Raw genomic sequence first — 144179 nt, 5'->3', positions numbered from 1 at the left:
TGCGCTCCCGTTAGGCAAGCTGACTTTCGGAGAATCATGATGAACCCAGCCTAGTAGGATAAGTCCCCTATATTTAAATGCATTGCTGATGGTGACAAAATGTAAAGCAATAGGGGCAGAGGAACCGAGCACCCAGCTCCTTGTGCTATATGCAGAGCAGGTTTATTTTAACACTTCCTGCTGCCATCACTATAAGAGTCCTCCCAAATATTACCAGTTCTATTACTGGACTCAATGTCTTAATATAAAGATTGAGAGGTTTAATAAAAACTTAATTTAATAACGAGCTATAGCTTATGGCACTAATAAATGTGCAATATTTTTACTTTGATATAATTACACAATAATTCACTCTAACATGTTTGCATTTACCAGAGAAATGGAATGAACGTGGACAATCCCTTATGCATTAGGGATTCAAGCATGCAATGATCAGTGATAAACTAAATTAGAGCACTTTACAATAATTTTATAAACCCGGATAGGACTTTTATTAAACATAATATTGTAAACTGATTGTAAAATCCAAACTGTAGCTTTCCCTGATTAATTGCAGTTAAATAGTATATTTGACAACATATTTAATCAGAGCAGAGTCTTGATGCAGTAAAAGCCTAAATATTCTCAATTTGTTTATGAATTACAAGCACAACTAAAACTGTAGGTTTTTTAGGTGTTTTTTTTTAGATTAGGGGTTGGGCATTTCTTAAAAGAGCTAAATGCTCTTTTAAGGGCAAGAAAAAGAGCTAAATGCCCTTTTAAGGGCAAATGGCAATGCCCATGCAAATGCCCTTTTCAGGGCAATGGGTAGATTAGGTTTTTTTAGGTAGTTTTTTTATTTTGTGGGTTTGGGAGTTTATAATGTTAGTGGGTCTTTGTATTTTTGTTTAGAAAAAGAGCGGATTTCTTTATGGCAATGCCCTACAAAAGGCCCTTTTAAGGGCTATTGGTAGTTTATTATAGATTATGTTTCTTTTACTTTTGGGTGTTTTTTTCAATGGGTATTAGAATAGGAATAATTGTTATTATTTTGGACAATTCGTTTGTTATTTTGTGTAATGTTTTTTTCGTTTTGGGGTGGGTTGTTTTTTTTTAGAATAGCCATTTTTTTTTTTAATGGGCAGCAAAAGAGCTGGATGCCCTTTTAAGGGCAATCCCAATACAAATGCCCTTTTCAGGGATATGGGTAGATTAGGTTTTACTTAATTTTTATTTTGTGGGTTTGGGGGTGAGGGTTTATATACTGTCAGGGGGTGTTTGTTTTTCTTTTGTAGAAAAAGAGCTGATTTCTTTAGGGCAATGCTTTACAAAAGGGCCCTTGGTAGTTTATTATAGATTAGGGTTTTTTATTTTGGGGTGGTTTTTTTTTTATTAAAGGTTATTAGAATAGGAATAATTTTTATTTTTTTGGATAATTTTGTTTTTTTATTTTTTGTAATGGTAAGTTTTTTATTTTTTGTAATTTTAGTGTTTTTTATTTTTTGTAATGTTAGGTTTTAGTGTAAGGCAGCTTAGGTTTTATTTCACAGGTAAGTTTGTATTTATTTTAACTAGGTAGTTAGTAAATAGTTAATAACTATTAACTAACTAGTCTACCTAGTTAAAATAAATACTAACTTACCTGTGAAATAAAAATAAAACCTAAGCTAGCTACAATATAACTATTAGTTATATTGTAGCTAGCTTAGGTTTTATTTCACAGGTAAGTATCAACTAGATTACGAGTCTTGCGTTAGCCTTAAAAAGCAGCGTTGAGAGGTCCCAACGCTGCTTTTTAACGCCCGCTGGTATTACGAGTCTTGCAGGTACAGGTGTACCGCTCACTTTTTTTCCGTGACTCTAACATACCGCAAATCCACTTACGTCAATTGCGTATCCTATCTTTTCAATGGGATTTTCCTAACGCCGGTATTACGAGTCTTGGAAAAAGTGGGCGGTACAGCCTCTCCCGTCAAGACTCCTACCGCATTTAAAAGTCAGTAGTTAAGAGTTTTATGGGCTAACGCCGGAACATAACACTCTTAACTAAAGTGCTATAAAGTACACTAACACCCATAAACTACCTATTAAACCCTAAACCGAGGCCCCCCCCATTGCAAACACTTAAATAAAAATTTTAACCCCTAATCTGCCGACCGGACATCGTCGCCACTGTAATAAATATATTAACCCCTAAACCGCCACACTCCCGCCTCGCAAACACTAGTTAAATTTTATTAACCCCTAATCTGCCGTCCCTAACATTGCCGACACCTACCTACATTTATTAACCCCTAACCTGCCACCCACAACGTCGCCGCCACTATATTAATTTTATTAACCCCTAAACCTAAGTCTAACCCTAACACCCCCCTAACTTAAATATAATTTAAATAAATCTAAATTAAATTACTACAATTAACTAAATTATTCCAATTTAAAACAAAATACTTACCTATAAAATAAACCCTAATATAGCTACAATATAACTACTAATTACATTGTAGCCATCTTAGGGTTTATTTCTATTTTACAGGCAACTTTGCATTTATTTTAACTAGGTACAATAGTTATTAAATAGTTATTAACTATTTAATAACTACCTAGCTAAAATAAAGACAAATTTACCTGTAAAATAAAACCTAAGTTACAATTACACCTAACACTACACTATAATTTAATTAATTCCCTAAACTAACTACAATTAAATACAAATAAATACAATTATCTCAATTACGGGGAAAAACCCTCTAAATTACAGAAAATAATAAAATAATTAAAAAAATTTAAAACTAATTACACCTAATCTAATCCCCCTAATAAAATAAAAAAGCCCCCCAAAATAAAAAAGCCCTACCCTACACTAAATTACAAATAGCCCTTAAAAGGGCCTTTTGCGGGGCATTGCCCCAAAGTAATCAGCTCTTTTACCTGTAAAAAAAAAGTACAATACCCCCCCCAACATTAAATCCACCACCCACACACCCAACCCTACTCTAAAACCCACCCAATCCCCCCTTAATAAAACCTAACACTAACCCCTTGAAGATCACCCTACCTTGAGACATCTTCACCCAACCGGGCAGAAGTGGTCCTCCAGACGGCCAGAACTCTTCATCAAATCTGGGCAGAAGAGGTCCTCCAGACGGGCAGAAGTCTTCATCCAGGCGGCATCTTCTATCTTCATCCATCCGGAGCAGAGCAGGTCCATCAAGACATCCGACACAGAGCATCTTCTTCAAACGACATCTGACGACTAAATGATGGTACCTTTAAGTAATGTCATCCAAGATGGCGTCCCTTCAATTCCGATTGGCTGATAGAAATCAATCAGCCAATCGGAATTAAGGTAGAAAAAATTCTATTGGCTGATCCAATCAGCCAATAGTATTGAGCTCGCATTCTATTGGCTGTTCCAATTAGCCAATAGAATGCAAGCTCAATCCTATTGGCTGATTGCAACAGCCAATAGGATTTTTTCTACCTTAATTCTGATTGGCTGATAGAATTATATCAGCCAATCGGAATTGAAGGGACGCCATCTTGGATGACGTCACTTAAAGGTACCGTCATTTAGTCGTCAGATGTTGTTTGAAGACGATGCTCCTCGTCGGATGTCTTGAAGATGGACCCGCTCCGCTGCGGATGGATGAAGATAGAAGATGCCGCCTGGATGAAGACTTCTACCTGTCTGGAGGACCTCTTCTGCCTGGATAGGATGAAGACTTCTGGCCATCTAGAGGACCACTTCTGCCCGGTTGGGTGAAGACGTCTCAAGGTAGGGTTATCTTCAAGGGGTTAGTGTTAGGTTTTATTAAGGGAGGATTGGGTGGGTTTTAGAGTAGGGTTGGGTTTGTGGGTGGTGGGTTTTAATGTTGGGGGGTATTGTATTTTTTTTTACAGGTAATAGAGCTGATTACTTTGGGGCAATGCCCCGCAAAAGGCCCTTTTAAGGGCTATTTGTAATTTAGTATAGGTAGGTTGCGGCGACATTGGGGAAGGCAGATTAGGGGTTAATAAATATAATGTAGGTGTCGGCGATGCTGGGGGCGACAGATTAGGGGTTCATAAGTATAATATAGGTGGTGGCGGTGTCCAGAGCGGCAGATTAGGGGTTAATAATATTATGCAGGTGGCGACGATTTCAGGGGCGGCAGATTAGGGGTTAATAAGTGTAAGATTAGGGGTGTTTAGACTCAGGGTTCATGTTAGGGTGTTAGGTGTAGACATAAAAAGTATTTTCCCATAGGAATCAATGGGGCTGCGTTAGGAGCTGAACGCTGCTTTTTTGCAGGTGTTAGGTTTTTTTTCAGCTGGATCTGCCCCATTGATTCCTCTGGGGAAATCGTGCACAAGCACTTTTAGCCAGCTCACCGCTACCGTAAGCAGCGGTGGTATTACAATTAGATGTGGAGCTAAATTTTGCTCTCCGCTCACTTTTCTGCAGTTAATGCCGGGTTTCTAAAAACCCGTAATACCAGCGTTGTTTGTAGGTGAGCCGTGAGCATAAACTGTCGCCGCCACTATAATAAACATATTAACCCCTAAACCGCCGCACTCCCGCCTTGCAAACATTAGTTAAATATTATTAAGCCCTAATCTGCAGTCACTAACATCGCCGCCACCTACCTACATTTATTAACCCCTAATCTGCCGCTCTGGACACCAGCATTTTATCTAGCTGAGCATCATGGGAAATGTAGTTCCAAAACCTCTGGAGAGCAAAGTTTGGACACCCCTGTCCTATGGTAACATCAGAGGCAGGTTCTGATTGAGACATAATTGCAAAAAAAACTAAATTAGAAAAAAATAAAAACAAATTAATTCTGCAAATTTATATCCATGCTCCTATATAAGATATAACAGTCTTGAGAGAATGGGAAACAGAGCGAACAAAATTATTTAAAACAAAAACCTGATTCATAAAATGCTGCATGAAAGCTCTCATACGCCTAGATTACGAGTTTTGTCGGTAAAAACTTGCAGGGCTAACGCTCCTTTTTTTTTCCAGTACTCCCTTAAACCAACGCTGGTATTATGAGTTTTCTGAATGGCTGCGTTAGCCTCAGAAAAGTGATCGTTGAGCCAAATTTAGCTCCACTTCAACCCTCAATAAGCTGGAAAAACGTGCTTGTGCACGATTCCCCCATAGGAAACAATAGGGCAGTTTGAGCTGAAAAAAAACCTAACACCTGCAAAAAAGCAGCGTTCAGCTCCTAAGTCAGCCCCACTGTTTCCTATGGGGAAACACTTCCTAAGTCTACACCTAACACCCTAACATGAACCCAGAGTCTAAACACCCCTAATCTTACACTTATTAACCCCTAATCTGCCGCCCCTGCCATCGCTGAAACCTGCATTATACTATTAACCCCTAATCTGTCGCTCTGGACACCGCCACCACCTACATTATCACTATGAACCCCTAATCTGCTGCCCCCAACATCGCCGACACCTATATTTATTAACCCCTAATCTGCTCCCTCCAACGTCGCCGCCATCTACCTACACTGATTAACCCCTAATCTGCCGACCGGACATCGCCGCCACTATAATAAATGTATTAACCCCTAAACCGCCACAATCCCGCCTCGCAAACACTATAATAAATTGTATTAACCCCTAATCTGCCACCCCCAACATCGCCGCTACTATAAAAAAGTTATTAATAACCCCTAAACCTAAGTCTAACACTGACACCCCCCTAAATTAAATATAATTTAAAGAAAATGAAATAAATTTACTATAATTAAATAAATTATTCCTATTTAAAAATACCTACCTATAAAATAAACCATAAGATAGCTACAATATAACTAATAGTTACATTGTAGCTATTTTAGGAGTTATATTTATTTTACAGGCAACTTTGTATTTATTTTAACTAGGTACAATGGCTATTAAATAGTTAATAACTATTTAATAGCTACGTAGTTAAAATAATTACAAAATTACCGGAAAAATAAATCTTAACCTAAATTAAGAATACACCTAACACTACACTAATTTAAAGGAAATAAATACAAAGTTGCCTGTAAAATAAATATAAATCCTAAAATAGCTACAATGTAATTATTAGTTATATTGTAGCTATATTAGGGTTTATTTTATAGGTAAGTATTTATTTTTAAATAGGAATAATTTATTTAATTATAGTAAATTTATTTTGTTTTCTTTAAATTATATTTAATTTAGGGGGGTGTTAGGGTTAGGGTTAGACTTAGGTTTAGGGGTTAATAACTTTATTATAGTAGCGGCGACGTTGGGTGGCAGATTAGGGGTTAATAATTGTAGGTAGGTTGTGGCGACGTTGGGGTGGGCAGATTAGGGTTTAATACAATTTATTATAGTGTTTGTGAGGTGGGATTGCAGCGGTTTAGGGGTTAATATATTTATTATAGTGGCGGTGATGTCCGGTCGGCAGATTAGGGGTTAATAAGTGTAGGTAGATGGCGGCAACGTTGGGGACGGCAGATTAGGGGTTAATAAATATAATATAGGTGTCGGCGATGTTAGGGACAGCAGATTAGGGGTTCATAGCTATAATGTAGGTGGCTGTGATGTCCGGTTGGCAGATTAGGGGTTAAAAAATTTTATTATAGTGTTTGCGATGTGGGGGTCCTCTTTTAATAGGTAGTTAATGGGTGTAAGTGTACTTTGTAGCACTGTAGTTAAGAGCTTTATGTTCCGGCGTTAGCCCATAAAACTCCTAACTACTGACTTTTAAATGCGGTAGGAGTCTTGGAGGTAGAGGGTGTACCGCTCACTTCTTTCAAGACTCGTAATACCGGCGTTAGGCAAATCCCATTAAAAAGATAGGATACGCAATTGATGTAAGGGGATTTGCGGTAGCCTCGAGTCGCGGAAGAAAAGTGAGCGGTACACCTGTACCTGCCATACTCGTAATACCAGCGGGCGTTAAAAAGCAGCGTTAGGCTGATTGACTTACGCTTTGTTGTGTTATCTTTTTTTTGCATATGATGTATGACTTTATGGATTAAAAAAAGCTTTTTTTTAAAATAAAAAAAAAAAAGCAGCGTAAGGACCACTTAAACGCAGAACTCGTAATCTAGGCGTAAGTGTTTCCTGAGAACACTGAATGAGCTGGGGGCGGAGCTTATAACAGCAATTTTGGCAGGAAAATTTACATTTTTGGTGCCAAAATAATGCACACAATAATGACACGTCACCCTATGACATAAATAGCATCATCAGATGTGCAACATGTAAAGCTGAAGAGGATTTCTAATAGATCTATCACTCTAAAAAGCAGGTAAGAATTTTGATTGTATATACAAAAAAACAAAATGTACCAAAATAAAGTCTAATGAATATTTCTATTATAGCTGCATAAAATGTGATTATCAACATTCCATGAGACTAGCATAATACTTAGCATCCTAACTTATAAATAAATTACTAGCTCCAAAAAAAACCCTGTATGTTTCACAGACTCTATAAATAAAGTTGCTAAAATAGAGCACTGAATTACTGATTCAAGGCATGTATACAAACAATATATATCAACTTTACTTAAAAAGTGCCCAATCCATAGCTGAGAGTGTCTTATATAATAAAAGTATATACTTACTTTGTAAGACACCCATCCACAAATAGCAGACAGCCAAACCAGTACTGAAACATATCAGCAGAGGTAATGGTAGAGGAGTATAATGTCGATCTGTAAAGGGAGGCAGCAGATGAATCCCTGTGACCTAATTTACAAAGAGTCCTAGAATAGATTTCCCATAGGTGAAAACATCATCATCAGGCAATACTCCCTTCACATCCCTCAGACAAACACTGTACTTAGAGAGGAACTGGGCTTCAATATGCTTAGAAGCGCCTTTCATCCCATACGTCACTAGCTCATGGACTCTTGCCACTTACATGAAATAAATGACTCATTCTGTTTATGGTGCAATGTCAACCATGTTTTGTTTTTTAATTATATCTTTTTATTAAACATATAACCAGAAATAGAGACAATAAAGTCATTATAACAAGCTAAGTAATCAAACACAAAGCCAGTCTCAACGAACATAAACACATCAGGGCTATTGATCATAAGAGTCCATCAATAGTAAAAAGATCTCAGAAATTTCACAATAGACCATAAGCTTTAAATTCTTCCTTACACAAATATATGCTGAACATGAAGCTTAGTTAAACACATATATTGTATTAGAATGAGTTGATCTAATCTAAAATTTCTAGCCCTTTTTTTAATTAAATTAACAGGTAGTATTACTCAAAGTTTCATATCGATGCACACACATATGCAGGATTAGAAAAAAAAGTGAGGGAACCTTCAGAATGGTTACCGAAAAACAAAAAAAACTTTGGGCAATATGTTGGCCCCCAGTATGACCTGGTCAAATACTAAACACTTAGATGGCTCTTCATGGCTCACCTGCAAGGGTCACTATAAATGCAGTGGCAAAACATGTAAAACATGCAAGCATACCCTGATTTGTAAGACATTCTAAGCTCATACCACACAGAGAGTGTTCTCACTTGACTCCTTCACTAATTGTAGAACTCAAAATGTAAAGTATCTTGCATGGTGTCAAACATGTAAACTACAATATGTAGGTCGCACAACAAGGGAAACATGTGAACGGATACGTAAACACCTTAATGCCATTGACAATTCAGTATATTGCTTTGCCTTAGTTTCCCATTTTACAAATGATCATCAGGGTCAAACCCAAAGATTTAAATGGTGTATTATAGAAAAGGTGATAAAACCACATAGAGAAGGTGATATGCTTTCTATAATAGCTAAGAGGGAAGCATATTGGATATTTATCTTTAAAACCAGGGTACCTCTAGGTTTCAATACTGATACAGACATTATCAACGTCTGGTAATACTTAATGAGGTGCAGGTGTGTCAGCTGTTTAAGTATACTATCTGATAATAATTTCTCTCTCTTTCATTTATATCTAAATTTTGGTTTGCTTTGTTCCATGCTGTTATATACTAGAAATATGGTACTGAATATAAGTTATACTATTTAGGGTTTGCTGTGTATTATATAAATATAATGGTTTCTGTACATTTTCCCTCTGTTTTTAATTTTTCTGAATTACACATATATTGATTATTTTGACACTTACAACTAAAAATAAATAATTCATCTGTTAATGTTACTAAAATGATGAAATGGTGAGGATATCTGTAATAAAAATTTCTTGAACCACTGTATGGGGTTAATGTGGAGCTAAATCCTGAGCCGTTACACATGCAACAAACAGCTGGTGATAGAGCTAATTGGTGATATGCGGTTTGCATATGTTGTTATCTGTGTGTATCTTATTATCCGTTGAATACACGGGATATATAGAAAGGGATACTCCCTTGTCCCATGCTGGGTAAATAGCAATGCGTATTATGTTGCTTATATATAATCACACACAAATGTCCACTTCCAGCTACACCTGTAGGCAGTGGTTTATGTAAAGTTAACACATGAAGGGGCTATAATAAAGCCAGTCATACGCTTACTAAAACTTGATCAAGCCCAAATGTACACATAGAGATTAAGCAGGCTAAGACTCCTGCTCTATGCTAATCAACTCTGTACTTTACTGTAACTGCCGTGTAACTATAGATATAGATTGTCTGCGCTTCCTGCTGTAGGCATCTGAATCTGGTCGTGACCGCCGTCCGGGACTCCTCCTCCTGGGTTCCCCCACACATGGGAGCCTCCTTTCGTTCGCAAACAAACAGGTACCGCAGCGTTCTCCCAGCAGTTACTCACTCTACAGCTCTATCACTCAGGCTGCACAGCTCAGATGCTCCTCCTTCCAGCTTCTTAGGTCAAAGGTATCCCATGTCAGTCCTTGCGAGGAAGTAGGGAAATAAAGGTGAAAGAATGGAGTCCCTGTACTCCACAGTTAAACAGCAAAAATGAAGGGGAATTTCCCAAATGCTCCTCAATGCTGATAGAAATGCTGAGATGAAATGAAAATGTATAAAGGAATAAACTTTATTGAATGTCCATAAAACAAAGGCAGGTTATCCTTCTGAGTTAAAAAATGGTGAAAAAGGTGTTGGACCGGTTTCGGTCTCTGGGACCGTAGTCATGTTTATTGAGGAGCCTTTGGGAAATTCACCTTCGTTTTTGCTATCTGTTAATGTTGACATAAATCATGTTTGAGTGGAATAACATATTGCAACAAATGTATGGAAATATTTGTTATTTTGTTCTCGATTCAAAATACATGTGTATGTGACTTTAAATATATAAGTTGCAGGCAACCTATTAGATTGCAGTGTTGTGTTTAAAAGGTTGGACTTTTCAAGCGGACAGACATCAGTCTATGACTAAGGCGTTGTATAGCTGAAACGCGTAAGACTGCCTGGTCTGTCCGCTATGTTTTAACCCCATTTTGGAAACTGAAGTTGCAAAATAAAGCTTATCTTTTTTCCATTTACCTCCATGCCCATAGTTTGTTTTGATGAGACAAATACTATACCCCAGTTGGACATAATGTCACCCAAACTGATTACTCCATCCAAAACCTCAAAATTAAAGCATTTAAAGGGAATTTTAACGGCTCTCATTAACGAAAAACATTTGAGATGAAAATGATAACACATTACAACACCATAAAAGAGGGACTTTTATTTTATTAGACCTAATATTAGCTGTATATGACTTTTATACTTATCTCTGCTGTTTAATGTGTTTATTGTTTCTCCTAAGTATATATTTTCTGGCCTTTCAAACATTATGCACGTTTCACTCTCAGACAGATTGAGCAATAGAGACCACTTAAGAAACAGAGCTGTTTATAAGCACAGCAGTGAGCAGAAAGTGACTAATACCAGGGGGTGAGGTATAGGGACTAATGGGAAAGCATGGAAAAGATTCCCATGGCTGACAAAGTGGACAAAATCCTGATTAAAAGAAAGTGACATTTAAAAAAAACATAAAACACACACACACACAAGTAAATCAATATATACAGAAAATGTTCCATCAAATGTGGGTATCTGTGAACTTACTGGATACACAAAGTATTTCCGGGCTACACAGGGCAGGAGGTCAATCAGGCACCAAAGTTGAAAAGGACGTGAAAAAAGAATCCTTAGAGGCTTCATGTAAAAAGTAACAATATTTATTGGGACAACATTAAAAACAAATATTCAGAGCAAAACGCTCCCTTTAGCATGAGGTCAGGGTCACAACAAAGCAAACCGCAGACATGTTTCGCGTGTAAAGACACGCTTGATCACTGCTGTATGTGTGCTGTGTCTTTGGCCTCTATTTAAAGGGACCTTACATAATTAAAAACAATAAGGTTAACCCTTTCCTGTCTATGCTACTTACTGCAAAGTACACAGAACTCATTTTTGTTAGAGTGGGAATAACAGAGACCTATAATTAAAGTGCTGCTTATGATTTAGAAAAAATATATTATTGCAATAGTATTAGGCTTAAATCCTTATAAACACTTAATTTAAACAACAATGTTGTGATAGACTTTTAGGTTTTCAGAATTAAGTAATTATATCTTTATTTTGAAATATGTGTTTTAAATTTATTTTAAAGAACGATTGATACTAGAAACCAAAAGGGGTAATATGCAATAATTACATGTATCAGAATGGGGGAGATGTTTAAATAAATAAATTAACATCACTTTCCTTGTTAATACCCTTAGGATGTCTAGTATTTAATAGGAAGATCCATTTTGCTTCCTTATAGCTCAATTTGTACTCCCTGTCCCCCCCTCGTCTGTGTTTAGGGACGTGGTCAATAGCCTGAATAGACATTAATGTAGCATCGCTTTGGTGCATGCTTTTAAAATGCCTAGAGACTGGGGTATTTACATCTGGATCCTCAATGTCTCTTATGTGTTCTAGTGCTCTATCCTTCAGTAAACGTTTGGTTCTACCAACGTACTGAATCTGGCACCCCCTACAGGTCAAGAGGTAAATAACATGGGTTGATTTGCAATTTAATTTGTATCTAATATTATATTCAAAACCAGTGACGGTAGATATGAATTTTTGTCCTTCCCTTACATGGTTGCAAGTTTTGCACCTTTGTGCTTTACATTTGTAAAACCCAAGTTTTGTTGGAAGCCAAGTTGGGTTGTGTATGTTTGGAAGTTCAGAAGGAGCAATCATGTTTCCTATTGTTTTACCTTTTCTTGCTACAAATCTGCATCCTCCACTGGCCACTTTCTCTAAGCCTAAATCTACTGCCAAAATTGGCAGACTTTCTTTTATGATATTGCAGATTTTGTTAAATTCAAGGCTGTAGGGAGTGCTGAACACTATTTGGTTGTTATACTTATCATTATTCCTTTGATTTCTTCCTTTATACTTTAAAAGATTTTCCCTGGGTATTTGATCTACGACTTGTTTTGTGTTTTGTAATATACTTTCTGGGTACCCCCTATCAAGTAATCTCTGTTCCAAAATTTTACATTGGTTTTCATAATTTGTTTTATCAGAACAGATACGCTTAGTTCTTATATATTGCCCTTTAGGTATGGCTTTTTTTACATGGTAGGGATGGCAATACCTAAAGTTAAGTATGGTATTTGCACCTGTGGGTTTTCTGTAAACTGATGTGTCTACCTTGTTAGTATTGAAATCTACCACCAATTCTAGATCCAGAAATTTAATGGTATTTTTATCAAATTCTTAGTCTAGGACTCGGATACACGCCAACTGCACATTTTGACCTGTTCAGCACCATCCACGACGTAAATAAATTTGTAAGAAAATTAACTCTCAAACAACATTTTGCAGGGCAGGTGGATGGTGCTGAACAGGAAAGTATAACAGTGGTGCACAAACATAATCCTAACAAAGATCATTTATCTTTTAGTGAACAGTGCCTGGTATTGGACCTTACTTCCATGCTTGAAGAGAATTCTGATATAGAAACACAAAACACAGTCCTTAGTTTTAGGCCTAGTATGCAAAAAAGTATCTTTTACCCAATTAACAGCAGAAGTAAAAGCATTGATATATTTCAACGCACAGTAGAACAAAAGCTAAAAAACCTATCTGATAACTTAGGTACAAAAAAAGGATACAAACAACACCTGTCACATAACCTAACAGTAGAACAGAGAAGAGCCCTAGATACATTAAAATCTAATAATAACATTGTTATTAAAGAATCTGATAAGGGCGGTAACGTAGTTATTATGGACCATAAATATTATGTGACAGAGGCACTACGCCAATTAAATGATGAGGAGGTGTATACCAAACTCACATTCAATCCAACTATGAAATTTAAAACTAAACTAAAAGACATCCTAGAACTAGGTAAACAGGCAGGAGCATTTAAGGAAAGATATTTTGATACTTTGCTCCCTCAAGCCCCCCTTACCCCAATTTTCTATTTTGTCCCAAAATTGCATAAAGATAGTGAATGTCCCCCAGGTAGACCCATTATATCTGGGGTGGGCTCCCTCCTTGAACCACTATCAGAATTGGTTGACTCATTTCTTCAACCACTGGTACTTAATCTCATGAGTTATATTAAGGACTCCACACAAGTACTTAACAGTGTAAGCGAATTAAAGTGGCAAGAGTCTTTTTATTTCCTGACAATTGATGTCACCTCTTTGTACACCTCCATTCCACACCACCTAGGTCTGGCGGCCATTACTTATTTTTTAAATAAATTTTCCAACTATAGCAAGGATGTTATTTATTTTTTGTTAACAGCTATAGAATTCTTACTAGAACACAATTTTTTCCTTTTTGACGGGAGCTGCTATCTCCAGAGGCGTGGTACGGCCATGGGGGCTAAATTTGCCCCCTCCTATGCCAACCTTTTTATGGGTTGGTGGGAGGCCTGCCATGTCTATGGAGATGACAACCCTTTCAAACAGCATTTTGTTTATTATGGCGGCTATATCGATGACCTGCTGGTGGTGTGGAATGGAGATGAAACTTCAATTGAACGTTTTCTTAGGCATATTAATTTAAATCCTATGAATCTGAAATTTACAGCAGAATTTGATAAAAATACCATTAAATTTCTGGATCTAGAATTGGTGGTAGATTTCAATACTAACAAGGTAGACACATCAGTTTACAGAAAACCCACAGGTGGAAATACCATACTTAACTTTAGGTCATGCCATCCCTACCATGTAAAAAAAGCCATACCTAAAGGGCAATATATAAGAACTAAGCGTATCTGTTCTGATAAAACAAATTATGAAAACCAATGTAAAATTTTGGAACAGAGATTACTTGATAGGGAGTACCCAGAAAGTATATTACAAAACACAAAACAAGTCGTAGATCAAATACCCAGGGAAAATCTTTTAAAGTATAAAGGAAGAAATCAAAGGAATAATGATAAGTATAACAACCAAATAGTGTTCAGCACTCCCTACAGCCTTCAATTTAACAAAATCTGCAATATCATAAAAGAAAGTCTGCTAATTTTGGCAGTAGATTCAGGCTTAGAGAAAGTGGCCAGTGGAGGATGCAGATTTGTAGCAAGAAAAGGTAAAACAATAGGAAACATGATTGCTCCTTCTGAACTTCCAAACATACACAACCCAACTTGGCTTCCAACAAAACTTGGGTTTTACAAATGTAAAGCACAAAGGTGCAAAACTTGCAACCATGTAAGGGAAGGAAAAAAAATTCATATCTACCGTCACTGGTTTTGAATATAATATTAGATACAAATTAAATTGCAAATCAACCCATGTTATTTACCTCTTGACCTGTAGGGGGTGCCAGATTCAGTTCGTTGGTAGAACCAAACGTTTACTGAAGGATAGAGCACTAGAACACATAAGAGACATTGAGGATCCAGATGTAAATACCCCAGTCTCAAGGCATTTTAAAAGCATGCACCAAAGCGATGCTACATTAATGTCTATTCAGGCTATTGACCACGTCCCTAAACACAGACGAGGGGGGGACAGGGAGTACAAATTGAGCTATAAGGAAGCAAAATGGATCTTCCTATTAAATACTAGACATCCTAAGGGTATTAACAAGGAAAGTGATGTTAATTTATTTATTTAAACATCTCCCCCATTCTGATACATGTAATTATTGCATATTACCCCTTTTGGTTTCTAGTATCAATCGTTCTTTAAAATAAATTTAAAACACATATTTCAAAATAAAGATATAATTACTTAATTCTGAAAACCTAAAAGTCTATCACAACATTGTTGTTTAAATTAAGTGTATAGAAGGATTTAAGCCTAATACTATTGCAATAATATATTTTTTCTAAATCATAAGCAGCACTTTAATTATAGGTCTCTGTTATTCCCACTCTAACAAAAATGAGTTCTGTGTACCTTGCAGTAAGTAGCATAGACAGGAAAGGGTTAACCTTATTGTTCATAATTATGTAAGGTCCCTTTAAATAGAGGCCAAAGACACAGCACACATACAGCAGTGATCAAGCGTGTCTTTACACGCGAAACATGTCTGCGGTTTGCTTTGTTGTGACCCTGACCTCATGCTAAAGGGAGCGTTTTGCTCTGAATATTTGTTTTTAATGTTGTCCCAATAAATATTGTTACTTTTTACATGAAGCCTCTAAGGATTCTTTTTTCACGTCCTTTTCAACTTTGGTGCCTGATTGACCTCCTGCCCTGTGTAGCCCGGAAATACTTTGTGTATCCAGTAAGTTCACAGGTCTTTGAGAAAGAAGGAACCAGTGCCCGCTGAAGATTTACGCTACCGGAAAGCACAAGCCCAAAAGTTCGGTAAGCACCACTTCTCTTTTGTTTATTTATCTGTGAACTTAACCAGTAGGGAAGAAATCTGATAACTACAGGCCAGTTAGTTTAACTTCAGTAGTAGGGAAATAATGGAAAGTTTCTTAAAATAAAAAAATACATAAAACTTACATAAAGATAAACAATTTAGGGGACCCTCAACATGGTTTTACTTCACAGAGATCATGCCAGACTAATCTAATTGACTTTGATTAGGTAACAAAATTATTAGACAAGGGTGGAAGAGTTTATGTAGCATATCTAGATTTCAGCAAAGTATTTGACACACAACAAACTAATTCACAAACTGTATCAAAAAATAAACACATTCGTTCGTTCGAATCGAATTTCCAATGTTTACATAACATTCTAACATTCGATTTTCGAATATTTGGTTTCAAATTTTACGATTACATTCGAAAATATTTGTTTCGAAAAATTCGAATTTATATTTGTAATAGTATTTCTAATGCTTTCTTTAAATGTAATATTCAAATTATGCAATATTTGAATTTGAAAAATTCGAATTTATATGTTTGTAATAGTATTTCTAATGCTTTCTGTAAATGTAATATTCGAATTATGCAATATTTTATATAGAAACATTCTAAATGATATATTTGTATCTATTATGTATCAATTTACTAGATTGCCTCCCTACCACATGAACTATTGAACTTCTGAATAGTATTTGTTAAATAGAATGTAAAATTCGAAATTTCGAATGTGGACATTCAATATAATTATAAACATTCGAATTCGAAAGTGACATTAGAAAACTGTAAATAGCATTCAATTATAGAATTTTTAAGAATATTCGTTCTTATCAACATTTGGATTTATAATTCGAATTTCGGTAGTAACATTCGTTCTAGCATTCAAATTCGGAAATTTTTACATTTGCCCATCCCTAGTCTAGACTCAAAAAATGTGAATTGGGTAGAATGCTGGAGAGAAAACAGAGGCCTAGATTTAGAGTTCGGCGGTAGCCGTCAAAACCAGCGTTAGAGGCTCCTAACGCTGGTTTTGGCCGCCCGCTGGTATTTGGAGTCAGTGATTAAAGGGTCTAACGCTCACTTTACAGCCGCGACTTTTCCATACCGCAGATCCCCCTACGCCATTTGCGTAGCCTATCTTTTCAATGGGATCTTTCTAACGCTGGTATTTAGAGTCGTTTCTGCAGTGAGCGTTAGAGCTCTAACGACAAGATTCCAGCCGCCTGAAAAAAGCAGGAGTTAAGAGCTTTCTGGCTAACGCCGGTTTATAAAGCTCTTAACTACTGTACCCTAAAGTACACTAACACCCATAAACTACCTATGTACCCCTAAACCGAGGTCCCCCCACATCGCCGCCACTCGATTAAAATTTTTAACCCCTAATCTGCCGACCGCCACCTACGTTATACTTATGTACCCCTAATCTGCTGCCCCTAACCCCGCCGACCCCTATATTATATTTATTAACCCCTAACTTGCCCCCCACAACGTCGCCGCAAGCTACTTAAAATAATTAACCCCTAATCTTCCGACCGCAAATCGCCGCCACCTACGTTATCCCTATGTACCCCTAATCTGCTGCCCCTAACATCGCCGACCCCTATGTTATATTTATTAACCCCTAATCTGCCCCCCACAACGTCGCCGACACCTGCCTACACTTATTAACCCCTAATCTGCCGAGCGGACCTGAGCGCTACTATAATAAAGTTATTAACCCCTAATCCGCCTCACTAACCCTATCATAAATAGTATTAACCCCTAATCTGCCCTCCCTAACATCGCCGACACCTACCTTCAATTATTAACCCCTAATCTGCCGACCGGAGCTCACCGCTATTCTAATAAATGTATTAACCCCTAAAGCTAAGTCTAACCCTAACACTAACACCCCCCTAAGTTAAATATAATTTTTATCTAACGAAATAAATTAACTCTTATTAAATAAATGATTCCTATTTAAAGCTAAATACTTACCTGTAAAATAAATCCTAATATAGCTACAATATAAATTACATTTATATTATAGCTATTTTAGGATTAATATTTATTTTACAGGTAACTTTGTATTTATTTTAACCAGGTACAATAGCTATTAAATAGTTAAGAACTATTTAATAGTTACCTAGTTAAAATAATTACAAATTTACCTGTAAAATAAATCCTAACCTAAGATATAATTAAACCTAACACTACCCTATCAATAAAATAATTAAATAAACTACCTACAATTACCTACAATTAACCTAACACTACACTATCAATAAATTAATTAAACACAATTGCTACAAATAAATACAATTAAATAAACTATCTAAAGTACAAAAAATAAAAAAGAACTAAGTTACAGAAAATAAAAAAATATTTACAAACATAAGAAAAATATTACAACAATTTTAAACTAATTACACCTACTCTAAGCCCCCTAATAAAATAACAAAGACCCCCAAAATAAAAAATTCCCTACCCTATTCTAAAATACAAAAATTACAAGCTCTTTTACCTTACCAGCCCTGAACAGGGCCCTTTGCGGGGCATGCCCCAAGAAGTTCAGCTCTTTTGCCTGTAAAAGAAAACATACAATACCCCCCCCCCCCAACATTACAACCCACCACCCACATACCCCTAATCTAACCCAAACCCCCCTTAAATAAACCTAACACTAAGCCCCTGATGATCTTCCTACCTTGTCTTCACCATGCCAGGTTCACCGATCCGTCCTGGCTCCAAGATCTTCATCCAACCCAAGCGGGGGTTGGCGATCCATAATCCGGTGCTCCAAAGTCTTCCTCCTATCCGGCAAGAAGAGGACATCCGGACCGGCAAACATCTTCTCCAAGCGGCATCTTCTATGTTCTTCCATCCGATGACGACCGGCTCCATCTTGAAGACCTCCAGCGCGGATCCATCCTCTTCTTCCGACGACTAGACGACGAATGACGGTTCCTTTAAGGGACGTCATCCAAGATGGCGTCCCTCGAATTCCGATTGGCTGATAGGATTCTATCAGCCAATCGGAATTAAGGTAGGAATTTTCTGATTGGCTGATGGAATCAGCCAATCAGAATCAAGTTCAATCCGATTGGCTGATCCAATCAGCCAATCAGATTGAGCTCGCATTCTATTGGCTGTTCCGATCAGCCAATACAATGCGAGCTCAATCTGATTGGCTGATTGGATCAGCCAATCGGATTGAACTTGATTCTGATTGGCTGATTCCATCAGCCAATCAGAAAATTCCTACCTTAATTCCGATTGGCTGATAGAATCCTATCAGCCAATCGGAATTCGAGGGACGCCATCTTGGATGACGTCCCTTAAAGGAACCGTCATTCGTCGTCTAGTCGTCGGAAGAAGAGGATGGATCCGCGCTGGAGGTCTTCAAGATGGAGCCGGTCGTCATCGGATGGAAGAACATAGAAGATGCCGCTTGGAGAAGATGTTTGCCGGTCCGGATGTCCTCTTCTTGCCGGATAGGAGGAAGACTTTGGAGCACCGGATTATGGATCGCCAACCCCCGCTTGGGTTGGATGAAGATCTTGGAGCCAGGACGGATCGGTGAACCTGGCATGGTGAAGACAAGGTAGGAAGATCATCAGGGGCTTAGTGTTAGGTTTATTTAAGGGGGGTTTGGGTTAGATTAGGGGTATGTGGGTGGTGGGTTGTAATGTTGGGGGGGGGGGTATTGTATGTTTTCTTTTACAGGCAAAAGAGCTGAACTTCTTGGGGCATGCCCCGCAAAGGGCCCTGTTCAGGGCTGGTAAGGTAAAAGAGCTTGTAATTTTTGTATTTTAGAATAGGGTAGGGAATTTTTTATTTTGGGGGTCTTTGTTATTTTATTAGGGGGCTTAGAGTAGGTGTAATTAGTTTAAAATTGTTGTAATATTTTTCTTATGTTTGTAAATATTTTTTTATTTTCTGTAACTTAGTTCTTTTTTATTTTTTGTACTTTAGATAGTTTATTTAATTGTATTTATTTGTAGCAATTGTGTTTAATTAATTTATTGATAGTGTAGTGTTAGGTTAATTGTAGGTAATTGTAGGTAGTTTATTTAATTATTTTATTGATAGGGTAGTGTTAGGTTTAATTATAACTTAGGTTAGGATTTATTTTACAGGTAAATTTGTAATTATTTTAACTAGGTAACTATTAAATAGTTCTTAACTATTTAATAGCTATTGTACCTGGTTAAAATAAATACAAAGTTACCTGTAAAATAAATATTAATCCTAAAATAGCTATAATATAAATGTAATTTATATTGTAGCTATATTAGGATTTATTTTACAGGTAAGTATTTAGCTTTAAATAGGAATCAGTTATTTAATAAGAGTTAATTTATTTCGTTAGATAAAAATTATATTTAACTTAGGGGGGTGTTAGTGTTAGGGTTAGACTTAGCTTTAGGGGTTAATACATTTATTAGAATAGCGGTGAGCTCCGGTCGGCAGATTAGGGGTTAATAATTGAAGGTAGGTGTCGGCGATGTTAGGGAGGGCAGATTAGGGGTTAATACTATTTATGATAGGGTTAGTGAGGCGGATTAGGGGTTAATAACTTTATTATAGTAGCGCTCAGGTCCGGTCGGCAGATTAGGGGTTAATAAGTGTAGGTAGGTGTCGGCGACGTTGTGGGGGGCAGATTAGGGGTTAATAAATATAACATAGGGGTCGGCGATGTTAGGGCAGCAGATTAGGGGTACATAGGGATAACGTAGGTGGCGGCGGTTTACGGAGCGGCAGATTAGGGGTTAATAGTATAATGCAGGTGTCAGCGATAGCGGGGGCGGCAGATTAGGGGTTAATAAGTGTAAGGTTAGGGGTGTTTAGACTCGGGGTACATGTTAGGGTGTTAGGTGCAGACGTAGGAAGTGTTTCCCCATAGGAAACAATGGGGCTGCGTTAGGAGCTGAACGCTGCTTTTTTGCAGGTGTTAGGTTTTTTTTCAGCTCAAACAGCCCCATTGTTTCCTATGGGAGAATCGTGCACGAGCACGTTTTTGAGGCCGGCCGCGTCCGTAAGCAACTCTGGTATCGAGAGTTGTATTTGCGGTAAAAATGCTCTACGCTCCTTTTTTGGAGCCTAACGCAGCATTTGTTTGAACTCTCGATACCAGAGTTAAATTTATGGTGCGGCCAGAAAAAAACCCGCGGAGCGTTAACAGCCCTTTTACCGCCAAACTCCAAATCTAGCCGAGAGTGTCTTAGTAAGTGGAATACATTCAGCAGAGGGGGCTGTTACTAGTGGTGTTCCTCAGGGGTCAGTTCTGGGGTCTGTTTAGTTTAACATATTTATCAGAGATATCAGCAAAGGGTTACAAGGGAACGTATGTCTGTTTGCAGATGATACAAACATTTGTAATAGAGTAGATGTTCCAGGGGGGTAGACAAAATGAGAAGTGATATACAATAATTGGATGATTGGACAAGTTATTTGGATTTATGTTAAACACTGCAAAGTGTAAAATTATGCAGTTAGGGAAGAAAAATCCAAATGTTTATTACAGACTTAATGACACTTTACTGACTATTACAAATGAGGAACGGGGCTTGGGAAATTGTGTGCAGTTTTCAAGGCCATATCTTCAGAAGTATTTAAACAAACTTGAATCTGTGCAAAGGAGGGCTACTAAAATGATACATGGTCTAAAAAATAAAACATAACAGGAGAGGCTCATTTACCTAAATATGTATAGCACAGAGGACAGAACGGAAAGAAGCGATATGATAGCAAGTTTTAAATATATTAAAGGGCTTAGTAAAGCTGATGCTGTGAGTATTTTACATAAAAAGAAAAATTCAAGAACAAGGGGGCATGATCTCTAGCTGAAGGATAGTATATTCCGGAGTAATTTGAATAAACTTCCAGAAGAGGTGGTAATGACGAACACTGTGGGGGACTTTAAGAATGCCTGGGATAAGCATAAGGCTATCCTACAAACTAGATAAGTTATACTTTTAGGAACTTTTGGACAGACTTGCTGGGCCTATGGCTCATCAATATCTATGTTTCTATGTTTAAGTACCAACCTTCGGCCGCCACTGACCTTCAGTGAGGACACTGAGGGACATTTGAAAAAAAAAATTGAGCAGTGTGTACTAAATGCAAATAACTTTTGAAGCATAATTTTAATTTCAAAGGAACTTTGAGGATACAATAGTGCACCTTTTAATAATTGTTTTTATCTCATATTTTGATCAGTTTCAAATAGCCGTCCTGAACTGGTGAATGTCATACGGACTAAATGAAAAACATAATTCTGCACTATAGTATTTAGCAGTACTACAACTGAGCTAGAAAGCAGCTGTAAATAAACATTATTTTATTTTAGCAATAAATTTACTAATTGTGGGAGTCTATTGTACATCAAATAACATTGCATGCCTACCTACATTAAGCACTACTGTAGTTTAATGTTTCTAATATTGTGTAATTTACATTAATGATCTATCTACTATATCCTTAACCCCTTCATGCCCAGGATAAGTGGTTAGCATCCAAACACAATTTTGATGCAAACATTTGCTTGAAAAATGAAATCATGCGTACGGCGATACAATCATGTGATTTCAATGCCTGGGATTGGATAATGGATGGACAGCCTATGATTCTATGCACGCCCCCAGTACGATTCTGCATTAAACAAAAGGAGGAGACTGCACAATGCCAAAAAAGGTATGACATTCCATGACACCCTAAAGGGTTAAAGCCCAGCGCTGTTAGGAAGGCATGGAACTTCCAAAGGGCATGAAAGATTGATATGCATAGTTTTTGGTTCATTTAAGTTGTACAACAAAACAAAAGCCAGCACTCTGAACTTTCATAAACAAAAGTTACAATTTACCATTGTAAAATTTTGTGTAATATTATCTCCTTTGTCAACAAAGTTTTAAGCAGTAAGCTCCTCCCCACAGTGCAAAGCCATTAGAATTGTTTCTAATCAACTGAAGTGTTAACCAAATCTGTACAAATAAAGTACAGTGATCAAAAACATATATGAGTAGAATAATAATAATCAAATTATATGAGCGAGTACTTCAAACCTGTTGCACATATAACTGGCAGTTCCTTTCCTTACTTGTGGTTCTTTATCTAAAGGGTTACATAAAATATCAGGCCAGTACCTCAAAAAGTGTAATATATGATTATATACAATACTGAGGTGCGGGACCTCTATTAAGAAAGAAATTATAACCAGCTATCAAGTACTTAAACTAAATGTACTGTGTGAGGAAGAAGCTATAAATGTTTGTATTGATACTTGTTAATAATTGAAAATCATTCATGTCTGTAATGGCACAGAAAACGTTGTTCCTCATTTAAGAAAAAAAAACAGTAAAAACTGTAAACTTTTCATGGGGCCTTATTATAAAAAAAACTCTACGGCCTGGATAGAAATCACACAAACACTTTTGATCTGTATGATCTGGAAATGTAATTATAATGGATGATCATTACAGGCAGTGACACAGACAGCGTAGATCTACGTTATACAGTACAATGGGATATGTACCACATTACATAGTTTTACATTCAAATGGCTTAAGGGGTTAAATAGATTATAATACTATTTATGTTTTCATAAAGAAGTGGCTAAAAATCTCTAGTTTTATATTATTTCTCATAATTGCTTAGACCAATACAAAAAATAATTTATGCTTACCTGATAAATTCATTTATTTCATGGTGGTGAGTTCATGACCCATTACTCCTGGAAATTACTCTTCCCTACCACTAGGAGGAGGCAAAGACTCCCAAACCCCAGAAATTCTATAAAGCCTCTCCCGCCTAACTGGCAACTCATTCTGATGTATATTCATGCCAAAGAGGAAGAAGAAAATCAAGAGCAAACAAATAGGAGCGGGGGGAGGGGGGGAAATGTGCATAAAGAAACACACCAGAAAACATGAAAGAAATTAATTTATCAGGTAAGCATAAATTATGTTTTCTTTCATATTGTAGGTGAGAGTCCACGATCAATTATTCCTGGGAACAGATACCAAGCAGTGGAGTCCACGAGTAATGAAACATTAAGAGTGGGATTTGAGAAACATATTTTTTTTCACTGAAAATAAATCCACAACTCAAAAGAACAAAAAAAAAACAAAGGGCAAAAACTGTGTAATGAAAAAATACCCAATATGCAAATTATCATCCTGAAGGGCTTTCCTACTAAAAGGCCGCCTCGAAAGAAGCAAAAAAAACACAAAAATAGTAGAATATAAGAAAACCTCATTCCTAAAAGTCAGAGAAATGGCAATCAATCTAATAGAATGAGCTGTAATCCGTTAAGGTGGGGGCTAAATTGCTTTAAAAAAAAGTCTTATGGAAGAGAAGTCTCAACCAAGAAGACAAAGAAATGGCAGACATTTACTGCCCTTTCCTGTAACCCGAAAAGAACACAAACAAATTAGAAATGTGTCTGAAGGGGGGCGGAGCCTGGCCAGGCAGAGGAATGGCTGCTGGTGACTAAAGCTCCGGGCACAATTACCATTCCCGAGTTAAAAGATACGGTGAAACAGAGCATAACAACCCTGCTTTGTGCTGTTTAACACTCGTCAACAGGCTGGGCACGCCTGGGTGAAAGCATTACCGCAGATTTACAGATGCAGAGGCACCCGAGGCTTTTATAATATGCAGACCTGGGCCCACGAGCGCATGTAACTTACGGCGCGAGACTGGGCTCGACTGGCGGTGATCATCGGAGCTCCTCTGCACCTATGTGACCACGGGTGGAAATAACAGACGCAAGGAGGTGAATTTCGGATCGACTATCAGAGCGGGAGGCGGCAAGCTCTCTAAATCACTTTACCCGCTGTAGCCCAACGCCATTACAACCCACGTGGCCGGCAGTACACAAAATCCTCAGGCACGGAGCTCAAATATGAGGTACCAGGGCTTATTAAAGTAAACGGGGTCTGTCAAACACGTTACTCAGAACAGGCACTCCTATATAATAAGAGATGAAACGCAACTTTTTAAGAGGAGAGGTCATCGCAACAGGCCCTGATACACGATTACTATAGTAATGGAGATTGGGGGAATACCTGAGTGATACAAATGCTACGCTCTGCAATTACGATCAGAGTTTTGGAAACAGAATTAATTTGTCGTGCTGGGCCGCTTAAATCTTTTTTTTCTTGGGCCTTTACTCCCTCCCCTAACCTTACAAGTGTCACAGACACTATTACAGAATAAAAATGACTACTAAATCAAGGGCGAAAGGGGACAAAGTTACTAAAAACCAGACCTTATTGCCAACTTCGGTCAGCAGCTTTTTCCAGAGTTCATCTAACAATAGCACTGATACAGACACTTGCTCACAGCAATCTAACAACATTGCTTCATCACCCTCTAACTTGAATGATCTTCCCACAGACTATGCAGCTCAGATTAAAGCAGATATTGCCAATCTTCCCACAAAGGCAGATTTTGACGCCCTCAAGGACATTATTACCTCAGATCTGGCAAATATGAAGAGGGACATAAATGAAATAGGGCAGAGGATTGAGTGTGTGGAGGAAACGCAAGACACTGTAAACTCCATAATTGATAATATTTCCACTCAAGCCAATGTTCAGTACGCTCAAATAGAAACACTACAGGACAAAGTCAAAGAGCTAGACAACAGGGGGCGCCGTAACAATTTGCGGATCAGAGGGGTCCCAGAGTCAGTGTTACAACATGATATGATTGACTATCTACAGGGTCTTTTCAAGTTTTTACTAAAGGATCCACAGGCTCCAGATATGGAACTTGATAGGGCACATAGGGCATTAAGACCACCCCCTCCTCCCAACGCTCCCCCCAGGGACATTATATTAAGATACCTGCGCTACACTGATAAGGAGAAGGTGTGGCAGGCGGCCCGCTCGACACCTACTATTCAATACCTGGACCATAGCTTACAGATTTACATGGACTTAAGTCCTGCTACAGTCCAGAGGAGAAAAGAGGTACGATACATCACTAAAGTCTTGCAAGACAAACACATTAGATACAGATGGGGATTCCCGTTCAGCTTGAACGTGACCCATGAAGGACGCTCTATTACTTACAGAAACGAACAGGACTTACCACTCCTCTCTGAGACTCTGGGCCTTTCTTTCCAACAACCCCATCCATCGGATGTCCGACTGGAGGGCTCAGAATCACATAAACAGCACCAACTAGCCAAAGGTTCATCTCAGAGCTGGACAAAAGTTCCCCCACAGAGAAAACAACAAAAAACCCCAGCGGTCTCGAACTGAATTGGAGATAAAGTCAACATATGACATTAATTTCTAGCCTTGGGACAGGCCGGGGATGCCACAACAATGATACTACAGGGGATATTTCCGGTGATGCACCGTCCTCCCTGGTGGTAATGCATTAGGGACAAAATGAATATGATGTCCTTTAAGTTGAGTCCCATAAAACTTACTTCTTCAGGACTTGTTTAGTTTAAGTTGAAGCTTTTCTTGACTATAGGAAGAGGTTGGCGAGAGGGGAAGTTGTTAGTTTGAAGTATAGAATTAAGTTTAAATTTAGCCATGTTCTTATGAGCTGCTACAACAGCTTTAGGTTAATATTCGTTATACTCACTGTTTCACAACAAAGAAAATGTTATTATGATAAGGGAATAGGTATTGAGCAAACTCCTCAGTACGATGCTTACCTCACTTGGTGGATATGACCAAGAGGTTCTATGTTTTGTTATGTTTTTGTATGTTCTTTGTTTTCTTTGTTCTTTGTTTTATTTTCTCACTAGCTTATGTGTATTGTCAGAATATGAGCAAATCCATGCTTCCATATCAACACAGGTGCGGCCTTCTCTGCAAGGGCGTCATCATGACCCGCTGGGCCCTCTCTACACAAAAGATGGTTATAGGGTTTGTTACTCACTCCGCTTTTCAGGTAATAATATTCCTTTTCACATATTATATACGTTTTACAGTAATGTAGAATGCAGGCACAACATACAGGTAATCTGAATTTTATTACAGCCAATACAAAGGGACTCAATAACCAATATAAACGAAATTTAGCATTGAGGGACTTTAAACAAAAGAAAGGTGATGTGATTTTTATACAGGAGACTCACTTCATGAGGGGAAGGGAACCCAAAACTTTTGAATACAAATTTGGCCCTACATATTATGCATCCAATATTACTAAGACGAACGGGGTGGGCATCCTCATTAACAGAAGGTTACCTTTCACTTTAATTAAGAAGATCACTGACAAAGATGGGCGATACCTCATCTTGATAGGAAAGCTTTACAACTCCATGGTTACACTAATAAATATATATGCCCCAAACACAAAACAAGATAAATTCTTTAAACATTTATCCAACTTGGTCTTAGAGATGTCAAAAGGGGCAGTAATAATGGGAGGGGACTTTAATTTAACACTGAATCCTGCACTGGACAATTCCACACAAACTTCCTCTGTACCGCATAGGATTATCAACTCTGTTAAGACACACATGAGGGATATGACCTTACATGACGCTTGGAGAATACTTTACCCTGACAGTAGGGAGTTTACTTTTTATTCCAATCCACATAATCGACTCTCCCGCATTGATTATTTCATGGTGGATGTCACAAGCTTAGCTTGGGTCACACACATGAAGATCCTTCCTAATTCTTGGTCTGACCACTCTGTGGTTAGATGCGAATTCAAATGGCCATATATCCCTAACCGACAATATGTATGGAGATTGGAGGACAGTATTATAGAAGATCCTATACACTTCCAACGGATTGAAAAATCCATTAAAGAATACTTTTCTATTAATGCCTCCCCCCAGTCTGCTATAGATAGTAGAACTCTCTGGGATGCCCACAAAACAGTTATTAGAGGTGAATTTATCAGTATTCATTCCTATCAAATCAAGCAGGCTAACAAATTACTAAATGACACTCTTAACTCACTAGCACTATTAGAAGGCCAACTTAAGGAACACCCCACATCAGTAGATATCTTGCAAAAAATCACAGAGGGTAGAACACGGGTTAATCTGTTATTAGGCAAAGAATGTAAACAACGGGCTTTAAAGTTAAATCAAAAATACTACGAGGGAGATAATAAGAGTGGCCCCATACTAGCTAGGAAACTGAAAAGGAGGATTAATAAAAATTATATCCTGACACTTTATAATAAACAAAACAAAGCAGTACATACGTCTGAGCAAATAGCAGAATCCTTTCGGACATACTATGAACAACTTTATAACCTACACAGGGAAGAAATACATCCAGCAAACAAAGACAAAAGTATTCGAGATTACCTAAAAAATATAATCCTTCCACAGCTATCCACAGAACAAAACCAAACACTTCTTGAACCATTTACATTCAACGAAATCAAAAATGTTATAACCCAACTCCCATCCAACAAAGCCCCGGGACCTGACGGATTCACTGCCCAATATTTTAAAAAATTTAAAGACCTTTTGATTCCCTATATGTTATCCCTCTTTAATAACATAACAGAAGATTCACCTTTTACACCGCTGGGATTAGAAGCCCACATAACAGTTCTCCCTAAACAAGGAAAACCCCCCGATAGACCTGAAAATTTCCGCCCTATTTCTCTGCTGAATGTAGACATAAAGATCTATGCGAAAATGCTTGCAAACAGACTCAAATTAATACTTCCCCACATAATATCCAATGACCAAGTTGGCTTCATACACTCAAGAGAGGCGAAAGACAACACGGTCCGGGCTTTTCACCTAATTAACTATATACAAACACACAATATGCCAACAGTGGTGGTCTCAACCGACGCGGAGAAAGCTTTCGACCGCGTCGGTTGGGCTTTCCTACGCCAGACTCTCCAAAAATTTGGGATAGATGATGTCTTCATATCCAGGATTTTTGCCCTATACTCGGCCCCTACGGCAAGGGTGAGAGTGAATGGTGTCCTATCAAACATATTCCACATCTCCAATGGGACCAGACAGGGGTGCCCCCTGTCACCCCTGCTGTTTGCCTGTGCGGTGGAGGTCCTAGCCTCAAAAATAAGAACTAACACAGACATTTCAGGGATCTACATAAAAGATACAGTACACAAGACACTGCTATATGCAGATGACATCCTATTTTTCCTCACAAACCCACTAGTGTCAATCCCCTATTTATTACAAGAATTAGATCACTATCACCTAGCCTCCAATTTTTTAGTGAACAAAAACAAATCTGAAATGTTAATACTGCAAGGCGACGAAGACCTTAAAACACATATACAGGAGATATGCTCCTTCAGGATACAGAAGTCTAGTCTAAAATACTTGGGAATTATGTTGGCCCCTTCCATACGGGAAATGTTTCTACTTAATTATCAATCCTTACAAAAGACCATTGTTAATGATTTGTCCTCATGGCGCTCCCAGCACATTACCTGGCTGGGTAGAGTTCACGCAATAAAGATGAACATTCTGCCGCGGTTGTTATACCTATTACAATCACTACCCATCCCATTGCCAATTAACTACTTGACGACCCTCCAAAACAACATATTTGAATACATCTGGGACAGACGCAAGGCCAGAATTAACAAAAAACTCATGTTCTTACATATTAAAAATGGAGGGCTGGGGGTTCCTAACCTCAAAAAATACAGACAAGCAGTCTTTATGCAAAGGGTGGTAGACTGGTTCACAAATTACGATAACAAGGCCTGGGTAAAATTAGAACATGATATCTCTGAGCAGAGACATCTGGGGACATTGTGCTGGCAACGGCGAGTAGGTTTGCCAGCGCACATTTCCCAAAATGCAATTATCTCAGAAACCATTAAAATATGGGACAAACTCATCATAGAATACCCACATGTAACGTCTAGATTTTCTCCACTGACACCACTTACTGACAATACAGACTTCATACCAGGGGCAAAAATTCTAAGAGATCCCCAAGCTGTGAATAACCAGAGAGCTATAATGATGTTACACCTAGGAAATGAACAGAGCTTGAAACCCCCGAGTGATCTGATAGAGGAGGGATACACGGTCTTTGGTGATTGGTTCTTAGTGGGACAATGTCATTCCTACATATACAAACACAAAGATAAAAGAAATCTGCTACGTACACTCACTCCATTTGAGACATTGTGTGCAACAGCTTCTCCAACCAGGAGAACTCTCTCACTCACATATTCCATTCTACAAACGACCTCTAATACACCACATTACATTGATAGCTGGGAGAGAGAGCTCAACATTGAGCTTTCACACAAAGACAAGACATACATGTTCGCATCCATAAATAAAACCTCAGCATCCAGCAGGCTGGTGGAATTAAATCTCAAAATTATTCAGAGATGGTATCTCACACCCTCAAAAATACATAAGATTTTTCCAGCCAGCAACGATAGATGTTGGAGATGTGGGGCCACTCCAGGGAACATGACACATATATGGTGGACATGCCCGCCCTTACAGGAAATGTGGGGGAAAATAGCTAGGGAAACTTCAACTCTGTTGGAAATGGAGGTATTGGCAGAGCCAACTATATGGTTATTTAACATTGTGTATGGGAGATTTCAGGGTTATAAGAGGAACCTATTATATATTGCAAGTAATAGCTTCAAGTCTTTAGTGGCTAGGAACTGGAAGAGTAGGGAAATCCCCACATTAGCTCAATGGCATCATAAGATGCATCATGTACTAGAACTAGAAGAATATGCTTACATGAAACACAAAAGAGCAGATAAATACACTCAGATGAAGATATTATGGGAGTCATACACTAACAACATAACACAAACTTAAACACCAACTCTCTCATCCCAGTAGGATTCTGCGAGCTATATGGGTCATGTGACGCTTTTGATGTTTTTTCCACCCTGCGCGTAACAATAGGGAGAGGCAGCTACCTGTTGATTTGTAAAATTGTAAAATTGTTCAAAATTCTGACTTAATGTTATATGAAACTATGTCTATAAATGTGAAACCCAACAGCATCAGGAGATACAATCACTTGGACTTTGCTATGTACGCGAATTTGTTTGTAATCTTCTTTTACCCATTTCTATTTTCTGTACATGGTAATACTCAAGTTGTAATTTGACCTTTTTTGTTCAATAAAGCTGTTTTGAAAACAAAAAAAAAACAAAAACAAAAAAAAAATGTGTCTGAAAACTATAGTAGTGTCAATATAATACATTCACGTCTTAACAACATATTCCTGTCTACAGCCAGAAGATACAACTCAAGGAAAGAAAACAATTTTAGTCCTAAGAAACTGCCTTATAGTAAAAAAATAATATAAGGCGGATCACAAGAAAAAGCAGATAATTCATATAGCCAAAAGGAGCAAAGATTTCCAAAAAGAAGTTTAATATCCACTAAATGCATAGGCTCAAATGGAAGAGCCTGGAAAACCTTTAACAACAAGTTAAAGAGACATGAAACTGATTTTTTTTTTCATGATTCAGATAGAGCATGCAATTTCTAGAACTTTCAAATTTAGTTCTATTATCTCATTTGCTGTGTTCCATTGTTAAAAAGCATACCTAGGTATGCTCAGAAGCTGGAAGCTAGCTGCCGATTGGTGGCTGCACATATATGCCTATTGTCATTGGCTTACCAATGTGTTCAACTAGCTCCCAGTAGTACACTGCTGCTTCTTTAATGAAAGATACCAAGAAAAGGGAGCAAAATTGATAATAGAAGTACATTGGACAGTTGTTTAAAATGTTATGCTCTACCTGAATCATAAAAGAAAGATGATGGGTTTCATGTCTGTTTAAGATTCGAGGGAGGAGAAATTGGTTTGATCACAGACTTAATTGTGCCAAAGCCTGAACAAAACCATGAATGCCAGAAAGATTAGCAATCTTCATATGAAACAAAACTGAAAGAGCAGAAATCATCTGCCCTTTCAAAAACTGTACATAGGCCCTTATCCAAACCATCTTGTAAGAACTGCAAAATTCTAGGAATTCTAAAAGAATGCCAGGAAAACCTTGAAACATACACCAAGAAATAAGAGCCCTTCAGACCTTATGATAAATCTACCTTGTCACAGGCTTAAAAGCCTGGACCAAATTCTCAATCACAGAATCAAAGAAACCTCTATGCTAAAGAACTAACCATTCAATCTCCAAGCCATCAAGCTTAGAAATTTGAGATATGGATGGAAAAATGTCCAGTTGCGCTCCTTGGAGGAAGAGGCCAAGGAGCGCAACTGGACATCTGAACCAGATCTGCAAACCAAATCCTGCAAGGCCAAGCTGAGGCAATAAGGATTACTGATGAGTTCTCTAGCCTTATCTTGGAAATCACTATGGGAAGAAGAACCAGAGGAGGAAATAGTTAAGCAAGCTGAAATGACCAACAAGCTACTAGGGCATCCACAAACTCTGCCTGAGGGTCACTGGACCACACAAAGTACCTGGGAAGTTTATTGTTTAACTGAGAAGCCATCAGATCTATCTCTGGTAGACCCCTAAAGACCCACAATCTGAATTAACACATCCTAGTGAAAAGACCATTCCCCTGGATGTAAAGACTGATGAGTAAAACTGCTCCCCAGTTGTTCACTCCAGGAAAAGGAACTGCAGAAAACAGACAAGAATTGGCTTTTCCCCATGAGAGAATTTTAAACACTTCCCTCATAGCTAGGGAACTGCAGGTCCCCCCCCCCCCCCCCCCAATGGTTGATATAGGCTACTGTTGTAACACTGTCTGATTGGAAATGAGACTCCTTTTTCAACAGAGGCCAAGTCTGAAGAGCTCTGAAAACAGCAGAGTGCTAGAATATTTATTGCCTCCTGAGGAGCCCAAACTGCTTGTGCTTTCAGAGACCCCCAAACAGCTCTCCAACCTGAAAGACTTGCATCTGTTGTGATCACATTCTAGGTAGAACAAGCAAAAGAAGCCCCCTGAATAATGAACTGATGATCCAGCCACCAAGTCAGGGGCTGATCCAGAAAAATCTTTGAGACAGCTGAGTATGTTCCCTGCACCACTTATAAAGCATAGAAAGCTGAAGAGGTCTCATGTGAAATCGAGCAAATGGAATTGCATCTGAAGCTGCAATCATAAGACCCAGTACTTCCATACAAAAAGCCACAGAAGGAAAAGAGAGAGACTGAATCTATTTCAAACCCCAGAAAAGTAATCTTTGTCTGAGGCACCAAAGAACACTTTGGAAAATGTATCTTCCAACCATGCTGTTGAAGAAAAAACAATAGTCTGTTGGTGTGAGATTCTGATAAATGAAAAAATGGAGCTTGAACCAAGATAGTGTCCAGGTAAGAATACACTGTAATACCTGTAATATCTTAAGATCTGATCACAGGCAGTAGGACACCCAGAACTTTGAGAACATTCTTGGAGCTCTAGCCAGACAAAATGGTAGAGCCACAAACCGAAGATGCTTGTCTAGAAAGGCAAACCTCAAAAACTGGAAATGTTCTATGATAATTGGAACATGAAAATAAGTATCCTTTAAATCTAATGTGTACCTTCATACAGACATGGAAGTAGGGGTGGATTTTTTGGCTTGTTGAGGTCTGTTCCACACTAAGCCTCCATGCTGGGCCAGAGGAACCGTGTGGAGGAATCAACTTTCTGTTTCTTGTTCTGACCAAAAAACAAAAACAATAGTAAGCCCCTTTATGTCCAGTTACAGTAATGATATAATCCAAATCAGAACTAAACAATTTATTTCCCTGAAAAATAAAGAGATAAAAGTTTGGCTTTAGACACCATATCAGCAGACCAGGACTTTAGCCATAAAGCTCCTCTAGAAAAGAGCGTGAAGGACATGCTCTTGACATTAATTTTAATAATGTCAAATACAGCATCACAAATAAATGAATTAACACTCATGAGTAATCCCAAAAGATTAAAAAAATCTTCACTGGCAGAATCATAAGAAAACTGCTCAGAGAGACTAGTTAACCAGAAAGAAGTAGAAACTACATCAGTTATAGAGATAGCTTGTCTAAACAAATATCCTGCTTGCAGAAAGGCCCTTCTATGAAAGTATACTAACTTCCTATCTAAAGATCCTAAAAAGAGGTACTGTCTTCCAAAGAATTTGTAACCAGAGTGGAAATGGCCCCATCTACTTTAGGGACAGTCTCCCACAGTTCAATTTTAGAGACAGATTTTAGATATAACTTCTTAAAACTTGCAAAAGGATTAAAAAGAATTACGTTGCTTAGACTATTCTCTAGAAAATATCTCAGAGACAGCATCAGGAATAGGAAAAACCTCAGGGGTTCTAACATCAGTTTTAAAGACTGAATCTAAGCGACATAAAGGCTTATCTTCAGAACCCTTAGAGTCTTTAACCCCTGAAGTAAGGAAAACCTCTTTTAAAAGACAAATAAATTCCTCATCATCAGAGGAAACTTCTCTTTCTGAAGAAAAAACAGGAATAACAACAGGAAGAAGGAAAATTCTGAAATGACCTTTCATGCTTACTTGAAAGTGGAAAAGCTGCTAACATTCCAGAAACGGTAGACTTGATGAAATCTTCCACACCCGAAGCAAAGTCTGTAGAGCTCCCCTGTAAGGAACAAACAGAAGAAGTAGTAATACACATAGAAGCAGCATTAGGTTGGTCTCAATGCATTAACATATTTACACATGAGCCACATAAATAAACTGGAGGAGATATCTCAGCCTTAATAAAATAAACACACTTAACATTGGTAGGAAAGTGTTTATAAAACCCGGCTTCTAAGGTAGATTTTGGGACAGAATCAGAAGACTATTTTTTAGCATTGAACTACAACAGCAAAAACAATTATATCCGCAAATTAAACTTTCATGATTCAGATAGAGCAGGCAATTTTAGGCAACTTTTCAATAATATACTTCCATTAACAAAATGTGCACAGTCTTTTTATATTTACGCTTTTTGAGTCACCAGCTCCAACTGAGCACGTGCAAGAATTCACAGAATAAACGTATATGCATTTGTGATTAGCTCAGGGCTGTCACATGATACAGGGGGAGTGAAAATAAATAGACATAACTTTGAAATTGGTTGGAAAAAAATCTACTACTCATTTGAAGTTCAGACTAAGGGGTAAATTTACTAAAGTGCGAGTGGACATGATACAATGTAGCGTATCATGTCCGCTGCACATCGATAAATGCCAACAGCATATGCTGTCAGCATTTATAATTGGTGCAATACCGCCTCCTGTAGATTTGCGGCCAATCGGCCGCTAGCAGGTGGACGTCAATCAACCCGATCGTATTTGATTGGGTTGATTTCTATCCGCCGCCTCAGAGCAGGCAGACAGTTTATGGGGCAGCGGTCGCCGGAAACACGGGGCATCAAGCTCCGTACAGAGCTTGATAAATTGACCCCCATGTGCGATTGTATTGTCTTTTTATTATGCATTTGTTAATTATGCATATCTACTATATTTACTGGTCCTTTAGGGTTGTAAAAATATACTCCCCCGCTAAAGAAGTGTATTAAAACTTTCTAGTCTAAGCAGGAGACAAGTAGATTCCACACCCGATGCCTGGATAGCGCTTAGCTGAGAAGGAGGGCACGATCCAAACTATACTGTTAAAAAGGAGATCAGTGTACCAAAACCCGATGTGCCCATACTAAAAGGCATACGTGCGCTAACTTAATGCTTGCAGACACGAAAGTGGAAGCGCAGGAAAAATAAAACTTCCCTGTTTGCACAAAAACCCTGACGTGTGCAATCCCGAGGGCTTATATGCACTATCCCAACTTGCACAGACCTGAAGGCCAACACTGGGTAAAAAAATTGAACTAAACCCTGCGCATGAAAAAAAAAGAGTGTGCAAAAAAACTAAAGGGGTATAACGGTTAAAGTTTCTGTCCCAAGGCTATATTTATTATAAATAGATAACTGTAATCACCTAAACAAGGCTACAGAGTGTCATATAAATAAAAATATGATACTTATTAACAGACACTCATCTACTAGTAAAACAACAGTAGAAAGTGAAATTAGTACTGAAACATATCAGCAGAAGTTATGGAATAGGATTGTATAGTAGATCCATAAGAGGAGGCAAAAGACAAGTTCCTGCGACCACTATTGAAAGTTTGCGACAAAGTTTCCCAGGCATATACATACCATATATTTATATATATGTTACCGCTAAAGTGCAGAAATCAGTTATTCTGCAGATTATCTAGGTAATGTGCAGATTAACTATGGTGACCCGTTAAAGTACAGAAAATTGTTTCATTTCTCAAATTACCTAGGTAATCTGCAAATTAAATGGAAATGATTTTGCAAAACATATGATAAAATTATGCTTACTTATTTGTGCAATCTAAAGATTGGTGACACTTTGAATTACATAGCAATTGTTTTTTGCGACAAGCACAACTATTTGTGGTACATTAAGATTTGCAGTCACATTTTCTGAAACCCTGCCCAGTACCAAGGGATTGTTTTATTGCTGTTTGACGTAAAGATATTTCTACAGCAGGGACATGTTCTTTCGTTAAAAATCTCTCTTTGCAAACACTGAATTCAGATTTTACATACAATTGCTTTAAAATACCCGTTTTAGTACCAAGTTTATAAAAGCCATCCTCTGTTCTACTAAGATCCACAGCTAAAATCGAGCGGGCATCAGTTTTTGCTCTGTCTACTTCGGGTACTATAATTCTCACAGTGACACCTTCATCGACATTTGGGTTCTTTGCATTAGAAACTGCTAACGTTTTGAACTTTAACGATACGGAAGCCGTTAATGTGCACATTACCTAGGTAAAATGCGGAAAACTCTTGATTCCGCACATTAACGGAGCAAATCAGTTAATCTGCAGATTAGCTAGGTAATGTGCACATTAACGGCTTTCGAGCTTTAGCGGTAACATGTACACATAATAACATTTTCTGATAAAATGTATTTTAAAAAATTACAAGTGGGGGGCGTGTCCTGGCTCTGGCCCAAGATGGCGACTAAACTGAAGACTCTGCTTAGGAATCTACATTCTGCCGTGTAATCCATATTTTTATAAACCATCCATTTCTATATTCTATACTATTCTACAGAGGAGAGACTACTTCATTGGTTGGTATCTATATTTTCCCTTCTATATTGCAAGTCTTTCAGATTGGACCTCTGAGAACATTGGCGGCTCTATTAGAGAAGGTACTTAGCACCCCCCCTCCCCCCGGGACACCAGGTGCAGAGAGAACATAAGCAATTCTCTCAACAAATCTCATATTATGGATGAGCTACTTGTTCTAATACAAGCCTTATTAGAAGAAAGAGGAAGGAGAGTATGTGAAAGGATTAATCAAATCATGAATTCATCTACTGTGCAACTAGGTGATAAATGGCAGAACAGAGATCAGGTACCAGCTTTAAGGCACTCAAGCCTAGCGATCTATGAGACAGTGGAGAACAGAACAAGAGAGCCGTGGAAGATGTCTCAAAATGGCTCCCCTTCCATTGATTTGGGAGAGCGTGAAGTGGAGCATTTTGTGCCTACATCCAGTGAACGATTTACGGCCTTTGCGGCCGAACGATCAGCTTCCACTAGCCATGCTGAGATCACCCTGCTAGATATTGGTTGTAAACAGCGGGAGCAAGATCCCACTCTGACTTATGGAGAGCGGATCTGAGTCTCCTAAGAGGGACATGGATGTCATGGGAACTCAACCTATGCAATACCAGGAAGAGGACGGAGATGACAGGATACTACTGCCTATTGATACTTGCTTAATGTGATGGAATGCCCATGGGCTTGGAGCCCTCTATACACAGATGACTGTGAGAGCGGGAGTTGGGTAGAAACCTGGACTGTAGACTGTGCAGTTCAGGCCTAATGGCAACTGCCGAACTTATCAGATTGAGTGATAAACATTATAATGATGCCTGCAATGGCTGAACTGCTTAACCCTTCACAAAAAATCTGGTAATAATTAAGTGATTTCTGTATGGGACAAATGTGGCACTTTACCCTATTATTATGTTGGGACTTACGTTCTCCCTCGACAGTGCATTTTGTAAGATGATGCACTGTACAGTGAATTTAAAAGTATTGATGAGAATGTATAATGCATTATTGTTATAATGCATATTATTTTTTAATCTCAACTAGGCATACCTCAAATTCTTAGTCTTATAGTTTTGATTGGACTTCAGTACCTAGTGCAGTATTCATACTGTTAACACCTCTATATACATCTTTACAGTTCTCCCCCATAGCTAAAAGCTAGGGATAAATATTCAAGGGACACTGAACCCAATTTTTTTTCTTTCGTGATTCAGATAGAGCATGCAATTTTAAGCAACATTCCTGTATGTCTATCCAATCAGCAAGGCACAAATGTTTAACCTAAACTATTTAACCCAAGCAATGTAATGAACAATATAATACTCAAAAGACGATGTCAAAAGCCTGAAGAATAAATTTTGTATGGTGATCTTAAAGGGACACTGAACCCATTTTTTTTATTTTGTGATTCAGATAAAGCATGCATGTTTAATCAACTTTCTAATTTACTCCTATTATCAAATTTTCTTCATTCTCTTGGTATCTTTATCTGAAATGCAAGAATATAAGTTTAGATGCCGGCCCATTTTTGGTGAACAACCTGGGTTGTTCTTGCTGATTGGTGGATAAATTAATCCACCTATAAACAAGTGCTGTCCAGAGTCTGAACCAAAAAATAGCTTAGATACCTCCTTTTTCAAATAAAGATAGCAAGAGAATGAAGAAAAGTTTATAATAGGAGTAAATTAGAAAGTTGATTAAACATGCATGCTTTATCTGAATCACAAAATAAAAAAATGGGTTCAGTGTCCCTTTAAGATCACCATACAAAATGTATTCTTCAGGCTTTTGACATGGTCTTTTGAGTATTATATTGTTCATTACATTGCTTGGGTTAAATAGTTTAGGTTAAACATTTGTGCCTTGCTGATTGGATAGACATACAGGAATGTTGAATTTACACATATTCCCATACCATGATCTCATATGTATGTTTTCCTAGCTCCAATATAACCATCTACTAATGATCTACTTGGTACTGGAAGCGTTCCTAGGTGTGCAGCTACTGGCTGACATCTCAGTAAGTTCATAGAACTATTAGATTTTCTTTTTACCAAGATTTTCTTTATTTTACCTTTTCTTATAAGGTTAAGTCCTATTGGCTAACATGAGGTTTATATCCCATTTTATAAATCCTACCACAAGTTCCAACTAAATAAGCCTGACCTACTAGGTTTTTTTACCTCATAGATTTTTGAGTTTTTAAGCAGCTTTAGGGACCCATTTATCAAGTTCCGAATGGAGCTTGAGGGCCCTTGTTTCTGGCAAGCCTGCAGGCTCGCCAGAAACACCAGTTATGAAGCAGCGGTCTAAAGACCGCTGCTCCATAACCTGTCCGCCTGCTCTGAGACGGCAGACAGACATCGCCACAATTCAACCCGATCGAATACGATCGGGTTGATTGACACCCCCCTGCTGGCGGCTGATTGGCCGCAAATCTACAGGGGGCGGCGTTGCACCAGTAGCTCACAAGAGCTACTGGTGCAATGCTGAATACGGAGAGCGTATTGCTCTCCGCATTCAGCGATGTCTGTAGGACATAATCCGCACTGTCGGATCAGGTCCGACAGACCTTTGTTAAATAGGCCCCCTGATGTACTATCTGCGGCCTAGATAGTATAATCAGCATATATACCCCCCTTTTTTCTTTGGTGGGGGGATACTTAAATAATATAATGCTAAATCTCCTTGGAACACCTAAAGGTTCTATGTAAAATTGTATTATTACTTGTGGGTCTAGTACTTATTTAGCTAGTGTAGGGAAATATACTAGTTAATGGGCAACTTTGTGCCGTAATAAATATCAATCAATCCTGCGTTTAAGCACCAGAATTGTTAGCTGGAATAGTTATGTACTCTGGTCCCTAATTTGACATAATATGTATAATAGAGTATTTATTGCACATGTAAGATTGCATCGTCGTACTTTGTTGTAATTCATGTTAAGGAGCAATTATTAAGGGTATGAGTCCTATATCGTGACTGATAATAAGCTGCAAAGGTACAAGAGAGGTTTAAAATCTAACCCTAGGCTACAGAAATGTTATTATTTTATCTGTAATTTTGTACTATATATAGCAAGGCCCATGAGTGGCCTGTGCATCCTCTATTTTGTAATTCTGTTTGGAATGGGTCCAAGAGTGGCCCTGTTGTTATTTCCCAATCTTCACCCCTCATTCATATTTAATATTCGTGACCCAAGAGTGAGCATTAGTTATTAACTGGGGTATACTTATATTCTAATTTCTTGTATATGTTAGGGGGTGATTCGACAGAATATAGAAATCTTTGATAAATAAGAAAAAATTAGGTTTTAAATACAGTATGTTTAGTTTTTTTTCTTTAGTTCGTCATATGATCATATCGATGACACAGGTAGGTCTGGTATGCTGCAAAGATCTAAAACTACTGCAGAACGTGCTATTTCCATATTTTCTTATGTGTATAACTCTCCTGTCATTGCACAGGCCCTGTAACTTGTACTGTTGTCTTTTACTGGTATATAGTGTCTGTACTTATTTTAATTAACCTCACTAAAAAAAAAGTTACAAGGGCTTAAAGGTCTCAGGTGTAAGAAAAGAAAAAGGCGGGCAAAGGGCTTTAACATTGAGATACAAACACAGAGCCGGCCCTAGCCATTGCAGGGCCCAAGGCAGGATGACAAAATGGGGCCTCCTTTCTCCCCACCAAATCTCTGCCTCCAACCCTGCGCAATCTCCGCCCACACAGCTTTTAAAATTAAAAAAAAAAAATGGGAGAACAATAATTTAAGGTAATGCACAACATTTTATATAAACAAAAACATATAAATCCACTAATGTGGAGCACTATAACATTGTATATATTACAATATACCATTTGTACTATTGGAACAACTGTTTTATGTATATAATAAGGAATTATGCAGAACCCCCCCCCCCACACACACACACACACAGACAGCCCACACACAAACACACGCAGACAGCCCACACACCACACACACACACACACACACAGCCCACACACACACACCCCACACACACACAGCCCACACACACACAGAATGCCCCCCACAAACACACATAGCCAGCCCACACACACACACACAGCCCACACACACACAGGCAGCCCCCACACACACATAGCCAGCCCACACACACAGCCCCCCCCCACACACACACAGCCCCCACACACACAGCCCACACACACACAGTCCACACACACAGCCCACACACACCCCACAGCCCAAACACAGCCCACAGCCAACACATGGCCCACACACACACACACCAGTGACGTGCAGTAATAGGAGGCAGAGCCTCCCCTGTCCAATCAGAGAAGAAAGATTTAAAATAATGTTAATTAAAAAAAATGTTTTTGTCTTTTTTTTTTGGGCCACCCCCACCCTCAAGGGTACACTCCCCACCCCCCGCGGGCGATTACCCACATTATGTTTCTACTGCGCTAGTGTGCTTGCGCTGCCAAATGAAATTCAGCATTCATTTTGCGCAATTAGGAGGCAGTGAGCCGGTCCGCTGCCCTCCATAAATTGCGCAACATGGATCTGAATATAGTTCCACTTTAGCGCAACCCAGTGGTGTCTCGCCAGGCCCCATACAAGCTCTAATAGAGGCGGTTCTCAAAACCGCCTCCATGATGGAGCTAGGTCACGCAGCCAATCAGCATAAGCTCTCCCAGGGAGGCGTGCCTGCTGGGCTGCTGAGTGACGTCTCGCCTACACAGACTTCAGGCAGGAAGAAGACTCAGTGCAGGAGGGAGCTGCTGAGATTAGTGTGTGGCCCTGCCCTGCTGAATCCCCTTCGAAGGAAGTGAAGTGGTCTGTCTGGGGAGACAGTCTGACTAATAGAGCCAGCTAGGGCTAGGAGGAGCTAGTGTCAGCTGTCTGTGGCTGTGTGTGGAGGACGGTGGACGGAGGAACGAGCCGGAGGCTATAGTAGAAAAGTGAGTGCTAGAGTCCTCCGGAAAACAATATTTTGGCAGCTATTCTTTATTACAAAGGTATTAAAACATACATAAAATGCAACTCGAATTTGAGGTTTCTTTAAAACCATTATACAGCAAAAGAACACTAACAAAATGTTGACGCTATAATAAGGTTGAAGGCAGGTCACTGCTGTGAGCGAGACGAAATTCCAGACACAATGACAGAAATAAATGGTGAAAAAGTTGAGGTGATATAGCAGTGATAGCTGGGTAGAATGGATAAATTAGCAGAAAAAAACTCAGACCACAATAATGACATAAGGAGATGAGGATATGATACCATAAAAAGGAAGTTACATAAAGCAAAAGGCAATATCCTTTTTCATAATTAATTCCACCTTGTTAACAGAGCATGATACGTTGCAGTTTGTTAGCATTTTATAATAGTTTTTAAGTGGAATCATTTTTTAACCTAATTGTCTTTAAATATTTTCTCAACTATCATTCTACTGGGTTTTTTTAAGTTAAATAAGTACAGTGCTCTGAATGGAATTGCTTGTGAGCATGCTCAGTTGAATAGTTTTGAGATACGATATTTTTGTTTTCTGGGGTTTTTTTTTTTTTTAAATTTAGGGTCAAATAAATGAAGAAATATACTGTGTAAAATTTTCAAAGTTTGAAAGGTGTTTCTGTAAGCGTCTGTCCTTTTTTTGTCCCTTTTTAGCTAGGATTGTATTTTTCTTTGACTTGTATGGTTGACAAATTGACTTATGTAGTTGTTGGGCAAGGAAACTGATCCTTACCAGGAGGAATTGAGTACTCACCTTGAAGAATGTTCAAAATTCTTTAGCTGTTTGTTTGTAGTCCTAATTGCATTTTCTAAATTATAAACACTTTTTTTTAACCCCTTAATGATGTAGTAGTGTACATGTAATTTCATTATGGGAAGCAAGAACACCATGTGACTAAAATGTTTAATTACTAACAGTCACAAACAGAGTACTCTAACTGTAATAATAATTAATTGTATTGTAATCCCTGCCAAACAAACCCCATTATATTGATAAGTTGCAACTTGCAATGCAGTCAAGAAATGGTAAATTAATTCAGAATTAGTGATGTCGCGAACCTAAATATTTGGGTTCGCGAACTGCAAACACGAACTCCCGCAAAAGTTTGCGAACCGGCGAACCGGGCGAACCGCCATTGAATTCAATGGGCAGGCGAATTTTAAAACCCACAGGGACTCTTTCTGGCCACAATAGTGATGGGAAAATTGTTTCAAGGGGACTAACACCTGGACTGTGGCGTGCCGGAGGGGGATCCATGCCAAAACTCCAATGGAAAATTACATAGTTGATGCAGAGTCTGGTTTTAATCCATAAAGGGCATAAATCACCTAACATTCCTAAATTGTTTGGAATAACGTGCTTTAAAACATCAGGTATGATGTTGTATCGATCAGGTAGTGTAAGGGTTACGCCAGCTTCACAGTGACAGACCAAACTCCCACAGCGGGTACAACATCATCATCATCACACCGTACGTCCATGTGTGTAATGCTGCCTGACTGAGACATATCCCTGTTATCTACATCCTCTGGCAATAATGGTTGCACATCACTCATTTCTTCCAACTGGTGTGTAAATAACTCCTCTGACAGATCAAGTGAAGCGGCTGTGGTGCTAGTGTTGGTGGTGGCGGCAGGCGGGTGAGTGGTAACTTGAGAGGTGCTGCCCGAAGAAAAGCTGGAGGAGGATGGTGCGTCAAGGTTCGGAGCGGAAGCTATAGAAGATTGGGTGTCCTGTGTTAAAAAGTCAACTATGTCCTCAGAACTTTTCGAGTTCATCTGAACACTGGGCATTATTCTAGGGCCAAAGGGAATCACAGCACCACAACCACGACAGCACCTGCGGGGTGGCCTGCCTCTGCCTGTCATTTTTTTTTAAATGTACACTTACACTACTATTAAACAAGATATGAGTGGTGCCACTGGGCAAGTGGGCACAGTATACACTGTGAGCCTGACACAAAAAAGCAGACTGATGTTTCACAGTCCAAAAACTTCTTTTTTTTTAAAAATGTACACTTACACTACTATTAAACAAGATATGAGTGGTGGCACTGTGGGCAAGTGGGCACAGTATACGCTGTGAGCCTGACACAAAAAAGCAGACTGATGTTTCACAGTCCAAAAAGTTTTTATTTTTTTAAATGTACACTTACACTACTATTAAACAAGATATGAGTGGTGGCACTGGGCAAGTGGGCACAGTATACGCTGTGAGTCTGACACAAAAAAGAAGACTGATGTTTCACAGTCCAAACATTTTTTTTTTTAAATGTACACTTACACTACTATTAAACAAGATATGAGTGGTGGCACTGGGCAAGTGGGCACAGTATACGCTGTGAGCCTGGCACACACACTGTCAGGCAGGCAACTGCAATTAGATTACACAAGCAGACTGATGTTTCACAGTCAAAAAAGTTTTTTTTTTAAATTTACACTACTGTTACACCAGATATGAGTGGTGGCACTGGGCAAGTGGGCACAGTATACGCTGTGAACCTGGCACACATGCTGGCAGGCAGGCAACTGCAATTAGATTACACTAGCAGACTGATGTTTCACAGTCAAAAAAGTTTTTTTTTTTTTAAATTTACGCTACTGTTACACCAGATATGAGTGGTGGCACTGGGCAAGTGGGCCTGGCACACACGCTGGCAGGCGGGCAACTGCAATTAGATTACACAAGCAGACTGATGTTTCACAGTCAAAAAAGTTTTTTTTTTTTAATTTACACTACTGTTACACCAGATATGAGTGGTGGCACTGGGCAAGTGGGCCTGGCACACACGCTGGCAGGCAGGCAACTGCAATTAGATTACACAAGCAGACTGATGTTTCACAGTCAAAAAAGTTTTTTTTTTTTTAAATTTACACTACTGTTACACCAGATATGAGTGGTGGCACTGGGCAAGTGGGCACAGTATACGCTGTGAGCCTGGCACACATGCTGGCAGACAGGCAACTGCAATTAGATTACAGTAGCAGACTGATGTTTCACAGTCAAAAAAGTTGTTGTTTTTTTTAATTTACACTACTGTTACACCAGATATGAGTGGTGGCACTGGGCAAGTGGGCCTGGCACACACGCTGGCAGGCAGGCAACTGAAATTAGATTACACTAGCAGACTGATGTTTCACAGTCAAAAAAGTTTTGTTTTTTTAAATTTACACTACTGTTACACCAGATATGAGTGGTGGCACTGGGCAAGTGGGCACAGTATACGCTGTGAGCCTGGCACACATGCTGGCAGGCAGGCAACTGCAATTAGATTACACTAGCAGACTGATGTTTCACAGTCAAAAAAGTTTTTTTTTTTTTAAATTTACACTACTGTTACACCAGATATGAGTGGTGGCACTGGGCAAGTGGGCCTGGCACACACGCTGGCAGGCAGGCAGGCAACTGCAATTAGATTACACTAGCAGACTGATGTTTCACAGTCAAAAAAGTTTTTTTTTTTTTAATTTACACTACTGTTACACCAGATGTGAGTGGTGGCACTGGGCAAGTGGCTTGGCAGGAAGGCAACTGCAATTAGATTAAACAGGGAAAAAAAACAAAAAAACAGACTGATGTTCTAGCCCTAAAAAGGGCTTTTTGGGGTGCTGTCCTTACAGCAGAGATCAGATGAGTCCTTCAGGACTGTAGTGGACACTAAATACACTAGCCTAGCTATCAATTTCACTATTAAATCAGCAGCAGCTACACTGTCCCTCCTCTCACTAAGAATGCAGCTTCCGAATGAATCTAAAATGGCTGCTGTCCAGGAGCTGGGAGGGTCTGGGAGGGAGGGTCTGCTGCTGATTGGCTGGAATGTGTCTGCAGACTGTGAGATACAGGGTCAAAGTTTACTCAATGATGACGAATAGGGGGCGGATCGAACATCGCATATGTTCGCCCGCCGTTGCGAACGCAAACAAGCTATGTTCGCCGGGAACTATTCGCCGGCGAACAATTCGCGACATCACTATTCAGAATCAGAGGAATTATCATCATAAAATCTACCATCCATAACAGTTAAAGTAAAAAGTATGTTTTAAACATATTTTAATGGGCCTGGATTTCTAGATCTCATAATCAGAGCAAGCATTTTGTTATCTGGCAAGAGTTTCTGTTACAGTCCTTTAGACTAAAATCAGATGTTTACTAAGTTGACCAGTTTTCCAAGACACTATTTAAAGGGACATGAAACCCATGTTTTCTTTCATGATTTAGAAAGAGCATGCAACTTTAAATAACTTTCCAATTTACATCTAATATCTAATTGTCTTCATTCTTTTGATATCCTTTGTTTAAAATCATATCTAAATATGCTCAGTAGCTGCTGATTGGTGGCTGCACATAGATACCTCATGTGATTGGCTCACCCATGTGCATTGCTATTTATTCAACAAAGGATATCTAAAGAATGAAGGCGTATCCTAGACACTGCCTCACCAGCCTCTGATGTCACCGCACGTCACTGACACACACACACACACACACACAGCCCACACCCACAGCCTACAGACAGCCCACAGACAGCCCCCACACACACAGAAGCAGAATAAATCCTCCGTAAATGTGGTAAAGAATCTGTCACACACACACACACACACAGGCAACATAGACAGCACACACACTACACACACTACACAGTACACAAGGGTAATGGAAATACTTGTAAACATTAAGATGTTAATGCTATATTTAGAATACCAAGACACGGCAGCTACCTGTTGTAATAAGGTTTGATTCATAGCCCCAGCCATTATAGAAAGCAGTTAGATAGTGTACATTGGCATGCCTTCTCATAAGTGTGCATTTTATATGCAACTGAAAACAAATCTGGCATTACATTTAACCCCTTAAGGACAAGGCCATTTTTCAGTTTCTTTCCCTTAAGGACCAGTGCTATTTTTACATTTCTGCATTGTTTGTGTTTAGCCTTAATTTTCCTCTTACTCTTTTACTGTAGCCACACATATTATATACCGTTTTTCTCGCCATTAAATGGAATTTCAAAAGATACCATTATTTTCATCATATTTTATAATTTACCATAATTTTTTTTATAAAATATGAGGAAAAAAATGAAAAAAAAAACACTTTTTCTAACTTTGACCCCCAAAATCTGTTACACATCTACAACCACCAAAAAACACCCATGCTAAATAGTTTCTAAATTTTGTCCTGAGTTTAGAAATGTTTACATGTTCTTTGCTTTTTTAGCAAGTTATAGGGCAATAAATACAAGTAGCACTTTGCTATTTCCAAACCATTTTTTTTTTTCAAAACTAGCTATAGTTACATTGGAACACTGATATCTGTCAGGAATCCCTGAATATCCCTTGACATGTATATATTTTTTTTAGTAGACAATCCAAAGTATTGATCTAGGCCAATTTTGGTATATTTCATGCCACCATTTCACAGTCAAATGCGATCAAATACAAAAAAATCATTCACTTTTTCACAAACTGTTTCACAAACTTTAGGTTTCTCACTGAAATTATTTACAAACAACTTGTGCAATTATGACACAAATGGTTGTAAATGCTTCTCTGGGATCCCCTTTGTTCAGAAATAGCAGACATTTATGGCTGTGGCATTACTTTTTGGTAATTAGAAGGCCGCTAAATGCTGCTGCGCACCACACTTGTATTAGACCCAGCAGTGAAGGGGTTAATTAGGTAGCTTAAGGGAGCTTGTAGGGTTAATTTTAGCTTTAGGGTAGTGTAGCAGACAACCCAAAGTATTGATCTAGGCCCATTTTGATATATTTCATGCAATTATTTAACCGCTTCTCTGGGATACCCTTTGTTCAGAAATAGCAGACATATATGGCTGTGGCATTACTTTTTTGTAAATAGAAGGCTGCTAAATGCCGCTGCGCACCACACCTGTATTATGCCCAGCAGTGACGGGGTTAATTAGGTACCTGTAGGGAGCTTGAAGGGTTAATTTTAGCTTTAGTGTAGAGATCAGCCTCCCACCTGACACATCCCCCCCCCTGATCCCTCACAAACATCTCTCTTCCCTCCCCCACCCCATAATTGTCCCCGCCATCTTAAGTACTGGTAGAAATTCTGCCAGTACTAAAATAAAAGGCTTTTTTTTTTTTATTAATTTTTTTTGTTTAAAAAAAAATCTGTTTAGCTTTGATGGACCCCCCCTTAGCCCCCAACCTCTCTGATTCCCCCAAACAGCTCTATAACCCTCACCCACTACCTATTTGCTGCCATCATGAATACTGGCAGCTGTCTGCCAGTACCCAATTTGCTTCCCAAAATTTTTTTTTTTTTTTATGTCATTTACATTTTTCTGTAGTGTAGCTGCCCCCCTTCAATACCCCCCTCCATCTCCCCCTCCCAGATCCTTTTAATCATTAATTTCCCCCCCCCCTCCATCTCCCTCTCTCCCACTCTGCACTCTCCCATTCATTGGTGGCAGTGGTTATTGCGCAATCGCGTGCACACATGCTCGTGCACGTGCTCCCTGCAGGCCCCCCGCATGCTCCCGGCACCCGGCGTGCACATTGCACATTCAGGAACCGGATGCTGGGTAGCGATGGGCCACCCACCCGCCTCCCTGCAGCTGCTCCCACCCACCAACGATCGGCTCCATCGCTACCGGTGCAGAGAGGGCCACAGAGTGGCTCTCTCTGCATCGATCTTGGGAAAAAAGGTATCGCAGTGATGCCTCAATATCGAGGCATCACGGCAATACCTTGAAAGCGGCTGGAAGTGATCAGGATCTTTTCCAGCCGCTTTAAACCCTAATGTCGTACAGGGTACATCTGGTCTTTAAAGACCAGTTTGTGTGTGACGTACCCTGTACGACATGCGTCGTTAAGGGGTTAAACAAAAAGTACCTTAGTTACACCAAGTTACAATGAATGTAAAGTTTAACTTTGCAGTTACAGTCTTTGCTGTAGACATTAGACATTGATGTCCAATATTCACATAATCTTACAGATTTTAATACCATGAAATCCCAAAGCAAAAATGTCTAGAAATGGGAAGTAACTGGGAGGACTTCCAGTAGAGGCGGAGCTCCCGTAACACACTGCGTGTGTTTGGCAGATAGCACAAGAGCTGGTTGATCTGTCGCCAGGGCCGGTGCTAGACTATTTTGCACCCTAGGCAAGACCAGCTACTTGCGCCCCCCTCACACCAAAAATAAATAAATTAAAGCAACAAAACATAAAAAAAACTGCTACATTTCTTTTAACTTTCAAGAATAAAGTGCCATAAGATGCCAAAAGCACTACTATTAAAGGCAAAATATAAACTAGCCAAATATAAATTAACTGTATTACTTTTACTTTTTATTTATATTATTAAAAGTTAAAGGAGTACTAAACCCAATTTTTTTCCTGATTGATCGTGATTCAGATAGTGCATGCCATTTTAAGCAGCTTTCTAATTTATCCCTATTGTCAATTTTTCTTGCTATCTTTATTTGAAAATGCAAGAATGTAAGGTTAGGAACCAGCCCATTTTTGGATCTGCACCTGGGTAGAGCTTGCTGATAGGTTTGCTACATTTAGCCACCAATCAGCAAGCGCTACCCAGGTTCTGAACCAAAAATAGGCAGGCTTTTAAGCTTACATTCTTGCTTTTTCAAATAAAGATAGCAGGAGAACAAATAAAAAAATATAATAGGAGTAAATTAGAAAGTTGCTTAAAATTGCTTGCTCTATCTGAATCATGAAAGAAAAAAATGTGGGTTAAGTGTCCCTTTAAGTTTAGAGTACCCCAGTGCAAACTGTTGTATTTGTTACTTTATTTGACTTGCACAACATACACATATTAATTGACTTAATTTATTTAAAGTATAAATGTATGCAGCCTGCATACATGTATACTTCATATAAATTAATATGTGCATTTTGTGAAAGTAAAAGAAAGTAACAAATAAAACAACTTGCCCTGGGGTACTGTAAACAACTTTTAATAATATAAATAAAAATTAATTTCTCAGCTCACATAATGCAGCCATGATGTCATTAATATAAATACAAATGTATTTTAGCTCAGATAATGCAGCCATGATGCCATTATTATATAAATTATTAATATAAATATTAATATAAATACAGTAAATAATATAAATACAGTACAAATTTATTTTAGCTCACATAATCTGCATAATCACTGCATCTGACATTTATAGGTTGCTAAAGAAGTAAGCAACAGGGCCCCAGCAATGCACTGGGAACCAGTTGCTACTTTAAGGGAAAAAATAGAAATTAGGTAAATGTAGGCTTATTCAGGCCCAAAAGATTTAAATCTAAAATGGAGAAATGTCTTTAGTTTCAGGGACAGTTGAGGAGTATGTTTTGCAGTGACAATGCTTAGGTGGGCCTTCAAAGTGTCTAAAGCAATATTCTGCCAACAGCTTATAGGGGGTTATATGAAAATAACCTTTATTTATTTTGGCATAACCCCTGCTTACATAGTTTTGGCAGGCCCTCAAATGTGTTAGACTTATTGTGTTATTTTAGGCAATAATCCCAAATACCAACGATGAAGACTCATCCATTTGATCTCTAGGCTGATTAGTTAGATTTAGGTTTCTCCTCCTACACACCATGAAATAATACCCAGGTAGTAGTACAACAAACATCCATAGGCCCTTAGTTATGTTAAATAAATGATAAAGAAATAAAATGTGTGTTCTATAAATGTATATAGAATATTAGTACAGGCCAGTCTAAGTTTTTAACCTCTCAAGGAAGAAAACCTGTTAGTGACGATATTTTTCACTCAGCTATACTGAGTATACTGTCACAATCATCATCAATTTCCTCTCACAGAGTTACAGCTCCTACCTTGTGCTGCTGTCTCGTGCAATGCCTCCAGGCTCTAGCTCAGCTCCTGCCTCCATCCCTGTTGCGTCATAGACTGTGCAGTGCAGGCAGCAGACACAGAGCACTTACGTCATTCCCCCCCTCCCCTTTCCCTACGGTACTAATTTGGAGTGGAGCAGTCGCATTGTGCAAGTGCTCTGCAGCCTATGTTTGCTGTAAGCAGCCAGTCGCTGGGTATGCAAGTCATCCCGCTTAATTTGGAGCGGAACAGCCACATTGTGCAAGTACTGTGTGCTGTAAGCAGCCGGTCAGTGGTCACTGTGTATGCAAGTCTGGACACTCACAGGACGCACGTATTACCGGCGGAGTCTGGGGAACCTAGGTCAGGGCCGGCTGCACCCTAGGTGGCAGTGCGCCCTAGGCGGCTGCCTAGTTTGCCTAGTGAGAGCGCCGGCCCTGTCTGTTGCCCCACGCTTACGGCCCACTGGCTCTGCTTCTAATGAGGGCTGTCTTGGGCATTCTCTGGGCAAGTACCCAGAGCGGTGGAAGTCGCAGTAGCGGTTCATGCAGCGGCTGTTGCCGCATCCGCACCTACAGTGACCTGACCGGGAGCTGTTTTAAAAGGGAAAAAGAGGATACAACTCTAAGAGGTACTGGAAAGCCGAGGGACCTAGCCGGAGCAAGTAAAGCTGCAAAGTTACAGCGGAGGTAGAGTGGAACACACAACCAATAACCACCAGAAGCCAGGCTGCCCGCTGGTAGGCGGAAGTATAACGGGCGCGAAGGAATCCGGGCCTGTTGCTCCTGCCTCGCGGTCGAAAGCTAAAGCCGAGGCCGGTAGACATCTACCCACAGATTCTCCCTCTGCTGAATATTAGGTCCCCCAGAGTACCAGTACAGTGGAACAGAGACGGCTCCCTCATCAAGACATGGTTTGGAAATTTTATTTATCCTAACTTTGCATAATTAAGGCTCCCTTGTAATATGAGACTGTGTATATATACCCCTCACCCATTTAATTAAACCTGCACAGCAAATGAAAGACTCCCTATTTATGGAATATTAAAAGATATGAGGTTTTAGGTGTTAGAAAAGAAAAAGGCAGGCAAAAGGCTTTAACATTAAGATACATGTACAGGGCCAGCCCTAGCCATTGCGGGGCCCAAGGCAGGATGACAAAATGGGGTCCCCTTTCTCCCCGCCCCCAAACCCTCCCAATCTCTGCCTCCAACCCTGCCCAATCTCCGCCTCCAACCACGCCCAATCTCCGCCCCCACAGCTTTTAAAATTAAAAAAACAAAATTGGAGAACAATAATTTAAGGTAATGCACAACATTTTATATAAACAAAAACATATAAATCCACTAATGTGGAGCACTATAACATTGTATATATTACAATATACCATTTGTACTATTGGAACAACTGTTTATGTATATAATAAGGAATTATGCAGAAAGCCCCCCCCCACACACACACACACACAGCCCATACACACACACGCACACAGCCCACCCACACCCACAACCCACACACACACAAACAGCCCACACACACACAGCCTACACACACACAGCCCACATACACACACACAGCCCACACACATACAGCCCCCACACACACATACAACCCACACACACACACACAGCCCACACACACACCGACACACAGCCCACACACACACCACACACAGCCCACACACACACCACACACAGCCCACACACACACACCACACACAGCCCACACACACACACACACCACACACAGCCCACACACACCACACACAGCCCACAGCCCGCACACAGACAGACCCCACACACACTGCCCACACAGACAGACCCCCCACACACAGCCCACACTCACACAGACACACACACAGCCCCCCCCCCCCCCACACACAGCCCACACACACCACACACAGACAGCCCCCCCCCCCCCACACACACACACACACACACACATAGCCAGCCCACACACACATCACACACAGCCCACACACACACACAGCCCACACACACACAGCCCACCACACACAGCCCACACACACACAAACACCACACACAGCTCACACACACACACATACACACACCACACACAGCCCCCCCACACACACACACCACACACAGCCCACACACACCACAAACTGCCCACAGCCCCCACACAGACAGACCCCCCACACACTGCCCACACAGACAGCCCCCCCATACACAGCCCACACACACAGTCCACACATACAGCCCACACACAGACACACACACACACACAGCCCCCACACACACACATCCCACACACACCACACACAGACAGCCCACACACACATAGCCAGCCCACACACACACACACAGCCTCCCTATACACACACACAGCCCCCACACACACACAGCCCACACACACAACACAGCCCCCACACACACACACACAGCCCCCTCCCCACACACACACTCACACACACACAGCCCCCCACACACACAGACCCCACATACAAAGCCCAAACACACACACAGCCCACACACACACACACACCCCACACACACACACACAGCCCACACACACACAGCCCACACACACAGTCCACACACACACACAGCCCCCACACACGCCCCACACACAGACAGCCCACACACACATAGCCAGCCCACACACACATTTTTAAATGTACACTTACACTACTATTAAACAAGATATGAGTGGTGGCACTGGGCAAGTGGGCACAGTATACGCTGTGAGTCTGACACAAAAAAGAAGACTGATGTTTCACAGTCCAAACATTTTTTTTTTTTAAATGTACACTTACACTACTATTAAACAAGATATGAGTGGTGGCACTGGGCAAGTGGGCACAGTATACGCTGTGAGCCTGGCACACACACTGTCAGGCAGGCAACTGCAATTAGATTACACAAGCAGACTGATGTTTCACAGTCAAAAAAGTTTTTTTTTTAAATTTACACTACTGTTACACCAGATATGAGTGGTGGCACTGGGCAAGTGGGCACAGTATACGCTGTGAACCTGGCACACATGCTGGCAGGCAGGCAACTGCAATTAGATTACACTAGCAAACTGATGTTTCACAGTCAAAAAAGTTTTTTTTTTTTTAAATTTACGCTACTGTTACACCAGATATGAGTGGTGGCACTGGGCAAGTGGGCCTGGCACACACGCTGGCAGGCGGGCAACTGCAATTAGATTACACAAGCAGACTGATGTTTCACAGTCAAAAAAGTTTTTTTTTTTTAATTTACACTACTGTTACACCAGATATGAGTGGTGGCACTGGGCAAGTGGGCCTGGCACACACGCTGGCAGGCAGGCAACTGCAATTAGATTACACAAGCAGACTGATGTTTCACAGTCAAAAAAGTTTTTTTTTTTTAAATTTACACTACTGTTACACCAGATATGAGTGGTGGCACTGGGCAAGTGGGCACAGTATACGCCGTGAGCCTGGCACACATGCTGGCAGACAGGCAACTGCAATTAGATTACAGTAGCAGACTGATGTTTCACAGTCAAAAAAGTTGTTGTTTTTTTTAATTTACACTACTGTTACACCAGATATGAGTGGTGGCACTGGGCAAGTGGGCCTGGCACACACGCTGGCAGGCAGGCAACTGAAATTAGATTACACTAGCAGACTGATGTTTCACAGTCAAAAAAGTTTTGTTTTTTTAAATTTACACTACTGTTACACCAGATATGAGTGGTGGCACTGGGCAAGTGGGCACAGTATACGCTGTGAGCCTGGCACACATGCTGGCAGGCAGGCAACTGCAATTAGATTACACTAGCAGACTGATGTTTCACAGTCAAAAAAGTTTTTTTTTTTTTAAATTTACACTACTGTTACACCAGATATGAGTGGTGGCACTGGGCAAGTGGGCCTGGCACACACGCTGGCAGGCAGGCAGGCAACTGCAATTAGATTACACTAGCAGACTGATGTTTCACAGTCAAAAAAGTTTTTTTTTTTTAATTTACACTACTGTTACACCAGATGTGAGTGGTGGCACTGGGCAAGTGGCTTGGCAGGAAGGCAACTGCAATTAGATTAAACAGGGAAAAAAAACAAAAAAACAGACTGATGTTCTAGCCCTAAAAAGGGCTTTTTGGGGTGCTGTCCTTACAGCAGAGATCAGATGAGTCCTTCAGGACTGTAGTGGACACTAAATACACTAGCCTAGCTATCAATTTCACTATTAAATCAGCAGCAGCTACACTGTCCCTCCTCTCACTAAGAATGCAGCTTCCGAATGAATCTAAAATGGCTGCTGTCCAGGAGCTGGGAGGGTCTGGGAGGGAGGGTCTGCTGCTGATTGGCTGGAATGTGTCTGCAGACTGTGAGATACAGGGTCAAAGTTTACTCAATGATGACGAATAGGGGGCGGATCGAACATCGCATATGTTCGCCCGCCGTTGCGAACGCAAACAAGCTATGTTCGCCGGGAACTATTCGCCGGCGAACAATTCGCGACATCACTATTCAGAATCAGAGGAATTATCATCATAAAATCTACCATCCATAACAGTTAAAGTAAAAAGTATGTTTTAAACATATTTTAATGGGCCTGGATTTCTAGATCTCATAATCAGAGCAAGCATTTTGTTATCTGGCAAGAGTTTCTGTTACAGTCCTTTAGACTAAAATCAGATGTTTACTAAGTTGACCAGTTTTCCAAGACACTATTTAAAGGGACATGAAACCCATGTTTTCTTTCATGATTTAGAAAGAGCATGCAACTTTAAATAACTTTCCAATTTACATCTAATATCTAATTTTCTTCATTCTTTTGATATCCTTTGTTTAAAATCATATCTAAATATGCTCAGTAGCTGCTGATTGGTGGCTGCACATAGATACCTCATGTGATTGGCTCACCCATGTGCATTGCTATTTATTCAACAAAGGATATCTAAAGAATGAAGGCGTATCCTAGACACTGCCTCACCAGCCTCTGATGTCACCGCACGTCACTGACACACACACACACACACACACACACAGCCCACACCCACAGCCTACAGACAGCCCACAGACAGCCCCCACACACACAGAAGCAGAATAAATCCTCCGTAAATGTGGTAAAGAATCTGTCACACACACACACACACACACAGGCAACATAGACAGCACACACACTACACACACTACACAGTACACAAGGGTAATGGAAATACTTGTAAACATTAAGATGTTAATGCTATATTTAGAATACCAAGATACGGCAGCTACCTGTTGTAATAAGGTTTGATTCATAGCCCCAGCCATTATAGAAAGCAGTTAGATAGTGTACATTGGCATGCCTTCTCATAAGTGTGCATTTTATATGCAACTGAAAACAAATCTGGCATTACATTTAACCCCTTAAGGACAAGGCCATTTTTCAGTTTCTTTCCCTTAAGGACCAGTGCTATTTTTACATTTCTGCATTGTTTGTGTTTAGCCTTAATTTTCCTCTTACTCTTTTACTGTAGCCACACATATTATATACCGTTTTTCTCGCCATTAAATGGAATTTCAAAAGATACCATTATTTTCATCATATTTTATAATTTACCATAATTTTTTTTATAAAATATGAGGAAAAAAAATGAAAAAAAACACACTTTTTCTAACTTTGACCCCCAAAATCTGTTACACATCTACAACCACCAAAAAACACCCATGCTAAATAGTTTCTAAATTTTGTCCTGAGTTTAGAAATGTTTACATGTTCTTTGCTTTTTTAGCAAGTTATAGGGCAATAAATACAAGTAGCACTTTGCTATTTCCAAACCATTTTTTTTTTCAAAACTAGCTATAGTTACATTGGAACACTGATATCTGTCAGGAATCCCTGAATATCCCTTGACATGTATATATTTTTTTTAGTAGACAATCCAAAGTATTGATCTAGGCCAATTTTGGTATATTTCATGCCACCATTTCACAGTCAAATGCGATCAAATACAAAAAAATCATTCACTTTTTCACAAACTGTTTCACAAACTTTAGGTTTCTCACTGAAATTATTTACAAACAACTTGTGCAATTATGACACAAATGGTTGTAAATGCTTCTCTGGGATCCCCTTTGTTCAGAAATAGCAGACATTTATGGCTGTGGCATTACTTTTTGGTAATTAGAAGGCCGCTAAATGCTGCTGCGCACCACACTTGTATTAGACCCAGCAGTGAAGGGGTTAATTAGGTAGCTTAAGGGAGCTTGTAGGGTTAATTTTAGCTTTAGGGTAGTGTAGCAGACAACCCAAAGTATTGATCTAGGCCCATTTTGATATATTTCATGCAATTATTTAACCGCCAAATTGGATGAAATAAAAAAAAAACGTTCACTTTTTCACTAACTTTGGGTTTCTTACTGAAATTATTTACAAACAGCTTGTGCAATTATGGCACAAATGGTTGTAAATGCTTCTCTGGGATACCCTTTGTTCAGAAATAGCAGACATATATGGCTGTGGCATTACTTTTTTGTAAATAGAAGGCTGCTAAATGCCGCTGCGCACCACACCTGTATTATGCCCAGCAGTGACGGGGTTAATTAGGTACCTGTAGGGAGCTTGAAGGGTTAATTTTAGCTTTAGTGTAGAGATCAGCCTCCCACCTGACACATCCCACCCCTGATCCCTCACAAACATCTCTCTTCCCTCCCCCACCCCATAATTGTCCCCGCCATCTTAAGTACTGGTAGAAATTCTGCCAGTACTAAAATAAAAGGCTTTTTTTTTTTTATTAATTTTTTTTGTTTAAAAAAAAATCTGTTTAGCTTTGATGGACCCCCCCTTAGCCCCCAACCTCTCTGATTCCCCCAAACAGCTCTATAACCCTCACCCACTACCTATTTGCTGCCATCATGAATACTGGCAGCTGTCTGCCAGTACCCAATTTGCTTCCCAAATTTTTTTTTTTTTTTTTATGTCATTTACATTTTTCTGTAGTGTAGCTGCCCCCCCTCAATACCCCCCTCCATCTCCCCCTCCCAGATCCTTTTAATCATTAATTTCCCCCCCCCCTCCATCTCCCTCTCTCCCACTCTGCACTCTCCCATTCATTGGTGGCAGTGGTTATTGCGCAATCGCGTGCACACATGCTCGTGCACGTGCTCCCTGCAGGCCCCCCGCATGCTCCCGGCACCCGGCGTGCACATTGCACATTCAGGAACCGGATGCTGGGTAGCGATGGGCCACCCACCCGCCTCCCTGCAGCTGCTCCCACCCACCAACGATCGGCTCCATCGCTACCGGTGCAGAGAGGGCCACAGAGTGGCTCTCTCTGCATCGATCTTGGGAAAAAAGGTATCGCAGTGATGCCTCAATATCGAGGCATCACGGCAATACCTTGAAAGCGGCTGGAAGCGATCAGGATCTTTTCCAGCCGCTTTAAACCCTAATGTCGTACAGGGTACATCTGGTCTTTAAAGACCAGTTTGTGTGTGACGTACCCTGTACGACATGCGTCGTTAAGGGGTTAAACAAAAAGTACCTTAGTTACACCAAGTTACAATGAATGTAAAGTTTAACTTTGCAGTTACAGTCTTTGCTGTAGACATTAGACATTGATGTCCAATATTCACATAATCTTACAGATTTTAATACCATGAAATCCCAAAGCAAAAATGTCTAGAAATGGGAAGTAACTGGGAGGACTTCCAGTAGAGGCGGAGCTCCCGTAACACACTGCGTGTGTTTGGCAGATAGCACAAGAGCTGGTTGATCTGTCGCCAGGGCCGGTGCTAGACTATTTTGCACCCTAGGCAAGACCAGCTACTTGCGCCCCCCTCACACCAAAAATAAATAAATTAAAGCAACAAAACATAAAAAAAACTGCTACATTTCTTTTAACTTTCAAGAATAAAGTGCCATAAGATGCCAAAAGCACTACTATTAAAGGCAAAATATAAACTAGCCAAATATAAATTAACTGTATTACTTTTACTTTTTATTTATATTATTAAAAGTTAAAGGAGTACTAAACTCAATTTTTTTCCTGATTGATCGTGATTCAGATAGTGCATGCCATTTTAAGCAGCTTTCTAATTTATCCCTATTGTCAATTTTTCTTGCTATATTTATTTGAAAATGCAAGAATGTAAGGTTAGGAACCAGCCCATTTTTGGATCTGCACCTGGGTAGAGCTTGCTGATAGGTTTGCTACATTTAGCCACCAATCAGCAAGCGCTACCCAGGTTCTGAACCAAAAATAGGCAGGCTTTTAAGCTTACATTCTTGCTTTTTCAAATAAAGATAGCAGGAGAACAAATAAAAAAATATAATAGGAGTAAATTAGAAAGTTGCTTAAAATTGCTTGCTCTATCTGAATCATGAAAGAAAAAAATGTGGGTTAAGTGTCCCTTTAAGTTTAGAGTACCCCAGTGCAAACTGTTGTATTTGTTACTTTATTTGACTTGCACAACATACACATATTAATTGACTTAATTTATTTAAAGTATAAATGTATGCAGCCTGCATACATGTATACTTCATATAAATTAATATGTGCATTTTGTGAAAGTAAAAGAAAGTAACAAATAAAACAACTTGCCCTGGGGTACTGTAAACAACTTTTAATAATATAAATAAAAATTAATTTCTCAGCTCACATAATGCAGCCATGATGTCATTAATATAAATACAAATGTATTTTAGCTCAGATAATGCAGCCATGATGCCATTATTATATAAATTATTAATATAAATATTAATATAAATACAGTAAATAATATAAATACAGTACAAATTTATTTTAGCTCACATAATCTGCATAATCACTGCATCTGACATTTATAGGTTGCTAAAGAAGTAAGCAACAGGGCCCCAGCAATGCACTGGGAACCAGTTGCTACTTTAAGGGAAAAAATAGAAATTAGGTAAATGTAGGCTTATTCAGGCCCAAAAGATTTAAATCTAAAATGGAGAAATGTCTTTAGTTTCAGGGACAGTTGAGGAGTATGTTTTGCAGTGACAATGCTTAGGTGGGCCTTCAAAGTGTCTAAAGCAATATTCTGCCAACAGCTTATAGGGGGTTATATGAAAATAACCTTTATTTATTTTGGCATAACCCCTGCTTACATAGTTTTGGCAGGCCCTCAAATGTGTTAGACTTATTGTGTTATTTTAGGCAATAATCCCAAATACCAACGATGAAGACTCATCCATTTGATCTCTAGGCTGATTAGTTAGATTTAGGTTTCTCCTCCTACACACCATGAAATAATACCCAGGTAGTAGTACAACAAACATCCATAGGCCCTTAGTTATGTTAAATAAATGATAAAGAAATAAATGTGTGTTCTATAAATGTATATAGAATATTAGTACAGGCCAGTCTAAGTTTTTAACCTCTCAAGGAAGAAAACCTGTTAGTGACGATATTTTTCACTCAGCTATACTGAGTATACTGTCACAATCATCATCAATTTCCTCTCACAGAGTTACAGCTCCTACCTTGTGCTGCTGTCTCGTGCAATGCCTCCAGGCTCTAGCTCAGCTCCTGCCTCCATCCCTGTTGCGTCATAGACTGTGCAGTGCAGGCAGCAGACACAGAGCACTTACGTCATTCCCCCCCCTCCCCTTTCCCTACGGTACTAATTTGGAGTGGAGCAGTCGCATTGTGCAAGTGCTCTGCAGCCTATGTTTGCTGTAAGCAGCCAGTCGCTGGGTATGCAAGTCATCCCGCTTAATTTGGAGCGGAACAGCCACATTGTGCAAATACTGTGTGCTGTAAGCAGCCGGTCAGTGGTCACTGTGTATGCAAGTCTGGACACTCACAGGACGCACGTATTACCGGCGGAGTCTGGGGAACCTAGGTCAGGGCCGGCTGCACCCTAGGTGGCAGTGCGCCCTAGGCGGCTGCCTAGTTTGCCTAGTGAGAGCGCCGGCCCTGTCTGTTGCCCCACGCTTACGGCCCACTGGCTCTGCTTCTAATGAGGGCTGTCTTGGGCATTCTCTGGGCAAGTACCCAGAGCGGTGGAAGTCGCAGTAGCGGTTCATGCAGCGGCTGTTGCCGCATCCGCACCTACAGTGACCTGACCGGGAGCTGTTTTAAAAGGGAAAAAGAGGATACAACTCTAAGAGGTACTGGAAAGCCGAGGGACCTAGCCGGAGCAAGTAAAGCTGAAAAGTTACAGCGGAGGTAGAGTGGAACACACAACCGATAACCACCAGAAGCCAGGCTGCCCGCTGGTAGGCGGAAGTATAACGGGCGCGAAGGAATCCGGGCCTGTTGCTCCTGCCTCGCGGTCGAAAGCTAAAGCCGAGGCCGGTAGACATCTACCCACAGATTCTCCCTCTGCTGAATATTAGGTCCCAGAGTACCAGTACAGTGGAACAGAGACGGCTCCCTCATCAAGACATGGTTTGGAAATTTTATTTATCCTAACTTTGCATAATTAAGGCTCCCTTGTAATATGAGACTGTGTATATATACCCCTCACCCATTTAATTAAACCTGCACAGCAAATGAAAGACTCCCTATTTATGGAATATTAAAAGATATGAGGTTTTAGGTGTTAGAAAAGAAAAAGGCAGGCAAAAGGCTTTAACATTAAGATACATGTACAGGGCCAGCCCTAGCCATTGCGGGGCCCAAGGCAGGATGACAAAATGGGGTCCCCTTTCTCCCCGCCCCCAAACCCTCCCAATCTCTGCCTCCAACCCTGCCCAATCTCCGCCTCCAACCACGCCCAATCTCCGCCCCCACAGCTTTTAAAATTAAAAAAACAAAATTGGAGAACAATAATTTAAGGTAATGCACAACATTTTATATAAACAAAAACATATAAATCCACTAATGTGGAGCACTATAACATTGTATATATTACAATATACCATTTGTACTATTGGAACAACTGTTTATGTATATAATAAGGAATTATGCAGAAAGCCCCCCCCCACACACACACACACACACAGCCCATACACACACACGCACACAGCCCACCCACACCCACAACCCACACACACACAAACAGCCCACACACACACAGCCTACACACACACAGCCCACATACACACACACAGCCCACACACATACAGCCCCCACACACACATACAACCCACACACACACACACACAGCCCACACACACACCGACACACAGCCCACACACACACCACACACAGCCCACACACACACACCACACACAGCCCACACACACACACACACCACACACAGCCCACACACACACACACACACACACCACACACAGCCCACACACACCACACACAGCCCACAGCCCGCACACAGACAGACCCCCACACACACTGCCCACACAGACAGACCCCTCACACACAGCCCACACTCACACAGACACACACACAGCCCCCCCACACACACACAGCCCACACACACCACACACAGACAGCCCCCCCCCCACACACACACACACACACATAGCCAGCCCACACACACATCACACACAGCCCACACACACACACAGCCCACACACACACAGCCCACCACACACAGCCCACACACACACAAACACCACACACAGCTCACACACACACACATACACACACCACACACAGCCCCCCCACACACACACACCACACACAGCCCACACACACCACAAACTGCCCACAGCCCCCACACAGACAGACCCCCCACACACTGCCCACACAGACAGCCCCCCCATACACAGCCCACACACACAGTCCACACATACAGCCCACACACAGACACACACACACACACAGCCCCCACACACACATCCCACACACACCACACACAGACAGCCCACACACACATAGCCAGCCCACACACACACACACAGCCTCCCTATACACACACACAGCCCCCACACACACACAGCCCACACACACAACACAGCCCCCACACACACACACACAGCCCCCTCCCCACACACACACTCACACACACACAGCCCCCCACACACACAGACCCCACATACAAAGCCCAAACACACACACAGCCCACACACACACACACACCCCACACACACACACACAGCCCACACACACACAGCCCACACACACAGTCCACACACACACACAGCCCCCACACACGCCCCACACACAGACAGCCCACACACACATAGCCAGCCCACACACACATTTTTAAATGTACACTTACACTACTATTAAACAAGATATGAGTGGTGGCACTGGGCAAGTGGGCACAGTATACGCTGTGAGTCTGACACAAAAAAGAAGACTGATGTTTCACAGTCCAAACATTTTTTTTTTTAAATGTACACTTACACTACTATTAAACAAGATATGAGTGGTGGCACTGGGCAAGTGGGCACAGTATACGCTGTGAGCCTGGCACACACACTGTCAGGCAGGCAACTGCAATTAGATTACACAAGCAGACTGATGTTTCACAGTCAAAAAAGTTTTTTTTTTAAATTTACACTACTGTTACACCAGATATGAGTGGTGGCACTGGGCAAGTGGGCACAGTATACGCTGTGAACCTGGCACACATGCTGGCAGGCAGGCAACTGCAATTAGATTACACTAGCAGACTGATGTTTCACAGTCAAAAAAGTTTTTTTTTTTTTAAATTTACGCTACTGTTACACCAGATATGAGTGCTGGCACTGGGCAAGTGGGCCTGGCACACACGCTGGCAGGCGGGCAACTGCAATTAGATTACACAAGCAGACTGATGTTTCACAGTCAAAAAAGTTTTTTTTTTTTAATTTACACTACTGTTACACCAGATATGAGTGGTGGCACTGGGCAAGTGGGCCTGGCACACACGCTGGCAGGCAGGCAACTGCAATTAGATTACACAAGCAGACTGATGTTTCACAGTCAAAAAAGTTTTTTTTTTTAAATTTACACTACTGTTACACCAGATATGAGTGGTGGCACTGGGCAAGTGGGCACAGTATACGCCGTGAGCCTGGCACACATGCTGGCAGACAGGCAACTGCAATTAGATTACAGTAGCAGACTGATGTTTCACAGTCAAAAAAGTTGTTGTTTTTTTTAATTTACACTACTGTTACACCAGATATGAGTGGTGGCACTGGGCAAGTGGGCCTGGCACACACGCTGGCAGGCAGGCAACTGAAATTAGATTACACTAGCAGACTGATGTTTCACAGTCAAAAAAGTTTTGTTTTTTTAAATTTACACTACTGTTACACCAGATATGAGTGGTGGCACTGGGCAAGTGGGCACAGTATACGCTGTGAGCCTGGCACACATGCTGGCAGGCAGGCAACTGCAATTAGATTACACAAGCAGACTGATGTTTCACAGTCAAAAAAGTTTTTTTTTTTTTAAATTTACACTACTGTTACACCAGATATGAGTGGTGGCACTGGGCAAGTGGGCCTGGCACACACGCTGGCAGGCAGGCAGGCAACTGCAATTAGATTACACTAGCAGACTGATGTTTCACAGTCAAAAAAGTTTTTTTTTTTAATTTACACTACTGTTACACCAGATGTGAGTGGTGGCACTGGGCAAGTGGCTTGGCAGGAAGGCAACTGCAATTAGATTAAACAGGGAAAAAAAACAAAAAAACAGACTGATGTTCTAGCCCTAAAAAGGGCTTTTTGGGGTGCTGTCCTTACAGCAGAGATCAGATGAGTCCTTCAGGACTGTAGTGGACACTAAATACACTAGCCTAGCTATCAATTTCACTATTAAATCAGCAGCAGCTACACTGTCCCTCCTCTCACTAAGAATGCAGCTTCCGAATGAATCTAAAATGGCTGCTGTCCAGGAGCTGGGAGGGTCTGGGAGGGAGGGTCTGCTGCTGATTGGCTGGAATGTGTCTGCAGACTGTGAGATACAGGGTCAAAGTTTACTCAATGATGACGAATAGGGGGCGGATCGAACATCGCATATGTTCGCCCGCCGTTGCGAACGCAAACAAGCTATGTTCGCCGGGAACTATTCGCCGGCGAACAATTCGCGACATCACTATTCAGAATCAGAGGAATTATCATCATAAAATCTACCATCCATAACAGTTAAAGTAAAAAGTATGTTTTAAACATATTTTAATGGGCCTGGATTTCTAGATCTCATAATCAGAGCAAGCATTTTGTTATCTGGCAAGAGTTTTCTGTTACAGTCCTTTAGACTAAAATCAGATGTTTACTAAGTTGACCAGTTTTCCAAGACACTATTTAAAGGGACATGAAACCCATGTTTTCTTTCATGATTTAGAAAGAGCATGCAACTTTAAATAACTTTCCAATTTACATCTAATATCTAATTTTCTTCATTCTTTTGATATCCTTTGTTTAAAATCATATCTAAATATGCTCAGTAGCTGCTGATTGGTGGCTGCACATAGATACCTCATGTGATTGGCTCACCCATGTGCATTGCTATTTATTCAACAAAGGATATCTAAAGAATGAAGGCGTATCCTAGACACTGCCTCACCAGCCTCTGATGTCACCGCACGTCACTGACACACACACACACACACACACACACACACAGCCCACACCCACAGCCTACAGACAGCCCACAGACAGCCCCCACACACACAGAAGCAGAATAAATCCTCCGTAAATGTGGTAAAGAATCTGTCACACACACACACACACACAGGCAACATAGACAGCACACACACTACACACACTACACAGTACACAAGGGTAATGGAAATACTTGTAAACATTAAGATGTTAATGCTATATTTAGAATACCAAGATACGGCAGCTACCTGTTGTAATAAGGTTTGATTCATAGCCCCAGCCATTATAGAAAGCAGTTAGATAGTGTACATTGGCATGCCTTCTCATAAGTGTGCATTTTATATGCAACTGAAAAACAAATCTGGCATTACATTTAACCCCTTAAGGACAAGGCCATTTTTCAGTTTCTTTCCCTTAAGGACCAGTGCTATTTTTACATTTCTGCATTGTTTGTGTTTAGCCTTAATTTTCCTCTTACTCTTTTACTGTAGCCACACATATTATATACCGTTTTTCTCGCCATTAAATGGAATTTCAAAAGATACCATTATTTTCATCATATTTTATAATTTACCATAATTTTTTTTATAAAATATGAGGAAAAAAAATGAAAAAAAACACACTTTTTCTAACTTTGACCCCCAAAATCTGTTACACATCTACAACCACCAAAAAACACCCATGCTAAATAGTTTCTAAATTTTGTCCTGAGTTTAGAAATGTTTACATGTTCTTTGCTTTTTTAGCAAGTTATAGGGCAATAAATACAAGTAGCACTTTGCTATTTCCAAACCATTTTTTTTTTTCAAAACTAGCTATAGTTACATTGGAACACTGATATCTGTCAGGAATCCCTGAATATCCCTTGACATGTATATATTTTTTTTAGTAGACAATCCAAAGTATTGATCTAGGCCAATTTTGGTATATTTCATGCCACCATTTCACAGTCAAATGCGATCAAATACAAAAAAATCATTCACTTTTTCACAAACTGTTTCACAAACTTTAGGTTTCTCACTGAAATTATTTACAAACAACTTGTGCAATTATGACACAAATGGTTGTAAATGCTTCTCTGGGATCCCCTTTGTTCAGAAATAGCAGACATTTATGGCTGTGGCATTACTTTTTGGTAATTAGAAGGCCGCTAAATGCTGCTGCGCACCACACTTGTATTAGACCCAGCAGTGAAGGGGTTAATTAGGTAGCTTAAGGGAGCTTGTAGGGTTAATTTTAGCTTTAGGGTAGTGTAGCAGACAACCCAAAGTATTGATCTAGGCCCATTTTGATATATTTCATGCAATTATTTAACCGCCAAATTGGATGAAATAAAAAAAATCGTTCACTTTTTCACTAACTTTGGGTTTCTTACTGAAATTATTTACAAACAGCTTGTGCAATTATGGCACAAATGGTTGTAAATGCTTCTCTGGGATACCCTTTGTTCAGAAATAGCAGACATATATGGCTGTGGCATTACTTTTTTGTAAATAGAAGGCTGCTAAATGCCGCTGCGCACCACACCTGTATTATGCCCAGCAGTGACGGGGTTAATTAGGTACCTGTAGGGAGCTTGAAGGGTTAATTTTAGCTTTAGTGTAGAGATCAGCCTCCCACCTGACACATCCCACCCCCTGATCCCTCACAAACATCTCTCTTCCCTCCCCCACCCCATAATTGTCCCCGCCATCTTAAGTACTGGTAGAAATTCTGCCAGTACTAAAATAAAAGGCTTTTTTTTTTTTATTAATTTTTTTTGTTTAAAAAAAAATCTGTTTAGCTTTGATGGACCCCCCCTTAGCCCCCAACCTCTCTGATTCCCCCAAACAGCTCTATAACCCTCACCCACTACCTATTTGCTGCCATCATGAATACTGGCAGCTGTCTGCCAGTACCCAATTTGCTTCCCAAAATTTTTTTTTTTTTTTTTTTTATGTCATTTACATTTTTCTGTAGTGTAGCTGCCCCCCCTCAATACCCCCCTCCATCTCCCCCTCCCAGATCCTTTTAATCATTAATTTCCCCCCCCCCCTCCATCTCCCTCTCTCCCACTCTGCACTCTCCCATTCATTGGTGGCAGTGGTTATTGCGCAATCGCGTGCACACATGCTCGTGCACGTGCTCCCTGCAGGCCCCCCGCATGCTCCCGGCACCCGGCGTGCACATTGCACATTCAGGAACCGGATGCTGGGTAGCGATGGGCCACCCACCCGCCTCCCTGCAGCTGCTCCCACCCACCAACGATCGGCTCCATCGCTACCGGTGCAGAGAGGGCCACAGAGTGGCTCTCTCTGCATCGATCTTGGGAAAAAAGGTATCGCAGTGATGCCTCAATATCGAGGCATCACGGCAATACCTTGAAAGCGGCTGGAAGCGATCAGGATCTTTTCCAGCCGCTTTAAACCCTAATGTCGTACAGGGTACATCTGGTCTTTAAAGACCAGTTTGTGTGTGACGTACCCTGTACGACATGCGTCGTTAAGGGTGTTAAACAAAAAGTACCTTAGTTACACCAAGTTACAATGAATGTAAAGTTTAACTTTGCAGTTACAGTCTTTGCTGTAGACATTAGACATTGATGTCCAATATTCACATAATCTTACAGATTTTAATACCATGAAATCCCAAAGCAAAAATGTCTAGAAATGGGAAGTAACTGGGAGGACTTCCAGTAGAGGCGGAGCTCCCGTAACACACTGCGTGTGTTTGGCAGATAGCACAAGAGCTGGTTGATCTGTCGCCAGGGCCGGTGCTAGACTATTTTGCACCCTAGGCAAGACCAGCTACTTGCGCCCCCCTCACACCAAAAATAAATAAATTAAAGCAACAAAACATAAAAAAAACTGCTACATTTCTTTTAACTTTCAAGAATAAAGTGCCATAAGATGCCAAAAGCACTACTATTAAAGGCAAAATATAAACTAGCCAAATATAAATTAACTGTATTACTTTTACTTTTTATTTATATTATTAAAAGTTAAAGGAGTACTAAACCCAATTTTTTTCCTGATTGATCGTGATTCAGATAGTGCATGCCATTTTAAGCAGCTTTCTAATTTATCCCTATTGTCAATTTTTCTTGCTATCTTTATTTGAAAATGCAAGAATGTAAGGTTAGGAACCAGCCCATTTTTGGATCTGCACCTGGGTAGAGCTTGCTGATAGGTTTGCTACATTTAGCCACCAATCAGCAAGCGCTACCCAGGTTCTGAACCAAAAATAGGCAGGCTTTTAAGCTTACATTCTTGCTTTTTCAAATAAAGATAGCAGGAGAACAAATAAAAAAATATAATAGGAGTAAATTAGAAAGTTGCTTAAAATTGCTTGCTCTATCTGAATCATGAAAGAAAAAAATGTGGGTTAAGTGTCCCTTTAAGTTTAGAGTACCCCAGTGCAAACTGTTGTATTTGTTACTTTATTTGACTTGCACAACATACACATATTAATTGACTTAATTTATTTAAAGTATAAATGTATGCAGCCTGCATACATGTATACTTCATATAAATTAATATGTGCATTTTGTGAAAGTAAAAGAAAGTAACAAATAAAACAACTTGCCCTGGGGTACTGTAAACAACTTTTAATAATATAAATAAAAATTAATTTCTCAGCTCACATAATGCAGCCATGATGTCATTAATATAAATACAAATGTATTTTAGCTCAGATAATGCAGCCATGATGCCATTATTATATAAATTATTAATATAAATATTAATATAAATACAGTAAATAATATAAATACAGTACAAATTTATTTTAGCTCACATAATCTGCATAATCACTGCATCTGACATTTATAGGTTGCTAAAGAAGTAAGCAACAGGGCCCCAGCAATGCACTGGGAACCAGTTGCTACTTTAAGGGAAAAAATAGAAATTAGGTAAATGTAGGCTTATTCAGGCCCAAAAGATTTAAATCTAAAATGGAGAAATGTCTTTAGTTTCAGGGACAGTTGAGGAGTATGTTTTGCAGTGACAATGCTTAGGTGGGCCTTCAAAGTGTCTAAAGCAATATTCTGCCAACAGCTTATAGGGGGTTATATGAAAATAACCTTTATTTATTTTGGCATAACCCCTGCTTACATAGTTTTGGCAGGCCCTCAAATGTGTTAGACTTATTGTGTTATTTTAGGCAATAATCCCAAATACCAACGATGAAGACTCATCCATTTGATCTCTAGGCTGATTAGTTAGATTTAGGTTTCTCCTCCTACACACCATGAAATAATACCCAGGTAGTAGTACAACAAACATCCATAGGCCCTTAGTTATGTTAAATAAATGATAAAGAAATAAATGTGTGTTCTATAAATGTATATAGAATATTAGTACAGGCCAGTCTAAATTTTTTAACCTCTCAAGGAAGAAAACCTGTTAGTGACGATATTTTTCACTCAGCTATACTGAGTATACTGTCACAATCATCATCAATTTCCTCTCACAGAGTTACAGCTCCTACCTTGTGCTGCTGTCTCGTGCAATGCCTCCAGGCTCTAGCTCAGCTCCTGCCTCCATCCCTGTTGCGTCATAGACTGTGCAGTGCAGGGCAGCAGACACAGAGCACTTACGTCATTCCCCCCCCCTCCCCTTTCCCTACGGTACTAATTTGGAGTGGAGCAGTCGCATTGTGCAAGTGCTCTGCAGCCTATGTTTGCTGTAAGCAGCCAGTCGCTAGGTATGCAAGTCATCCCGCTTAATTTGGAGCGGAACAGCCACATTGTGCAAATACTGTGTGCTGTAAGCAGCCGGTCAGTGGTCACTGTGTATGCAAGTCTGGACACTCACAGGACGCACGTATTACCGGCGGAGTCTGGGGAACCTAGGTCAGGGCCGGCTGCACCCTAGGTGGCAGTGCGCCCTAGGCGGCTGCCTAGTTTGCCTAGTGAGAGCGCCGGCCCTGTCTGTTGCCCCACGCTTACGGCCCACTGGCTCTGCTTCTAATGAGGGCTGTCTTGGGCATTCTCTGGGCAAGTACCCAGAGCGGTGGAAGTCGCAGTAGCGGTTCATGCAGCGGCTGTTGCCGCATCCGCACCTACAGTGACCTGACCGGGAGCTGTTTTTAAAAGGGAAAAAGAGGATACAACTCTAAGAGGTACTGGAAAGCCGAGGGACCTAGCCGGAGCAAGTAAAGCTGCAAAGTTACAGCGGAGGTAGAGTGGAACACACAACCGATAACCACCAGAAGCCAGGCTGCCCGCTGGTAGGCGGAAGTATAACGGGCGCGAAGGAATCCGGGCCTGTTGCTCCTGCCTCGCGGTCGAAAGCTAAAGCCGAGGCCGGTAGACATCTACCCACAGATTCTCCCTCTGCTGAATATTAGGTCCCCCAGAGTACCAGTACAGTGGAACAGAGACGGCTCCCTCATCAAGACATGGTTTGGAAATTTTATTTATCCTAACTTTGCATAATTAAGGCTCCCTTGTAATATGAGACTGTGTATATATACCCCTCACCCATTTAATTAAACCTGCACAGCAAATGAAAGACTCCCTATTTATAAACAAAAACATATAAATCCACTAATGTGGAGCACTATAACATTGTATATATTACAATATACCATTTGTACTATTGGAACAACTGTTTATGTATATAATAAGGAATTATGCAGAAAGCCCCCCCCCCCACACACACACACACAGCCCATACACACACACGCACACAGCCCACCCACACCCACAACCCACACACACACAGCCTACACACACACAGCCCACATACACACACACAGCCCACACACATACAGCCCCCACACACACATACAACCCACACACACACACACACAGCCCACACACACACCGACACACAGCCCACACACACACCGACACACAGCCCACACACACACCGACACACAGCCCACACACACACACCACACACAGCCCACACACACACACACACCACACACAGCCCACACACACACACACACCACACACAGCCCACACACACCACACACAGCCCACAGCCCGCACACAGACAGACCCCACACACACTGCCCACACAGACAGACCCCCCACACACAGCCCACACTCACACAGACACACACACAGCCCCCCCCCCACACACAGCCCACACACACCACACACAGACAGCCCCCCCCCACACACACACACACATAGCCAGCCCACACACACATCACACACAGCCCACACACACACACAGCCCACACACACACACAGCCCACACACACACAGCCCACCACACACACAAACACCACACACAGCTCACACACACACACATACACACACCACACACAGCCCCCCCACACACACACACCACACACAGCCCACACACACCACAAACTGCCCACAGCCCCCACACAGACAGACCCCCCACACACTGCCCACACAGACAGCCCCCCCATACACAGCCCACACACACAGTCCACACATACAGCCCACACACAGACACACACACACACACAGCCCCCACACACACACATCCCACACACACCACACACAGACAGCCCACACACACATAGCCAGCCCACACACACACACACAGCCTCCCTATACACACACACAGCCCCCACACACACACAGCCCACACACACAACACAGCCCCCACACACACACACACAGCCCCCTCCCCACACACACACTCACACACACACAGCCCCCCACACACACAGACCCCACATACAAAGCCCAAACACACACACAGCCCACACACACACACACACCCCACACACACACACACAGCCCACACACACACAGCCCACACACACACAGCCCACACACACAGTCCACACACACACACAGCCCCCACACACGCCCCACACACAGACAGCCCACACACACATAGCCAGCCCACACACACACACACACAGCCCACACACACACACACAGCCCACACACACACAGACAGCCCCCCCAACACACACACACACATAGCCAGCCCACATACACAACCCCCCCCACACACACACACACAGCCCATACACACACACACACACAGCCCACACACACACACACACAGCCAGCACATACACAGTCCACACACACACACACAGCCCGCACATAGGTTCCACACACACACACACAGCCCAAGCACACACAACCCACAGACAGCCCACAGACATCCCACACACACAGAGAAGCAGAATAAACCCTCTGTAAATGTGGTAAAGAATCTGTCACACACACTCACAGGCAACATAGACAGCACACACACTACACACAGCCCACACACACACAACACAGCCCCCACACACACACACAGCCCCCCCCACACACACACATACAGCCCACACAAACCACACACACACACAGCCCCCCCCCCCCACGCACACAAAGCCCAAACACACACACATACAGCCCACACACACACACACAGTCCACACACACACAGCCCCCCACACACACCCCACACACACACAGACAGCCCACACACACATAGCCAGCCCACACACACACACACCCAGCCCACACACACACACACACAGCCCCCACACACCCCACACACACAGACAGTCCCCCCACACACACACATAGCCAGTCCACATACACAGCCCCCCCCCCCCACACACACACACAGCCCATACACACACAGCCCCCCCACACACACATCCCACACACACACAGTCCACACACACACACACACACACAGCCCACACATAGGTTCCAAACACACACACACACAGCCCAAGCACACACAGCCCACAGACAGCCCACAGACATCCCACACACACAGAGAAGCAGAAGAAACCCTCTGTAAATGTAGTAAAGAATCTGTCACACACACACACAGGCAATATAGACAGCACACACACTACACACACACACACACACACTACACAGTAAACAAGGGTAATGGAAATACTTGTAAACATTAAGATGTTAATGCTTTATTCAGAATACCAAGGTACGGCAGCTACCTGTTGTAATAAGGTTTGATTCATATCCCCAGCCATTATAGAAAGCAGTTAGATAGTGTGCATTGGCATGCCTTCTCATAAGTGTGCATTTTATATGCAAGGGAAAACAAATCTGGCATTAGATTTAAACAAAAAGTACCTTAGTTACACCAAGTTACAATGAATGTAAAGTTTAACTTTGCAGTTACAGTCTTTGCTGTAGACATTAGACATTGATGTCCAATATTCACATAATCTTACAGATTTTAATACCATGAAATCCCAAAGCAAAAAAGTCTAGAAATGGGAAGTAACTGGGAGGACTTCCAGTAGAGGCGGAGCTCCCGTAACACGCTGTGCGTGTTTGGCAGCGAGCACGAGAGCTGTTTGATCTGTCGCCCCGCGCTTACGGCCCACTGGCTCTGCTTCTAATGAGCGCTGTCTTGGGCATCCTCTGGGAAAGTACCCAGAGTGGTGGAAGTCGCAGTAGCGGTTCATGCAGCGGCTGTTGCCGCATCCGCACCTACAGTGACCTGACCGGGAGCTGTTTTAAAAGGGAAAAAGAGGATACAACTCTAAGAGGTACTGGAAAGCCGAGGGACCTAGCCGGAGCAAGTAAAGCTGCAAAGTTACAGCGGAGGTAGAGTGGAACACACAACCGATAACCACCAGAAGCCAGGCTGCCCGCTGGTAGGCGGGAGTATAACGGGCGCAAAGGAATCCGGGCCTGTTGCTCCTGCCTCGCGGTCGAAAGCTAAAGCCGAGGCCGGTAGACATCTACCCACAGATTCTCCCTCTGCTGAATATTAGGTCCCCTAGAGTACCAGTACAGTGGAACAGAGACGGCTCCCTCATCAAGACATGGTTTGGAAATTTTATTTATCCTAACTTTGCATTATTAAGGCTCCCTTGTAATACGAGACTGTGTATATATACCCCTCACCCTTTTAATTAAACCTGCACAGCAAATGAAAGACTCCCTATTTATGGAATATTAAAAGATATGAGGTTTTAGGTGTTAGAAAAGAAAAAGGCAGGCAAAAGGCTTTAACATTAAGATACATGTACAGGGCCAGCCCTAGCCATTATGGGGCCCAAGGCAGGATGACAAAATGGGGTCCCCTTCCCCCCCCCCAACCCCGCCCAATCTCTGCCTCCAACCCTGCCCAATCTCCGCCTCCAACCACGCCCAATCTCCGCCCCTACAGCTTTTAAAATTAAAAAAACAAAATTGGAGAACAATAATTTAAGGTAATGCACAACATTTTATATAAACCAAAACATATAAATCCACTAATGTGGAGCACTATAACATTGTATATATTACAATATACCATTTGTACTATTGGAACAACTGTTTATGTATATAATAAGGAATTATGCAGAAAGCCCCCCCCCCACGCACACAGCCCACCCACACCCACAACCCACACACACACAAACAGCCCACACACACACAGCCTACACACACACAGCCCACATACACACACACACACACAGCCCACACACATACAGCCCCCACACACACATACAACCCACACACACACGCACAGCCCACACACACACACACAGACACACAGGAAGTCGCAGTAGCGGTTCATGCAGCGGCTGTTGCCGCATCCGCACCTACAGTGACCTGACCGGGAGCTGTTTTAAAAGGGAAAAAGAGGATACAACTCTAAGAGGTACTGGAAAGCTGAGGGACCTAACTGGAGCAAGTAAAGCTGCAAAGTTACAGCGGAGGTAGAGTGGAACACACAACCGATAACCACCAGATGCCAGGCTGCCCGCTGGTAGGTGGGAGTGTAACGGGCGTGGAGGGATCCAGGCCTGTTGCTCCTGCCTCATGGTTGAAAGCTGAAGTCGAGGCCAGTAGACATCTACCCACAGATTCTCCCTCTGCTGAATATTAGGTCCCCCAGAGTACCAGTATAGTGGAACAGAGACGGCTCCCTCATCAAGACACAGTTTTGAAATTTTATTTATCCTAACTTTGCATAATTAAGGCTCCCTTGTAATATGAGACTGTGTATATATACCCCTCACCCGTTTAATTAAACTACTAAACCCCTCATATGACTCTGTTGTTAGTAGTGTGGTCAAGCTTATAAATGGCAGTTTGATCTATAGGAGGCAAAGCTTCATTACCCCTGAAGAACAAGGGGAAAAAGGGCGGGGGGGCAAGGAGAAGGAAAGGGAAGAGGGAAGGAAGAAAAAGAAAGGGGAGCTTTAAAATTGGATGTACTTTTTTCTATTTCCAATTCATCAAATAATGGCCAAATCCCTCTGCATAATTTGGAAATAAATATTATTTTGGGCCAGTTTATAAATGGCAGAATACCTGCACAGCAAATGAAAGACTCCCTATTTATGGTATATTAAAATAACATAAAGGAGGTCTTAACCCTATATGATCCATAGATAATCGGAGGAACTTTTTCTTCACTAAAACACCTGGTTGCCCATTCCTAGTCCTAAGGACATTGTGTACATGAATATATTTGACAGCCATTTAAAGTAGTAAACATCTTGATATATTGAACAACAACTGGGACTTTATGGCCTTACAATAGATAAAAAGTTATTTTTTTCTTTTTTTTCTGTTGTATATAGAGCATAAATGGTGAAGAACATATTTAAAGGCTAACTGAATATAGTAGCTTGCAAATGTTGTCATAAACCTCAGATTACCACTAGCTAAACGGTTATAAGATCCCACATAAGGTAGCACAGTAGAGGTTTACTTTTTCTGATTTTGCTGTAACTGAAAACTCAGTTAATAGGTGTGATATAACTGTGGTAATTTGCTACGCAAAACAGATTGCAGGTTTAAGGTTCACCAAATGAATGTCGGCTTGTGCCGTTAGGAGGTGAGAGGGATATCAATTCTATATTATCTCCTCATAAGCTGAGCAACTTTTGCTGTTGATTTATAACAGCTAATTTATTATTAGTTGTAAGGGTATTACCCAGCTTAATACAAATATATCTCCCTGCCTGGTTGGAATTATCTAAGGCATTTGACATAGGGTCACATTTATGACTCTCCATTTAACCAACATTCTTAGAATGGGTAAAAAGGCTACGGAAAATATTTTTTTTGGGGAGACAGTGCATAGAAGCCACCTACAGGCTATGTAACTATTTAATAGTAATAGTACATAAGAGGGGATAGGGGAATAAATTAGCAAGGTTGAAGTAATTCAATTCTGGTATAGACAAACTCGGACTCTGGAAATGAGGCAATATATTAGCGCAGGCTCTACTAAGTATTTAGATAGTATTTAGAGATACACAGTCACTTGTATTATAATCACCACTGGGATTCTATATTAAGTCTTCACAAAAAAAATAAAAAAAAATTCCCCACTTGATTTGTAGTTGTTGGATATACAACTTTTTTGCACATGAGCAGATTACTGCTCTTGTTGTTTTATTTGCACTTCCTTAAAGGGACCTATAACACCTTCTAAAAATTGTTTGAACTAACTTATACTTACTAATAATAACAAACTAAGCATTAACCCCTATCCTTGATGCTCAGTTTACCCCAAACAGTTCATGAAGAGCATCTTCAATCAGACTGCTGATCCGGTGCTTGGTAATGCTATGTATGCTGCCATGTTGTAATGCACGTTGCTCACGGGAACAGCAGTCAGGTGATGTGCATGGCAGATAATTGTATAAATCAAGTTCAGAATGCTCCCTCACTGTGGTGCTAATTGAGTGCTGTATAAACATCATATGTGCCTCATATTTATATAAATAAACATTCAGTTTGTCCATTCATTGGTTTAAAATCAAAGCAATCAAAACTTTCTGCATTAGAAATACTTCTGCACTATTGAGTGCACAGCTAGAGGAATGTTTGTTTTAGCTAATAGCAGGCTACACCGGGAGGAGGAAGGAGGGGGAGAGGCATGCTCCGTGTGAAGAAGGAAGGCAGCTGAAAAACTTACATTTTAATTGCTAGAAGATTTATGCACTCAGTGCAATAGCAGGCTACACCGGGAGGAGTGGGGAAGAGGAAGGAGGGGCATGCTCCGTGGGGAGAAGGAAGGCAGCTGAATAACGCTGTATTTACATTTTACTAGAGGATTTATGCACTGTGTAAGCATCTTTTTAATGTCTAGTCCATAAAATGGCTTATTGTATTTTGAAATAAAATGTAAATACAGCGTTATAATTCAGCTGCCTGCCTTCTCCCCACGGAGCATGCCCCTCCTTCCTCTTCCCCACTCCTCCCGGTGTAGCCTGCTATTGCACTAAGTGCATAAATCTTCTGGCAATTAAAATAGTTTTTCAGGTGCATTCCTTCTTCACACGGAGCATGCCCCTCCTTCCTCTTCCCCACTCCTCCCGGTGTAGCCTGCTATTGCACTAAGTGCATAAATCTTCTAGCAATTAAAATGTAAGTTTTTCAGCTGCCTTCCTTCTCCCCACGGAGCATGCCTCTCCCCCTCCTTCCTCCTCCCGGTGTAGCCTGCTATTAGCTAAAACAAACATTCCTCTAGCTGTGTGCACTCAATAGTGCAGAAGTATTTCTAACGCAGAAAGTTTTGATTGCTTTGATTATAAAACAATGAATGGACAAACTGAATGTTTATTTATATAAATATGAGGCACATACGATGTTTATACAGCACTCAGTTAGCACCACAGTGAGGGAGCATTCTGATAATCCTCTTAACTTTATTTATACAATTATCTGCCATGCACATCACCTGACTGCTGTGCCTGTGAGCAACGTGCGTTACAACATGGCTTCACAGACTGCCTAAAAATCCTTTTTTACTAGATTTAGAGTACATTTATGAATTAAAAGCAGAAGTTAGTTTGCAGAATTTGCAGCAGGTGTTTAGTGTCCCTTTAATGGGGTGAAGCAGCACTCACCTATAATGCCGGCCAAATCAAAAGATAGGAAAACCAGGGTCACTGATGTTAGCTCTGATTTTGTTGAGATGCATCCAGCCCCACTTGATACTCAAGCTCTTGTACTCCAATTAAATAATCTTTTCACTCCACAGTTAGATATGATTAAGAAAGAACTATCAGGTATATCTTTAGAATTAGCTTTGCTAAATGTTGAGGTTAAAGGGACAGTCTACCATAGAATTGTTATTGTTTTAAAAGATAGATAATCCCTTTATTACCCATTCCCCAGTTTTGCATAACCAACACAGTTATATTAATAGACTTTTTACCTTTGTGATTACCTTGTATCTAGGAACCTTCTTCCAGCCCCCTGATCACATGACTGTGACTGTTTATTATCTATTGTCTTAAATGTAGCATTGTTTTGTGCTAAATCTTAAATAACCCCCTGTGCCTGAACACAGTGTTATCTATGGCCCACGTGTACTTTCTGTCTCTTTGTGTTGAAAAGAGATTTAAAAAGCATGTGATAAGAGGCAGCCCTCAAAGGCTTAGAAATTAGCATATGAGCCTACCTATGTTTAGTTTAAACTAAGAATACCATATAGACTTAATGGAATTTACAAGTAAAGTACTCCCACTATCCCTAGGATTTTGAAAGAGCACATAGAATAGGCTCTAGGAGATTTAATGACAATAATACTACAAAACCCAGAATGTGTATCTTTAAGCTATTAAGATTCCAAGATAAGATAGAAATGTTGAGATTGTTCAGGAAATTTGATAAATTTAATATAGGAGGTAAAAAGATCCTAATGTTCCAGGATTTTTCAAATGAGACTGCTCAAAAAAAGGAAGATAATGGCCCCAATATGTAAAGCAGTGATTGAGAATGGATTAAAAGCCTGCATGCTGTACCCAGCAAAAATGATAGTGGAGGAAAATGGTAATATGCATACATTCATTGGAGCCAGTGAAGCAAAATAATTTATAACCTCTAAAAGAAGTGATAAAGGTTTATAGGTCATATAGAGTACATTACAATGTAAGATATTGAAATATGATTATTTAACAAACTTATTTTTTTTTCTCTCCTCTCCCCCCCTGGGTTGTGCGTCTCCCTGGTATGTATCACCCCCCTACTAGGGACATGTTTTCAGAGCGTGAAACTGTATTGTTTTTATGACAAATAGAGAAATTTAAATATACTTTCCTGGAATATAGGGGGTGTTACGTCGCCAATTAAATGAAAACTTATAATTAAAAAATTAGAGATTCCTAAATTAAAATCAAAGTAGGTTGGTCAGGTTATAGTGACTCCCTCTACTAGCAGGAAATCAGGGGTAGCCATCCTCCTAAACAAGAACTTATCCTATGAGATTATTAAAACAGAACTAGATACAGATGCAAGATATATTATTTTACATATACAAGTTAATGAAGTTAAATTTATACTCTGTAATATCTATGCCCAAAATATTTTTTGGCTAAAAGATTTTGGGGAAAAAATAAGGGTAAATTATTTCCATTTATATCAGATAATCTCATTGTAGGGGGTGATTTCAATATGTCCCTCTGCCCAGAATTAGAAAGATTCTCCAAAAAAAACATAAAAGAGTATAATAAATATGCATATAAATAAATACATATAAATACTTTAAAAATTTCTGTCACAAACTAAAGATAGTTGATATATGGAGGATCAAAAATCCAAATTTAAAATCTTTATCATGTGAATTAAAATCATACAAATCCTTCTCAAGAATAGATTTTTACTGGTCTCTGAATCTCTCTCCATTTTAAAGATTGACCCCCAGATAAGCAATATCTCTATATCAGATCATGCTATTATTTCACTTTTATTCTTTATGGGGGATAGATCAAAATCTAAAAGCCAGTCTATCTTGTTCCCGTGCTATCTTTATACTAATACTAGATTTGTCTACTGGTTGAAACAGAAATGGAGAGATTATTGCACGCACAATATTGCACATTTTAATAAAATATAAACGTTCTGGGAAGCATCAAAGGCTGTGCTGTGGGGAGAAATCAAATTATATATGTACATAAGGAAAAAGAAAGTACTAGCTAGGGAAAAGCAAATCAATTCAAAAATGCATACAGGAAATACCATAATGACCCTTCCAACAAAAACTGGGGAAATTATATTAGAGCAAGACAGGAAAGGGATATAGACCTAAAACAAAGATTATAGGAAGAAGAGCTAAAGGTAAATATAACATTCAGAGGTTTCTATGGTTGTTCGGCCAAATACATGGCCAAATTAGTCAAGAATAGGAAGAAGAGAAACTATATATTAGCTGTTAAAAAATGAGACCAGAGATATACTAATCTAAAAGATATTAGTAAAACCTTTTTTACATACTACCAGCAGCTATAAACGAATATAAAGAGTAATAACTGTATTCAAGCAAATTTCTGGTCACAGGTTAAAATACCTAAGGTAATAGAAGAACAACTGACAACACTTAATGCCTCAATAACAAACCAGGAAATCCTAAAAGCTGTAAAGGAGGCCAAATTAAACAAGGCAGCAGGCCCGGATTGTCTACCTGTAGAATATCTGAAAGTATTGATAGAGGAAATTAACCCTACTTTGGAAAAACGTTTTAATAATTATTTTTAACTTAATAACCCAATATCAGCCTATTTTTCAGCGGCAAACATTACTTTAGTACCAAACGGCTAGATTACAAGTTTTGTCGGTAAAGCCGTGCGGTGCTAACGCTCAGTTCCAACTCACCGCACACCTACAAACAACGCTGGCATTATGAGTTTTTTTCAACCCGGCGTTAGCCTTTAAAAAGTGAGCGTGGAGCAAAATTTAGCTCCAAATCTCACTGTAATACCAGCGCTGCTTACGGTATCGGTGAGCTGGCTGAACGTGCTTGTGCACGATTTCCCCATAGGAAACAATGGGGCTGAGCTGGCTGAAAAAAAACCTAACACCTGCAAAAAAGCAGCGTTCAGCTCCTAACGCAGCCCCATTGTTTCCTATGGGGAAAGAAAAGTTATGTCTGCACCTAACACCCTAACAAGAACCCCGAGTTTAAACACCCCTAATCTTACACTTATTAACCCCTAATCTGCTGCCCCCGCTATCGCTGACACCTACATTATATTATTAACCCCTAATCTGCTGCTCCGGACACCATCGCCACCTACATTATACTAATGAACCCCTAATCTACTGCCCCCAACATCGCCGACGCCTACATTATATTTATTAACCCCTAATCTACCCCCGCAACATCAACGCAACTATATTAAATTTATTGACCCCTAATCTTCAGATCCCAGCGTCGCCGCTACTATATTAAATGTATTAACCCCTAAACCTAAGTCTAACCCTAAGTCTAACCCCCCCTAACTTAAATATAATTTAAATTAAACGAAATACATTTAACATAATTAAATAAATTAATCCTATTTAAAACTAAATTCTTACCTATAAAATAAACCCTAAACTAGCTACAATAAAACTAATAGTTACATTGTATCTAGCTTAGGATTTATTTTTATTTTACAGGCAACTTTGCATTTATTTTAACTAGGTAGAATAGTTATTAAATAGTTATTAACTATTTACTAACTACCTAGCTAAAATAAGTACAAAATTACCTGTAAAATAAACCCTAACCTAAGTTACAATTACACCTAACACTACACTATCATTAAACTAATTACCTAAAATACCTACAATTAATTACAATTAAATTAAATAAACTAAATTACGGAAAAAAACTAACACTAACTTACAAAAAAAAAAGATTTTTTTAAAACTAATTACACCTAATCTAATCCCCCTAATAAAATAAAAAAGCCCCCCAAAATAATAAAATTCCCTACCCTATACTAAATTACAAATAGCCTTTAAAAGGGACTTTTGCGGGGCATTGTCCCAAAGTAATCAGCTCTTTCACCTGTAAAAAAAAATACAATAACCCCAATATTAAAACCCACCACCCACACACCCAACCCTACTCTAAAACCCACACAATCCCCCCTTAAAAAAACCTAACACTACCCCCTTGAAGATCACCCTACCTTGAGCCGTCTTCACCCAGCAAGGCACAAGTGGACCTCCAGAGGGGCAGAAGTCTTCATCCGATCCGGGCAGAAGAGGACATCCAGACCAGCAGAACTCTTCATCCAGGCGGCATCTTCTATCTTCTTCCATCCGGAGCGGAGCGGGTCCATCTTGAAGACATCAGACGCGGAGCATCCTCTTCCTTCTTGATCTGACGACTGAATGAAGATTCCTTTAAGTGACGTCATCCAAGATGGCGTCCCTTGAATTCCGATTGGCTGATAGAATCCTATCAGCCAATCGGAATTAAGGTAGGAAAAATCCTATTGGCTGATTGGAACAGCCAATAGAATGCGAGCTCAATCCTATTGGCTGATTGGATCAGCCAATCGGATTGAACTTCAATCCGATTGGCTGATTGCATCAGCCAATAGGATTTTTCCTACCTTAATTCCGATTGGCTGATAGGATTCTCTCAGCCAATCGGAATTCAAGGAACGCCATCTTGGATGACATCACTTAAAGGAACCTTCATTCACTCATCGGATCAAGAAGGAAGAGGATGCTCTGCGTCAGATGTCTTCCGACTTCTGCCTCTCTGGAGGTCCACTTGTGCCTGGCTGAGTGAAGGCGGCTCAAGGTAGGGTGATCTTCAAGGGGGTAGTGTTAGGTTTTTTTAAGGGGGGATTGGGTGAGTTTTAGAGTAGGGTTGGGTGTGTGGGTGGTGGGTTTTAATGTTGGGGGTATTGTATTTTTTTTTACAGGTGAAAAAGCTGATTACTTTGGGGCAATTCCCCACAAAAGGCCCTTTTAAGGGCTATTTGTAATTTAGTAAAGGGTAGGGAATTTTATTATTTTGGGGGGCTTTTTTATTTTATTAGGGGGATTAGATTAGATGTAATTAGTTTAAAAAGATTGTAATACTTTTTTTCTGTTATTTAGTGTGTTTTGTTTTTGTAATTTAGTTTATTTAATTTAATTGTAATTAATTGTAGGTATTTTTTAAATAGATAACCTTATAATACTGATCAAGAAGCGTACAAATGTCTTATTGGACGTGCTGCTTAGTGTAGACGTCATGAGTGGGAGTGTGAATGCTTTGAGCTTTGATAGGGTTAGTGTTGAGAAAATGGGAGGAGTGAATGTCTCTGTCATCAGAAAGGGAGAGTGTGTATTCTCCTGTTTCTTAAAAGAATGATGGCCATGAAGGGATGGACGCCTTACGTGGTGTGTGGGCGGCAGAGGGGAGGGAAAGAAGCATGACCAATCCATGGCCAGAATGCCAAGTGGGCGTTCAAACAATCTGCGCATATCATTGATCCACATAAACAATCTCAATTGTGACTGTGAACAAGTGTACTATAGGGGAGTGTACAGAAAGTACTGCTATAAGACAAATGATCTCATGGTCTAAGATGTGATCTCAAAAGACACTCCCAAAATCCACCATGTACATGGTAACCAATAAATAACTGGAATATCCTCCTATATTATAATATTTATAAGAATAATGATTATTACCAGCTATTTTTATATATAATCTGGTGACCTAATGGGAAATAAATATGTTGATAATATGTCAATGTGTGAATGTGAAGAGGTGTGTTGACAATAAGTGACTGTGATATTTCAAAAGAGAATTAATGATGCTTGTGTGGGGTGTGCTATTTAAGGATAATAATAGTGTATGTGTGGGGGGGAGATTACTATCATGATGTTAAGAGAAAATAAATCCATGTATATGGGTAGAAATGTACAATGGTGATTAATATGTATAATGTGTAAGATTCTGACCATCCAGTAATTAGTAAACCGTAATAACAATGTAAATATTACCATATGAGTGTGAGAATTAAGAAATATGTGGCAATGTGAGGTATAATAATCCTAATCTAAAATCCCCTGTTTAAACTAAATGTAGATGATGTGTATCTCCAAACAACAAGAAGGGGGACAATGTGTACTATGATATAGGGCAATAGAAATTATGTGAGGTGTGATCATATTTTTTTTTTGTCTTGTTTTATCTGCGTTAGTGCAATCATGTATTTGTGTTTTTTTTGTTTTTCCTTTCTTTTCCTAGACTATAAAATGTGAATATTCCAATACAGCTATAATTAAGAATTTACGATAATCACAAGAATTTGCGAACCAAGTTCGAGTGTACACATTATTTTATATTTGATTATATGCAGCCATGTGTGGTATGTTTCTTTTGTTTGTGATACCGCATTCTGATTTCATGCAGCCTGCATACACTGGGCTTTGTTTTTCTTTTGTGTTGGAACCAAATAAATAATAAAAAAAAAAAAGAAATTATGTGTGTGTGAAAGAGGGAACTAGTGTGAAATGACTCACACTGTGAAGTGGAGTGTGTATTTCCCGTGTGAAAGATTAATACTGGTGTATCACTGTGGTGTGCTATGTGCCATCAATAACAAGGATGAAAAGAGATGCTATCTCACTGTGAGTTGTGTAAATTAGACTCATATATACCAGATTAGAAAGATGAGTAGAACATACCTGTTTGGGAAGTGTAGGCCAGTCCTTGTAAAAAATGTGTGGAATGTAGTGACAGTTTCATATTAACATGTTCCAAAGGAGGAGAATTACAGCTTATCAATACATATGGAATCAATATCAAAATGCTGCCATATCAATGTTTTCATTTAACCCCTCCGGATAGAGGCTTCCAAAATTGAAGATCCAATAGGTTTCCCTTTGACGGAGTCTCGTGTACCTATTGGACCCCTTCATAGATGGAATACTCTCTAGTGGGGTTATATGAAAATTACATACACCTTTGTGATGGCACACACTATGGTGTAAAGATACACTATGTTTATTGCTATATTTGATGATGATCCTAAAATGCTCACCCCATCTCCTTCTTAACTTCCTAATAGTGCGACTTAAATATTGGACCACGCATTTACAAGTCCAAACATATATAACATATGTAGAACTGCAATCTAATCTACTTTCAATAGGAAATGTGTGCTTGGTGGTATGGGATGTGATTTTATTTTTAATTGGGTGCATATTACACCCTTTGTTTTTATAAGATTTTTTAAATAAATATACATAGTTTTAATTGGAAGTTCTGAGCATGTTCTTGTTTTTTTGCCTATTCATCTTTGCTATCTGATGATCAGTGTCGCTGGGCCACTGTGTGTCCCCATCCTGTGTCATTTAGCACATTGGGTGCTGCAACCCTTGTGAGTATCACTCTAAACGCAAGAATTGTTTTCCACCAGCATTGTTGCAATATTGCACTAGGAGGGGCTCTTTCTTTGTGCTTTGTTCCATAGAGCCTGCAACCCTTCCACACATTTCCGGACCATCTGGTATTCTTTTTTATCCTGCTCTCTGGTGTTTGAATCAGTGTCGCTGGGCCACTGTGATTCCCCAGCCTGCACCACTCAGCACACTAGGTGCTGCAACCCTTGTGAGTAATATTCTAATACAAGAATTGTCAGTTGTCATTTCTTATTGCAATCTTGCACTAGGAGGCGCCCTCTTTTTTTGTGATTTATTTCACAGATTTTGTGATAATAATTAATAATTTTATTAGTTTGTTTTAATATTTTAAATGCAATATTTCAACAACACACCTTAAGATTACAACATTTTCGTGTGTGCTAACTTAGGCCTAGATTTAGAGTTCGGCGGTAGCCGTGAAAACCAGCGTTAGAGGCTCCTAACGCTGGTTTTAGGCTACCGCCGGTATTTGGAGTCAGTGATTAAAGGGTCTAACGCTCACTTTTCAGCCGCGACTTTTCCATACCGCAGATCCCCTTACGTCAATTGCGTATCCTATCTTTTCAATGGGATCTTTCTAACGCCGGTATTTAGAGTCGTTTCTGAAGTGAGCGTTAGACATCTAACGACAAAACTCCAGCCGCCGGAAAATAGCAGGAGTTAAGAGCTTTCTGGGCTAACGCCGGTTCATAAAGCTCTTAACTACTGTACTCTAAAGTACACTAACACCCATAAACTACCTATGTACCCCTAAACCGAGCTCCCCCCACATCGCCGCCACTCGATTAAAATTTTTTAACCCCTAATCTGCCGACCGCCACCTACGTTATACTTATGTACCCCTAATCTGCTGCCCCTAACCCCACCGACCCCTGTATTACATTTATTAACCCCTAACCTGCCCCCCACAACGTCGCCGCCAGCTACCTACAATAATTAACCCCTAATCTGCCAGCCGCAAAGCGCCGCCACCTACGTTATCCTTATGTACCCCTAATCTGCTGCCCCTAACACCGCCGACCCCTATATTATATTTATTAACCCCTAATCTGCCCCCCTCAACGTCGCCGACACCTGCCTACACTTATTAACCCCTAATCTGCCGAGCGGACCTGAGCGCTACTATAATAAATGTATTAACTCCTAATCCGCCTCACTAACCCTATAATAAATAGTATTAACCCCTAATCTGCCCTCCCTAACATCGTCGACACCTAACTTCAATTATTAACCCCTAATCTGACGACCGGAGCTCACCGCTACTATAATAAATGGATTAACCCCTAAAGCTAAGTCTAACCCTAACTCTAACACCCCCCTAAATTAAATATAATTTAAATCTAACGAAATAAATTAACTCTTATTAAATAAATTATTCCTATTTAAAGCTAAATACTTACCTGTAAAATAAATCCTAATATAGCTACAATATAAATTATAATTATATTATAGCTATTTTAGGATTTATATTTATTTTACAGGCAACTTGGTAATTATTTTAACCAGGTACAATAGCTATTTAATAGTTGCCTAGTTAAAATAATAACAAATTTACCTGTAAAATAAATCCTAACCTAAGATATAATTAAACCTAACACTACCCTATCAATAAATTAATTAAATAAACTACCTACAATTACCTACAATTAACCTAACACTACACTATCAATAAATTAATTAAACACAATTCCTACAAATAAATACAATTAAATAAACTAGCTAAAGTACAAAAAATAAAAAAGAACTAAGTTACAAAAAATAAAAAAATATTTACAAACATAAGAAAAATATTACAACAATTTTAAACTAATTACACCTACTCTAAGCCCCCTAATAAAATAACAAAGCCCCCCAAAATAAAAAATTCCCTACCCTATTCTAAATTAAAAAAGGTAAAAGCTCTTTTACCTTACCAGCCCTGAACAGGGCCCTTTGCGGGGCATGCCCCAAGAATTTCAGCTCTTTTGCCTGTAAAAAAAAACATACAATACCCCCCCCCAACATTACAACCCACCACCCACATACCCCTAATCTAACCCACACCCCCCTTAAATAAACCTAACACTAAGCCCCTGAAGATCTTCCTACCTTGTCTTCACCATCCAGGTTCACCGATCCGTCCTGAAGAGCTCCTCCGATGTCCTGATCCAAGCCCAAGCGGGGGGCTGAAGAGGTCCATGATCCGGTCAAAGTCTTCATCCAAGCGGGGCAGAAGAGGATCTTCCATCCGATTGAAGTCTTCATCCAGGCGGCATCTTCTATGGTCTTCCATCCGGAGCGAAGCGGCAGGATCCTGAAGACCTCCAGCGCGGAACATCCATCCGGCCCGACGACTGAACGACGAATGACTGTTCCTTTAAGGGACGTCATCCAAGATGGCGTCCCTCGAATTCCGATTGGCTGATAGGATTCTATCAGCCAATCGGAATTAAGGTAGGAATTTTCTGATTGGCTGATGGAATCAGCCAATCAGAATCAAGTTCAATCCGATTGGCTGATCCAATCAGCCAATCAGATTGAGCTCGCATTCTATTGGCTGGAGGAACAGTCATTCGTCGTTCAGTCGTCGGGCCGGATGGATGTTCCGCGCTGGAGGTCTTCAGGATCCTGCCGCTTCGCTCCGGATGGAAGACCATAGAAGATGCCGCCTGGATGAAGACTTCAATCGGATGGAAGATCCTCTTCTGCCCCGCTTGGATGAAGACTTTGACCGGATCATGGACCTCTTCAGCCCCCCGCTTGGGCTTGGATCAGGACATCGGAGGAGCTCTTCAGGACGGATCGGTGAACCTGGATGGTGAAGACAAGGTAGGAAGATCTTCAGGGGCTTAGTGTTAGGTTTATTTAAGGGGGGTTTGGGTTAGATTAGGGGTATGTGGGTGGTGGGTTGTAATGTTGGGGGGGGTATTGTATGTTTTTTTTTACAGGCAAAAGAGCTGAAATTCTTGGGGCATGCCCCGCAAAGGGCCCTGTTCAGGGCTGGTAAGGTAAAAGAGCTTTTACCTTTTTTAATTTAGAATAGGGTAGGGAATTTTTTATTTTGGGGGGCTTTGTTATTTTATTAGGGGGCTTAGAGTAGGTGTAATTAGTTTAAAATTGTTGTAATATTTTTCTTATGTTTGTAAATATTTTTTTATTTTTTGTAACTTAGTTCTTTTTTATTTTTTGTACTTTAGCTAGTTTATTTAATTGTATTTATTTGTAGGAATTGTGTTTAATTAATTTATTGATAGTGTAGTGTTAGGTTAATTGTAGATAATTGTAGGTAGTTTATTTAATTAATTTATTGATAGTCTAGTGTTAGGTTTATTTGTAACTTAGGCTAGGATTTATTTTACAGGTAAATTTGTTATTATTTTAACTAGGTAACTATTAAATAGCTATTGTACCTGGTTAAAATAATTACCAAGTTGCCTGTAAAATAAATATAAATCCTAAAATAGCTATAATATAATTATAATTTATATTGTAGCTATATTAGGATGTATTTTACAGGTAAGTATTTAGCTTTAAATAGGAATAATTTATTTAATAAGAGTTAATTTATTTCGTTAGATTTAAATTATATTTAAGTTAGGGGGGTGTTAGAGTTAGGGTTAGACTTAGCTTTAGGGGTTAATCCATTTATTATAGTAGCGGTGAGCTCCGGTCGTCAGATTAGGGGTTAATAATTGAAGTTAGGTGTCGGCGATGTTAGGGAGGGCAGATTAGGGGTTAATACTATTTATGATAGGGTTAGTGAGGCGGATTAGGGGTTAATAACTTTATTATAGTAGCGCTCATGTCCGCTCGGCAGATTAGGGGTTAATAAGTGTAGGCAGGTGTCGGCGACGTTGTGGGGGGCAGATTAGGGGTTAATAAATATAATCTAGGGGTCGGCGGTGTTAGGGGCAGCAGATTAGGGGTACATAGGGATAACGTAGGTTGCGGCGGTTTACGGAGCGGCAGATTAGGGGTTAAAAAAAATATGCAAGGGTCAGCGATAGCGGGAGCGGCAGATTAGGGGTTAATAAGTGTAAGGTTAGGGGTGTTTAGACTCGGGGTACATGTTAGAGTGTTAGGTGCAGACGTAGGAAGTGTTTCCCCATAGGAAACAATGGGGCTGCGTTAGGAGCTGAACGCTGCTTTTTTGCAGGTGTTAGGTTTTTTTTCAGCTCAAACAGCCCCATTGTTTTCTATGGGGGAATCGTGCACGAGCACGTTTTTGAGGCTGGCCGCGTCCGTAAGCAACTCTGGTATCGAGAGTTGCATTTGCGGTAAAAATGCTCTACGCTCCTTTTTTGGAGCCTAACGCAGCATTTGTTTGAACTCTCGATACCAGAGTTAAATTTATGGTGCGGCCAGAAAAAAGCCCGCGGAGCGTTAACAGCCCTTCTACCGCCAAACTCCAAATCTAGGCCTTACTGTGTTAAATCTATATCACGTCCAATGCGCAAAACGCATGTTTTATATTCCTATGTTCTTCACATACAAAATGTACTTTTTATAACAAAAATATACTGTATATTTCTATATTTATGATATTGTTCATGTAAAATACATATCTATACCTATATATCTAAATAAATAGCTATATAGGTATACAGTAGTTATACACAGTTATATATTGAAATATGTATTGACAAATAAATAGACCATATTCGTCTATGTGAAGGACATTGGAATGTGGAATATTTATATTTCATGTCGAGTTTAGTGCTCTTGACTATACACGGTCAGGTTAGCAGATGAGTATGGGTGTTTTTCTGCGTTTTTGCTCCATTGAAGTTTATGGGAGAAGAAGCTAACAAGGTCACAAATTATAATTTTTTTTGCATGCATCAGGCTTATGAGCAAACTTTTTACTTTCAACTTGTAATATGAGCGAAGCCCAACACACACAAAAAGTCTCCTTCTAGCATAGTTCACACTCAAGCGGGAGCTCTAAATTGTGCTCCACTCATAATCCTGCCTTTAGTTTGCATATTTTAGTAATGCACTGTTAGCAGTTTAATGATACAGGTGGGATTGTATCATGTGAAGAGATATGAAAGTGATTAAAATGTGATGGGATTTCAGTAAGATATTTAGGTGCAGGGGTGGTCTAGTGGACTTTATAGACCATGCTGGTCTCACAGTAGCAAATGGATTTTAAAACAATCTTTAATCTTTAATTTTTTAAATAATATTTGACACATCAATGATAAACATGCAGAAACTTTGATGTCATTTTAAAACACAATTAAAGTTCCAAGGATTGAACTATGCAAAACAAATCTTTAAACTTGTGTTATTTTAGTATTTTGTTTAGCAAATGGAGTACCTGATAAATACCACGTTAATACAGCATCCAAACTCAGTGTCATTAAATGGTTTTTTTTTTTAAATCATAAACAATACTGAGAACTTATTTACAATTACATCTGTAATAAAAATTACATATTTTCTGTCAGTTAAAAAGGGGTTTATCATGTGGTTTAACACATATGTAAAATAACGCTCCATAGGTTTTCTTCTTCTCAACCATCAAATTTGCTGTTACGCATACTGCTGAAAATGTGTTAGCCAGAGTGTGATTAGAGACTAAACCGTAATATAGCTATGATATTTTTAGATTACAAAAATAAGCAAGGTGTTAGAGTGCTCTCTTAATAAAAAAGTGCATACTAATATTTTACATAAAGGCTTTTAATTTGTAAAAATAAAAAAAGTCCAGAGAAGTATCACAAATCTAATAAGGGGAAAAAAGGATTTAGACTATGAGGAGAGGTTAGCCAAATTGGGTCTGTTTTCTCTAATTCTCTAAAGAAAGTGCTTAAGAGGTGATATCACTAGTTTATATAAATATATTTAAAGAGACAGTCTACACCAGAATTGTTATTGTTTTAAAAGATAGATAATCCCTTGTTTACCCATTCCCTAGTTTTGCATAACCAACACAGTTATATTTATATATTTTTTTACCTCTGTGATTATCTTGTATCTAAGCCTCTGCAGACTGCCCCTTTATTTGTTCTTTTGACAGACTTGCAGTTTAGCCAATCAGTGATGGCTCCCAGGTAACTTCACGTGCACAAGCACAGTGTTATCTATATGAAAAGCATGAACTAACACCCTCTAGTGGTGAAAAACCTGTTAAAATGCATTCTTAAGAGGCGGCCTTCAAGGTCTAAGAAATTAGCATATGAACCTCCTAAGTTAAGCTTTCAACTAAGAATACCAAGAGAACAAAGAAAAATTGGTGATAAAAGTAAATTTGAAAATTGTTTAAAATTACATGCCCTATCTGAATCATGAAAGTTTTTTTTGGACTAGACTGTCCCTTTAAGGTCCATATACAGAGTTAACAGAATATCTGTTTATTTGAAGGCAATTTTTTTTGACAAGAAGTCAAAATATAAGGCTAAAAGAAAGGAGATTTAATCTCCAGCAACGTTAAATGCTTTTTCACCACAAGAGCAATTAATGCTTAAACGTTTGATACATTTTAAAATGTCTTAGATACATTTCTGGCTAGAAATAAATTCAGGTATTTAGTTACTTGTGTTAAATGGGTCTGGGTTTAATTGCATTAATGTAAGTTCAATTGTCAGCTTCTTTATTGTAGATCAGGTAGGATTTGTATAGGTTGAATTTGATGAACTTCTATCTTCTTTCAACCTCATCTACTGTTACTCTGTAACCATGTATACATAGGTAGTGTGATCATATGTGCCAGATATCAGGGGAAAATTCCCCAAAAGTGTATTGTGTTGAGACGACTTGATTTTGCAATCACATTCATATACATTTTTACGGCTAGATTTAGAGTTTTGTCGGTAACGACCCTCGTAGCTAACGCTGGCTTTTTTCTGGCCGCACCTTTAAAATAACTCTGGTATTGAGAGTCCAAAGAATGGCTGCTTTAGGCTCCAAAAAAGGAGCATAGAACATATTTAACGCAACTTCAACTCTCGATACCAGAGTTGCTTACGGACGCGGCCAGCCTCAAAAACGTGCTCGTGCACGATTCCCCCATAGGAAACAATGGGGCTGTTTGAGCTGAAAAAAAACCTAACACCTGCAAAAAAACCGCGTTCAGCTCCTAACGCAGCCCCATTGTTGTCTATGGGGAAACACTTCCTACGTCTGCACCTAACACCCTAACATGTACCCCGAGTCTAAACACCCCTAACCTTACACTTATTAACCCCTAATCTGCCGCCCCCGCTATCGCTGACCCCTGCATATTATTTTTAACCCCTAATCTGCCGCTCCGTAAACCGCCGCTACCTACATTATCCCTATGTACCCCTAATCTGCTGCCCCTAACACCGCCGACCCCTAGATTATATTTATTAACCCCTAATCTTCCCCCCACAATGTCGCCTCCACCTGCCTACACTTATTAACCCCTAATCTGCCGACCGGACCGCACAGCGCTATTATAATAAAGTTATTAACCCCTAATCCGCCTCACTCCCGCCTCAATAACCCTATAATAAATAGTATTAACCCCTAATCTGCCCTCCCTAACATCGCCGACACCTAACTTCAAACATTAACCCTTAATCTGCCGACTGGAGCTCACCGCTATTCTAATAAATGTATTAACCCCTAAAGCTAAGTCTAACCCAAACACTAACACCCCCCTAAGTTAAATATAATTTAAATCTAACGAAATTAATTAACTCTTATTAAATAAATTATTCCTATTTAAAGCTAAATACTTACCTGTAGAATAAATCCTAATATAGCTACAATATAAATTATAATTATATTATAGCTATTTTAGGATTTATATTTATTTTACAGGTAACTTTGTATTTATTTTAACCAGGTATAATAGCTATTAAATAGTTAAGAACTATTTAATAGCTAAAATAGTTAAAATAATTACAAAATTACCTGTAAAATAAATCCTTACCTAAGTTACAATTAAACCTAACACTACACTATCAATAAAATAATTAAATAAAATACCTACAATTATCTACAATTAAACCTAACACTACACTATCAATAAATTAATTAAATACAATACCTACAATTATCTACAATTAAACCTAACACTACACTATCAATAAATTATTTAAATAAAATATCTACAAATAACTACAATGAAATAAACTAACTAAAGTACAAAAAATAAAAAAGAACTAAGTTACAAAAAATAAAAAAATATTTACAAACATTAGAAAAATATTACAACAATTTTAAACTAATTACACCTACTCTAAGCCCCCTAATAAAATAACAAAGCCCCCCAAAATAAAAAATGCCCTACCCTATTCTAAATTTAAAAAGTTCAAAGCTCTTTTACCTTACCAGCCCTGAACAGGGCCCTTTGCGGGGCATGCCCCAAGAAATTCAGCTCTTTTGCCTGTAAAAAAAAACATACAATCCCCCCCCCCAACATTACAACCCACCACCCACATACCCCTAATCTAACCCAAACCCCCCTTAAATAAACCTAACACTAAGCCCCTGAAGATCTTCCTACCTTATCTTCACCCTGCCAGGTTCACCGATCCGTCCTCGGAAGTCTTGATCCAAGCCTCGGAAGTGTTGATCCAAGCCCAAGCGGGGGGCTGAAGAGTGACGTCCATCCTCGGGCTGAAGTCTGGATCCAAGCGGCGACTGAAGAAATCCATCCTCGGGCTGAAGTCGGAAGTCCATAATCTGGATGAAGTCTTCTATCAAGCCGCATCTTCAATCTTCTTTCTTCTGGAGCGGAGCGGAACCATCTTCTTCCAAGCCGACGCGGAACATCCTCTTCAACCGACGACTAGACGACGAATGACGGTTCCTTTAAATGACGTCATCCAAGATGGCGTCTCTCGAATTCCGATTGACTGATAGGATTCTATCAGCCAATCGGAATTAAGGTAGGAATATTCTGATTGGCTGATGGAATCAGCCAATCAGAATCAAGTTCAATCCGATTGGCTGATCCAATCAGCCAATCAGATTGAGCTCGCATTCTATTGGCTGTTCCGATCAGCCAATCAGAATATTCCTACCTTAATTCCGATTGGCTGATAGAATCCTATCAGCCAATTGGAATTCGAGAGACGCCATCTTGGATGATGTCATTTAAAGGAACCGTCATTCGTCGTCTAGTCGTCGGTTGAAGAGGATGTTCCGCGTCGGCTTGGAAGAAGATGGTTCCGCTCCGCTCCAGAAGAAAGAAGATTGAATATGCGGCTTGATAGAAGACTTCATCCAGATGATGGACTTCCGACTTCAGCCCGAGGATGGATTTGTTCAGTCGCCGCTTGGATCCAGACTTCAGCCCTAGGATGGACGTCACTCTTCAGCCCCCCGCTTGGGCTTGGATCAACACTTCCGAGGCTTGGATCAAGACTTCCGAGGACGGATCGGTGAACCTGGCAGGGTGAAGATAAGGTAGGAAGATCTTCAGGGGCTTAGTGTTAGGTTTATTTAAGGTTGGCTTGGGTTAGATTAGGGGTATGTGGGTGGTGGGTTGTAATGTGGGGGGGGGATTGTATGTTTTTTTTTACAGGCAAAAGAGCTGAATTTCTTTGGGCATGCCCCGCAAAGGGCCCTGTTCAGGGCTGGTAAGGTAAAAGAGCTTTGAACTTTTTTAATTTAGAATAGGGTAGGGCATTTTTTATTTTGGGGGGCTTTGTTATTTTTTTATTTTTTGTAACTTAGTTCTTTTTTATTTTTTGTACTTTAGTTAGTTTATTTCATTGTAGTTATTTGTAGATATTTTATTTAAATAATTTATTGATAGTGTAGTGTTAGGTTTAATTGTAGATAATTGTAGGTATTGTATTTAATTAATTTATTGATAGTGTAGTGTTAGGTTTAATTGTAGATAATTGTAGGTAGTTTATTTAATTAATTTATTGATAGTGTAGTGTTAGGTTTAATTGTATCTTAGGTTAGGATTTATTTTACAGGTAATTTTGTAATTATTTTAACTATTTTAGCTATTAAATAGTTCCTAACTATTTAATAGCTATTGTACCTGGTTAAAATAAATACAAAGTTGCCTGTAAAATAAATATTAATCCTAAAATAGCTATAATATAATTATAATTTATGTTGTAGCTATATTAGGGTTTATTTTACAGGTAAGTATTTAGCTTTAAATAGGAATAATTTATTTAATAAGAGTTAATTTATTTCGTTAGAATAAAATTATATTTAATTTAGGGGGGTGTTAGGGTTAGGGTTAAAATTAGCTTTAGGGGTTAAAAAATGTATTAGAGTAGCAGTGAGCTCCGATCGGCAGATTAGGGGTTAATACTTGAAGTTAGGTGTCGGCGATGTTAGGGAGGGCAGATTAGGGGTTAATACTATTTATTATAGGGTTATTGAGGCAGGAGTGAGGCTGATTAGGGGTTAATAACTTCATTACAGTAGCGGTGAGATCTGCTCGGCAGATTAGGGGTTAATAAGTGTAGGCAGGTGGAGGCGACGTTGAGGGGGGCAGGTTAGGGGTTAATAAATATAATATAGGGGTCGGCGGTGTTAGGGGCAGCAGATTAGGGGTACATAGCTATAATGTAGCTGGCGGCGGCGTGCGGACGGCAGATTAGGGGTTAATAAGTGTAGGTAGCTGGCGGCGACATTGAGGGGGGCAGGTTAGGGGTTAATAAATATAATATAGGGGTCGGCGGTGTTAGGGGCAGCAGATTAGGGGTACATAAGGATAACGTAGGTGGCGGTCGGCAGATTAGGGGTTAAAAAAATTTAATCGAGTGGCAGCGATGTGGGGGGGCTCGGTTTAGGGGTACATAGGTAGTTTTTGGGTGTTAGTGTACTTTAGAGTACAGTAGTTAAGAGCTTTATGAACCAGCGTTAGCCCAGAAAGCTCTTAACTACTGACTTTTTTCTGCGGCTGGAGTTTTGTCGTTAGATTTCTAACGCTCACTTCAGACACGACTCTAAATACCGGAGTTAGAAAGATCCCATTGAAAAGATAGGATACGCAATTGACGTAAGGGGATCTGCGGTATGGAAAAGTCGCGGCTGAAAAGTGAGCGTTAGACCCTTTCCTGACTGACTCCAAATACCAGCGGTAGCCTAAAACCGGCGTTAGGAGCCTCTAACGCTGGTTTTCACGGCTACCGCCAAACTCCAAATCTAGGCCAGTGTCTTTAAAGACTCTTTGTAAATCACATCTTCCCAGGGTTTAGGATGAATGGGATAGGATTTTCAGATCCACATCTACAGCTGTGAAAGCTGTTGCACTAGCCAACAAAAGGCAGATAAGTGGGCTGTAGAAATAGAAACTAGTGCAATCGCTTAAAGGGACATAATACTCATATGCTTAATCCCTTGAAACTGATGCAGTATAACTGTAAAAAGCTGACAGGAAAATATCACCTGAGCATCTCTATGTAAAAAAGGAAGATATTTTACCTCACAATTTCCTCAGCCCATCAGAGTGAGTTCTGTGTAAAAAGTTATACTTCACCTGCTCCCAGCTGCAGGTAAAAATAAAAAAAAAATGAAGAAATGAACAGCAGCCAATCAGCATCAGCAGTGCTGAGGTCATGAACTCTTACTGTGATCTAATGAGATTTGACTTAACTCTCATGAGATTTCATAGTAAGCTACCTTTACCTGATTTGTGAAATAATATGAGAGTGCATGAGGCTCATCCTTTCAGATGTCCCAGGACAGCCACACTAAAATGCTGCTTAGAAATCCTTTACAATGGGAGGTGGCTACTGAGGAACTTTTGAGGTAAAATATCTTTCTTTTTTACATAGAGATGTTCAGGTGATATTTTCTAGTCAGCTTTTTACAGCTATGCTGCATCACTTTCAAGTGTTTAAACATTTGGGTATTATGGCCCTTTAAACAGTGAATAACTTTACACAAACTAAACAAAAACTAACAACAACAAACATAGTATAAAAACACTGTACACAAATTGTAAATCAAAGCTACAATCCATATGTTGTTAAAGTGATGGTAACTTTTGAAGTTGGCGGCAGAGAACAGGGTATTTGAATTTCATAACTTTATTAAAAACCAACTTATAGAGCAACTTCATTACAACCGATGAATGGAACTCCATCTAAATAAGAACATTCCGGATCTTATCTAAAAAAGGGGAAAGTTTACCATCTCTATAACCCTTTATAGGAAAAAAGGGAGTTGTCTCTTCACTATTGTTCTTTCTCCAGAGTGACCTCAAACAAACAAAGAACTAAGAAGTGAAGTTCCTTTTTTAACAAGTGTGAGTAACGTTCTTTCCTGTGTTACACCTTGATGATAATAGAACGTCACTATCAATTCTTCATTTCTGGAGAAGAACAATCTTGAAACGACAACTCCCTTTTCCCTATAAAGGGTTAAATACATAAGGTGTATATCCTTTATTAAGAATTTGTGCGCTGTGTTTGTATACTACTTTTGTTATTAGTTGTAGATAAGTGGGTTGTCAATTCATTCATCTGTTTAGTCCAATTAAGTTAAAGGGAAATTAAACCCCTAAAAAATATTTCATGATTCAGATACAGAATACAATTTTAAACAACTTTCCAATTTACTTCTATTATCTAATTTGCTTCATTCTCTTTGTATCTTTTTTTTTTAAAAGCATATCTAGATAAGCTCAAAAGTTTGGAGCTAGCTGCTGATTGGTGTCCATTTTCATTGACTTACAAATGTGTTCAGCTATCTCTGAGAACACATTGCTGCTTCCTCAATAAAAGATATCAAGAGAATGAAGCAAAATTGATAACAAAAGTAAAAAAAATGGAAAGTTGTTTAAAAATGTATAATCTATCTGAATCATGAGAGAAAAAATTAAGGTTTCATGTGCCTTTAACCCCTTAACGACAAAGGACGTACAGGGTACTTCCTACAAAAACTGTCACTTAATGACCAATGATGTACCCTGTACGCCTTTAGGGGTTTCAAGTGGTGGAAGCGATCATGATATTGAGGCATCACTACAATACCTTTTTTTACCCACCGATATAGCAAGAGCCACTCTGTGGCCCTCTTTGCATTGGCCAGCGATGAGGCCGATTGTTAATGGGAGCCATAGCAGGGAGGCAGGTGGGCGGCACATTGCTGGATCACTTCCTGATCCAGTGCGCGCAAGTGGTTGGCAGCATGTGGGGGGGGCTTTACTAAATATTAAGAAAGGGGTCTGGGAGGGAGTAGGCTATTGAGGGGGGCAGCTACACAACAGAAAATTGACTTTGTTGCCAAAAAGAAAAAAAATACTCTTTTTCTAAGCAAACTGGGTACTGGCAGACAGTTGCCAGTACCCAAGATGGCGGCAAATAGGGAGAGGGGGGAGGGAACCCAAAGTATTGATAAAGGCCCATTTTGGTATATTTCATGCCACCATTTCACCGCAAAATGTGATTAAATAAAAAAAATTGTTAACTTTTTCACAAATTTTAGGTTTCTCACTGAAATTATTTACAAACAGCTTGTGCAATTATGGCACAAATGGTTGTATTGTAAATGCTTCTCTGGGATCCCCTTTATTCAGAAATGGCAGACATTTATGACTTTGGCATTACTTTTTGGTAATTATAAGTCCACTAAATGCCACTGCACACCACACTTGTATTATGCCCAGCAGTGAAGGGGTTAATTAAGTAGCTTGTAGGGTTAATTTTAGCTTTAGTGTATTGTAGTAGACAACCCAAAGTATTGATCTAGGCCCATAAAAGTCTAACCCGCCCCCCAAAAATAAAACTGATACATCAATACACCTATATATGCTATCCACCCACATCGCAAATAACAATAAAAGTTATTAACCCCTATACCGCCATCCCCCCACAACACAATATACCTAGTAAATCTAGTAAACCCTAATCCGCCATCCCCCTACATTGCAAATATCTAATTGCACTATTAACCCCTAAACCGCCATCCCCCTACAACGCAATAAACCTAATTACTCTATTAACCCCTTAACCGCCAACCCCCACAATGCAAGAAACCTAAGTAAACTATTAACCCCTCATCCTCCATCCCCCCACAATGCAATAAACCTAAATAACCCCTAAACTGCCACCCCCCGCAACACAAAGAACTAATCTAATAACTAAGCCCCCTAACCTAATACCCCCTAACTTAACCCCAATTACATAAAATAAAAAAATCTGAACATTACTTAAAAAAAAACCTAAGATTCAATTAAAATAAAAAAATCTAAAATTACAAAAAATAAAAAAATCTAAAATTACATAAAAAAATAAACAAAATTATCAAAAAAGATTTAAACCTAATCTAATACCCCTATAAAAATAAAAAAACAAAAACAAAATAAAAACACCCCCTAATCTAATACTAAACTACCAATAGCCCATAAAATAGTCTTTTATAGGGCATTGCCCAAAAGCAATCAGCTCTTTAACCTAAAAAATACAAATTAACCCCTAACAGTAAACCCCACCAAACCCCCTAAAATAAAAAAAAACTAATACTAAAAAACCTAAGCTACCCATTGCACCTTAAGGGGTATTTGTATGGGCATTTGTATGGGCAAACAGCTCTTTTGCAGCCCATTCAAATAAAAAAGCCCTAATCTAAAAAAAAACAATTGAAAAAAAAACAATGTCTAACCCCGAAATAGGTACTCACCATTCCTGAAGTCGGCAGTGAAGGTCTTCTTCCAGGCGGCAACATCTTCATCCAGGCAGGGGGCTCCTCTATCTTCATCTGGAGCGAAGGCAGCGTGGAGGTGGCCGCGGAGACATCCTGCGTGGAGGATCCTCTTCATGAGATCTCCGCCACACACTGAAGATTGAATGCAAGGTACCCATTTTATATTAGGAGTACCTTGCATTCCATTTGGCTGACATTATCAAATCAGCCAATAGGATGAGAGCTACTGAAAGGCTGTTCAAATCACTTACTGTTAGGGGTTAATTTGTATTTTTTAGGTAAAAGAGCTGATCGCTTTAGGGCAATGCGCTACAAAAGGCCCTTTTAAGGGCTATTGGTAGTTAAGTGTTAGATTAGGGGGGGGTTTATTTATTTTTTTATATATAGGGTTTTAGATTGTTTTATTTTTTTTAAATTTAGATTTTTTTATTTTAATTGAATCTTAGGGGCATATTTATCAAGCTCTGTATGGCGCTTGAAACCCCACAAGTTATGAAGCAGCGGTCTAAAGCGGTCTAAAGACCACTGCTCCATAACCTGTCCACCTGCTCTGAGTAGGCAGACAGCGATCAACAGAAATCAACCATATCGAATACGATCAGGTTGATTGACACCACCTGCTAGCAGCCGATTGGCCGTGAATCTGCAGGGGGCGGCTTTTGCACCAGTAGTTCACAAGAACTGCTGGTGCAATGATGAATGTGGAGAGCGTAATGCTGTCCGCATTCAGCGATGTCTATCGGACATAATCCGCTGATCTGATCATGTCGGACAGACATTTGATAAAAAGGCCCCTTCGATTTTTTTTTTACGTAATGTAAACAATTTTTTATTTTAATTTTAACTTAGTATTTTTTTATAAAATTGGGGTTAACTTAGGGGGTGTTAGGTTAGGGGGCTTAGTGATTAGATTAGTTCTTTGCGTTGTGGGGGGGGTTGCAGATTATGGGTTAATAGTTTATTTAGGTTTATTGCATTGTGGAGGGATGGCGGATTAGGGGTTATTAACTTTTTTAGGTACCTTGCGATGTGGGAGTTGGCGGATTAGGGGTTAATAGATTTTATTAGTTATTGTGGTGGGAGGATGGAGGTTGACAGGTAGATATTGCTAAAAGAGACCAAAGTCCCCAGAGGGCGCTAGAGGTATTATTATCGTAAATGTACTAGTACAATGCAAATTGATATTCGCAGTGAGACATTGACAATAAAAACAATCTGAAACAACAGATAAGTAATACTTATAAGCGTATATATAAATGGAAAGGGGAACCTCATTAAATGTTGCCAAACTCTGTTGGATCGTCCATAATCATCCTAGACAGTTCCAATATGATGTATGTTGTTTCAAATGAATCCCCAAAAAGAAGTAGTTGGGCTCCAATGTTTTCGGCTGCACTCTTCAAAAACTGTCCCCAGCTGGGAATAGGACTTCTAGATAAGGATGAGAAAGAGGCGCACAAATGTGTGTATCTGTATGTACTGGAAAACACTGAACTGCTGATAATATATGCACAGGGTACTCACACAGTTTCAGAGCACACCAATGTGCTTGTGGAAGCAGGCTGGTAATCAGAGCAAACCAGCTGGCTCTTCTCCGGTATACAGCAATCCGTCAACTCCTGGTAGTGGCTTGCTTGTTTGTTATCAGCGTGTATATTTGAGACCAAAAGTATTTTGAGTAAAACCAAATAATACTTTAATATCACAAGTTAATATACAAGCTTAAGATATAACAATGCCTTTAACAAGCAAGGATATATTTGCATCAATATTGCAACGCGTTTCTCGGCTCTCCTGGCCGTTTCATCAGGCATACTGAAAATGTTTAAAACCGGCTTTTTTATTGCCGCCACTAACAGTCAAAATTCAAACACGCCTCTATTGTAGGTGTGTGTTCTTGGACCAATCAATTTCTTGTATTACCTAATGTTATGGTTACTCCTCCATCAATGCGTGTATCGCGTCATGTGCCTAAATAGCTTACGGGGTTACTGATAGCCTTGGGATAAGTATGGGGGTATGAGGTCCCTAATAGCGTGTAATCGGCTGGCTTGTTATCAAATTTAATGTCATATTGCAAGGGGGATACCTATTGCGCGAGATGTAATCTCGCTGGGCTCCTATATTTCTGAAATAAATAGGTGTCTAATATGGGCTTACTATCTTATCTATCAAGCTGTTTGTAACATGCATAATTGTGGTGATTGTGTATACAGACTCTGCTGTGCACTAAATGCTGTGGTCTATAATACCCTATTATACTAAATGTGTATGTGACTAGAAAATGAGTAAAATTACACCAATATTTTTATTGGATCTATGTGAAAAATTAATTTCCAATATTTTATATATACCCATATTTGGAAATTTAAAAGGATTAGATAAATAGTGAAAAATTTTAAATAAAAATATAATTATAATTATAAATATGCCGCACAGGTAAATATTGCGCATGCGTTAGGTGTTAGTTAGTACTTTTAGGGAGTTACAGTGCTCATATACTCAGCGCAAGGTTTGCTGCGCCTGCCTATGAGTGGCGAGGTTAAAATGGAGTAAAATATATCTATTTTTGTAAGTCCTTGCGATGAATTTGTGACACTGAATTGCAACACCCGTTCTATGAAATATACATGCTGCATTTATATGCGGCGCTGTATATGTGATCGCTCATTTCAACTTAAAACTGGATTTTGCGGGCAACACTGCATATGTAATCTTGCGCCACATAATTACATTTTTTATCTGTAGTCTTGCAACAAATTAACCCTTTAAAGACCAAGGACGTGTTAGGCACATCCTACATTAGGTGTCAGTTAATGACCAAAGAGGTGCCTGACACGTCCTCTGGGGTTTCAAGCTCTGGAAGCTATTCTGATCACTTCCAGACGCTTTCATGGTATTGCAGTGATGCCTCAATATTGAGGCATCCTGCAATACCCTTTTTTTTAGACATTGATGCAGAAAGAGCCACTCTGTGGCCCTCTCTGCATCGGTCAGTGATGGTGCTGAACGTTGGTGGGAGCCATAACAGGCAGGCGGGTGGGCGGCCCATCGCTAGTCTACTTCCTCTCAGGTCAGATGATGGTGCCGGTAGTAGGGGACGGGTGCACAGGAGCGCGCGCAGGTGGGTGGGAGCCATCAGATCTAATTTTGGCACCCAGCATTTGAGGACTAAGCTTGAAAACACCTCCGGATGGAGTTACCACTCCCCGGGATGAAATGTCTGTCTGCTCAGAAAATCCGCTTCCCAGTTGTCTACTCCTGGAATGTTAATGGCAGATAGACAGCAATTGTGGGTCTCTGCCCACTGAAGAATCCGAGTTACCTCCTTCATGGCTAAGGAAATCTGAGTTCCTCCCTGGTGATTGATGTAAGCCACAGAGATTATGTTTTCTGACAGGAACCTGATAAACTGGGCTGAGAACAACTGAGGCCAAGCCAATAGAGCATTGTAAATCACCCTCAACTCCAAGATGTTGATGGCAAGAGCAGACTCCTCCCGAGTCCAAAGACCTTGAGCTTTTAATGAGTTCCAGACTGCTCCCCAGCCCAGCAGGCTGGCGTCCGTGGTCACGATCACCCAGGAAGGTCTCCGAAAGCATGTGCCCTGAGACAGATGTTCCTGAGAAATCCACCATGGGAGAGAATCCCTTGATGTCTGATCTAACTCTATTCTTTGAGATAGATCCACATGGTTGCCATTCCATTGTCTGAGCATGCACAACTGGAGAGCTCTCAAATGGAATTGAGCAAAAGGAATGATGTCCATAGAAGCCACCATCAGACTGATTACCTACACACATTGCGCCACTGAAGGATAAGTAGTAGCCTGAATAGAGAGGCAAGAGGAAATTATTTTGTTTTTCCTGACCTCTGTCAGAAAAATCTTCATCAATAGAGAATCTATTATGGTCCCTAAGAACATTACTCTTGTAGCAGGGGAAATGGAGCTTTTTTCCCAGATTCACATTCCATCCGTGGGAACGAAAAAAAGACAATATCTCTGTGTGAGATTTTGCTTGTTGAAAAAATGGCGCCTGAACCAATATGTTGTCCAGGTAAGGTGCAAAGAGAGAAAAGAAGAACCGCTAAAGGAAAAAAAGGATCCTGCTAAACTTGTGTGTTCCTCTCAAAGAATACAAGAAATAAGAAGTACAGTGTGAAAAAAAGAGTTAGCGCTGGGAACATGGATCAATATATCAAATATAATATAAATATGAATATATGAATATATGAGAAAAGGAATAAGAATACTAATATTAATAATATGTAGCTCTGTGAAATATATGGACCGGAAAAAATAACTGATGAAAACAGTTACCTATAAAAAGGGATAACTAACAAACTAACAGTGATAAAAAGGAGATAGAGTACAATTTATTAAAACAACATATTGCAACTTATGAAACAAGCGAGGGACGTCTCTCTTAATGCAAAAATCAACTCCCTAATGGGTAGAATAGTGTATGAGCAACAATAAAATAGCAAAAGTTATTTAAAACACAATTTGTGCCAAGGCCTATGGCTGTGCATGTCAAGTTAAGGTACCTTAGGACATCTGTAGTGGATTCCAATGAAACCCTGTATAGGGCGGAAATGGTTACCTATGAGGGCCGGTCTTACGGCTTGTGTCCACTTCAGCGTTAACGACCGTGACCTGGATGCGGTTATTTATGAGAAACTCACGTGATTCTCCTGATGTCATTGGGGTGAACTTGAAGTTGCTTAATATAGCAAAAAGAACAACACTGTAGTGATATTAATAACCAAATGGTAAATTGAATCAGTCACTTGCTAGCAAAAAAGGAAGAGACACTATGTGTCACAGGGATTCCAAATAAAAGTGGTTTCTTCAAGTGTTTCAAAATAATGGTTCTTTCAGTCAGTGTCCCCCTCTTTCCTGTTAGCAGAAGGAAGTCCTGGGGGTCGATGTAGAGGAACTTGTAGTGACTATTTATTTCAGGGTCACTTTAGATGACACAGTGTACTTAACGGCTACTGTTACTAACCAAGTACATATGACGGTTACTCCAGGTAACTTGTTGAATATAGCGGTCGATAGTAGCGACTATATGCCGGTGACTTGTGGAGCTTGGCGGTCGCTAGTAGCGACTTAATGCTGTTACTTGTGAAGCTTGGCGGTCACTGGTAGCAACTTGATGGTTATTCCCGGTGGCTTGTTGAACTTGGCAGTCACTAGTAACGACTGGGAGGTAGCTTCTAGCGCTTCAGTTAAAAGAAACTTTTTCGGCTGCTAGAAATAGTGTCTCTATTTGAGAAGACTTCACTCTTGGTAAGCTAACAATAAACAGGTAAAAGGTGACAAATAATGTCTCAGTCAACGCATTTCGCCCTTAGGCTTTATCAAGACATGTTTGTCTACGTCACCTTGCTGGCTATTTAAACATTTCAGGCTCTTTTGATTGGGTGTACAACTTAATTAATTTAAGGTGGTATGAATAGAATTCAGCTGGTTTTCAGTCTTAAGGTGGTAATTTATCTTCCAATATTCTCATATTAATATGGGTATCTTACAAATATACTATTCAGATCATACATATAGAACCTATAAGGGTGTATGTCATACTTATATGAAAGTACAAATAAAAGATAAAATGAAGTAAAAGAGGGGAAGAAAGACTCAGCGTGAACAGATAATAAAATCATTATAATAAAGAAAAAAAAATTTTTTATTATAGAAATGGAGAAATTTCCAACTCTGAATTGAGTCCTACTGGTATAGTGTATCCATATTATAGATAATTTGTGCCTCTAATTTTAAAAGTTGTTTTTCCAGGTTATCCCCTCTCCAATTTTGTTTTACTTTTAGTAAGCCCCAAAACCTAAAATGGTTAAGGTTGTTTGTATGAACTTCTCTAAAATGTGAATACAGATGTGTATCAAGATTCCCCCTGTCAATACATGAGAGGTGTTCCCTAATCCTTTCTCGGAGGGTTCTGGTCGTTTCACCTATATAATATTTTTTACATGAATATTCAATAATATAGATAACTCCTTTGTCGTGACATCTTATAGTATCCTTAATTTTTCATTTGTAATTATTGACTTCTATGTCTTTTATTTTGCAACTATATTTACAAGACCTACAACCAAAGCAGGGAAAGAAGCCCATTATCTTATTACCTTCTACATTTGTCTCTTGACTCTGTGTTTTTATTGGTTTCAATTCACTTGGAGCTAAAATGATTTTCAAATTCTTTGCTCTTCTTTGGGTACTTTGTCTCCTTTTATAGGATCTGTTTTGCACCAAGTGCCAATGTTTTTTTAAAACATTATTAATTATTTTATTGTTAGAATTAAAGTCTGTAATAAAGGATATATCTATTGTATCAGGGTTTTTTCCATTATTGGAATCATTTTGTTTTTGTAAGATAAAAGATTTTTTTGATCTACTCTATCAGCTTCTTCTTTTGCCAAATTTATAACTCTCTCTTCATACCCTCTTTCCTTAACTTTATTTTCTAAAATCAATATTTGTTTCTCATAGTCTATATTCCTAGAGCAATTTCTCTTTATTCTTAGGTACTGCCCCTTAGGGATATTATTTTTCCACCTCTCCAGGTGGCAACTCTTATAGTTTATGACGTTATTGGCATCTACTTGTTTGAAATGAGTAGATGTAATTAATTGATTCTCTATAACTTCTATCTCTAAGTCAAGAAAGATAATCATTTGCTTACTATGTGTGTATGTGAAATTTATGTTCATATTATTACTATTCATGTCTTCAAATAACTCTTTCAACTCTTAAACTTCTCCCTTCCACACAAAGATGACATTGTCAATATATCTCTTATATAGTACAAGATTTGCACCCAGTCTATGGTGAGGGAAGAAAGATTCCTCCCAGTATCCCATAAAGAGATTGGCATAGCTGGGTGCAAATCTTGTACCCATAACTGTCCCTGTCTTCTGCAGGTAAAACTTGCCCTCAAAAGAAAAATAATTTTGATTCAAGATGAACTTAATCCTTTTGTTCTTTCATTAGAGTAGTATCTTTTTCTAAATAAGTATCTACGGAGTGGATGCCTAATTCATGATTTATGATAGTATATAAGGATGTGACATCACAAGTCACCAGAGTGTAATTATGTGCCCATTTTATGTGGTTTAAAATGTGTAGAATCTCTGTGGTATCCTTCAAAAAAGAAGGGAGTTTTTTTACATAAGTTTGAAGGAATTCATCTATATATTTTGACAGATTAGATGTTAAAGAGTCCATACCGGAGATTATAGGACTTCCAGGGGGGTTGGTTAAACTTTTATGCACCTTAGGAAGGTAATAGAAGATAGGAATTTTAACCAGATTGGGTAATAGGAAACTGTGTTCTTTGTTATTTAGAATATTTTTTGTTTTAGCCTCATCAAGTAGTTTAATTAGAGATAATTTTTTTAGTTGGATCTAAGGGGAGTATTTTATAGGTACTGAAGTCACCTAATAATCTATATGCTTCCCTTTTGTATTGTGATCTGTTCATTACCACAACCCCTCCCCCCTTGTCCACAGGTTTAATAATTATGTTATGGTCATTTTGAAGATCTTTCAATACCAATCTTTCCTTGTGAGTTAAGTTATTATTTGATTTATTTTTATTTTTAGTACAGTCTGCCCCTCACCTGATCCGATCCCGGATTGGGGGCAAACCATTCATGCTGATTTGGAATCGGCTGCGGGTTTCTTTGATTGTTTCCCATTGTTCCAAGACTGATTGGGTTTCCAAGAAGACTTGGATTGTTCCTGCTTGGAAGAAGAAGGAGAAGGATTTCCTCTGAAGTTACGAAAGGAACCAAAATTACTCTGACGTCCTTTAGGCCTATTTTTCTTATCTTAAAGGGACTGTCTAGTATGAATTAAACTTTCATTATTCAGATAGGACTTTTAATTTTAATCAACTTTCCAATTTACTTTTATCATGAAATTTGCTTTTTTCTCTTGGTATTCTTAGTTTAAACTAAACATAGGTAGGCTCATATGCTAATTTCTAAGCCTTTGAGGGCTGCCTCTTATCACATGCTTTTTAAATCTCTTTTCAACACAAAGAGACAGAAAGTACACGTGGGCCATATAAATAACACTGTGTTCAGGCACAGGGGGTTATTTAAGATTTAGCACAAAACAATGCTAAATTTAAGACAATAGGTTATAAACAGTCACATTCATGTGATCAGGGGGCTGGAAGAAGGTTCCTAAATGCAAGGTAATCACAGAGGTAAAAAGTATATTAATATAACTGTATTGGTTATGCAAAATTGGGGAATGGGTAATAAAGGGATTATCTATCTTTTAAAACAATAACAATTCTATGGTAGACTGTCCCTTTAAGGTAGAAAAGACCCTCTTCCACCCATAATATCAGAGATCATTTCTGCCAAACCGGGTCCAAACTAGGTTTTGCCCTTGTATGGAATCGCCAGAAGCTTGACTTTAGACGAAACGTCCGCAGACCAGGATTTCAACCATAACCCCCTGCGGAATAGGACAGCGAAACTAGAAGTTTTAGCTCCTAGTCTAACAACCTGTAAAAGGGCATCTGCAATAAAGGAATTGGCAAACTTAAGAGCTTTAATCCTATCTTGAATTTCATCCAAGGAAATCTCTACTTAAAGACAATCAGACAAGGCATCGAACCAATAAGATGCCGCACTAGTCTTGGTGGCAATACACACCACAGGTTGCCATTGGAGACATTGATGAACATAAATCTTTTTCAAATAAGCCTCCAGCTTCTTGTCCATTGGATCCTTAAAAGAGCAGCTATCCTCAGTAGGAATAGTGGTTCTCTTAGCTAGAGTGGAAATGGCCCCTTCAACTTTGGATACAGTATACCAAGGAGGATATTTATCAAGCTATCAACTATGTTGCATTCGCCGGCATCAATACGCTCATCCTAACATCACCAAACATTGCAGCCGTGGATCTTAATACAATCTCAATATTTATTAAAAAAAGCTGACAAAAAAATTGGCACGAAGTACGGGGCGATGAGCATCGGACTGTTGTTAACTAACAGTCATCGATGACGCTGCTATTCGTGTTTTTCCCAACTTTATTTATACCATTTCACTAAACGCCACCACTATACTTAAATGTTTAACCCCTATCCCACCACCGCCGCAACCTAAATAAAGTTATTAACCCCTATCCGCCGTTCCCCACCACCGCCGCAACCTAAATAAAGTTATTAACCCCTATCACTGATCCCCGACATCGCCGCCACCTAAATCAAGCTCCCCAACATCGCCGCAACCTAAATAAAGTTATTAACCCCTAAACCTCTGTCCTCCCACATCACCACCACTAACTTAACCTATTAACCCCTAAACCATTAGACCGCCACTTCGCAAAAAAATTAAATTAAGCTAGTAACACCTAAACCTAACAAACCCCTAACTTTAAATTAAAATTACAAGATCCCTATCTTAATATAAATTAAAACTTCGCCGGCTGGATGAAGATAGAAGATGCCATCTGGATGAAGACTTCTTGCGGCATGGATGATGACTTTGCCGGATGGATGGATCTTTCAAGCGGGACTTCAAGAACTGTAAGTGGATCATCGGGGGTTAGTGTTAGGCTTTTTTAAGGTTTTTTTGGGTGGATTTTATTTTTAGATTAGGGTCTGGGCAGTAAAATTGCTAAATGCCCTTTTAAGGGCAATGCCCATACAAATGCCCTTTACAGGGCAATGGGTAGCTTAGGTTATTTTACATAGTTTTTTTTATTTGGGGGGGTTGGTTGGGTGGTGGGTTTTACTGTTGGGGGTGTTTGTATTTTTTTTACATGTAAAAGAGCTGATATCTTTGGGGCAATGCCCCACAAAGGGCCCTTTTAAGGGCCATTGGTAGTTTATTGTAGGCTAGGTATTTTTTATTTTGGGGGGCTTTTTTATTTTGATAGGGCTATTAGATTAGGTGTAATTTTTTTCTTTTTTGTAATTTAGTGTTTGTTTGTTTTTTAGTGTATGTTTTTTTGTAATTTAGGACTTTGTAAGAATGTTTAATTGTATATTTAAATAATTTTAGTAGGGTTAGAATTTTTTAATATGTAATTTAGTTTATTTAATTGGTAGTTCAATTTAATTGTAGTATAATAGTTAAGGTAGGTTAATTAATAGTTTAAACATGGTTTATTTTAATTCTACAGGTAAGTTTTAAGTTATATTAAGATAGGGATCTTGTAATTTTAATTTAAAGTTAGGGGGTTACTAGCTTAACTCCTTAACGACCGAGGACGTGCAGGGTACGTCCTCAAAAAAAAGGCAGTTAACGCCTGAGAACGTACCCTGCACGTCCTCGGTGTGGAAAGCAGCTGGAAGCGATCTTGCTCGCTTCCAGCTGCTTTCCGGTTATTGCAGTGATGCCTCGATATGGAGGCATCCTGCAATAACTCTAGATGGCCATCCGATGCAGAGAGAGCCACTCCGTGGCCCTCTCTGCACCGGACATCGATGGCCGGTATCGTTGGTGGGTGGGAGCCGACTTGGGAGGCGGGTGGGCGGCCATCGATGGGCCGGGTAATGTAGAGGGGGGCGGGATCGGGGGCAGGGCCGATGGGGGCGCGCACGGGCGCGCGCGTGCACGGGGGGGGGGGGGGGGGGGGGGGCCGCGTGCACGGGGCGGGAGCGGGTGGGAACGCTACACTACAGAAAATCAAAGTTTGAAAAGTTTGAGAAAGGGGTATTTGAATTTAAAAAATATATAAATCGAATGTATCTAGGTGGGGGTGGGGGGTTGGTCTTTGGTGGGGCAGGGAGCTACACTACAGAAAAGGGGAAAAAATGAAAAAATATAAGCAATTTTATTCTAAACTGGGTACTGGCAGACAGCTGCCAGTACCCAAGATGGCGGCCATTAAGACAGAGGGGGAGAGTTATAGAGCTGTTTGGTGGGGGATCAGTCAGGTTGGGGGCTAAAGGGGGGTCCTACAGAGCAGCATATGTAAATATGCCTTTTCTTTTAAAAAAAAAAGCCCAAATATAGCTTTTATTTTAGTACTGGCAGAGTTTCTGCCAGTACTTAAGATGGCGGGGACAATTGTGGGGTGGGGGAGGGAAGAGAGCTGTTTGGGAGGGATCAGGGGGTCTGATGTTTCAGGTGGGAGGCTAAGCTCTACACTAAAGCTAAAATTAACCCTGCAAGCTCCCTACAAGCTACCTAATTAACCCCTTCACTGCTAGCCATAATACGTGTGATGCGCATTTAGCGGCCTAAGTACCAAAAAGCAACGCCAAAGCCATATGTGTCTGCTATTTCTGAACAAAGGGGATCACAGAGAAAAATTTACAACCATTTATGCCATAATTGCACAAGCTGTTTGTAAATAATTTCAGTGAGAAACAAAAAGTTTGTGAAAAAGGGAACTTTTTTTTTTATTTGATCGCATTTGGCGGTGATATGGTGGCATGTAATATACCAAAATGGGCCTAGATCAATACTTTGGGTTGTCTGCTACACTAGACTAAAGCTAAAATTAACCCTACAAGCTCCCTACAAGCTCCCTAATTAACCCCTGCACTGCTGGGCATAATACACGCGTGGTGCACAGCGGCATTTAGCGGCCTTCTAATTACCAAAAAGCAATGCCAAAGCCATATATGTCTGCTATTTTTGAACAAAGGGGATCCCAGAGAAAATTTTACAACCATTTATGCCATAATTGCACAAGCTGTTTGTAAATAATTTCAGTGAGAAACCGAAAGTTTGTGAAAAAGTGAACGATTTTTTGTATTTGATCGCATTTGGCGGTGAAATGGTGGCATGAAATATACCAAAATTGGCCTAGATCAATACTTTGGGATGTCTTCTAAAAAAAAATATATAGATGTCAAGGGATATTCAGGGATTCCTGAAAGATATCAGTGTCCCAATGTAACTAGCGCTAATCTTGAATAAAATGGTTTGGAAATAGCAAAGTGCTACTTGTATTTATGGCCCTATAACTTGTAAAAAAAGCAAAGAACATGTAAATATTGGGTATTTCTAAACTCAGGACAAAATTTAGAAAATATTTAGCATGGGTGTTTTTTGGTGGTTGTAGATGTGTAACAGATTTTGGGGGTCAAAGTTAGAAAAAGTGTGTTTTTTCCACTTTTTTCTCATATTTTATAATTTTTTTTATAATAAATTATAAGATATGATGAAAATAATGGTATCTTTGGAAAGTCCATTTAATGGCGAGAAAAACGGTATATAATATGTGTGGGTACAGTAAATGAGCAAGAGGAAAATTACAGCTAAACACAAACACCGCAAAAATGTAAAAATAGCCTTGGACCCAAACAGACAGAAAATGGAAAAGTGCTCTGGTCACTAAGGGGTTAAAGGGGCAGTCTACCATAGAATTGTTATTGTTTTAAAAGATAGATAATCCCTTTATTACCCATTTCCCAGTTTTGCATAACCAACACAGTTATATTAATATACTTTTTACCTCTGTGATTACCTTGTATCTAGGAACCTTCTTCCAGCCCCCTGATCACATGACTGTGACTGTTTATTATCTATTGTCTTGCATTTAGCATTGTTTTGTGCTAAATCTTAAATAACCCCCTGTGCCTGAACACAGTGTAATCTATATGGCCCACGTGTACTTTCTGTCTCTTTGTGTTGAAAAGAGATTTAAAAAGCATGTGATAAGAGGCAGCCCTCAAAGGCTTAGAAATTAGCATATGAGCCTACCTATGTTTAGTTTAAACTAAGAATACCAAGAGAAAAAAGAAAATTTGATGATAAAAGTAAATTGGAAAGTTGATTAAAATTAAAAAACCTCTGAATAATGAAAGTTTAATTTATACTAGACTGTCCCTTTAATTTACTTTTTTTCGATGTGGGGGCTGACGAACATAAGCTTTCGGTGCTTTCAGGCTCCCATTTATTTCTATGGCATCCGTGGCCTCAAGGGTGGCAGATTGAAAACCAGGTACACTGTGTCGAAAAAGACGCAAGCATACCTGGCAACTAGTTGATAAATATGAAAAAGTATCAAATAGAGCCGAATGTGTATTCAGAACATCTGTAATGATGTAAGCATCGATCTGCGTCGGATTGAGATCGCCGGTTCATATGTTACGTCACAAATTTCCACATTTGCCAATCTAGAGGCTTTGATAACTAGGTCGGATCAATCTCGCAAAAATTACGACATGGAATTCCAGCGTATTTGCAGTTGACAGCTTGATAAATATCCCCCAAGGGTCTTTAATGGAGTCTTCGACAGGAAAAAAATTCTTAAAAATGGGAGATGGGGAAAAAGACACTCCTGGTTTCTGCCATTCCTGTTAGATAACCTTCCGGCACAGGAAAAACCTCCAAAGTGGAAGGTTCATCAAAGAAACTATTAAAGGGACACTGAACCCAAATGTTTTCTTTTATGATTCAGATAGAGCATGCAATTTTACGCAACTTTCTAATTTACTCCTATTATCATTTTTTCTTCATTCTCTTGCTATCTTTATTTGAAAAGAAGTCATCTAAGCTTTTTTTGGTTCAGAACTATGGACAGCAATTTTTTATTGGTGGATGAATTTATCCACCAATCAGCAAGGACAACCCAAGTTGTTCACCAAAAATGGGCCGGCATCTAAACTTACATTCTTGCATTTCAAATAAAGATACCAAGAGAATGAAACAGCTTTGATAATAGGAGTAAATTAGTTGCTTAAAATTTCATGCTCTATCTGAATCATGAAAGAAAAAAATTTGGTTCAGTGTCCCTTTAAATTTACTAGATTTCTTAGGAGTGACAACGGCAGGGGTATCAGAGTCATCTAAAGTAGCTAAAACCTCCTTTAACAATACACAAATTTGGTGTTCAAGCTTAAATCTTAAGGATACCACTTCAGTCTCAGAAGAAGGAATTATACTGTCCGAATTTGAGATTTCACCCTCAGAAAGTCCCGATGTATCTTCCTCATCAAACTTATGAGAAAGGGCAACTTGGGAAGCAGAACTGAGGACAGGTACCTTACTTTCTGAATTTCTAGATTTCTTTGTGTATTTTCCTGTAATCTAGGAATGGCAGCTAATGCCGCAGATACCGCTGAAGATACCTGGGCAGCAATTTCTGCTTTTAAAGTAACTCCACTAGGAGTTATAGAGAAACCGCAGGGCACTGCATATAATGCTATTTAGGCTTGGGATATAGCAGGAAAAAGCTGAGGTATTATTTTAACAACATCATCCGGAGAGACATTAGGCTCAAAAATGTTACCTTTATTTTGCAAGGTTTTCTTGACACAGGAAGAACAAAATTGCATAGCAGCTGCAATTTGTGCATCTAAACATAATAAGCATTAATTCATGAGAACAGGCTCTTGCTCCATATCAGACATGTTGTGAAACAGTAAAAAAACTTGTACAAATAACTTTCAAAGATTTTAATATTCAATTAAAATAAGCCAAGGAAAAAATAGGATCAATCCCCAGCTAAAATTATGTGAGAAAAGTTAAGAAAAAACATTTAATAAACATCAAATAAACTTCTAAAATACTCCTCAGGCAACCCCACACCTCAATTACTGAGGTGCCTTGCAGCTACCAATTAAGACCTGATCACCCAGAAATGGAGAAAAACAACTTTTTCCTCAGAAACGTTATGAAGTAAAGCCGTTCATGTGACCGCAACTGCCGAGCTCAAATTACTGCTGCGACACAGAGAGGCACTACTTCCTGGTACACGAGTACCAGAAATAACCGGTTTTTCAAACCTTACCATTTAAAATGTTGCATCATTTTATTTTCAAGCAAAGAGGAAATGGATAAGCTGCTAAAATAAAAAATTCAGCCTTACTTTCAGTTTAATTTAGGTAAATATAAGTAAAAAAGGCGCTGGACTTAATAACAAGCCTCACTATAAGCTATCCTCTTTCTGGATAGGGATGATCAGATAAAATTTATGTTTTATAAGTGGGGCGCTAAGAATAGCACTAGTGTTAAAGTCAATGGTTTAAATTTAATATGAATTCAAATGGCGTGAGAAAAAAAGTAGAAGACGGTCTTATGTTGACTAATTAAAGACAATTTTTTATGAAATGCTATATAGGGGAACAGGTTACTTCTGCAACAAATATAAAAATGTCCAAATGTGGATCAAACAAGTCTAGTTATAGAGAACATGCATATACACATAAAATTAGATCATATAAAATGGTGTTGCAACACAGAAAAAAAACATATTTTTCTTGATTACAACTGTAATTGAAAAAATAAATTAATAAATTGAAAAAATAAAAATGGAAAAAAATCCTTTAAATCTTAAAAACCGGGTCCATTATTGACAGTGCCCTATTAAAGTATCAATATGCTAAATGGCTAACAGACAATGTCCATCCAGATATAAATATATGCCTTAATGCGTTTCTGCCTGTGGACTGGAAACAATTGTAATATTTGTTCACACAGACTAAAAATGGTGTTTTGTATCCGCTTTATGAAATTGATGTAGTCTAGATCATTGGTTACAAAGTAATTCTTCACTAGCTAGTATTATAGATGTTTCCAATGTGTCTTATTTAATTTTCTGTGGCATACTTTGTTACTTGTATGCTTCTTTTGAAAGTATCACAGTCAGTATATTGTTATCGATCAATATTCCAAAAGTGCTTTTAAGTAAAAGTTATTTTCAACTTTTTTAGCATCTTAGTACTCAGAGGTGATTGTAAAGCAAGACACCCACTATGCAGGTTGTTTTACTGACCTCTGTGACTTCTATACTGCCACCGTCTTGTGCAGTTATTGGATCGGATGTGTCTCCCGCTGTGGATATTTGCTGGTTTGTAGATGAAGAGGTGTGAGACTTGCCAAACAGGCTATCTTACCAGTCGCCTGGATTCCGAAACCTCACCGGGTTTGTTCGCTGGTTGCATGGTGTCTGTGGATGAGAAAGTGTAAGGTCTGCCGTGCAGATTATCTTACCAGCCAATAGCATTGGAGCTTTCATAGGTGTTTTTAAACGTAATTAAGCTGATTTTTATGGCATATATTAATATCACTCATTAATTATACAAAAACTTTACTTTGGAACTTTCATAGGTATTGTAAACATAATTCAGCAGATGTTTATGGCATATATTTATTTCACTCATTTATTACGCTGATCTAATTTCTGGAAAAAAATGTTTGCTTACATATAAAATAGATTACAAATTTTGAATAAAAATATTTTGAATTAGGAATATAGATTAATATTATGTTTATGCTCCGGTCTAGGACAATAGATGATATATAGAAGTATGCGTGTGGTTTAAAGAATTCTGTTAATAGATGTATCATTAGTACTCTTTAATAGTGTCATCATTACAACTTAAAATTATCAACATAAAAAGAATGATTAAAAAAAGGTAAGGAATAAAAAGAAGAGAGAGAGCGTGTTTGGATGTTGTCATTTTTATCAATAATATTCCTAGTGTTTTAATAGTGATCTATACAGTGAAATATACAGTGAAAAGGACATACCATCTTTTAACTTTATGGTAGAAAAATTGTGCCTTTTTCATATATTGATATGTAAATATCAATGTTACTAACGCCTAGATTTAGAGTTCTGCGTTAGCCGTCAAAACCAGCGTTAGGGGCTCCTAACGCTGGTTTTGGGCTAACACTGGTATTTAGAGTCAGTCACTCACTTTGCAGCAGCGACTTTTCCATACCGCAGATCCCCCTACGCCATTTGCGTATCCTATCTTTTCAATGGGATCTTTCTAACGCCGGTATTTAGAGTCTTGGCTGAAGTGAGCGTTAGAAATCTAACGACAAGACTCCAGCCGCAGAGAAAAGCCAGGAGTTAAGAGCTTTCTGGGCTAACGCCGGTTCATAAAGCTCTTAACTACTGTGCTCTAAAGTACACTAACACCCATAAACTACCTATGTACCCCTAAACCGAGGCCCCCCACATCGCCGCCACTCTATTTAATTTTTTTAACCCCTAATCTGCCGACCGCACACCGCCGCAACCTACATTATCCCTATGTACCCCTAATCTGCTGCCCCTAACACCGCCGACACCTACATAATATTTATTAACCCCTAATCTGCCCCCCCAATGTCGCCGCTATCTAACTACACTTATTTACCCCTAATCTGCCGACCGGACCTCACCGCTACTATAATAAATGTATTAACCAATAATCCGCCTCACTCCCGCCTCAAAAACCCTATAATAAATAGTATTAACCGCTAATCTACCCTCCCTAAAATCACCGACACCTAACTTCAAGTATTAACCCCTAATCTGCCGACCGGACCTCGCCGCTACTCTAATAAATGTATTAACCCCTAAAGCTAAGTCTAACCCTAACCCTAACACCCCCCTAAGTTAAATATAATTTTTATCTAACGAAATAAATTATTTCTTATTAAATAAATTATTCCTATTTAAAGCTAAATACTTACCTGTAAAATAAACCCTAATATAGCTACAATATAAATTATAATTATATTGTAGCTATTTTAGGATTTATATTTATTTTACAGGCAACTTTGTATTTATTTTAACCAGGTACAATAGCTATTAAATAGTTAATAACTATTGAATAGCTACCTAGTTAAAATAATTACAAAATTACCTGTAAAATAAATCCTAACCTAAAGGCTAGGGAAAAACACTACCTTTCAATGGGTTTCATCGCCTAACCTCATCAACAGAGCTAAATTGGGAGCTTCTAAGGTTGTATTTTTTAAATAACCGCGTCAGGTACCGGCTGACAGGTCCGACGCTCCGACTTTGACTTGATCCGCTCCCTCCTTCTTGCAGAAGGGCAGTTAGCAAGGGCATCCGGAAAGCCCTGTTACAGAAGCCGGTTTTGCACATAAACACCTGGAGACACTGACTTCCTAGGCAGCAGTATGGAGCGGCTATTTAAGCAGAGGAAAGAGAGTTGAATTCTGAATGCCTTTTTAACTTTATTTCTAGTAAGTGCAATTTATCTTGTGTGCAAACTCTGTTAATAAAATCTACACTTGAGTCTTTTGTGCGCTCTCTCTTTTTTTCTTTACATAGGTTACAATTAAACCTAACACTACACTATCAATAAATTAATTACATACAAATACCTACAATTATCTACAATTAAACCTAACACTACACTATCAATAAATTAATTACATACAAATACCTACAAATAAATACAATTAAATAAACTAACTAAAGTACAAAAAATAAAAAAAAAACTAAGTTACAAAAATAAAAAAATTATTTACAAACATAAAAATATTACAACAATTTTAAGCTAATTACACCTACTCTAAGCCCCCTAATAAAATAACAAAGCCCCCCAAAATAAAAAAATGCCCTACCCTATTCTAAAATAAAAATTGAAAAGCTCTTTTACCTTACCAGCCCTTAAAAGGGCCTTTTGCTGGGGAAGGCCCCAAAGAATTCTGCTCTTTTGCCTGTAAAAAAAACCATACAAAACCCCCCAACATTACAACCCACCACCCACATACCCCTAATCTAACTCAAACCCCCCTTAAATAAACCTAACACTAAGCCCCTGAAGATCTCCCTACCTTGTCTTCACCACGCCGGGTATCACCGATCCATCCAGAAGAGGGTCCGAAGTCTTCATCAAAGCCCAAGCGGGGGCTGAAGAGGTCCATCATCCGGCTGAAGTCTTGATCCAAGCGGGGGCTGAAGATGTCCATCATCCGGCTGAAGTCTTCTATCAAGCGGCATCTTCAATCTTCTTTCTTCCGGCTCCATCTTCATCCCGCTGACGCGGAACATCCATCCTGGCCGACGAATTCCCGACAAATGACGGTTCCTTTAAGGGACGTCATCCAAGATGGCGTCCCTCGAATTCCGATTGGCTGATAGGATTCTATCAGCCAATCAGAATTAAGGTAGGAAAATTCTGATTGGCTGATGGAATCAGCCAATCAGATTCAAGTTCAATCCGATTGGCTGATCCAATCAGCCAATCAGATTGAGCTCACATTCTATTGGCTGATCAGAACAGCCAATAGATTGCGAGCTCAATCTGATTGGCTGATTGGATCAGCCCATCGGATTGAACTTGAATCTGATTGGCTGATTTTCCTACCTTAATTCCGATTGGCTGATAGAATCCTATCAGCCAATCGGAATTCGAGGGACGCCATCTTGGATGACGTCCCTTAAAGGAACCGTCATTCGTCGGGAAGTCGTCGGCCAGGATGGATGTTCCGCGTCGGCGGGATGAAGATGGAGCCAGAAGAAAGAAGATTGAAGATGAAGCTTGATAGAAGACTTCAGCCGGATGATGGACCTCTTCAGCCCCCGCTTGGATCAAGACTTCAGCCGGATGATGGACCTCTTCAGCCCCTGCTTGGATCAAGACTTCAGCTGGATGATGGACCTCTTCAGCCCCCGCTTGGGCTTGGATGAAGACTTCGGACCCTCTTCTGGACGGATCGGTGATACCCGGCGTGGTGAAGACAAGGTAGGGAGATCTTCAGGGGCTTAGAGTTAGGTTTATTTAAGGGGGGTTTGGGTTAAATTAGGGGTATGTGGGTGGTGGGTTGTAATGTTGGGGGGGGTATTGTATGGGTTTTTTTACAGGCAAAAGAGCAGAATTCTTTGGGGCATGCCCCGCAAAAGGCCCTTTTAAGGGCTGGTAAGGTAAAAGAGCTTTTCAATTTTTATTTTAGAATAGGGTAGGGCATTTTTTTATTTTGGGGGGCTTTGTTATTTTATTAGGGGGCTTAGAGTAGGTGTAATTAGCTTAAAATTGTTGTAATATTTTTATAATGTTTGTAAATATTTTTTTTATTTTTTGTAACTTAGTATTTGTATGTAATTAATTTATTGATAGTGTAGTGTTAGGTTTAATTGTAGATAATTGTAGGTATTTTATTTAATTAATTTATTGATAGTGTAGTGTTAGGTTTAATTGTAACTTAGGTTAGGATTTATTTTACAGGTAATTTTGTAATTATGTTAACTAGGTAGCTATTAAATAGTTATTAACTATTTAATAGCTATTGTACCTGGTTAAAATAAATACAAAGTTGCCTGTAAAATAAATATAAATCCTAAAATAGCTACAATATAATTATAATTTATATTGTAGCTATATTAGGGTTTATTTTACAGGTAAGTATTTAGCTTTAAATAGGAATAATTTATTTAATAAGAAATAATTTATTTCTTTAGATAAAAATTATATTTAATTTAGGGGGGTGTTAGGGTTAGGGTTAGACTTAGCTTTAGGGGTTAATACATTTATTAGAGTAGCGGCGAGGTCCGGTCGGCAGATTAGGGGTTAATACTTGAAGTTAGGTGTCGGTGATGTTAGGGAGGGCAGATTAGGGGTTAATACTATTTATTATAGGGTTTTTGAGGCGGGAGTGAGGCGGATTAGGGGTTAATAACTTTATTATAGTAGCGGTGAGGTCCGGTCGGCAGATTAGGGGTTAATAAGTGTAGGTAGGTTGCGGCGACGTTGGGGGCGGCAGATTAGGGGTTAATAAATATAATATAGGGGTCGGCGGTGTTAGGGGCAGCAGATTTGGGGTACATAGGGATAACGTAGGTTGCGGCGGTGTACGGAGCGGCAGATTAGGGGTTAATAATAATATGCAGGGGTCAGCGATAGCGGGGTCGGCAGATTAGGGGTTAATAAGTGTAAGGCTAGGGGTGTTTAGACTCGGGGTACATGTTAGGGTGTTAGGTGCAGACTTAGGAAGTGTTTCCCCATAGGAAACAATGGGGCTGCGTTAGGAGCTGAACGCTGCTTTTTGACAGGTGTTAGTTTTTTTTTCAGCTCAAACGGCCGCATTGTTTCCTATGGGGGAATCGTGCACAAGCACGTTTTTGAAGCTGGCCGCGTCCGTAAGCACCGCTGGTATTTAGAGTTGCAGTGGCGGTACATTATGCTATACGCTCCCTTTTTGGAGCCTAACGCAGCCCTTCTGTGAACTCTAAATACCAGCGGTATTTAAAAGGTGTGGGGGGGAAAAAAGCATGCGTAGCTAACGCACCCCTTTGGCCGCAGAACTCTAAATCTAGGCATATATTAATTTATATTCACAGAGATATCATGTACATTAGATGTTGAAGGAACAACAGGCAATGTACTAGTACTGATGGATACATTCTCTGCATGTAAAAGCTTATCATGACAACTATTACATACCACAGCTGGAGATATAATCTCCGCTAACTTACAACAGATACACTTATGTTTGGTAGAACTATTATCAGGCAGCAGAAATCCAACAGTGGTTTCTGAGACAGGATCAGATTGAGACATCTTGCAAATGTAAGAGAAAAAACAACATATAAAGCAAAATGATCAGTTTCCTTATATGGCAGTTTCAGGAATGGAAAAAAATGCAAACAGCATAGCCCTCTGAGCATAGAAAAAGGCAAGGAGCATATAGGAAGTGGGGTTTAAATAAATAATTTATTTGGCGCCAAGTATGATGCACAACGTAAAATTAGTTTTTTTTGCACTAACAACATCAGGAAATTACTCAACTCCTGTCATGGCAGATGCAACCTTGTGCAAGGAAACCTGGCGTCAATTAAGACCCCGAAAATTATGAATTTGCGTCACGGAACGTACCTTTGCGCAAAAAAAATTCTCGCTCCATGAATGACGCAATAAATATCAGCATTTTGTGACCTCACAAGCCTTATTTTGCCCGCAAAAATTAATAAAAAAGAAGTCAATTTGAAGAAAAGACTATACTCCAGGTAAGAAAAAATAACTTCATAAATATATTTTCCCATTTTTTAAACAGATAGTCTGCAAAAGGAAATATACATAAACCTGACTCATGGCAAATATAAGTACAATACATATATTTAGAACTTTATATTAATACATAAAGTGCCAAACCATAGCTGAGAGTGTCTTTTTCCCGAAAGACACCCATCCACATATAGCAGATAGCCAAACCAGTACTGAAACAGTTATCAGTAGAGGTAATGGAATATGAGAGTATATCGTCGATCTGAAAAGGGAGGTAGGAGATGAATCTCTACGACCGATAACAGAGAACCTATGAAAAGATTTCCCGTGAGGAAAACCATAGAATTCAATAGGTGATACTCCCTTCACATCCCTCTGACATTCACTGTACTCTGAGAGGAATCAGGCTTCAAAATGCTGAGACGCGCATATCACAGAAGAAAATCAAGCACAAACCATAGGGAGGAAAAGATTGTAAAACTGAATTGTGGGTGTGGTGAGGGGTGTATTTAGGTTTGAGGTTTGGGAAACTTTGCCCCTCCTGGTAGGATTGTATATCCCATACGTCACTAGCTCATGGACTCTTGCCAATTACATGAAAGAAACTAAAAATGAATCCTACAGAAAAATTAAATACAAAATTGATTCGTATCTTGGACAGAGGTAAAGAGACCGGTATCTTGAAAAAGAGGAATATAACTTCATCCTTAATAGATTTCCGAAAGTACCGGTATTTTACCAACTGCCCAAAATACATCAACCCACCAGGAAGGCCCATCATATCTGGGATAGGCTCTATGACCTCCAACTTATCAAAATATGTGGACAGTTTTCTACAAAAATCTGTGATAAACCTGAACACATAAAGGAGAAGAGACGGCACTAGCACTACAATAATATTAATACAGGGTTGCTCAATTTGATTAATTAAATGTATCTATATATATATATATATATATATATATATATATATATATATATATATATATATATATATATACACACATACACAATTATATATATGTGCGTATGTTTTTCTCACATGAGCAGGAGTGCTTGTGCACAAAGACAATTTTTAGACTGAGTCTATAGCCCGTGAAAGGGATCAAGACTGATAAGAGTGTACTTTGGAGCACTTCCGTCCCTGATTTAAATAAATGATCAACTCACTTTCAGGGCCAAAAAGTTCTTATTCAACTGAATTCAATTAAAACATAACTTTTATTACAGCAATAATTAAATAAAATCAATGTGTGTGTGTGTTTTAAAAACACATAGGAACTGGGTAGGAAATATAGATTAATTGTAAGTTCAGTAACCTTGTTGTACAACTGTTGAGGACACCTCAAGGAAGTTCACTCCAATGTTGGAAATTATTATGGGCAACAGAAATGGTAAGGGAGGGGGGGTTTGAATGAATATAGAAATTATGTTTTAACAATAATTTTCTTATCTTCAGTCACTATTGAGGGAACGATATAGGATTATAGAGATATACAATGTCACACAATATTTAGTAAATTATATCAGATCGTCTATCACTGCATATAGTATCATGTATCTGTGATAGACTAAAATAAATCAGCTTGGTTCATGTATTGATTGCATGTTAGACAATGTGTAGATACATGATTGTAACAATCCAATATCTGGTTCGAAATTATGTGTGTGCGACAGCTTACGTGATTATTTCCAAAAGGACTTATTCAGGACCCTAAAATCAAGCCTGGTTTCGGTTAATATATTATTTTAGACTTGAAGGGTACTAGAAATAGTGAAAAAATATATATGGGATATCTGTCATCCACCTACACACTTGGTATCACGATTTGTGGCTGTGTCCTTTTTAACAAAAGGATAAATCTAATATCATCACCTCTGGCTCACAATTTGGGTTTATATCACCTCTTATATATTCATATGGTGCTGGCAGTGATCTAGTTTGCTTGTAAAATTCACTTTTAATATAAGGGAACAAAGCTAATGCTAAGTACGTCTTATCTTGTGTTAACATTGGTTAATACATTGCAACATTGGGTTATACGCTTGTTGTGAATAGATTTATTGCATTGTACACTGGTTTGCAGAGCGAGTCTGGATAGTGCTTTATTGATGTATAATACTTGAAGGAACAAAATCTAAATTGCGCCTTATTTTGGCTTACGATATTTGTAACTTCTGGATACAGAGTTGGTTTATCTAACGATACTTATAATGTCCTGCTATGTGCAGTCTTATTTTCTTTCTTTGAGTGGTAAGTATGGAGATTTCTAGTTGAGCATCTAATCACAAACTGTTTAAATTCGATGTTTCTCTCCTGTACTAGCATGTAAAGCAGGTGTTAATAATGCCTTGTTTTGATATGCAATGCTTATGAACCTCTAAGCGAAGTAATCATTTATCTTACAGGGCTTATAATAACCTACTATAGAAAGTCTTTGTATCTTTCTTTAAATGTTTGGTTTTAAGATTGCAAATGTAGCTTGTAGCAAGTTGTTCCAAGTGGGTATTGATCTTTTTGTCTTATGAAGCAAGTTTTAGTAATGCCTTATTTTGGCATACGTTAGTTAAACTTGTATAATATTTACATCAAAGATGCTTGTGTTAGCTGCCTCTGACAGCCATCCCTGGTGTGTAACAGAGTTATCAAAATAGCCCAGAGCACAGAAGTCAATATACTATTGCCCAATTAGAACAACTGTGTAAAGTTGACTTAATTTTGGGTTACATATAGATTTCTTTGAATACTTAGTATTAAGATAACAGTTGTACGTTTTCTAATAAGCTGTTACAAATGAATATTTTCCTTATATATAAAGCGAATCCTAGCAGTGCCTTATTTTGGCATACGTTTTGGTGAATAAAACTTGTGTAGTTTTTACATTGAGGTTTTAATATTAACCACCCCCAATAAGCAACCCCAGGCGTGTAACGGAGCTACCGAAATAACTCAGAACACTGAGGTAAATATACTATGCCCGATTTGACAACTAGCTTAGATTAGCTGAATTCTATGTTACAAACAAATTATAAGTTTTCCACAGTTCCTATGCCATTTAAAAACGGCTGTTTGGGGTGTTGTTAGACTGTACCCCTCCCTGTTTTTAAAATACACACACACACACATTGATTTTATTTAATTATTGCTGTAATAAAAGTTATGTTTTAATTGAATTCAGTTGAATAAGAACTTTTTGGCCCTGAAAGTGAGTTGATCATTTATTTAAATCAGGGACGGAAGTGCTCCAAAGTACACTCTTATCAGTCTTGATCCCTTTCACGGGCTATAGACTCAGTCTAAAACCTGAACACATATCTGAAAAATTCCACAAGTCTTCTTATGTTGTTGCAAGATATAAAATGCGAGGAGCACATGATAATAGCTACAGGTGATGTGACTTCTTTATACACATCTATAAATCATAATTTTGGCATTGAGTCAATGGATTCTTTTCTATCAAAAGATGTTTTCTGTTACAGAGTATACATTTCATATTAGAACACAATTACTTCTCGTTTAATGATGGGTTCTATCTTCAGTTAGAAAAAACAGCAATGGCCACAAGGTTTGCACCGAGTTACATTAACCTGTTTATGGGTGATTGGGAATCAAGATTTTTAAACAACTCCAAACTCGGTGCGAACCTTGTGCTCTTCAAATGATATAGATGATATTATCATTATTTGGAGGGGCGAGGAAGAATCCTTAATAGAATTCTTTGATTCCATGAATAGTAATGACAGAGGAATCACATTCACCTATCAATATAGTCATGAGCAGGTCACATTTTTGGATCTAGATATAAAAGTTGAATCAAACTGTATTGAGACCAAAACACATTTCAAAGATGTTGATTTAAACAATTTTATACATGCATCAAGTTGTCATTTCCAAAAATGAAAGGAGAATATCCCTGAAGGTCAGAGTTTGAGAATCCCAAAAAACTGTTAAAAATTGAGGATTTTGAGGACCAAATTAACATTTTAGAAGGCAAATTTAAAGACAGGGGATACAAACAAGAGACCAAAGATTCTGCTATTACTAGGGCTAAAAATACTGAAAGAAATAAACTTTTAAAATACAAAATGAAAAATATTGATAACCAATTTAGTGAATATGATGTGCCCTTTATAAATGATTTTAGTGAAGACCATGTAGTGATCAAAAAAATACTTAAGAAACATTGGCATCTTATAAAAAGTGATCCCATTCCAGGAGATAAAATCCAACCATATCCTAGGATGATATTTAGGAGAGCACAAAATCTGAAAACCATCTTGGCACCCAGTGAGTTTAAAAATAACCACAAAAAAATCCTAGAGAAAGACTTATGGGTGATAATGTCAAAGGTTTTTTCCCCTGCCATATATGTAGGGCATGTCGCTATAGCTCTAAAATCAAAACCATAAATATTCTAGGTAAATCTGTAGAAATTAAAATAGAGGATACTATCAGATGTACCAATAAAGGCATTATTTACATGCTTCAGTGCTCATGCAAACTTATATATATAGGAGAAACGACTTGTATGTTAAGAGATAGGATAAGAGAGCACCTTTGCAATATCAAGAAAGGAAATCTAAACACCCAACTTTACAAACATTTCAGAGAAGTACACAACAATAAACTATCAGCTCTAAAATATTGGGGGTTATATAAAATGAAACACAACTGGAGAGGAGGTAAATTTGAACAAAGTATCTTAAAAAAGGAAGCCAAATTTATATACATCTTCAACACAATGGCCTCTAGTTATCAAGCCATCAACCGCAAATACGCTGGAATTCTGCAGCGTAATTGTGGCGAGGCTAATTCGCCTTAGTTATCAAGCCCTACAGTCCGGCAAAAGTAGAATATAGTGACGTAACCTACGATCGGCCGGACTCAGTCCGACACAGATCGATGGTTACATCACTACAGATGTTCCGAACGCAAGTTCGGCACAATCTGACTACTTTTGGTAGTTATCAAACTACTACCAGGTACGCTCGCCACTATTCTGGGCCAACGTACCTAGATTTCAATCCGCCGCCCTGGAGGTGGCGGATCCCATAGGAATCAATGGGAGTCTGACAGCAGCGAGAGCTCATGTTTGCTGCTGCCTGATATCCCATTGATTCCTATGGGAGATGTCTGCACCTAACACCCTAACATGTACCCTGAGTCTAAACACCCCTAATCTTTCCCCCCCTACACCGCCGCCACCTACTTTATACATATTAACCCCTAAACCGCCGCTCCCGGACCCAGCCGCAACTAAATAAACTTACTAACCTCTAAACCGCCGCACCCGGACCCAGCCGCAAATATAATAAATATATTAACCCCTAAACTGCCGCTCCTGGACCCCGCTGCCACCTACATAATACCTATTAACCCCTAATCTGCCGCCCCCTATACCGCCGCCACCTATATTAAATTTATTAACCCCTATCCTGCCCCTCTATACCACCGCCACCTATATTAAACTTATTAACCCCTAAACCTAAGTCTAACCCTAACCCTAGCACCCCCCTAACTTTAATATTATTTTAATAAATCTAAATAAAACTGACTATTTTTAACTAAATTATTCCTATTTAAAAATAAATACTTACCTGTAAAATGAACCCTAACATAGCTACAATATAACTAATAATTATATTGTAGCTATTTTAGGATTTATTTTTATTTTAACTAGGTAGAATAGTTATTAAATAGTTATTAACTATTTAATAGCTACCTAGCTAAAACACTTACAAAATTACCTGTAAAATAAATCCTAACCTAAGTTATAATTAAACCTAACACTACACTATCATTAAATTAATTAAATAAATAAACTACAATTACCTAAAATTAAATACAATTAAATAAACTAAACTATAGTACAAAAAAAAAACACTAAATTACAGAAAATTAAAAAAGAATTACAAGAAGTTTAAACTAATTCTTCATCCAAGCGGAGCAAGAAGAAGTACTCCATCCGGTAGAAGTCTTCATCCAAGCAGTGTCTTCTATCTTCATCCAACCGCGGCTCCATCTTCCAGACCTCCGACGCAGAACATCCTTCAGTCAATAGAATGCGAGGTCAATCCGATTGGCTGATTGGATCAGTAATCGGATTGAGCTTCAATCCGATTGGCTGATTGAATCAGCCAATCGTATTTTTCCTACCTTAATTCTGATTGGCTGATTGAATCCTAAGAGCCAATCGGAATTCGAGGGACGCCATCTTGGATGATGTCCCTTAAAGGAACCTTCATTAGTCGTTAGTCCGTCGGGCCAGAAGGATGTTCCGCATCGGAGGTCTGGAAGATAGAGCCGCGGTTGGATGAAGATAGAAGACACCGCTTGGATGAAGACTTCTACCGGATGGAGGACCTCTTCTGCCCCGCTTGGATTAAGACTTCTACCGGATGGAGGACCTCTTCTTGCTCCGCTTGGATGAAAAATTCGGCTCGGCTGGGTGAAGAAGACTCAAGGTAGGGAGATCTTCAGGGGGTTAGTGTTTAAGTAGTTTTTTTTAAGGGGGGTTTGGGTGGGTTAGAGTAGGGGTATGTGGGTGGTGGGTTTTAATGTTGGGGGGGTTGTATTTTTTTTACAGGTAAAAGAGCTGATTACTTTGGGGCAATGCCCCACAAAAGCCCTTTTAAGGGCTGGTAAAAGAGCTGATTACTTTGTAATTTAGAATAGGGTAGGGCATTTTTTTATTTTGGGGGGCTTTATTATTTTATTAGGGGGCTTAGATTAGGTGTAATTAGTTTAAACTTCTTTTAATTCTTTTTTTATTTTCTGTAATTTAGTGTTTGTTTATTTTTGTACTATAGTTTAGTTTATTTAATTGTATTTAATTTTAGGTAATTGTAGTTAATTTATTTAATTAATTTAATGATAGTGTAGTGTTAGGTTTAATTGTAACTTAGGTTAGGATTTATTTTACAGGTAATTTTGTAAGTATTTTAGCTAGGTAGCTATTAAATAGTTAATAACTATTTAATAACTATTCTACCTAGTTAAAATAAATACAAAGTTGCCTGTAAAATAAAAATAAATCCTAAAATAGCTACAATATAATTATTAGTTATATTGTAGCTATCTTAGGGTTCATTTTACAGGTAAGTATTTATTTTTAAATAGGAATAATTTAGTTAATAATAGTAAGTTTTATTTAGGTTTATTAAAATAATATTAAAGTTAGGGGGGTGTTAGTGTTAGTGTTAGACTTAGGTTTAGGGGTTAATAAGTTTAATATAGGTGGCGGCGGTATAGGGGGGCAGGATGGGGGTTAATAAGTTTAATATAGGTGGCGGTGGGGTCCAAGAGCAGCGGTTTAGGGGTTAAACATTTAATTTAGTTGCAGCGGGGTCCGGGAGTGGCAGTTTAGGGGTTAATGAGTTTAATGTAGGTGGCGGCGGTGTAGTTGGGGGCAGGATAGGGGTTAATAAATGTAATGTAGGTGGCGGTGAGCTTCGGGTGCGGCGGTATAGGGGTTAAACAATTTATTTAGTTGCGGCGGGGTCTGGGATTCACAGGATAGGGGTTAATAACTTTAATATAGGTGGCGGTGGTATAGGGGCGGCAGATTAGGGGTTAATAGGTATAATGTAGGTGGCAGCGGGGTCCGGGAGTGGTGGTTTAGGGGTTAATACATTTATTATAGTTGCGGCGGGGTCCAGGAGCGGCAGTTTAGGGGGTAATAACTTTATTTAGGTGCGGGGGGCTCCGGGAGCGGCGGTTTAGGTGGTAAAACAGTGTAGTTTAGTGTGGGTGCTTAGTGACAGGGTAGCAAGAAAGCTGCGAAGAAGCCGATGAGCAGCGAGATCGATGACTGTCAGTTAACAACAGTCCGCTGCTCATCGCTCCGTACTTGGTGCGTGGCTTCTTGACAGCTTTCTTGATAACTTTGGCGAACGTATTCAGGTCCGCGGCAGTGATGGTAGGCGAGCTTAGGCGAGCGTATTGGGGCAGCAAATACAGGAAAGTAGATACATTCATACATAGAGGCCCATACATCCACATGGGTTAAATTCGGAGTTAGATCTGTCCCTCTTTTTAGGATCCTGATATACTATCACTAAACATAAGCAGTAGCTAAATACTGCCCATCCCCTTTTAAATTTCCTTATCTGTCCCACACACTAGACAAATAATATATTTAGAAAAATGTCCACACTATTTTTAGATCACATCCATTAGGTCCCATGTATGTCCCCCGTTGTTTGTTTTTTCCCCTATACTATACAAAAGCATTTAAGATAGGATTATTTTATATATTTTAATTTATGTCTCCAACTTAGGATAAGTATTTGATACACCATAATGTTACCCAAACTAAATAAAAGTTAGGAAATTATTTGCACTTTAACCATTAAATAACAGAAAACACCACACTTAAATATTATTCCCTTAGATAACTAAGCTGATCACTAAAGTTTATAGAAATATTAATATAGTTAGTAACATTTATATTTACATATCAATATATGAAAAAGGCACAATTTTTCTAGCATTGATAAAGTTAAAATGTAATCTATTTTACTGTATATTTCACGGTATAGATCACTATTAAAACACTAGGAATATTATTGATAAAAATCACATCCAAACGCTCTCTCTCTCTTCTTTTTTTTCCTTCCCTTTCTTTTTTTTCCTTCATTCTTTTTATGTTGATAATTTTAAGTTGTAATAATGATACTATTAAAGAGATACACGTATACTTCTATATATCATCTATTGTCCAAGACCGGAGCATATACATAATATTAATCTATATTCCTTCCTAATTCAAAATATTTTTATTTAAAATTTGTAATCTATTTTATATGTATGCAAACATTTTTTCCAGAAAGTAGATTGGAGTAAAGTTTTTTGTATAATAAAGGAGTGATATAAGTAAATGCCATAAAAATCTGCTTAATTATGTTTAAAACACCTATAAAAGTTCCAAAGTAAAGTTTTTTTGTATAATCAATGAGTGATATAAATATATGCCCTAAAAATCTGCTTAAGCTCCAATGCTATTGGACAAAAGATTCTGAAGCGATCCAAAGAGAAGACGAGAGATAGTATTTAAAATAGGGAACAACGAACACACAGCATCTTGATAAAGCCCAATAAAGTGGGGTGAAAGTGCAGGCAACGGATCCATACCGACAAAACACTGAGAAACTTGCGCAAGTTGAACCTCTACCTACAATCGTCACACAGTGACATTACCTCAAGACACCGCACAATCAGCGTGCAAACCAGAGGAAGTTCCAGAGATAATCTGCACGGCAGACCTCACACTTTTTTATCCACAGACGCCATACAACCAGCGAACAAACCTGGTGAAGTTTCGGAATCCAGGTGACTGGTAAGATAACCTGTATGGCAAGTCTCACACTTCTTCATCTACAAACCAGCGAATATCCACCTGATGCAGCGGGAGACACATATGATCCAATAACTGCACAAGACGGTGGCAGTATAGAAGTCACAGAGGTCAGTAAAACAACCTGCATAGTGGGTGTCTTGCTTTACAATCACCTCTGAGTACTAAGATGCTAAAAAAGTTGAAAATAACTTTTACTTAAAAGCACTTTTGGAATATTGATCGATAACAATATACTGACTGCGATACTTTCAAAAGAAGCATACAAGTAACAAAGTATGCCACAGAAAATGAAATAAGACACATTGGAAACATCTATAATACTAGCTAGTGAAGAATTACTTTGTAAGTTTGTAACCAATGATCTAGACTACATCAATTTCATAAAGCGGATACAAAACACAATTTTTAGTCTGTGTGAACAAATATTACAATTGTTTCCAGTCCACAGACAGCAATGCATTAAGGCATATATTTATACCTGGATGGACATTGTCTGTTAGCCATTTAGCATATTGATACTTTAATAGGGCACTGTCAGTAATGGACACTGTTTTTAAGATTTTTTTCCATTTTTCCATTTTTATTTTTATTTTTTCAATTTATTATTTTTTTATTTTTTCAATTACAGCTGTAATCAAGAAAAATATACTTGTTTCTGTGTTGTAACACCATTTTTATATGATCTAATTTTATGTGTATATGCATGTTCTCTATAACTAGACTTGTTTGATCCAAATTTGGACATTTTTATATTTGTTACAGAAGCAACCTGTTCCCCTATATAGCATTTCATAAAAAATTGTCTTTGATTAGTCAACATAAGACCATCTTCTACTTTTTTTCTCATGCCATTTGAAGTCATATTAAATTTAAACCATTAACTTTAACACTAGTGCTATTCTTAGCGCCCCACTTATAAAACATAAATTTTACTTTCAGTTTAAACTTGTATTGTTTTATCAAGTAAATATGTGTCAGAAAATAAAGCCTAATAAAAACATTTTACCCTTTCTGTTTAGGAGTTTAAATGTTAGTCTCACACATGCTACAGTGCCTGCTTCATGCCCCAGTGTAACCCATACAACAGGATTATCTATGTCCTAAGAAAATGCAGTAAGTACCTCTTTACAAGTTTCTAACTGCTTTAAAGCTACCTCTACCGACTGCAAGGAATGACGTGGAATACAGCAATACCCCAAAACTTGCTTGTAAATGAAATCAAAATTTTTCTTCAGACACCTAAACTTCACCTCCTCCATGCACCAAAGGCAAAGAGAATGACTGGGGGTTGTGGGTAAGGGAGTGATACTTAGCAGTTTAACTGTGGTGCTCTTTGCCTGCTCCTGCTGGCCAGGAGTTATATTCCCAACAGTAATTACTCAAGCAGTGGACTCACCATATCTTAGGAAAGATTGGGGTTTTATTTATTTATTTATTTATTTAAAAAAAAAGGCTTTTTTTTAACAAACTGGGTACCGGCAGACAGCTGCCAGTACCCAAGATGGCTGCAACTAGGTGGGGGGGGGGGGTGTTAGAGAGCTGTTTGGGGGGGTCATGGAGGTTGGGGCTAAAAGGGGAACCAACACTGCAGAATAACTATAAAATAAAAAGACTTTCTGCCAGTATTTAAGATGGCGGTTACAATTGTGAGGTGGGGGAGGAAAGACAGTTGTTTGAGGGGGGGTCAGGGATGGATCACGGGGTGGGATGTGTCAGGTGGGAGGCTGATCTCTACGCTAAAGCTAAAATGAACCCTACAAGCTACCTAATTAACCCCTTAACTGCTGGACATAATACAAGTGTGGTGCGCAAAGGCATTTAGCGGCCTTCTAATTACCAAAATCAATGCCAAAGCCATATATGTCTGCTATTTCTGAATAAAGGGGATCCCAGAGAAGCATTTACAACAATTTGTGCCATGATTGTACTAATTGTTTGTAAATAATTTCAGTGAGAAACCTAAAATTGTGAAAAAGTAAATTTTTTAGATCGCATTTGGCGGTAAAATGGTGGCATGAAATATTCCAAAATGGGCCTAGATCAATACTTTGGTTTGTCTACCACACTACACTAAAGCTAAATTAATCCTACAAGCTCACTACAAGCTACCTAATTAACCCCTTCACTGCTGGCTATAATACAAGTGTGGTGCGCAGCGGCATTTAGCAGCCTTCTAATTACCAAAAAGCAATGCCAAAGTCATATATGTCTGTTATTTCTGAACAAAGGGGATCCCAGAGAAGCATTTAGAACCAGTTGTGTCATAATTGCACAAGCTGTTTGTAAATAATTTCAGTTAGAAACCTAAAGTTTGTGAAAAGGTTTGTGAAAAATGTAACATTTTTTTTTCATTGAAAGCATTTGTCGGTGAAATGGTGGCATGGAATATACCAAAATGGGCCTAGATCAATTCTTTGGGTTGTCTACTAAATATATATATATAGAACAGAAGAGGGAAGGGCGCACAGCAAAAAAAAGGGCCTCCTGGTGTAGTATGTTAAGATATTTCTTATATATTGTGATGCAGTGACAAATGAACACTCACATGTTATAACCTCAAACTTATGAGGTATAGATAATACACAGAAAATCGATTATCCACTTGGGAAAAGGCAATCCAGACCCCTTTCTGCTTTCAGCCTCCTGCTCTTTCCTCAGACAGTGTATACACCCTTCCAGAAGAAGATTAACCACTTCAAAAGGATGTCAGCACAGTTCTTTTATCCAGCAAGAGTTGGTTTATAGACTATCCCTCGTACGGCTGTTATTGGCCTTCCCTATCCCCCCCTGCACTTAGATAACTCTTGATAATAAGATTACTGTTACAAAGCACCCTTTTAAATGGAAAAATGATTGGAGGTCTTTATTCATACTTCACAATGAGTGTAATATAAAGGTTTAAAACTCCACAGAAGATATCCTATGTTTGATAAAATAACATTGTATATGTGAATGGTGTCAGATATTGGACTTTATCTGCCTTTAAATGTTGCTAATATTATGTACAAGATGTGAATTGTATTTCTCTGTTTTGTTATTCCTCAAAAAAAATAAATCATGAAAAAAACCCAGAAAAAAACCACCCTTTAAATGTTAGTGACAAAAAAATAAATATAATAATAATGTCATTATGTAATTAATTTAGTAATAGACATTGCAAATAACACATTTTTCTAATAACTCCCTAGTTTCTTCATACCCATAAATATCTTTACATATTCTCATGCCATCCATCTTTGTTATATGAAAAGTTATGACTGTATTTTGACAAATGTTAACTAACCTTGAGGGGTTTTTTTCAGGGTGGAAATTTAGTTTTTTTGGTTGTTCTTTTGTTTTTTGTTTTTGTTTTTTTTGCTACACTTATATGTGTGTTCTACATAGCCCTTGGAACATAATATAATATACTAGTCCTAAAACCCGTTCACACGGGCCATTTTTTGCAGTACAGTGGTCCCACCCCTTGCGTTCTCTCCCTCCCACTCTCTTTTGCTTTCTCTCTCTCCCCCCTCTCTTTTGCGCTCTCTCTCCTCCTCTCTTTTGAGCTTTCTCTCTCCCCCCTCTCTTTTGCACTCTCTCTTCCCCCCTCTCTTTTGCACTCTCTCTCTCCCCCCTCTTTTGTGCTCTCTCTCTCCCCCCCCCTCTTTTGCGCTCTCTCCCTCTCTATCTCCCCTCTCTCTCCCTCTCTCCCCACTCTCTCTCTCTATCTCCCCTCTCTCTCCCCCCCCTCTCTCTCTCTCTCTCTCTCTCCCTTCTCTCTCTCTCTCCCCCCTCTCCCCCTCTCTCTCTCCCCTCTCTCTTTCTCTCTCCCCTCTCTCTTTCTCTCTCCCCCCTCTCTTTCTCTCTCCCTCTCTCTTACTCTCTCCCTCTCTCTTACTCTCTCCCCTCTCTCTCTCTTTCTCTCTCTCTCCCCTCTCTCTCTCTTTCCCCTCTCTCTCTCTCCCTCTCTCTCGCCCCTCTCTCTTTCTCTCTCCCCTCTCTCTTTTTCTCTCCCTCTCTATTACTCTCTCCCTCTCTCTCTCTCTCTCTCCGCTCTCTCTCTCTCAAATGTCTCTCTCTCTCTTTCTCCCCTGTCTCTCTCTCTCTTTCTCTCCCCTGTCTCTCTCTCTCTCTCCCCTGTGTATCTCTCTCTCTCTCCCCCTGTCTCTCTCTCTCACTCTCTCTCTCCCCTGTCTCTCTCTCTCTCTCCCCTGTCTCTCTCTCTCCCCTGTCTCTCTCTCTCTCTCTCCCCTGTCTCTCTCCCTCCCCCTGTCTCTCTCCCTCCCCCTGTCTCCCCTGTCTCTCTCTCTCCCCCTGTCTCTCTCTCTCTCCCCTGTCTCTCTCTCTCTATCTCCCCTGTCTCTCTCTCTCTCTCCCCCCTGTCTCTCTCTCTCCCCGTCTCTCTCTCTCTCCCCCTGTCTCTCTCTCTCTCCCCTGTCTCTCTCTCTCTCTCTCTCTCTCCTGTCACTCTCTCTCTCTCCTGTCACTCTCTCTCTCCCCTGTCACTCTCTCTCTCCCCTGTCACTCTCTCTCTCCCCTGTCTCTCTCTCTCTCTCTCCCCTGTCTCTCTCTCTCTCTCTCCCCTGTCTCTCTCTCTCTCCCCTGTCTCTCTCTCTCTCCCCCTGTCTCTCTCTCTCCCCTGTCTCTCTCTCTCTCTCTCTCTCTCTCTCCCCCTGTCTCTTTCTCTCCCCTGTCTCTCTCTCTCTCCCCTGTCTCTCTCTCTCTCCCCCTGTCTCTCTCTCTCCCCTGTCTCTCTCTCTCTCCTGTCTCTCTCTCTCTCCCCTGTCTCTCTCTCTCTCTCCCCCTGTCTCTCTCTCTCCCCTGTCTCTCTCTCTCTCTCTCCCCCTGTCTCTTTCTCTCCCCTGTCTCTCTCTCTTTCCCCTTGATCTCTCTCTCTCTCCCCTTGATCTCTCTCTCTCTCCCCTGTCTCTCTCTCTCCCTCTCTCTCCCCTTGATCTCTCTCTCTCCTTGATCGCTCTCTCTCCTTGATCTCTCTCCCCTTGATCTCTCTCTCTCCCCTTGATCTCTCTCTCTCCCCTTGATCTCTCTCTCTCCCCGTGATTTCTCTCTCTCTCCCCTTGATCTCTCTCTCTCTCCCCTTGATCTCTCTCTCTCCCCTAGATTTCTCTATCCCCCCTCTCACCTCTTTTGAGCACACGCTCGGCCACGCTCACTTCTCGAGGCACTGTCTGGCAGTCGGCAGATCAGGTAGCTGTGCGCGCGAGGTGTCTGGGATCTAAGGCCAAGTGTGTTTGTCTCTACTGCGGCTGCGCATGACGGCTTCAGACAAACACACTTGGCCTTTTATAATATAGGATAACATTAGTGGAGTTACAACTATAGGTTTCATTTACTGGCATAGACATACCCTTAGGTAGATGTGTGATTTCAATACCAAAAAGAAGAGTACTGTATTTTGTACAGTAAACACATGGATATGACCCTTTATATGGGCTGCCTGCAAAGATATATTTACGTCACTTTATAAAAACATGCAGTTTTTAAATCTATGTATACAACTAAACAGTGTTTAATTTATTCTGAAAGTGATTTGGAAGCAATAGAACAAGCAAACATGAATAAACACACACAACACAGATTTGAAGTCAATTACATTTTAGTGTATGATGAGCAAAGTAATATTTATTGAATACCTTTCTATGTCACACTTTATTCTATACACAGTTTATCTGACTCATTTTACTATGGAACACTTGGTTATAATACACTTTATCTAGTTCTTTTTTTAGTGGTACATTTATCTGGCACCTGTTTCTGTGACATTTGTTCACAGTAATACACTTTACTTGGTACTTTCCCTGTGGCACACTTTATATCAGTATTGTTCAACTCTAGTATTCAAATGTCACTAGCGGTCTAGATTAAAAGGATTTCCCAATCTGAGGGGAATCAGTGATTAAGAAGTAGACCAACCTAGGCAATGAAGTTCTCACAATCTGCCCATTAAGAGCACTTGAGGGTGGAAATGAGAAACACCATTTTCTGTATATATGTAATTTTACTATAGCTATATCAGGGGAAAAATAAGGAAGGGCCATCCCTGAAGTGCTCCTTACTAATGCCCCAAGTACCCCCAGGGGTAGACATACTAGAGGTTGAGAAAATAGGAGGTAGAGCATTCACATTTTGCATTTCTATTATCCCATTTAAGCACTATGTGACAGCTGTGTATGCAATAATGTTTTTGACAATCTTATACATTGTTGCAAACACTGCTGCTGCCATATAGTGCTTAAGATGTGTGCATGCTTCTGAGTCTTCCTATCTATGCTTTTCAACAAATTACACAAGGAAAACTAAGTAAACGTTATAATGGAAATATCAAGATAAATTAATTAATGTATTGTGAGCAGTTTGGGGGAAATTAGTTAACATCTAAGTTCAATTTTGTACGTTAAGCCACATTAAGCTCCCCAAAAAACAAGCTTAATATCACTTATTTGCCTTGTGGGAAACCAAAATCCATGAAACTTCTTGGATAGGTTTTGAAAGTGAAAAACTGAGTTTGTGCCAAGTTTCAAGGCAATTGATTTATGTTTAGGCAAATTGTGGTACATTAAGCTCTTTTTTGCGTTAAGCCATTCACATGAAGGGGTCTATTTATTATGTGTCTGTCTGACATGATCCGATCAGAGGATCATGTCCGACAGACATCGCTTAATGCGGAGAGCAATACGCTCTCCACATTCAGCATTGCACCAGCAGCTCTTGTGAACTGCTGGTGCAATGCTGCCCCCTGCAGATTTGCGGCCAATCATCCGCTAGCAGGGGGCTGTCAATCAACCTGATCGTATTCGATTGGGTTGAAATGCGGCGATGTTTGTCCGCTTCCTCAGAGCAGGCGGACAGGTTATGGAGTAGGGGTCTTTAGACCGCTGCTTCATAACTGGTGTTTCTGGCAAGCCTAAAGGCTCGAAAGAAACACGGGCCCTCAAGCTCCATACGGAGCTTAATAAATGGGCCCCGAAATGTTTAAGGATTGTAAAAAACATATTTAAATGTAAATAACTTTTGTTATGTTTTATCAAATGTCCTTACATTTTCAGAATATGTTTAAACAGATAGATTAATGTATTGTGAGAAGTTTGGGGGAAATTGGTTAACATCTAAGTTCAATTTTGTACGTTAAGCCACATTAAGCTCCCCAAAAAACAAGCTTCATGTCACTCATTTGCCTTGTGGGAAACCAAAAACCATGAAACTTATAGGATAGGTTTGGAAAGTGACAAACTGAGTTTGTGCCAAGTTTCAAGGCAATTGATCGATGTTTAGGTGAATTTTGGTACATTAAGCTCTTTTTACATTAAAGGGACACTGAACCCAATTTTTTTCTTTCATGATTCAGATAGAGCAGGCAATTTTAAGCAACTTTCTAATTTACTCCTATTATCAATTTTTCTTTGTTCTATTGCTATCTTTATTTGAAAAAGAAGGCATCTAAGGTTTTTTTGTGGTTCAGACTCTGGACAGCACTTTTTTATTGGTGGATGAATTTATCCACCAATCAGCAAGGACAACCCAGGTTGTTCACCAAAAATGGGCCGGCATCTAAACTTACATTCTTGCATTTCAAATACAGATACCAAGAGAATGAAGAAAATGTGATAATAGGAGTAAATTAGAAAGTTGCTTAAAATTTAATGTTCTATCTGAATCATGATAGAAAAAAATTGGGTACAGTGTCCCTTTAAGCTGCTTACATTAAATGTTTTAGGATTGTAAAAAAAAAATAGTTAAATGTGAATAACTCTTGGTATGTTTTATCAAATGTCCTTAAATTTTCAGAATATGTTTGAATAGATAGATTAGGGTAATGTGGTAAGTTTGGGGGAAATTGGTTAACATCTAAGTTCAATTTTGTATGTTAAGCCACATTAAGCTCCCAAAAAAACAAGCTTAATGTCACGCATTCGCCTTGTGGAAAACCAAAATCCATAAAACTTCTAGGATAGACTTGGATAGTGGAAGTCTTGGGTTGTGCAAAATTATGCAGCAATTGATTAACATTTGGCCACTTTTTTACTCATTAAACCACATTAAGCCCCCAAAAAACAAGCTTAATGTCACTCATTTGCCTTGTGGGACACCAAAATCCATGAAACTTCTAGGATATGTTTGGAAAGTGAAAAACTGAGTTTGTGCCAAGTTTCAAGGCAATTGATTGAAGTTTTGGTGAATTTTGGTACATTAAAGGGACACTGAACCCAAATTTGTTCTTTCATGATTCAGATAGAGCATGCAAGTTTAAGCAACTTTCTAATTTACTCCTATTATCAATTTTTCTTCGTTCTCTTGCTTTCTTTATTTGAAAAAGAAGGCATCTAAGCTATTTTTGTGGTTCAGGACCATGGAAAGCACTTGTTTATTGGTGGGTGAATTTATCCACCAATCAGCAAAAACAACACAAAGGGGGGTAGTTATTAAGCTGTCAACCTCAAATACGCTGGAATTCCGCAGCGTATTTGTGGCGAGGCTGATTCGCCTTAGTTATCAAGCCCTGGATACCGGCAAAAGTAGAATTTTGTGATGTAAGCTTCGATCCGCTGGACTCAGTCCGACACAGATCGATTCTTACGTCACTCCAGATGTTCCACACACAAGTGCGGCACAATCTGACTACTTTTGCTAGTTATCAAAAAACTAGCAGGTACGCTCGGCACTTTTACGGCCCAGCGTACCTGGTTTTCAATCCGCCGCCCTGGAGGCGGCGGATCCCATAGGAATCAATGGGAGTCTGACCATAGCGAAAGTTCAGGTTCGCTGCTGCCAGACATCCCATTGATTCCAATGGGAGATGTCTGCACCTAACACCCTAACATGTACCCCAAGTCTAAACACCCCTAATCTGTCCCCCCTACACCACCGCAACTAAACAAATGTATTACCCCCTAAACCGCCGCTCCCGGAGCCCACCGCCACTATAATAAACATGTTAACCCCTAAACCGCCGCTCCCGGAGCCCACCGCAAGCTATAATAAACATGTTAACCCCTAAACCGCCGCTCCCTGACCCCGCCGCAACTATAATATATGTATTAACCCCTAAACCGCCGCTCCCGGACCCCGCCGCAACCTATATTAAATTTATTAACCCCTATCCTGCCCCCCCTACACCGTCGCCACCTATAATAAATTTATTAACCCCTATCCTGCCCCCCACTACACCGCCGCCACTGTAATAAAATTATTAACCCCTAAACCTAAGTCTAACACTAACCCTAACACCCCCTAACTTAAATATTAATTAAATAAATCTAAATAATATTTCTATTATGAACTAAATTAATCCTATTTGAAACTAAATACTTACCTTTAAAATAAACCCTAATATAGCTACAATATAAATAATAATTATATTGTAGCTATGTTAGGATTTATTTTTATTTTGCAGGCAAATTTCAATTTATTTTAACTAGGTACAATAGCTATTAAATAGTTATTAACTATTTAATAGCTTACCTAGCTAAAATAAAGAGAAATGTACCTGTAAAATAAAAACTAACCTAAGTTACAATTACACCTAACACTACACTATACTTTAATAAATTATTCCTATTTAAAACTAAATACTTACCTGTAAAATAAACCCTAACGGCTAGATTTAGAGTTTTGTCGGTAACGACCCAAAAAGCTAACGCCTGGCTTTTTTCTGGCCGCACCATAAAAATAACTCTGGTATTGAGAGTCCACATAAAGGCTGCGTTAGGCTCCAAAAAAGGAGCGTAGAGCATATTTAACGCAGCTTCAACTCTCGATACCAGAGTTGCTTACGCAAGCGGCCAGCCTCAAAAACGTGCTCGTGCACGATTCCCCCATAGAAAACAATGGGGCTGTTTGAGCTGAAAAAAAAACCTAACACCTGCAAAAAAGCCGCGTTCAGCTCCTAACGCAGCCCCATTGTTTGCTATGGGGAAACACTTCCTACGTCTGCACCTAACACCCTAACATGTACCCCGAGTCTAAACACCCCTAGCCTTACACTTATTAACCCCTAATCTGCCGCCCCCGCTATCGCTGACCCCTGCATATTATTTTTAACCCCTAATGCCGCTCCGTAAACCGCCGCTACTTACATTATCCTTATGTACCCCTAATCTGCTGCCCCTAACACCGCCGACCCCTATATTATATTTATTAACCCCTAATCTGCCCCCCACAACATCGCCTCCACCTGCCTACACTTATTAACCCCTAATCTGACGACCAGACCTGAGCGCTACTATAATAAAGTTATTAACCCCTAATCCGCCTCACTAACCCTATAATAAATAGTATTAACCCCTAATCTGCCCTCCCTAACATCGCCGACACCTAACTTCAATTATTAACCCCTAATCTGCCGACTGGAGCTCACTGCTATTCTAATCAATTTATTAACCCCTAAAGCTAAGTCTAACCCTAACACTAACACCCCCTAAATTAAATATAATTTTAATCTAACGAAATTAATTATCTCTTATTAAATAAAATATTCCTATTTAAAGCTAAATACTTACCTGTAAAATAAATCCTAATATAGCTACAATATAAATTATAATTATATTATAGCTATTTTAGGATTAATATTTATTTTACAGGTAACTTTGTAATTATTTTAACCAGGTACAATAGCTATTAAATAGTTAAGAACTATTTAATAGTTACCTAGTTAAAATAATAACAAATTTACCTGTAAAATAAATCCTAACCTAAGTTACAATTAAACCTAACACTACACTATCATTAAATTAATTAAATAAAATATCTACAATTACCTACAATTAAACCTAACACTACACTATCAATACATTAATTAAATACAATATCTACAAATAACTACAATGAAATAAACTAACTAAAGTACAAAAAATAAAAAAGAACTAAGTTACAAAAAATAAAAAAATATTTACAAACATAAGGAAAATCTTACAACAATTTTAAACTAATTACACCTACTCTAAGCCCCCTAATAAAATAACAAAGCCCCCCAAAATAAAAAATGCCCTACCCTATTCTAAATTACTAAAGTTCAAAGCTCTTTTACCTTACCAGCCCTGAACAGGGCCCTTTGCAGGGCATGCCCCAAAGAATTCAGCTCTTTTGCCTGTAAAAAAAAACATACAATACCCCCCCCCAACATTACAACCCACCACCCACATACCCCTAATCTAACCCAAACCCCCCTTAAATAAACCTAACACTAAGCCCCTGAAGATCTTCCTACCTTGTCTTCACCTCACCGGGTATCACACCGATCCGTCCTGGCTCTGATATCTTCATCCAAACCAAGAGGGAGCTAGACATCCTTCATCCGATGGCTGAAGAAGTCCAGAAGAGGGTCCAAAGTCTTCATCCTATCCGGGAAGAAGAGTAGATCCGGACCGGCAACCATCTTCTTCCAAGCAGCATCTTCTATCTTCATCCGATGAGGACTGGCTCCATCCTGAAGACCTCCACCGCGGACCCATCTTCATTCTTACCTTAATTCCGATTGGCTGATAGAATCCTATCAGCCAATCGGAATTTGAGGGACGCCATCTTGGATGACGTCCCTTAAAGGAACCGTCATTCTTCAGTTGGACGTCGCCGGATGAAGATGGGTCCGCGGTGGAGGTCTTCAGGATGGAGCCGGTCCTCATCGGATGAAGATAGAAGATGCCGCTTGGAAGAAGATGGTTGCCGGTCCGGATCTACTCTTCTTCCCGGATAGGATGAAGACTTTGGACCCTCTTCTGGACTTCTTCAGCCATCGGATGATGGATGTCTAGCCTCTTGGGTTGGATGAAGATATCGGAGCCAGGACGGATCGGTGAACCTGGTATGGTGAAGACAAGGTAGGATGATCTTCAGGGGCTTAGTGTTAAGTTTATTTAAGGGGGGTTTGGGTTAGATTAGGGGTATGTGGGTGGTGGGTTGTAATGTTTGGGGGGGGGGTATTGTATGTTTTTTTTTACAGGCAAAAGAGCTGAACTTCTTGGGGCATGCCCCGCAAAGGGCCCTGTTCAGGGCTGGTAAGGTAAAAGAGCTTTGAACTTTAGTAATTTAGAATAGGGTAGGGCATTTTTTTATTTTGGGGGGCTTTGTTATTTTATTAGGGGGCTTAGAGTAGGTGTAATTAGTTTAAAATTGTTGTAATATTTTTCTTATGTTTGTAAATATTTTTTTATTTTTTGTAACTTAGTTCTTTTTTATTTTTTGTACTTTAGTTTTTGTAGTTATTTGTAGGTATTGTATTTAATTTATTTATTGATAGTGTAGTGTTAGGTTTAATTGTAACTTAGGTTAGGATTTATTTTACAGGTAAATTTGTAATTATTTTAACTATTTTAGCTATTAAATAGTTCTTAACTATTTAATAGCTATTGTACCTGGTTAAAATAAATACAAAGTTACCTGTAAAAAAAATATTAATCCTAAAATAGCTATAATATAATTATAATTTATGTTGTAGCTATATTAGGGTTTATTTTACAGGTAAGTATTTAGCTTTAAATAGGAATAATTTATTTAATAAGAGTTAATTAATTTCGTTAGATGTAAATTATATTTAATTTAGGGGGGTGTTAGTGTTAGGGTTAGACTTAGCTTTAGGGGTTAATACATTTATTAGAATAGCGGCGAGATTCGGTCAGCAGATTAGGGGTTAATAATTGAAGTTAGGTGTTGGCGATGTTAGGGAGGGCAGGTTAGGGGTTAATAAATATAATATAGGGGTCGGCGGTGTTAGGGGCAGCAGATAGGGGTACATAGCTATAATGTAGCTGGCGGCTCTTTGCGGTCGGCAGATTAGGGGTTAATTATTGTAGGTAGGTGGCGGCGATGTTGTGGGGGGCAGGTTAGGGGTTAATAAATATAATATAGGGGTCGGCGATGTTAGGGCAGCAGATTAGGGGTACATAGGGATAATGTAGCTGGCGGTGGCGTGCGGACGGCAGATTAGGGGTTAATAAGTGTAGGTAGCTGGCAGGGACGTTGTGGGGGGCAGATTAGGGGTTAATAAATATAATATAGGGGTCGGCGGTGTTAGGGGCAGCAGATTAGGGGTACATAAGTATAACGTAGGTGGCGGTCGGCAGATTAGGGGTTAAAAAAATGTAATCGAGTGTCGGAGATGTGGGGGGGGCTCGGTTTAGGGGTACATAGGTGGTTTATGGGTGTTAGTGTACTTTAGAGTACAGTAGTTAAGAGCTTTATGAACCGGCGTTAGCCCAGAAAGCTCTTAACTACTGACTTTTTTCTGCGGCTGGAGTTTTGTCGTTAGAATTCTAACGCTCACTTCAGACACGACTCTAAATACCAGAGTTAGAAAAATCCCATTGAAAAGATAGGATATGCAAATGACGTAAGGGGATCTGCGGTATGGAAAAGTTGCGGCTGAAAAGTGAGCGTTAGACCCTATTTTGAGTGACTCCAAATACCGGAGGTAGCCTAAAACCAGCGTTAGGAGCCTCTAACGCTGGTTTTCACGGCTACCGCCAAACTCCAAATCTAGGCCTAAGATAGCTAAAATATAATTAATAATTACATTGTAGCTATCTTAGGATTTATATTTATTTTACAGGTAACGTTGTATTTA

This window comes from Bombina bombina, chromosome 1 (genome assembly GCF_027579735.1).
Source record: "Bombina bombina isolate aBomBom1 chromosome 1, aBomBom1.pri, whole genome shotgun sequence".
NCBI lineage: Eukaryota > Metazoa > Chordata > Amphibia > Anura > Bombinatoridae > Bombina > Bombina bombina.
The sequence above is the reverse complement of the archived record's forward strand: the minus strand, read 5'-3'. Positions refer to the sequence as shown.